This window comes from Orcinus orca, chromosome 5 (assembly GCF_937001465.1).
Source record: "Orcinus orca chromosome 5, mOrcOrc1.1, whole genome shotgun sequence".
In the NCBI taxonomy this organism is placed as follows: Eukaryota; Metazoa; Chordata; class Mammalia; order Artiodactyla; family Delphinidae; genus Orcinus; species Orcinus orca.
In genome coordinates, this window is record NC_064563.1 from 91,353,396 (window position 1) to 91,475,291 (window position 121,896).

The 121,896-nt window shown below is 40.9% G+C and overlaps 1 long non-coding RNA gene across 1 annotated transcript; it reads right to left on the reverse strand.

Moving 5' to 3' along the window:
* Positions 1-22,436: 22,436 nt before the first annotated feature.
* Positions 22,437-98,165, reverse strand: LOC117202263 (uncharacterized). The gene is made up of 4 exons (XR_007477594.1): positions 97,748-98,165; positions 94,873-94,975; positions 73,642-73,746; positions 22,437-22,776 (listed from the first exon to the last, which is right to left on the reverse strand). It is a non-coding gene; the product is annotated as an uncharacterized LOC117202263 (long non-coding RNA).
* Positions 98,166-121,896: the final 23,731 nt, after the last annotated feature.

The window sequence follows — 121,896 nt, forward strand, 5'->3', positions numbered from 1 at the left end:
AAAATTTGAAAGAAACAATATAAGTTACTCCTGACATAAAAGAGAACCCAGAAGATCATCAACAGATTGCTCAGCAAAACCTTGCAGGCCAGAAAAGAGTGGAATGACATATTCAAAGTTCTAAAAGAAAAAACCACCAGCCAAAAACACTATATCTGGTAAAATTGTCCTTTAAAAATGAAGGAGAGATAGACTTTCTAAGACAACCAAAAACTAAGAAAATTTGTCAGTACTAGAACTGCCTTATGAGGAGGGCTAAAAGAAGTTCTTTAAGTTGAAATAAAAGTACACTGAGGGCTTCCCTGGTGGCGCAGTGGTTGAGAGCCCGTCTGCCGATGCAGGGGACGTGGGTTCATGCCCCAGTCCAGGAGGATCCCATATGCCATGGAGCAGCTGGGCCCGTGAGCCATGGCCGCTGAGCCTGCACGTCTGGAGCCTGTGCTCCACAGCGGGAGAGGGCACAACAGTGAGAGGCCCACGTACCTCAAAAAAAAAAAAGAAAAGGACACTGAACAGCAACACAAAAGCATATGAATCTCACCAGTAATGGTAAATATATAGACAAATACAGAATAATGTAATACTGTAATGATTGTGCATAAATAAGTTTTAACCCTAGATAAATGTTAAAAGACAAAAGTATTAAAAATAATTATAACCACAGAAATTTTTTTACTGGATACACAATATAAAAAGAAGTAATTCTGACATCAATAACATTAAAAGTGAGTGAAAAAGTAAAAGATAGAGTTTTGCATGCAACTGAAGTTATTATCAGCTTAAAACTGGTTATTATTATAAGTCATAGGCAAGCTTCATGATAACCACAAAAAAAACTACAGTGGATACAAAAGAGAAAAGAAGAATCAAAGTATATTACTACAAAAAAACCCACAAAGAAAGACAGCAAGAGAGGAAGAGAGGAGCAAAAGAACCACAAAACAGACAGAAAACAATGAACAAAATGGTAATAGTAAGTCCTACCTATCAATAATTACTTTAAATGTAAATGGATTAAATTCACCAATCAAAAGACATAGAGTGAATATATAAAAAACAAGAGCCAACTATATACCATTTACAAGAGATTAATTTTAGATTTAAAGACACACATAGGCTTAAAGTGAAAAAATGGGAAAAAATTCCATGCAAATGTTAACCAAAAGAGAGTAGGGGTGGCTATAATTATGTCAGATAAAACAAACTTTAAGTCAAAAGTTGTCACAAGAGACAAAGTTCATTACATAATGATAAAAGGGTCAACTGAATAGGAAGATATGACAATTATAAATATATATTCACTCCATATCAGATCACCCATATACATAAAAAGCACACATTGACAGATATAATACAATAATAGTAGGAGACTTCAATATCCCACTTTTAATAATGAATAAATCATACAGACAGAAAATTAATAAGGTAACAGCAGACTTGAACAATACGATACCAGTTAGACCTAAAAGACATACACAAAACATTTCACCCAACAATGGCAGAATGGACATTCTTCTCAATGGCACCTGGAACATTCTCCAGGATAGATCACATACTAGGTCATAAAACAGGTCAACAAATTTAAGAAGACTGAAATCATTTCAAGTATCTTTTCCAACCAAAATGTAATAAAACTAGAAATCAAAAACAAAATAGGAAAACTCACGAATACATGGAAATTAAACAATACATTCTTGAGCAATCACTGGGTCAAAGAAGAATCTAGAGGGAAATTATAAAGTATCTTGAGACAAACAAAAACAAGAATACAACATAAACTTATGAGATACAGCAAAAGTAGTATCTTTTACTATATCTCATAAGAGAGAAGTTCATAGCAATAAATGCCTATAAAAAGGACAAATACTACATGATACCACTTATATGAAGAATCTAAAATAGTCCAACTCATAGAAACAAAGAACAGAATGGTAATTGCCAGGAGCTGGTGCGAGGTGAAAATGGGGAAGTATTAGTCAAAGGGTATAAAGTTTCAGTTATGCAGGATATGTCTTAGAGACCTAATGTACAGCATAGTGCCTGCAGCTTGCAATACTATACACTTAAAATTCTGCTAAAAGGGTAGATAATGGTTAGGTGTTTTATCACACATCATCATCATCATCATCACCATCATAGCAGTAATACAAGCATAACTTGGAGATATTGCAGGCTTGATTCCAGACCACAACAGTAAAAGCAAATATTGGAATATTTTGGTTTCCCAGTACATTCAGAAGTTATGTTTATACTATACTGTAGTCTATTAAGTGTGCAATAGCATTATACCTAAAAAGACAATAAACATACCTTAATTAAAATACTTTATTGCTACAAAATATTAACCATCATCTTTTTGCTGGTGGAGGGTCTCGCCTCCATGCTGATGGCTGCTGACTGATCAGGGTGGTGGTTGCTGAAGGCTGGGGTGGCTGTGGCCATTTCTTAAAATAAGATGACAGTGAAATTTGCTGTATTGATTGACTCTCCCTTTCATGAATGATTCCTTGTAGCACATAATGTTGATAGCATGTTACCCACAGTAGATCTTCTTTCAAAAGTGAAGTCAACCCTCTCAAACCGTGCTGGTGCTTTATCAACTAAGTTTATGTCATATTCTAAATCCTCTGTTGTCATTTCAACAATCTTCATAGCATCTTCACCAGGAGTGGATTCCATCTCAAGAAACCACTTTCTTTTTTTATCCATAAGAAGCAACTCCTCATCCATTCAAGTTTTATCATGAGATTGCAGCAATTCAGCCACATCTTCAGGCTCCACTTTTAATTCTAGTTCTCTTGGTATTTCTACCAAATCTGCAGTTATTTCCTCCATGGAAGCCTTGAATCCCTCAAACTCTTCCATGAGGGTTGGAATCAACTTCTTCCAAACTCCTATTAATGTTGATATCTTGACCTCTTCCCATGAGTCACTAGTGTTCTTTTTTTTTTCTTTCTTTTTTTTTTTTTTTAACATCTTTATTGGAGTATAATTGCTTTACAATGGTATGTTAGTTTCAGCTTCACATCAAAATGAATCAGTTATATATACACATACATTCCCATATCTCTTCCCGCTTGCGTCTCCCTCCCTCCCACCCTCCCTATCCCACCCCTCCAGGCGGTCACAAAGCACCGAGCTGATCTCCCTGTGCTATGCGGCTGCTTCCCACTAGCTAACTACCTTACTTTTGGTAGTGTATATATGTCCATGCCTCTTTATCGCTTTGTCACCGTTTACCCTTCCCCCTCCCCATAGCCTCAAGTCCATTCTCTAGTAAGTCTGTGTCTTTATTCCTGTTTCACCCCTAGGTTTTTCATGACATTTTTTTTTTAAATTCCATATATATGTGTTAGCATATGGTATTTGTCTCTCTCTTTCTGACTTACTTCACTCTGTATGACAGACTCTAGGTCTATCCACCTCATTACAAATAGCTCAATTTCGTCTCTTTTTATGGCTGAGTAATATTCCATTGTATATATGTGCCACATCTTCTTTATCCATTCATCCGATGTTGGACACTTAGGTTGTTTCCATCTCTGGGCTATTGTAAATAGAGCTGCAATGAACATTTTGGTACATGACTCTTTTTGAATTATGGTTTTCTCAGGGTATATGCCCAGTAGTGGGATTGCTGGGTCATATGGTAGTTCTATTTGTAGCTTTTTAAGGAACCTCCATACTGTTCTCCACAGTGGCTGTATCAATTTACATTCCCACCAACAGTGTAAGAGGGTTTCCTTTTCTCCACACCCTCTCCAGCATTTATTGTTTCTAGATTTTTTGATGATGGCCATTCTGACTGGTGTGAGATGATATCTCATTGTAGTTTTGATTTGCATTTCTCTAATGATTAGTGATGTTGAGCATTCTTTCATGTGTTTGTTGGCACTCTGTATACCTTCTTTGGAGAAATGTCTATTTAGGTCTTCTGCCCATTTTTGGATTGGGTTGTTTGTTTTTTTGTTATTAAGCTGCATGAGCTGCTTATAAATTTTGGAGATTAATCCTTTGTCCGTTGCTTCATTTGCAAATATTTTCTCCCATTCTGAGGGTTGTCTTTTGGTCTTCTTTATGGTTTCCTTTGCTGCGCAAAAGCTTTTAAGTTTCATTAGGTCCCATTTGTTTACTTTTGTTTTTATTTCCATTTCTCTAGGAGGTGGGTCAAAAAGGACCTTGCTGTGATTTATGTCATAGAGTGTTCTGCCTATGTTTTCCTCTAAGAGTTTGATAGTTTCTGGCCTTACATTTAGGTCTTTAACCCATTTTGAGCTTATTTTTGTGTATGGTGTTAGGGAGTGATCTAATCTCATACTTTTACATGTAGCTGTCCAGTTTTCCCAGCACCACTTATTGAAGAGGCTGTCCTTTCTCCACTGTACATTTCTGCCTCCTTTGTCAAAGATAAGGTGACCATATGTGCGTGGGTTTATCTCTGGGCTTTCTATCCTGTTCCATTGATCTATCTTTCTGTTTTTGTGCCAGTACCATACCGTCTTGATAACTGTAGCTTTGTAGTATAGTCTGAAGTCTGGGAGCCTGATTCCTCCAGTTCCTTCTTTCGTTCTCAAGATTGCTTTGGCTATTCAGGGTCTTTTGTGTTTCCATACAAATTGCAAAATTTTTTGTTCTAGTTCTGTGAAAAATGCCAGTGGTAGTTTGATAGGGATTGCATTGAATCTATAGATTGCTTTGGGTAGTAGAGTCATTTTCACAATGTTGATTCTTCCAATCCAAGAACATGGTATATCTCTCCATCTATTTGTATCATCTTTAATTTCTTTCATCAGTGTCTTATAATTTTCTGCATACAGATCTTTTGTCTCCTTAGGTAGGTTTATTCCTAGATATTTTATTCTTTTTGTTGCAATGGTAAATGGGAGTGTTTTCTTGATTTCACTTTCAGATTTTTCATCATTAGTATATAGGAATGCCAGAGATTTCTGTGCATTAATTTTGTATCCTGCCACTTTACCAAATTCATTGATTAGCTCTAGTAGTTTTCTGGTAGCATCTTTAGGGTTCTCTATGTATAGGATCATGTCATCTGCAAACAGTGACAGCTTTACTTCTTCTTTTCCGATTTGGATTCCTTTTATTTCCTTTTCTTCTCTGATTGCTGTGGCTAAAACTTCCAAAACTATGTTGAATAAGAGTGGTGAGAGTGGGCAACCTTGTCTTGTTCCTGATCTTAGTGGAAATGCTTTCAGTTTTTCACCATTGAGGAGGATGTTTGCTGTGGGCTTGTCATATATGGCCTTTATTATGTTGAGGAAAGTTCCCTCTATGCCTACTTTCTGCAGGGTTTTTATCATAAATGGGTGTTGAATTTTGTCAAAAGCTTTCTCTGCATCTATTGAGATGATCATATGGTTTTTCTCCTTCAGTTTGTTAATATGGTTTATCACATTGATAGATTTGCGTATATTGAAGACTCCTTACATTCCTGGAATAAACCCCACTGGATCATGGTGTATGATCCTTTTAATGTGCTGTTGGATTCTGTTTGCTAGTATTTTGTTGAGGATTTTTGCATCTATGTTCATCAGTGATATTGGCCTGTAGTTTTCTTTCTTTGTGACATCCTTGTCTGGTTTTGGTATCAAGGTGATGGTGGCCTCGTAGAAGGAGTTTGGGAGTGTTCCTCCCTCTGCTATATTTTGGAAGAGTTTGAGAAGGATAGGTGTTAGCTCTTCTCTAAATGTTTGATAGAATTCGCCTGTGAAGCCATCTGGTCCTGGGCTTTTCTATGTTGGAAGATTTTTAATCACAGTTTCAATTTCAGTGCTTGTGATTGGTCAGTTCATATTTTCTATTTCTTCCTGATTCAGTCTTGGCAGGTTGTGCATTTCTAAGAATTTGTCCATTTCTTCCAGATTGTCCATTTTATTGGCATAGAGTTGCTTGTAGTAATCTCTCATGATCTCTTTTATTTCTGCAGTGTCAGTTGTTACCTCTCCTTTTTCATTTCTAATTCTATTGATTTGAGTCTTCTCCCTTTTTTTCTTGATGAGTCTGGCTAGTGGTTTATCAATTTTGTTTATCTTCTCAAAGAACCAGCTTTTAGTTTTATTGATCTTTGCTATTGTTTCCTTCATTTCTTTTTCATTTATTTCTGATCTGATTTTTATGATTTCTTTCCTTCTGCTAGCTTTGGGGTTTTTTTGTTCTTCTTTCTCTAATTGCTTGAGGTGCAAGGTTAGGTTGTTTATTCGAGATGTTTCCTGCTTCTTAAGGTGGGCTTGTATTGCTATAAACTTCCCCCTTAGAACTGCTTTTGCTGCATCCCACAGGTTTTGGGTCGTTGTGTCTCCATTGTCATTTGTTTCTAGGTATTTTTTGATTTCCTCTTTGATTTCTTCAGTGATCACTTCATTATTAAGTAGTGTATTGTTTAGCCTCCATGTGTTTGTATTTTTTACAGATCTTTTCCTGTAATTGATATCTAGTCTCATGGCGTTGTGGTCAGAAAAGATACTTGATACAATTTCAATTTTCTTAAATTTACCAAGGCTTGATTTGTGACCCAAGATATGATCTATCCTGGAGAATGTTCCATGAGCACTTGAGAAAAATGTGTATTCTGTTGTTTTTGGATGGAATGTCCTATAAATATCAATTAACTCCATCTCGTTTAATGTATCATTTAAAGCTTGTGTTTCCTTATTTATTTTCATTTTGGATGATCTGTCCATTGGTGAAAGTGGGGTGTTAAAGTCCCCTACTATGAATGTGTTACTGTCGATTTCCCCTTTTATGGTTGTCAGTATTTGCCTTATGTATTGAGGTGCACCTATGTTGGGTGCATAAATATTTACAATTGTTATATCTTCCTCTTGGATCGATCCCTTGATCATTATGTAGTGTCCTTCTTTGTCTCTTCTAATAGTCTTTGTTTTAAAGTCTATTTTGTCTGATATGAGAATTGCTACTCCAGCTTTCTTTTGGTTTCCATTTGCATGAAATACCTTTTTCCATCCCCTTACTTTCAGTCTGTATGTGTCTCTAGGTCTGAAGTGGGTCTCTTGTAGACAGCAAATACATGGGTCTTGTTTTTGTATCCATTCAGCCAATCTGTGTCTTTTGGTGGGAGCATTTAGTCCATTTACATTTAAGGTAATTATCGATATGTGTGTTCCCATTCCCATTTTCTTAATTGTTTTGGGTTCGTTATTGTAGGTCCTTTCCTTCTTTTGTGTTTCTTGCCTAGAGAAGTTCCTTTAGCAGTTGTTGTAGAGCTGGTTTGGTGGTGCTGAACTCTCTCAGCTTTTGCTTGTCTGTAAAGGTTTTAATTTCTCCATCAAATCTGAATGAGATCCTTGCTGGGTAGAGTAATCTTGGTTGCAGGTTTTTCTCCTTCAACACTTTCAATATGTCCTGCCACTCCCTTCTGGCTTGCAGAGTTTCTGCTGAAAGATCAGCTGTTAACCTTATGGGGATTCCCTTGTGTGTTATTTGTTGTTTTTCCCTTGCTGCTTTTAATATGTTTTCTTTGTATTTAATTTTTGACAGTTTGATTAATATGTGTCTTGGCGTATTTCTCCTTGGATTTATCCTGTATGGGACTCTCTGTGCTTCCTGGACTTGATTAACTATTTCCTTTCCCATATTAGGGAAGTTTTCAACTATAATCTCTTCAAATATTTTCTCAGTCCCTTTCTTTTTCCCTTCTTCTTCTGGAACCCCTATAATTCGAATGTTGGTGCGTTTAATGTTGTCCCAGAGGTCTCTGAGACTGTCCTCAGTTCTTTTCATTCTTTTTTCTTTATTCTGCTCTGCAGTAGTTATTTCCACTATTTTATCTTCCAGGTCACTTATCCGTTCTTCTGCCTCAGTTATTCTGCTATTGATCCCATCTAGAGTACTTTTAATTTCATTTATTGTGTTGTTCATCGTTGCTTGTTTCATCTTTAGTTCTTCTAGGTCCTTGTTAACTGATTCTTGCATTTTGTCCATTCTATTGTCCATTCTATCTCCAAGATTTCGGATCAACCTTACTATCATTATTCTGAATTCTTTTTCAGGTAGACTGCCTATTTCCTCTTCATTTGTTAGGTCTGGTGGGTTTTTATCTTGCTCCTTCATCTGCTGTGTGTTTTTCTGTCTTTTCATTTTGCTTATCTTACTGTTTTTGGGGTCTCCTTTTTTGCAGGCTGAAGGTTCGTAGTTCCTGTTGTTTTTTGTGTCTGTCCCCAGTGGCTAAGGTTGGTTCAGTGGGTTGTGTAGGCTTCCTGGTGGAGGGTACTAGTGCCTGTGTTCTGGTGGATGAGGCTGGATCTTGTCTTTGTGGTGGGCAGGTCCACGTCTGGTGGTGTGTTTTGGGGTGTCTGTAGACTTATTATGATTTTGGGCAGCCTCTCTGCTAATGGGTGGGGTTGTGTTCCTGTCTTGCTAGTTGTTTGGCATAGGATGTCCAGCACTGTAGCTTGCTGGTCGTTGAGTGAAGCTGGGTGCTGGCGTTGAGATGGAGATCTCTCGGAGTTTTTTGCTGTTTGATATTATGTGCAGCTGGGAGGCCTCCTGTGGACCAGTGTCCTGAAGTTGGCTCTCCCACCTCAGAGGCACAGCACTGGCTCCTGGCTGCAGCACCAAGAGCCTTTCATCCACAGGGCTCCTTAATTTGGGATGATTCGTTGTCTATTCAGGTATTCCACAGATGCAGGGTATATCAAGTTGATTGTGGAGCTTTAATCCGCTGCTTCTGAGGCTGCTGGGAGAGATTTCCCTTTCTCTTCTTTGTTCTCACAGTTCCCAGGGGCTCAGCTTTGGATTTGGCCCCGCCTGTGCGTGTAGGTCGCCGGAGGGCGTCTGTTCTTTGCTCAGACAGGACGGGGTTAAAGGAGCCGCTGATTCGGAGGCTCTGGCTCACCCAGGCCGGGGGGTAGGGAGGGTCACGGAGTGCGGGGCGGGCCTGCAGCGGCAGAGGCCGGCGTGACGCTGCAGCCTGAGGCGCGCCGAGCGCTCTCCCGGGGGAGCCGTCCCTGGATCCCGGGACCCTGGCAGTGGCGGGCTGCACAGGCTCCCCGGAAGGGCGTATGGCTAGTGACCTGTGTTCGCACACAGGCCTCCTGGCTGCGGCAGCAGCGGCCTTAGCGTCCCATGTCCGTCTCTGGGCTCCGCACTCTTAGCCGCGGCTCGCGCCCGTCCCTGGAGCTCTCTCAAGCAGCGTTCTTAATCCCCTCTCCTCGTGCACCAGGAAACAAAGAGGGACGTAAAAGTCTCTTGCCTCTTCGGCAGGCCCAGACCCCTCCCCGGACTCTCTCCCGGCTAGCCGCGGCGCACCAACGCCCTGCAGGCTGTGTTCACGCCGCCAACCTCAGTCCTCTCCCGGCGCTCCGACAAAAGCCGGAGCCTCAGCTCCCAGTCCCGCCCGCCCCGGCGGGCGAGCAGACAAGCCTCTCGGCTGGTGAGTGCCGGTCGGCCCGATCCTCTGCGCTGGAATCTGTCCGCTTTGTCCTCCGCACCCCTGTTGCTGTGCTCTCCTCCGCGGCTCCCAAGCTCCCCCACTCCGCCTCCCGAAGTCTCCACCCGCGAAGGGGCTTCCTAGTGTGTGGACACTTTTCCTCCTTCACAGCTCTCTCCCGCTGGTGCAGGACCCGTCCCTATCCTTTTGCCTCTGTTTAGTTTTTTCTTTTGCCCTAACCAGGTACGTGTGGGGTTCCTTGCCTTTTGGGAGGTCTGAGGTCTTCTGCCAGCGTTCAGTAGGTGCTCCGTAGGAGTTGTTCCACGCGTAGATGTATTTCTGGTGTATCTGTGGAGAGGAAGGTGATCTCCGCCTCTTACTCTTCCGCCATCTTCCCGGAAGTCTTCCACTAGTGTTCTTAATGGCTTCTAGGATGGTGAATGCTTTCCAGAGATTTTCACTTTACTTTGTCCAGATTCATCAGAGGAATCACTATCTATGCAGGCTACAGCCTTATCAAATGTGTTTCTTAAATAATAAGACTTGAAAGTCAAAATGACTCCTTGATCCATGGGCTGCAGAATGGATGTTGTGTTAGCAGGCATGAAAACAACATGTATCTCATTGTACATCTCCATCAGAGCTCTTGGGTGACCTGGTGCATTGTCAATTTAATATTTTAAAAGGAATCTTTTTTTCTGAGCAGTAGGTGTAAGCTTAAAATATTCAGTAAACCATGTGCTGTCACCTAGGCTTTGCTCTTCCTTTAATAGAGCACAGGCAGAGTTGATTTAACATAACTCTTAAGGGCCCTAGGATTTTCAGAATGATAAATAAGCTACAACTTAAAGTCACCAGCTGCATGGCCAATAACTAGAGACTCAGCCTGTCATTCGAAGCTTTGAAGCCAGGCATTGACTTCTCCTCTCTATGAAAGTCTTAGAAGGCAATCTTCTTCCAATAAAAGGCTGTTCTGTCTACACTGAAAAGCTGTCATTTCGTGTAGCCACATTCATGAATTATCTTAGCTGGATCTTCTAGATAACTTGCTGCAGCTTCTACACCAGCACTTGCTGCTTCACCTTGTACTTTGATGTTATGGAGACACTGTCTCTTTAAACCTCATGAACCAACCTCTGCTAACTTCAAACTTTTCCTCTGCAACTGCTTCACCTCTCAGCCTTCACAGAACTGAGTTAAGAACTTCATAGAGCTTGCTCTGGATTTGGTTTTGGCTTAAGGGAATTTTGTGGCTGGTTTGATCTTCTACCCAGACCACTTTCTCCATATCAGCAATCAGCATGCCTCTGCTTTTCCCATTATCCACAAATAATCTGAAGTACCTTGAAGCTTGGAAAAATTTAGCAGAATGAGATAGTAAGACTTATGTGGAAAATATATTAGAACTATTTGCCGATTTTTTAAAAAGTGTCATGAGAGAGCTTCAGCTTCTGAATCTTATTTTCACTTATAGGTACTGATATGAAGAGGCAAGAAGGGAAGCATGAAGGCAGAAACAGCACTGAGGTGGGACATGCCCACCAACCCCCTACCCTACTACTCCACTCCTTATGTAAAGATGGCAGTCTCCAATCGGTCCTGGCCTTGCAGTCTTTAGGCTATCCCTGTGCCGAGAGAAAGACTAATGGTTTGCCTACACCACAGGCTAGAGATGACACTCTTCCGACTCTATCAAAGCAGGTCTAGCTTGCCCCCCTGCAGATGCCCAAGGCTCAGAGGACACAGAAAGAATTAGGCCATATTTAGTTGCATTGCTTAGACCCATGGATCTTCCCTGTGAGCACAGCTCAGATGCCACCTGGTACATTTTTAAGGTGGAGAAGATCCATACATCATGGGAATGTTTACATTAGTGGATTTGTCTTGTCTCCAATTTTGTTTAAAAAGAAAAATCCAATTCTCAGTAGCACCTTAATTCAAGAAATGAATATGAATAGAACAAGGTCCAGTTTAAATGTCACATCCTCTTGCTCTCTAGGTCAGGATTAGTTGTCCCTTATCTGTGCTTCTCAGTTATTACAACAATAGTTACTTTTAATCACACATTAGACACAGCAGCAGGCTACGAGTTTTACATGCACTTAATGCTCACAAAGCCCTAGGCAGTAAAAATTACTATTTCTCTACTTTTCAGATACAAAAACTCAGGCTAAAGGAGGTCAATCCATGTGACCAAGATTGCTCAGCTGGTAAGTGGCACAACCAAAATACAAACACAGAATGTTTAACTCTGGAGTTTCATAACTACAAAATACTGCCTCTATACGTGTTCTGTAAAACAGCCTAATTTGCTGATTATTTTTAAGTCAGACGTGACCACTGTAGGGAATTTACACAAATCAAGAAAATATTAAAATCTAAGGGTTAATTTTCTATAATCATCACTGCCACCACCACTAAACCTCAATTAATATTTTGATGATTTTTGTGGTCTTTTAAAAACTTTCATTAAAATGGTTTCATTTGATTATATCATTTGCACTTTCCTCATATCACTGAATTATTCATGAGCACAATTTTAACTGGCTTAATAAGAGTTTATCATAATTTACAGAAACATTCCCTTCCTACTAGACATTGGGGTTTCTCTTTCTCTGCTGCTATAAATAATACTAGGGTGAGCACCTTACAAATTTTTGTTCCCATTTCTGATTATTCCCTTAGGACACATATCGAGTTCCCCGTACAACTCTTCTCTGGAAACCACCTGCCCCATCCACTGGTGTCTCCTATATTTATATTTAAGCTGTGGAATCTTGCCCTTCTGACCATAACTAATTGGTGCAATGTTGTCTACCAGACCCAAATGAATCTATTTTTGAAGTGTGGAATTTTAACCTGAGAGACATAGAAACTTGAGTGTTATTCCTAGCCAGGTCATATGATTGGCACATTCTACAGGGAAGGACCATAGTCTCCTGCTGATGAGATCCCCAAAGCTTCTCCGGTTTCTGCTCTTCCCAAAGCTTGGCTTTTCAACCATTTCTTGTGTCCCCAGATTCATCAGTATCCTTCCAATAAATACCTCTGTTTGATATACTATCTCTGGCTGGTTTCAGCAACTTTCAAATAAAAGAAACTCAATTAGTAAAAAAATACACAGCAATATTTCTTAAAGAGGTATTACTTGGCTAAACTAAATTTAAGGCCATTCATGCATATGGCCCCACTGTCCCTAAGAAAATTCTAGAGTTTGTATTCCTATCAGTAAACACATGGGAGGATATTATTATATTCAATATTTTTGCTAAATGTGAAGGCAGTTCATATCATCACATTATTTACATTTAAATTTATTTAATCACCAATAATGTTTAACATTTTAATATGCTTATTATGTTTATCAACATCTGTGCCTATTTTTTGTGCACTTATCTATTGTGGGCTAAAGGTTTTATTGTTTGTCTATGTAAAATCTTCCTATGTTGAAAATATTAACCTTGATTAGAGCAATTTTATCTCCCTCTACTCGCTCACTACTGCTTTTCATACATCCTAAGCTTCTGCCAGTTGAACTTCACACAATTCCTGTATTAGTCAGGATAAGCTAGCCCCAAATTTCAGTTGCTCAGCGTGCACACACACAAAATATTTTTGTTCAGGCTTGTCAGAAGTGAGAAGATTTCGCTAATTTTAAACACTCAGTGACCCAGGTTGATGGAAGTTCCATCCTGACTCATGCCTCCAGTAGCACTGTGACAGGTCAGGGAATTAGGTGATTTATGTGATCTTCCTACCTGGAAGTAATGAACGTCACTTCTGTTCATATTTCACTGACCAAAGCAAGCCACGTGGCCATGACAAACTTCAAATGGGCAGGGGTGAACAGCCCTACCATGTGCCTAGCAGGAGGTGAGAACCAGAATATGTGTGAAGAGCCCTAAATGGCTACACCCCTGTCCATTCTGGCCATTTCTCACCGTTCCACCTTTTTCTGCTTCTCCACATGTTCAAATTCCACCAACCTTTCAAAGGCCACCTTGAACACCATGTTACCCCTGAAGTCCTGCAGATGGAATTGATCTCACTCTCCTTTTAATACCTTAAAATCTTAACTTAGGAAACTCATCTCTTTCTGTCTTGAATTATAGGCATTTATGTACAGTTGTCCTCCCTTTCACTGGATCCTCAGTTCCTTAAGGGAAAGCTCTGTATCTGAACAGTGTTCATACACTTCACAGGGCTTAGCCCAGTGCCTGGTATTTTAGGCTCACAATAAACGCTGCTTGAATGAAAAAATGTATAGTTCATAGCTTACAGACTTTCATTTTTCCATAATACTAAGATCTATTTTACTCGTAACTTATTGTGTTAACAAGAATGCGATTTTTGAACATGCTAAACGTAAACTTTGCACGTTCCTTGACTTTCCTGAAGTCCCTCCATTCGGTGATTCATTGAGAAACCTGGCATGATGCTTGATAAAACTGCAAAGCTCTTTCTCTTTGGGTACACAGGCAGATGGTTAGATTTCTAGAACATTTCAGAAAGAACTCTTTTATCAGTAAGTATATCACCAATGAGGTCTTGAGTTGGCCATGATTTAAAATTGTTGCCATTCTTACTTTTAAATAAAAATCAGTTTATTTTCATCTTTTCCCATTTATTTTAATATTTGTTTATGTAACCTTGTATTAAGTTTTATAATTTTATTTAATCCCTTATGTAGCACTTTTGACTTCTAGTTTTGGATGAGAATTTATACACGCACACATACACGTACTTATATATGTATATGTATACATGTGTAAAATGTGTATGTGTAATGTATCTACAATATGCATATTTATATATTCATACATACGTATGTATACACACAGACACACCTGCAGAACATGCACACACAAACACACACAGATATGAAGTCTTTGCATTTAACCTTTCTCCAAATCTTCCTATGGCAGCAGGCTGTCATCATTAATTCCAATGTCAGCTCCTCAACTTTCTTCCCTGACCACCTTGGCTAGAGTAGCTTCTGACCAGCCCCCAAGCCCTTGCCCTCCCATTTATTCACTGTTCTTTTTAGATCTTATTATTACCTGAAATTCTCTTATATAGGTGCCTATTTTGCTTTATTTTTATTGTTATTCTTACCACACTTATGACCAATCTCTCCCCACTAAAATGCACCGTCTTAAGGACAGAGATTTTGTCTTTACTATGCTGACGACAAGCAAATATTGCCTGGGACAGAGTAAGCTGTAAAATAAATATTTTTTTCAGGTCAGTGAGTGAATGAATAAAACATTCTTCCAGGGATGTCTGGGTGGATTGTGCTATCATTCACTTGTAAAGAAAATGCAAAGGCAGAAGTAATTTCAGAGGAATGGTGAGTCTGTCTTTCAACATGTTGAGTTTGAGGTTCCTGTGTGATATTCAGACGAAGATGTCAAACAGGAATTTGGTCACACAGGTCTGAAGCGCAGATCAGGGGATACAGATGTGGAGGTCATTTGCCTATAGGTGACAGCTGAAATCATGGGAATGGCTGAGATTCCTGAGCAGGTGTAGTAGCACAGAACAGAAGAGGACAGACTTTAGCCTCTCAGATCTTCCCCGCTCTGCTGTCTGCTCCTCCCAACAGCCTTAATAGGCAGGAGTCCCAGAAACCTTCCACTATTGAGAGTGCAAATGACCTTGCCTCTTTAATCTCATTGGCCTTCCTATTAACAAAGACAGCTCGGGAGAACTGGCCCTGCATAGTCTATTTATCCCAGTCTGTTAGACTCATGTTCATCCCTGATGTTACAGATATAGGAGAATCAGTACACCCCATGGGGCCTTACAGCAGCAGACAGCAGACCCCACTTGCTTACCCAAACACTTGCTACCAGCCCTTCTGGCAAAATTCCCAGGAAGAAAAGACAGGGATGTGTGAAGAGTGTTTTATTGGTGATGCACAGCAGAAGCCAGCTGTCTCTCTTAATGATTATTTGTATTCATACGGAGATCTGTTCAACAAAGGAATTCACGCTCAGAAGGAACTCCTCCTTGGTAATACACACCACAGTCCCTCAAAGTGTTTTCATAATTTACTATACCTCTGCCCTGGGGCTGTTCAAAGCACAACATGTAATTCAGAGCCTCTATGAATATATAAAAGTTGAATCCTCGTCTATAGTTAAGGACACTGGGTCATAGCAACCTGCCTGGTGACTCCTGAAGATCAATCTGGCACCATAAATCACACTCCTGCTTCCTAATTTTCATTCCAGAACTCTGCCTATGTCTTAACAATAGTTTCCTAAAAAACTTAACCTACCTAAAGGTTTTATCAGCCTCAGCTCATGAGCCAATATAATGCCACTCAAAGATTATCCAGGAAGCGGATAATCAGTGAAGGCTGATTCTGTCCAAAACTAGTCTCGGACTATGCTGTCTATAAGCTTCTCTGCAACTTTTATACCCAAGGTTAGATATTAGACGTCATCTACCCACATGTTGCTTAAATTCCCTTCTACAGTTTGTTCATGGAGTGTTCATCCATGTCGGCTTGGACACCCCAGGGATGCAAAAGCTGCCATCTCCCAGGCTAGTACTTTAATTTTTAGGTACATTGTCAGGCAATGCCATGTGTTGGGCTGAAATATTCCACACTCTATTATTTCCTTATAAGCTTTAGTCCTGCACTCTGGAGCCACCCAGAGTAAGTCTGAAAATGCTCTTCCACAGAAGAGTGAGGCAGGTTTGATGAGACAATTATCCACCCTCTAGCCTCCTCATCCAACATAAATGCCCTTGGCTCCTTCAACCTGTCCATACACATTCCCAGTTTGCCAGCTTCTGCTGTTCATCTGGGACCCTAAACAGCCCTCTCTTCCTCAGGTGTGCTCTGCCCAGCACAGAGTAGATGCTCTCTGTTAGTGCTGTCCAGAACCTCGTTAGCCTTTTTGGCAGGTGTACCACAGTATCCATTCAGACTGAGCTTACAGCCAACTGTGACAGGATGTAAAAGTGTTTAACGTCCTGCTGTGAAACGATGCCTCCTTTACGCTGTTCTTACGCAGCTAATATCCTGATTCTAAGTGCTGGGCTTTGCATTTGCCTCTGCTGAATTTCATCTCACTGAATTCATATTTTTACTTTGCCATTCAATGTTCTCACTCAAGTCATGAATAAAAATTACAAACAGGACAGAGTCAAGAATAAATCCCTGTGGCAAGGGGATAAGATCAACACTGACCCATTCATCAATCCTTTTGGTCTCATTCAACCAGTTACTAAGTCACCCCCCCCACCCCCACCCCATACTCTTGCTGGCCCACAGCACTACTTCTTGCCCCACAGGTAACACAGGAGACCTTGTCGAACACCTGGCCAAAACCCAGACCCACCCCATTCACAGCCACCCTCCAACAGCTGGATGCGTAGCCTTATTGACTTGGCTTCTATTTAAGAGCTTAAAACCCACATCATGATCTTTAAATACCAAAATTACCCTCAATAACTTGGCCTTTTGGATGAGATCCAGGCAGCCTTTGAATATGGTCCCTGTTAGTAAACACGCACCTAGGTACCACCTCAGGTTTCTATCAGAACCTACTCTGTACCACTGTGCCTCTGGGTTCTGAGTGCATCTCATCTTCAAGTCAGCATCAGTAACCTGAGAGCTATTAGACATTTTCTTAGTTCTCTTTGAAACATTACTTCCTCCGTGGAAGAAAACGTAGCCTGCGGTTTTAACACTTTTCAAAGGATAGGAGGATGAATGATGAAATAGCTGTAGCTGCTATTCTGAGAGCAATCTTGCCTCCTCACATCACAGGAATTGCCCTTGACTGCCTTCCCCAGGTCCCCTGGAACACTAGGAAAGAGGCACATTATTCCACATTGTTTCATCATCAAAATTCCCATTTTGAACCTCTGAACCTCTGATGTAGATCGATTATTTACATACCTCTTGAATTTCACGGTTAAAAATGTGAAAACACTCATGCTTTTGCCTCCACAAAATGCCCAAGATGAGCCTGCAATTTTTTTCTTCCAAACTATCATCTTTAAATGTGCACTAAAATATCACTCAAGCAGTGATTCACAGGATAGTCCATTGTTCCAGATCCAATTAGGATTTCCTGGAGGCAGGGGAGGTTACCATCAGGCTTTACAACCATAGTAGAGTTGCAAGGGATCCTAGACATTCCAGATTCCTCCCTCTTCTTTTACAGATGAGAAAATTCCCAGAGACGCTGGGTGAGTTGTCTGAGGTCACAAAGTTAGCTAAACACAGAATAAGATTCAGGTCTTTTGACTCAGAGTCCAGTGTCCTTACAACAAGGAGAGCTGGAACAAGAGAAAGGAAGAGGCAGTGGTGCCTTCTGACCACACAAGAAATTTCCCAAACCTTTGCTGCTTGTACATCATTTCCATGCCTGAGAAATGAAGGGCAGAAGTGCACACGCCTCTGATGCTCACACGCTACAGGGTCAGAGATCAACCTCTTCCTCTCCTAGAACGGGAGGTAATGGCCATGTGCATCCCTGCTCTACCTTTCTTGGCACACCGATGACTAAACATCAGTGTTTCATCAACTCAGGGTGTGCCCTCCTGTAGCACAGGATAAGAAAGGAGCAAGTTTCTGGCAAACAGCCACTTCCCTCTTTCTTGCCCAGCGTGTGCCACTAGCAAAACTCCCCAGGTTTGTAGCTTGTCTCCAGTGTGCTCGTTGCTTACACTTCTTAACTTTATCCTCTCACATAAAGAAAAGAGAACCCGAAGCATCTGAAGTCTGTTTTGTTTTTTGAAAACAGGCCAGCACCACAAAGAGCCTTTTATTCTTTTTTAGAAATCTGGAAAGTTGCCTTTAATTATTTAGCTATCAGACAACTCACAGGCTTAGGTAACAGATAAGAAGAGAACAAGGAACCATTCAATGATTCAACCAAATGAAAGATGGGAGAGGGTCCTCCTGCCTGGCTCCAGGAAGAAACACCAGGTGCAAAACCCAAAGCTCCCATAGAGCGTGCATCCTCAAAGACTCATGTTACAGAGTCAATCCAAAGATACTAACTTAAAATTTGGACAGACAAGAACAACAGTGTCTTCTCTGAACAGTGATCCCCAAACCACACCAAACATCAAGGTCATCCTGGGTGTTCTGTAATCAAGTTCAATCTCCAGAGGTAGATCTCGGCGTTTGTATTTTTAACAAAATATTGAAACATGACTTGATTCTTAGTGTAGTCAGCTTAACGCCATCTCCTAGAGATGATTTTACTTTATTTAGAATCTTATATCTCTTGCTATGTAAGTAGCTATAATAACAAGGAGATAATAATGACTTCTATGTAAAACAGTCTGACATGGAGAAAACAGGGAGGGATTTGAACGTGCAGAAGGTATTTTTTAGAAGGAACAACTGTCGAAGAGGCAGTTCCCCTCTAGAAAGTCACACCAATCATATCTATTTCTGCAAAATAAGATTTAACAATTGTTGGATGCTGAAAATATGACATTATGCCTTATCTTCAGTGGCCCTCCAATATTCAAAGATTTCACTCAATATAAAGCCTAGGGAAAAAATTAATTTGTTATCTTAAGGGCACAATGACCTGTGTCCACCAAGAGGGGGCCCCCTCTGCCCCAGGCTATACTCACCTCCTGTGTTCTCAGATGCTACAGCTGAGAGCATCTCAGCACCTCAGGGCAGAGGCAGTGCAGTGGAGACAGATTAGTTCTTTGTCCAACTCATATCCACTTATCCCTGGCCACACAGCTAGACTACATTTTCCACCTTGCCTTGCAATCAGATGCGGCCTTTGAGGAGTTCTGGCCAGTAGAACATGGAGGATGTGAGTCCCTTCCAGGCAGGCTGAGACCTCGTATAGAAAATCCAGCAGCAGACTCGAGGTCTAGGAGATGACAAAGCCACAAAAGTGGGGGAGCCTGGGATCCTGAGTACATGTGGAGACAGGAGTCCTCCAGTACCTGCTGCCAATTAGACCTGACATAAGGAAGAAATAAACTTCTAACGTGCTAGCCACTGATATTTTGGGGTTATTGGTTCTAGCAGTTAGCCTTCTCTGTCTTATACAGAAATCAAGACAGAAAAACTGGGATGCTGACTTAGTGAAAGCCTAAAATGTGAAGTACTGTTTTAGCAGTCAGATAGCGGACAATAAGGAAGTAAATATAGCAAGCTGTAGAGCCTTGCTGATCTCTGGCCAAACATTTCATATACGTATCATCTGTAATAACTTAAGGACTACATGCTTCTGAGCCTGAAGCTGTGAGGAAACTGGCTAGAAAGAGGCAGAGTGAAAAGCATGTTGATTACTCTTAAATGCCTTTAGTACAGGAGCTTAGGCAAGAAAGGAGAGCTTTTCATGCACAGATTGAAGGAATAAAGTCCAAAGATCAAGAGTCTTACAAATTTAGAAGAGCCAATTACTGCTGAACTCCAAACAGTAAGAGATAGGACTGGAGAATGTCCTGAGTTACAAAGACCCGCTAAGACTTCTTGAGGACACACTGTGGCTTTGTAGCAAAGACCAGGATAAGGGGCATATCCTGGCATCCAAGCCTACTGTTTCAGTGAGCCTCAAGTTAGCTGCCAGGAACTTGAGAGAAGGATACATGGAAATGAAAGAGAAAAGAAAAAATATCAGACTTGAGAATTATGTCTAGGCACAGGGAACTTACTCAATATCCTGTGATAAACCATAATGGAAAAGACTGTGAAAAAGAATATATATATATATGTACGTGTGTGTGTATATCTCAATCACTTTGTTGTACAGTAGAAATTAACACAACATTGTAAATCAACTATACTTCAGTAAAATACATTTTTTTAAAAAGGAATTATATCTAGAAAGGAACTTGACTGTGGTTACTGATTAGAAGCAAATAGGTCAGAAGCCTCATGGGTCTTTGAGGAAATTACATTGCCAAACTAAGCACAAGCTTGCTCTAATTAGGTTTCTGATTGTTCAAGGCTTAAAACTATTCTTGAGCCCCTAAACTTGCATGAGCAGGAAGCAGGCTATTAAGCTCCCAGGGAAAACGTATTGCCCCATGCCCACTTCAGAGGCGACCCTGGAGGAAAACAGAGAACGAAGAAACCCCTAGTGGGCGGATTAAGTGTCATGGAGAATGAGGGACAGGGGAGTTCCGCCCAGAGCAGACTCTGGGTCTGGCCAAGTCACCTCCCCTGCTGCCAGGGAAGGGCCCTTCAGAATGTCTGGCCAAGAGAAAGTATGCTGGACCAGTGGCTGCTCTGTGTCTCTCATTCTGCCCTTTTACGTTGTTTTAAGTTGTACATTGCTTGACCATTATCTATTGAGGGGGAAAGGGGTGGTGTGGAGGGGTGCAAAGTGGGAACTGATAAGTTATGTTTCCACTTCACAGGTCACCAGAGGCTCCACATCCAAGCCTGATGAGGACTCTGCATTGCCCAGAGATCCTGGACTCTGAGCTGGATGCAGGAACTGCCTGGGACTTAGCACTGTCTCCCCTGGGTAGGGGAACAGTGGGTTCTGTATACGGAAGAAAGAGTGAAATTAGTATTTGGTGACCAGAGAGTAGGCTGTGGCATAGGCTTTCTAGTCACAAGACCTATTTTCCTCCTGTGCTCTCAATCAAACTACTTTTCTGGCCTCTTTTGCATGTGGTCAAATTCTAGTGGTTAGGAACATGGGGCAAAAGTGCTGTGTCCACTTCCAGGTCTGACTCATAAGTAATCTAAATGTGCCAATCTCACCCTTCTCCCTCATTTGCTAGCTGCAGGCAAAGGATGCAACCGAGGACCCCAGGACTGGCAAGAAGGAAGGAATCTACATTCCTAAGTACAGAAGCTCCACCCCCCCCCATTCATTAACAATGATTGGCCTTGATGTAAGAACAATAAACTTCTATGAAAAGCCACTGAAATCTATGGGTTGTTTCTTCCAGCAACAAGCCTTCCCTTACTAATACAGGTGGGCAGCGTGCCAACCACTCATACTTAGAGCATCTTTGAGGGAGAACCCTGACAGTTCATTAGCTCTCAGAGACATGGCCTTCTGAATACACATCTATTCTGCCCTTTTCTTTCTGTGTATCAAACACTGAGGCACAGGACAGGAAGTATCCTATTGTGAAATAAAGACGTGATTTTAAATCTAAGATCTGTCACAGATTAGCTACTTGTTCTTGGGTAAGCCATTTAATCACTCTGAACTAGTAACCTTACAGAGTTGTTATGAGGAGGAAATGAGGAAATGTGAAAGTTTTTAGCATAATTCCTGGAACGTGGTATGTATTCAGTAAGCATTAGTTTCTTTTCTTCTTCCTTATAATAATAAGCAATAGTTATTGAACTCTTTTACTATGTGGAAGGTATTCTAAGTAATATCTACCTATCTATAATCTCATTTAATCTCACAACAATTTTATGATGTTGGTACAACTCTTATCCAAATTATACTCACAATGCATGTAAGGCACAGGGAGATTAGGAATTGCCCAAAGGCACACCATCAGTAAACAGACTAAAATACAGGGGTCTGACTCCACAGCCCTCCTTCCCACTGCCTGTCCTACAATACTGCTGCCTACAGACATTAGGCCTAGCAACATGGAGAGAGAGCATCCCTCCCAGCTTCTGTGAACGCACAAAGGTCTCCCATCAGGGAGCCTAGTAACATGTCTCCTGCAGTGAATTCTCTGATCTGCTTAGGACTTGCCTTATTCTTTTTTCTATGCTCTCCCCTTAACACATCATGTACCCAGCTCCTCATTGCTGGAATGAAATAGAAAAAGCAAGTGTAGCCATTTGTCTGCTCTTACCTGATGAGTGCACTGAAGAGAAAGTCAAACAGAAGCAGGTCACTGAGGTCTCTGCTTTTTTCTCTATGACATTTGCTGAAATGGTCTCTCGGTCCCACTCAATGGACACATACTTGGGGACAGAGGGACAGTAATGGTTCCCATGCCTCCTTTTGGGTGACCTGGGAACAGTAGCTTCAGAGGAAAGCTTATGTGAATGTAACAGATCCAATTAAATTTCTTTTTTTAAAAATAAATTTATTTATTTTATTTTATTTATTTTTGGCTGTGTTGGGTCTTCGTTGCTGTGCACGGGCCTTCTCTAGTTGTGGCGAGTGGGGGCTACTCTTCATTGCGGTGCGTGGGCTTCTCGTTGCAGTGGCTTCTTGTGTTGCAAAGCACAGGCTCTAGGCGTGCAGGCTTCAGTAGTTGTGGCACTCGGGCTCAGTAATTGTGGCTCACGGGCTCTAGAATGCAGGCTCAGTAGCTGTAGAGCACAGGCTTAGTTGCTCCGTGGCATGTGGGATCTTCCTGGACCAGGGCCCGAACCCGTGTCCCCTGCATTGGCAGGAGGATTCTTAACCACTGCACCACCAGGGACATCCCTAAATTGATATTTCAAACTGCAGGATATATTACGGAAAACTCCCCTCTACATACACATACACACACACACACACACACACACCCTTCATGTTTTACATCTATCTTGTTCCCCAGAGTGATTTTAAATATATAATTCAAATTTTCAAATAATTTAAAGTGTTCCTCTGCCCTTGCCTTAAGAAAATTCTTTTTCAAGTTTCTCAAAAGCGATTGTAACAGATGATGACTATTAGATTTGTTTGTGCATTTTGTAGATGAGCTCTTAATTTGCATTGTTCACCAGTGTTTCCTAGAAGTGAATCAAAGAGCAGTAGTCTGTTCTGTCAGCTCTTGGAGAGTTACAAGTTAGTATTCCGGAGGAAGTTTGTCCCTTGTTCTCTAAAGGAAGGTTGGAGAGACACCTTAACTGGGTAGAGGAGAAGTCACCTTTTTGTATATGGAATCAGCATCAGTGATACTCTAATCATTGTTAGCACAGAAGGAAAGTTTGTAAAATACTGGTGGCTTCTGGGAAAGTCACTCAAGATGTAGGCCATGGTTGATTTTTGCCCCGACAAAGATGACAATAAGGTATTAGAGTGGCAACCAGTGGGAAAGCTTTAAAAAGAAGCCCCTGATCTAAGAGTTAGCAACTTAGTTGATAAAGTTATAAAGTAGCTTTTTTTTCCAACTATCTCCTTAAAATGTTTTCATATATAAGGTGGGAGGGGGGCTTCCCTGGTGGCACAGTGGTTGAGAGTCCGCCTGCCGATGCAGGGGACGCGGGTTCGTGCCCCGGTCCGGGAAGATCCCACATGCCGCGGAGCGGCTGGGCCCGTGAGCCATGGCCGCTGAGCCTGCGCGTCCAGAGCCTGTGCTCCGCAACGGGAGAGGCCACAACAGGGAGAGGCCCGCGTACCACAAAAAAAAAGATGGGAGGATGCTCTTTTCCATGCCCATCGATGAAAACTCAAATAGTTCCATGATTTTTTCAGTCATTCTTAGGAAATAATTCTACATGCCCCCCAAATCTCCAAACCTAATCTTTTTCTTTCAAACCTAATCTTGATGTATTAAAAATGTCTCATCTCACAATATCAAAATTCCAAATGTGACTTAAAGTTAAATCTTCTCCCCAGTTGCAAGCGGGAAGCTGGAGAAATGGAAGCATGGTTCTTCTTTTCCCTTTTCCTGTGCTATGGCGTTCATCCCTCCTCCTCCTCTTACTAGCTGTGGCTTCTGATCCCTCCAAGGTTGAATTCAAGGAAGGAAGGAGGGACACGAAGATGTTCCGTTTGGACTGGTACTGTTATAAGATGCTTTCATTATTTCTCAACCTGACTGGAGACACATTCTCTAACAGAAATTTTCTTGGCTTCTCCAGGGACCATCCATCACCAGTGTTGGGGATCTCTAACATGTAATTCCCATAAAGTGGGTGATTCATTATTCCTGATCACATTCCTTACTCCTCCTGCAACCCCTAGGAATCCAGAAATATGTTGAACTTCTATCTGTCCCTTCAGCCCTCTATTGAGCAGGGCCTCACGTAGCCCACGCTGGCTCTCTTTTGCATGTGGCCCACTGTGGACCACAGGAAATATTAGTAATTATTTGCTCTTTGTCCTTACGAGCTCTGGGAGTGTGGGCTGATCCTAAAGCAGCCCCCTTAACCTGAGCTCATCTGGCAAGATCTAGACTGTCCACCTCTCACTTTCAATTTTTCAGATGGGAGTCAGACTCGAGAACATCGTCCTTCAACTAGAGGGGACACACATCAAATTCTTCCAGTGGTCCTCTTGAAACCATTCTTGGCTAGAGAGGAAGGAGAAGCACGCTGCCCTCTCTCCTCCGTGGTGGGCACGGGACCCACGGCCCAAGCTCTTCAAAGGAGTCCCTCCAGAAACCCCACAACACTGACTGCCAGCACCTGGCACTTTACACCCTCACTGTGCATGACGGTATTAGAAGTTGTAAAACTGTGCTTCCGAAATTACCTTGAAATTTTGCAACCTGGTCCAGAATCCCACTTTAGAATGTCATACCCATTACATCTTGGTGCTTCCTGGGAACTTCCCATTTAACATTTTACTACACATAGTATTGAAAATTTGGAACCTACAGGATCACGTGATAAAGAAAACAAAATCATTGATAATGATTTCACTTCTCACACAAATATAATTACTGTCAGCATTTGGGGGAATATTTGTTCTGTCTCTGCCTAGAAACATGTTTAAAAATACATACTTGTAGAAGATGGGGTTATACTGTCCGTACTACTTGTAAACTGTTCTCTTTTACCCTAATATATTTTGAACAACTTTCCAAGTCAATAAATGTATTTCTACATATTTTTAGATGGCTGTTCTAGATAATCACCTTTGGACATACAGTGTTGATTCAACAAATCATTACTATTATAATGATTCCGTTATATAAAACCCACTCTCATGAATATCTTTGTGGACAAATTTTTGTGATATAAAGTTAGAAATATAAATTATTAAAAGTTACAAGTAAAACATAAATCCTACCATTCAGGAGTAGTACTTCAAGCTGTCATCAGTAATCACTAAGTTCACATTAGTGTGAATTAAGGGTCTAGGAGAAGATTTTGACTGAATGTCTCACAGAGCGAGGCCAAAGCCCACAAAGTGCGTTCCAGAGGATTAGAAACAAATTTGACTCAAATCCACAGTTTTCCTTCCTAAAACCAGCTCTTATTCTCACCATGTGCGTTAAAATGTCACTAAATACTATTAATTCTACTTCAGAAATATTTCCTGGATGTGCAGCCCCTCTTCTCCGTCTCCACCCCCTTTACATGAATCCATGCCATCATCCTTTTTCACCTAAACGGCTATAATCACCGTCATGCCCCCCTCCCCCTTCATCTACACTGACACCAGATTGGACTCCCGTAAAACATTTATATTGATATTACCTCCAGATTTAGGTTCTATGCGGCTTTCAGATGGCTACAGGATAAGTCTAAATGCATTGCACAGCAGTTCAAGGCATTCTCAATCCCACCCTTGTTTCCAGGCTTAGGCCTCACTCCTGTTGCCCCTGCCTTGCACTTCATGCTTTAGCCACACTCAGTTTCTCACTGGTCCCGAGATACACTGAGCATTTTCTAATGGTTCTTGTACATATGCTCCTTCCTTTGTCTGGAGAGTCCTAACCTTCCTTGATTCCTTTTTCAAACTATCAACAGATGCTACAATCTCCTCTCTCTTTTCCTGAAACGTCTAGGTGGTGTCCATTGCTCCCTCTTCTGGTAGTTCACGGTATGTACAGGGTTCTCTGGTGCACGCTTGGCTTTATCACATGACATTGTATTGTTCTTTACCCCTTAGCCTGTCTCATCAAACTGAGCATCGCTGGAGGACAGGGACTTGGTCTCTCTCACACCTCACACCATTAGACATGGAGAATATGCTCAATAAATCAGAATGATCATTTAGAAATCTTTTGGATACTAATAAGATACTTAACTGTTCTGCAACATAATGTAGAAATGAGTATTCATTTTCCCCCATCTTTTATACCTAAAAAGGATAAAGCCAAGGGACGGAGGAGTCACCACCTCGAGGCGAAGCAAAGGAGTACCTGACTCAGGAAGCTGGGAATGTGATCCTGCCCTCCAGCTCATGAGAGGATAGGATAGCAGGTGAACCTTGGCTCAATGGGGTACATTACAGAAAACCCACAGATTTCCAGGTTAAAACTGAGGCCTAAAGATTTTAAAATATATTTCTCCTCTCACTGTGCTGATTGTGTACAATGATACCATACATAATATGTCTAAGATACAAGCCCACATATGCATTTCTGGGCTGCATGGAATAAATACTCCAACTCCAGTAAACATCATTTTTAAAGCACATGCTCAATGATAGATTTAAATTAGAATAAAAAGACAGAGAACAGCATATGAAACACTTCATTACCTTTTACATTTCTATGAAGCTTAGGGTAGAGGCAAGTATTAAAATAACAAGATTGAAAAGTGGCTGGTGGAAAGGTCTTTAGCGCTTCTCTTCTGACATTTTTAAACGGGCTTATTAACGCAAGAACCCTGAGGCTTTCATCCTGCACAAGCGGAAACTGAATCTCCAAGGCACAGACAGACAAGAGAGGAAGTAGGCCCCATCCGAGATTTTCCACAGAAGAGGGTGAAAGGAGGCTGCTGCTTCTACTCCCTCAATGTCCCTTCATCCACCCCATCCACCACCACTTTCCCCAAAGCCAAGCTGAAAAATGTGGTTTCCATCCTTATCCCAAATGCCAGCTTCACCAAACTCGACAGGCTGCGATGCCCCTGCCCGCCACATTACAGGCTGCTGGGCAGTGCTGTCCACCCCACTGCTAATGGAGTTATGCCACGAAAGTCTATCACTGCTCCAAGAGCTGAAATGGGCCATCAACCTGGCCCTCTGGTGTTTTGACTTTGTATGAGAAATCCCTGTACAGAAGCCAATCTGTTCTCCTTTTCAAAGCCAATAGAAGCCAAGAGTCTCTGCTACCTGAGAGAATTCTGTCCACTACTCAGAAGTAAGATGTGAGGGACTTCTTTGAAGCATTACTCCTGCTGACCCCATATTCTAGAATCCGGTGCCCTGTTTTATTATGCCCCATCTCAACACACTATAGCACCATGTAATATGGTCCCTACGGTGCACATTGCAAGCCACGTCTCATTCTGCTCCTCACATCCTTGCATCCTCAAACAACTGGGGATTGAACCAGAGTGGTCAAAATTTCTTTCCTTCTTGAAAAGTGCTTCTTAACTCTCCCTCCTTTTGTTTATTCTGGACAACTACTAAAACTTCCCTCTCATCCCAATCCATTCTAGCCTCACCCTCTCTGAGCATTTGATCCCCTCATCATGCTGGCAGGTAAGAGGCCCTGGACAATCCCCTCAAGAGATCACAAGCCCTTCTTACCACCTCCCACACCGACCCAGACTAAGCCTCCCCTCACTGAGTTGATGGAAAAAAGAGAACTAGGTACAGGTAATCTCTGCATTTCAAACTTTCTACTCATAGGGTAGAAGAACACTTCAAAGATAGTTAAAATTCCAGTTGATACTTCCAGGAGCCAGGTCAAGAGTATGACAATTCAGAAAAATAGTACATAGTATATAAATCTACATCCCAGGGGCCCCTGTAAAAGAATGATCAAAATAAGAAGAGGTCAGTTAAAGAATGATTCTTAAAGGGAAAAAATAAAAGAATATGACAATTCATTTGGAAGAGTTTTTATCCCCTTGATACTACACTGGTCCTCGTTTCTCTGCCTTTGAAAGCACTCCTGAGTCTTCGTACCTCGGTAAAACAAACATCACTATGGCTAAAATCATCCTGATCTCCCTCGACCTGTACTCCTGACCACATTTGCAGAGCTAAGGAGGCATAGAGCTTAATGGTAATCTAGAGATCATCTCATAAGAAGTCCCCTACAGCCATTCCCACCATTTTACAAAAGGAGAAAATGAGGCAAAAAGGAAGAGATTTGTCTAAGTTAGAAGGGGAGATAAAATTTATTAGCATTTCAGGCCCCTGACTACTAAGCCGCTGCTCTTTTCACCAATCCAAGCAAATTATATTCAAACTACTAAAGATGGCCCCAGAGGGCTCTCTCATCAAGGCGGAATTTGATGCTCAGCACAGGACTTCATACTCAGCAGTCGTTAATAAAGGAGTGACACTCCAAACAGGACAAGTTTCCTGGATAAGAAAGGCCTGAGGCAGTGGTTTTTGTTTTTGTTTTTCTTTTCTTTTCTTTTCTTTTCATGACTAAGAATGGATTCTCTTCTGCCTCAAGATCTTGGAGGTTTCTCTACTTCTAACATCAGAGCAGAAACATCTTTAAGAGTGGTGCTCTAACAACAGTTTCCAAATTTGGAACCGTGAAACTCAAGGGCACACCTGAGGGACAAAGCAGCTTGAGAGACTTTAAACTCCTAAGACTTCATCAACAATCAACTCTTGAGGGTCTTCAGAGATGACGTGATGACTGTAACATAAAATACCTGATTTTTAGCAAACATGGTGAGACTTGCTCAAGTGAATTAGTATTCTTTTTTTTTTCACCTCAAGTAGTCACTCTGTAAGAAAGTATACTTTATCCTAACATATAGTCATTTCACAAAATATTTTCGAACTTCTCTTTGGAAATTGCCATGAAAGCCTATTCAGCTTTCTTTCGAGGGTCTTCAGTGTTAATAGATGCTTCTTCCTTAAGGTGGATTTGGATATTAGAAATAGCCAAAAGTCACACTCTTAGTTAATTAAAAGGAACAAGGTAGGTAAAATTATGTTTTTGTTTAAAAATTGTATATTGATAGACACCAATTTTCTGGGTTGTTCTGAAGGTGTTTCCAAAAATGTCATTTCAAAAATAATTTAAGGAATGTCGATATCATTGGAATAATCTTCCCAAGTGATTAAAGCAGAATCAACATTCATTCCTTCAAATAAGCTTTGGTATTGTGGTTCAGAGACCAGACACAAGTATGACACAGTCCCCCAATGAAATACACACTGTTATTTAAATGGACATTTGAAAAGATGCTTAATAGCTTAGAAAATGCTTTTGTTATAACATTAAATGAAAAAAGCAGGGTATAAAATTATACATCACAGATTATTACAACCACATAAAAATGCTCATAGATAAAGACTGGAGGAACAGACACCAAGAAGTTAAAAGTGATGGTCTTTGGGTGGTGGACCAGCAAGTGATTATATTTTTACTGTTCAGTGTTGTCTAAAATTTTTAATGAACAGGTATAACCTGCAGTGATGAGGAACACTTTCTTTTCTTTCTTAAAAAAACCTCAATTACATGTAAGCACTTTCTAATAAGCAATGAAAGAATTCCTTCTATTAGCCTCAAATTATGATCACTTCCCTGCATGGTGCCTCATCTGTAACATGAAGTAGCTGGGTAGTTACCATCACTCTGAAGGCTTTTGAAAAGACCAAATGCAGCAACCATAGATGCTAAAATTAAACACCCAGAAAAGTCACAGATTAATAAAATAGTATGATTTGGTTCTATTAAAGAAATATTTCATTTACTTGAACATCTTATACCATGATTAGACTAAATTCTGTAACTGCATATTCATTTTAGACCAAAGTTGACCATGTGTTAATTAAGAAGCTTAAACATAACCATACAGCAGCAGATCTAGACTTTACCTAAAGACATGGTAGGCTATTTTTTAGAAATTTTTATTGGAGTAGAGTTGACTTACAAAGACATGGTAGTCTTTAACTCAACTGGCATACTACTGTTGGCATACTACTAAATTCATTCCTTCCATAGGCATTTATCAAGTGCCATAAGGCACCCAGCACCAGGTACCCAAAGGCTCTATGAGCGATTGTATTTTGCATATCTATGGTACAATACTTTCCTTGTTCACAAAACATGATGACTTATGTTCCCTCTGATTTTTCACACAACTCTGTATTCACGATACAGCTATTGTTAGTGTTCATCACACGAAATTAGGAATAGTTTTAGGACTAATTGTTAACACCCTGAGGGCAGGAACCATGCCTTAATTGTCTTAATAGTCAACAAGTTTGCCAAACTAAATTCCCATTGTGCAGATGAGGACATTGAGGCTTAAGGATGTTGCGTGATTTGTTCACAGTCATAAAGCCAAAAAGTGGTTTGGGACACCCAACTTATTTTCTATTTTACAACTTTCCTATAATAATACCAGCACTTTGATACCTACAGTATCTTTTAGATATGACTAACAAAAAATTTAATTCAACACTCAAGTATCTAAATTCCTAGAAGCAATAAAATTTATAACGGAGAGAGTGACTCTTTACTTTGTAAAAACACCTGTAATAACCATATAAACAACTAAGGATGACTAAATACGTTTACAACTAGGCAATTACAAAGAAAATGTGCTATAAAAATGTAAATAATAATGAACCAAGTAAGCTGAGTTTATCCTCACTGGAAAAGATAATACCTTGAGCTGTGATCTAATAGAGGTCCTCAAAATCCTAAAAGATATCAGTAGAGGTTGAGAGAGAAAAATCATTCATATGGGAGAAGTGCTAATAAAATTGTCCAGAGACCATCATCTGAGAATTAAAAATGAGGACACGTAGGATTTGGGACAGCATATTTTCTCACAAAGAGTAATAAATACAGGCTCCCTGGATTCAATCAGTTCAAATATTATATAATTCTCCCCTAATACACCTGAAAATGAAGCCCTCTACGCAGTGATGTACTAGTTACTGTTTACAATCAGATCGTGGGGGAGTGTGGGGGGCTGGGTTGGGGATGTATGCATGTATATACGTACATATGTTTATTATAAATTTTACTGATATAAAAGATGTATTTCCCACAATTTAGAAATAAAAATAACATGCATTATTTTTTATTGTAAATTCTACACAGTCAGCTGATTCTCACAGAATGCATTTGCTGATTTTTGCCATACTTTTGTGGCCATAGCCAACGTATGGTCGCAATTTAATGAGTATAGTCCAGACTCATTGATGTCACTGAATGTCTAATTAGGAGGAGATGTACAGTAGTGCACCACTGTATAATATTTCCACCAAACAGATAAAATAAATGTAAATAACCACCAGAGCATATATAACAGCAAAATCCAGTAAAATGAGAATGTGATGAGTTTTGAATATGTATTACTCTTGTTTCTAATACGACTTATTTGATTTTTAAGGTGATATAATTTTTATTAATAATGGCTCTGTTTGTGGCATGGGGGTGGGAGGGAATTCCCAAGATGGCAGAGTAGAAAGACCCTGAGTTCACCTCTTCTCGCAGGCACACCAAAATTACAACTATTTACAGAACAACTATCAATGAAAAAGACCAGAGCCTAACAGAAAATATCTTCCACATCTTTAGGTTTACACATAAAGAAGGAACCACAACAAGATGAGTAGGAGGGACGGAATTATGTTATAGTCAAGACTGATAACCCCAGGTAGGCAATCCACAAATGGAAAAATAATTATAATTGCAGAGGTTCTCCGCAAAGAGTAAGGGGTTTGAGCACCACATCAGGCTCCCCAACTCGGGGTCCTATGCCAGGAAGATCAGCCCCAGAACGCTTAGTTTTGAAGGTCAGCAGGGCTTATTTTGGGGAAACACAGAGGGCTGTGGGAAATAGAGACTTCACTCTTAAAGGTGAAGATTCACACAAAATCTCACACATTCCAGGACCCAGAGCAGAAACAATAATTTGAAAGGTGCCTGAATCAGACTTCTGTGCTGATCTTAGAGAGTCTCCTGGAAAAGAGGCACGACGTGAAGCACACCCTGGGGACACAGACACTGGTGGTAGCCATTTTGGGGAGCTCATTCTACCATGTGGACACGGGTGCTGGCAATCAACATCTTGGAATCCTTCCTCCAGATTATTAGCCTCAGGACCCAGCCCTGCCTTGGCCTAACAGTCTGTAGACACCAGTTGTGGGATGCCTCAGGCCAAGCAACTAAATGGGTGGGGACACAGCCTACCAGCAGACAGGCTGCCTTAAGACCTCTTGAACCCACAGTAATCCCTGTACATGTCCCTGCCAACCAGAAGGCCCAGGAGCCAGCACCACACACCAATAAGCAGGCAATAGACCTGGGACCCCAGGACCCAGCTCTGCCTACCAGCGGGCAGGCACCAGCCCCAGAATGCCCTGGGCCCCAGCCCCACCAGTGAGCCTGCTCTAGCCTTGGAACCAGCCTCATCCACCAGCAGGTGGACGCCAGCCACAGCAAAACCACAGCCCCACATCCTGCCATGGCAGGACCCAACCCACCCATCAGCAGGCCAACACAAGCTTCAGGACACCCCACACACCACTGCCAGCTGTGTCAGGAACCGATCCCATCTACCTGTGGTCTGACACCAGCTCTGGGACCCGGGGCCTGGCAGCCAGATCCCAGGACCTGGCTCTGCCTTCCAGTGGGCTGGCACTAGCCCTGGGATCTCCTGGACCCTGACTCCACCCACCAGTAAGCCAGTTCTAGCCCTGGGGCCTCTCTGGGATCCACAGTCAGCTTCCTCATGACCCAGCCCTGCCAACCAACACTGGCAGCCGCCACACAATGCGAGGCCTAGCCAACAAACCAGACCAGGGGCCATCCATACCTACCACACCTCCCACAGTAGTCAACCCGCCACAACAAGAGGACCCACACAGCCCATATAGAGGCACCACTAGAGCATATAGCTCTGGTGACCAGAAAGAAGTGCACTGCTGGGACACATAGGACATCTTCTACAAAAGGCCACTTGTCCAAGATCAAGAAACATAACCAACCTACTAGATACATAGAAATAAAAACAGCAAGTTAGGCAAAATGAAGCAACAGAGGAACATGTTCCAAATGAAGAAACAAGAAAAAAAAAAACCATAAGAAGAACTAAATGAAATGGAGATGCAATCTACCCAATAAAGAGTTCAAGGTAATGATCATAAAGATACTCAAGACCTAGGGAGAAGAATGGACACAGTGAAAAGCTGAACAAAGTGTTAGAAAACAGACCCATACAGAGCTGAAGAATTCAGTAATTGAAATAAAAAATACACGATAAGGAATCAACAGTAGATTAGATGATACAGAAGAACAGGGAACAAATGAAGATGAAAGGAACAAAAAAGGGACTACAAAAGCAACCCCAAAACAATGAAAAAATGTCAATAAGTACACACATATCGATAATTACTTTAATTGTATATCTAAATGTTCTAATCAAAAGACAGACTGGCTGAATAGATAGAAAATCAATACTTGTATATATGCTACCTACAAGAGACTCACTTCAGATCTAAAGAAACCAGTCTGAAAGTGAGGGGATGGAAAAAGATATTCTATGCAAATGGAAATCCAAAAAAGCCAGATAGGAATGTTTATATCAGACAAAATAGACTTTAAAACAAAGGCTGTTGCAAGGAAAAGAAGGACATTACCTAATGATCAATGGATCAATCCAAGAAGAAGATATAACAGCTGTAAATATATATGCACTCAACATAGGACGAACTACACACATAAAAGCAAATATTAACAAACATAAAGGGAGAAACTGACAGTAATACAATAACAGTAGGGAACTTTAAGACTCCACTTACAGCAATGGACAGATCGTCCAGACAGAAAATCAATAAGGAAACACTGATCTTACATGACATGTTACATCAGATGCACTCAACAGATACATACAGAACATTCCACCCAAAAGCAGCAAAATACATATTCTTTTCAAGTGCACATGGAAGATTCTCCAGGACAGATCATATGCTAGGTCATATTACAAGCCTCTGTAAATTTAAGAAAATTGAAATCACATGAAGGATCTTTTCTGACCACAAAACTGTGAGACTAGAAATCAACTACAAGAAAAAGTGCAAAACACACACACACATGGTGGCTAAACAACATGCAACTAAACAACCAATGGAGCACTGAATAAATCAAAGAAGAAATTTTAAAATACCTGGAGGGGAATTCCCCGGTGGTCCAGTGGTTAAGACTCAGTGCTTTCACTGCAGTGGCCCAGGTTCAATCCCTGGTCGGGGAACTAAAATCCCACAAGCCACGCAGTGTGGCCAAAAACAAAAAACAAAAAAACAAAAACCTGGAGACAAATGAAAACAAAAAGACAATGATTCAAAAATCTATGGGATACAGCAAAAGCAGTTCTAAGAGAGAAGCTTATAGTAACACAAGCTTGCTTCAGGAAACAAGAAAAATCTCAAATAAACAACCTAATCTTACATCCAAAGGAACTAGAAAAAGAAGAACAAACAAAACCCAAAGTTAGTAGAAGGAGAGAAACTATAAAGATCAAAACAGAAATAAATGAAATAGAGACAAAACAAAAATAGAAAAGATCAATGAAACTAAAAGGTGGTTCTTTGAAAAGAAAAACAGAATTGAAAAAACCTTTAGCCAGATGCATCAAGAGAAAAAGAGAGAGGACCCAAATCAATAAAAATCGAAATGAAAGAGGAGAACTTACCACAGACACTACAGAAATACAAAGGACCATAAAAGATTACTATGAAGAACTATATGCTAATAAAACGGACAACCTATATGAAATGGACAAATTCCTAGATATGTAAAAACTCCCAAGACTAAACTGGGAAGAAATAGAAAATATGAACAGACCAGTTATCAGTAATGAAACTGAATCAGCAGTAAAAAACAAACAAAAAAACTTCCCAACAAACAAAAGTCCAGGACCAGATGGCTTCACAGGTGAATCCTACTGAACATTTAAAAGAGTTACCACCTAACCTTCTCAAACTATTCCAAAAAATTGCAGAGGAAGGAATGCTTCCAAACTCATTCTACAAGGGCAGCATCACCTTGATTCCAAATCTAGACAAAGATATCACAAAAAAAGAAAATTGCAGGCCAATATCACTGATGAGCATAGATACAAAAACCCTCAACAAAACCAAATTCAAAAATACGTTAAAAGGATCATACACTATGATCAAAAGGGATTTTTTACCAGGGATGCAAGGATGGTTCAATATTCACAAAACAATAAATGTGTTACATCACATTCAGCAAAGGAAATCACTGACAAAACAAAAATACAACATACTGAATGAATGGGAGAAAATATTTGTAAATGATAAGACTGCTAAGGGGTGCAGAACATGGATGGACCTAGAGATTATCATAGTAAGCAAAGTAAATCAGAAAGAGAAAGACAAATATCATATGATATCACTTATATGTGGAATCTAAGTACGACACAAATGGACATATCCACAAAACAGAAACAGACAAAAAGAACAGACTTGTGGTTGCCAAGAGGGAGAGGGGATGGGAGAGGGAAGTATTGGGAGTTTGGGATAAGCAGATACAAACTATTACATAAAGAATATATAAACTACAAGGTCCTACTGTATAGCACAGGGAACTATATTTAATATCCTGTGATAAAACATAATGAAAGATAATATGAAAAAGAATGTATATATATATATATATATATATATATATGTATGTATAACTGAATCACACTGCTGTACAGCAGAAATTAACACCAGAGTGTAAATCAACTATACTTCAATAAAATTTTTTAAAAAGACTGCTAAGGGGTTAATATCCAACATATATAAACAGCTCATACAACTCAACATCAAAAAACCAAACAACCCAATTAAAAAACTAGCAGGAGAACTGAACATTTTTTCAAAGAGGAAATACAGATGCCCAACAGGCAGGTAAAAAGATGCTCAACATCGGTAGTCACCAGAGAAATTCAAGTCAAAACCACAATGGCATATCACCTCACACTTGTCAAAATGGCTATCATCAAAAAGAACACAAATAACAAATGTTGGCAAGGATGTGGAGAAAAGAAAACCCTTGAACACTGTTGGTGGGAGTGTAAATCGGTGCATCTACTGTGGAAAACAGTATGGAGGTTCCTCAAAAAATTAAAAACAGAGCTACCATATGACCCAGCAATTCCACTCCTGGGTATATATCTGAAGAAAATGAAAACACGAATTCGAAAAGATACATGCATCACAATGTTCACAGCAGCATTATTTACAATTGCCAAGGTAAGGAAGCAACTTAAGTGTCCATCAACAGATAAACACAAAAAGAAGATATGGTACACACACACACACACACACACACACGCACACGCACACACACACACAGCCGAATACTACTGAGCCATAAAATGACTGAAATTTTGCCATTTGCAACAATATGGATGGACCTTGAGGATATTATGCTTAGTGAAATATGTCAGAGAAAGATAAATACTATATAATCACTTATATGTAGAATCTAAAAAATAAAACAAACTAGTGAATATAACAACAACAACAAAAACAGACTCAGATATAGAGAACACACTAGTGGTTTATACTACTATGTATAAAATAAATAAGCTACAACGATATTTTGTACAACATGGGGAATATAGCCAATATTTTATAATAACTATAAGTGGAATATAATCTATAAAAATTTTGAATTACTATGTTGTACACCTGAAACGAATATAGTATTTAAATCAACCATACCTCAATAAAAAAGGAAAAAATTATAATGGCTCTGTTTTAACAGTGCCTTTCAAGATTCCTGTGAATTTAACAGTGGGTTCATATGAGCCAGCATGCGGCAGCTCCAGCATACCACCACCCCACTTCACCCCTATAACTCTGTTCTCTTACCCTGTTCCCTGCTTTATTTTTCTAAATGGCTTTCATCATCACCCACAGTTAGATATTTGTTTCTTGCTTATCTCTCCCACCAGAATATAAGTTCAATGAGGGAAGGAATTTTGTCTGTCTTGATCAGTACTGCCATGGTGTCTGGCACATGGCAGAGATGGGTGTGAGGAGCCCAGTCTGAGAGGCGTGGAGAGATGAGGTCAAGTAATTCATGCCATTGTCACTGTGTGCTCAGTGAGTAGACTCTGGTGTGGAGATTAGAGTGAAGGAATTCTTTGGGAAGTGTTCTTATTAACAATACCTGTGGAGGAAGGGAAGCAAGAAGGGCTGGCAGAGGAAGAAGTCTAGCTATGATACAGTCCCAAACAAAGCTTCAGCTTATCCCACAGGACCTCTGGAGCTGAGATGGACCATCAGAGTTGCCCTGAGTGTGAGTCTTTACACCCTCACCTCTTTGATTATGTATGGGCTGCCCTCAAATGGGGGCATGAACTTGGAGGTGATTCTCTTATCGATAGGTGGTTGATAGCTAAGGAGTGTCTGTCAGTAGCAGTCCAGCAGCTGGGGAACATGTCCTGTGCTAGGTTAGATTCAGGACGAGGTGCCAGTGCCAGCAAGAAATTGGAGTGCAATACGAAAATCGAGATGGAGCCAGTCACGGGAATCATAGGGAGGGAGCACAACTGGTGGGACTGAGAGAAAGCGTGCAGCTTGGAAAACATTCAAGTGCCCAGGGCTTGCTCCAGCGTCACTGTTTTTCTGGTGTTGGGGAGCAACAGGAGAACCAAAGTGGTAATACACTGCCTGCCTCTCTCATTTACCTGGTACATCTGTAACCCTCATAGAAGCCCTAGCCAGTTTGGCTGTTACCCAGGATTCTTACACAGCACATGTCTTCAAAAATATGTATTAAATAACCATTATGTGTCAGGCCCTGTGCTACGTTCTACAAATGCAAGGGTGAATGAAATCAACATAGGCCCTGACCTAATGGAGCTTACAGCTAGTGTAGTGGTTCTTAATCATGACTGCAGATCATTATCACCTGCAGAGCTACTTTAACTTGCCAGTGCCTGGGCCTCATGTCCAGAGATTCTGATACAATTGGCATCAAATGCAGCCCTAGCATCAGTATCTTCCAGTTGATGTTCATATATAGTCAGATTTTAGAACCATTACTTTAAGCCATTGAATGAAAAGAGTAAACACCCAGTACTCCCAAATTCAAACTGAAAAACATACACCCTGAACACAAAGAAACAAAACCAAAAAAAAAAAAAAAAAATCTAAACAATGGCCTGATCCAAAAATACAATTTCACATAGGCCTCTGTACCCCAGTCTGAATCATCACTCATGACTAGATTAAGTCATTGATATCACATCTCTAGAACAGATGGAGAATCCTTTTGCTGATTGGTTGGGATTACAAACTGTATGTATTCCCTGTGTCGCACTGATGGCACAACTAGAAGTGCCTTTCACGCGTCAATAGACATCAGGGCAACCCAGACAGGGTCTAGGCTGCTCCTGCTAAAAACTGGCAGCACCTTGGGCTTTTGTCTCCTGATATTGTCAACAGTAAGTCAGCCTTTCTCTCTGAATTCCTGACTCTAGTGCCCAGACACAGTATTTAATTAGTGTTTCAATTACCCTTTAAATGTTTGCACATCGAGTTCAATAAAGATCAGGCAGATGAATTTTGGGACAGTGGTTGTATCATCAACCATTTCCACACAGATAGTTTACTTGAAGGTTAACAATTCGAACAGAGGGGTTTAAAAAGTTGTTAATTGGTGTAAATACTTTTTCAGCTGCAGGAATCAGCCCTGCGAACAAGAAGAGCTCCTTTAATCTTAATGAACTAAGATGGTTTTCATGCATCACAGCAGCTGGTTGGGTCCTACACTGCAGTTACAAGAGCTCAGAGGTCATCTCCTTCCAAAAAAAATTTCATATTGGTTAAATTGTAGTTAGCCTGTACACAATTAACCATAGGATTACCAGAATAACTTTATTGCCTGGAATGTTTTTTAAAAATCATGCAAATAATAAAATTTGAATGGAAATGATTTGGAGTGCAGAAGCCAGCTTTATATTACTATCAGAAGATGAAAGAGAAATGGAGGATACCTGTAATCAGATTGGCTGTTAATATTACCTTATCTATTTTTGTGCTTAAAGGGTAATAACCTTGCTTATAATGAAAAGAAATGTAGGGGAGACTGAGGGAAGGAAAGAGAAAGGAAACTTAAATGGCATACCTGTCCACAACACTTCATCAGGACTAAAATGACTTTCAACACTATGTAGATTAAGTGAGCACATGTTGAGGCCTCTGCCCATGTTTAAGGAGGTACAGCTGGATTTTCATTTAATTCTGAGTTTTCTTGCCTACAGGCCTTAACAGGTTTTTGGCTAGTTTTCAATTCAGGTTCAATATGTTTAATAATGTTTAATAATCCACCCCTAAATGAGATAAATGGATTTCAGAAAGCAGAAGATCCCAGAAGAAGGCAGATTACCTGGGCATCCCTCAAAATGGAATCACTTTGTATTTTTGCATAGTTTCAGGCCCTGTCTTCTGAGTATCCAATTAAGGGGGAAAAAGAAACTACATAATATGTTTCAATCCCTTATGAGTCATTTCTCCAAAATTAGGATTCACCCTTCTGTTTCCAACACATATCCACTATTTTAGAAATCTTTCCAGGATTCTTCTAGGACTTCACTACTCAGTTTGTGGTGGTGGCTTTTTTTTCCCCAAAAGAATTTGCCTGGCCTCTCACTGGCTTTTCTCAAGGCCACGGAGCTCATATTTTTAATCTTTTATGTCATGTTACCTCTTTAATACTCTGTCCATCAGAAGACAGAGTTGGACAGGATCTTGAAACTGGAAGCAACCTCATGCGTCATCAAGCCCAATTTCCTTACTTTATAATACCGCCGATGCTCAAAGTGGTTGGCTGACTCTTCCAAGGCCCCGTACTCTTTGCAGAAGCAATGACGGAGAGCTCCAGCTCTAGAGTCCTACACACTCGTTTAGATTCCAGCACCAACATCTATTGGTTGTGGGACCTTGGGCAAGTTAGTTAACCTTCCTGAGTTTCAACTTTTACATCTGAAACAGAAATAGGAATAGTACTCCTGGAAATGTGAAAAGGATCAAATGAGATAATGAATGAAAAGCTCTTAGCCCAATGTCTGACACAGTGACCACTTGATAAATGAAGATCATTACAACTATTGACAGAAGCCAGACTAGAATGAAAAATCCTGACTTCCAGTCCAGGTTCATCCCTTTTTATCACATTGGACAACTTTTTCAGTTGTCAGAGCTCTACCATCAAAGTTCTAGGCCTTCTTGCTCTAGAAAGAAATATATTTCCTTTCATCTGTATTGTATTTCCTTCAGTCCCATGAAGAAGTGAGTTAAGAAATGATTGTTCCTTCAAGGTGGCTCTTCCAAAATGTCTCAGCAGAAGCAAAATGAAGGGTGGGGTCATTGCCCCAGAGGAGAATAAAACCACTCGTGTTATTTCCAGCTGCACTTCAGTAATGCCACGTTGGTGTTACTTCCCCATCTAGCTTCTTGCCTATTTTCCTCCTAACCACACAGCTGGCCACAGTTTGTACCTCTGTCTCCAAGAGCATCTATCTCATAAATGAATTATGCTCTCTGAGAAGGCAATAGACACCTAGGGTGTAGAGAGCTGCCCCAGCAGGAAGCGGGAAGACCACTCTGCCCGCTTCCTAAAAATGACATCGCCATTCCAAAGGGTGATTCTTGGGATCATTCATTTAGCAACTGCACCAACATCTTCATGATAAAGAAGGCAAAACAAAACACTAAGCCCACCACTAACCTTCATTATGCTGTCAGAAAGAATAGCTTCTGAAGTGCGTCAAGCATGAAAAGCAGTTAAGGTGGAACGTTTTCAATTTTCGACTCTGGTTCGTACAAAATGAGTTTTCCTCCTCTGACCTGCATCGCTGTGAGTAACTGCCGCCTCTGACTCACTGACCAGTGTGCTGGGGCAAGGCAGTGCACGGACAACAGTTGGCTCAGCTGCCACGGAGGCTTTCAGGGAAGCTCATCCACTGTGTTACTATGGAAAACACTGAGGGAGCTGGCTCATACCACTGTCAACGCTCAGATATGAAAATAAAAGTGATCTGAGAAAACCGTACTCCCAACTTGGTCAATTTGGAAGGAAAAACAATAACATGAAACTCAAACTGAACCTGTGAGACCCTTGTTTCTTGGAATCTACCTGATTCCCCAGGACTGAGCTCGAATGTTATACTTTTGGAGGTTGATTCAAACAAAGGGAACTTTAGAAGCCACACTGGAATCCACGCGCTCTCTCCCACTTTAGATTTCTCTCACATCTGCTCCCTTTTCTAGTTGGTCATTGCGTTCTGCTGCCCTTCTTCCACTTTTCTCAGATCTGCCTGTTCCTTTCACTTCCATCACAGGTAAAATTCTTCAACATTCACATCTCAAATATTTCAACAGTCTCTTTGTTGGCCTTCTTTGCAACCAATTTCTTTATGACCCAAACTAGCTTGTGTTGTGCTAGAGGATTAATCTTTCATAAGTCATAGTTTTCATCACATCTTATCCATTTGCAAACACACAATCATTCTTATTTCATGCAGGTATTCATATCCCTCCACCTCTGAATACACACAGCTCCATTCCCACTGCACATTCATTTCACCGTGTCTTGAATTTGCCTCCTGCCTTCTTACCTCCAGGCTATTTGTTGCTCTGTTTTCTGATGCAATATTATCGTTCCTCTTCTTTAATCTGAATATTACACTTCACTTCTGGAGCCTCCTTCAGTGGGAAAGTAACTTCAGCCACTTCGATATTCACCACTTCATCTTTACTTTCAGCTACTTTTCAGGAATGTTTTCCTCTCTGAAGGTTTTTCACTTCTTTACCACTCCACCTCTTGGTGGCTCTACCTCTGCTTCCTCTCTAGAAGGCACATGTTCTGCACAAGTTTCCTTTCTCCCATAGCTTTGTTCCTAACCACAACCAACCTTCTGGAGGAGCATGAAACATAAACCAGAGTGCAATCCTGGAAAAAACTACAAGAGAGAGATCCCAAAGACACTTGTGTTTTCAGCAATATTGTTAGGTACACAGAACACCTAAAATTTCTGGGCAATATGTAAAAGCCTTTAAAAAAAAAATAAATGCATGGCTAACCTGGCTGGAAAGTAAGAAATGCCCTTAGAGGTCAGAATAAAAACGAAGTTTCAAATCCAGACATGAACTATCAGAATTTGTCACCCAGAAATGAAACATTAGCCTGTGTCCTCTGCCAGTCCTGATGGACTCTAACTTGGCTTTGGCAGACGATGGGGAGACCACTGAGGTACAGGCATCATGGGAGTGCAGATCAGGGATGTTTGTATCAAACAAGGGCCACAGGAAGTTTCCGTGGGTCAACTAAGAAAAGAACTGCCTCACACTGAGAGCTGGTAGGATATTTATCTGTTTGGGCCTTGGCTCTGGGAAAAGGGGAAAAAAGAAAATGATTCCTCTGAAATCCTAACCACATCTCTGCCCTCACACAAATTTAGGGCTAAAATTCACATCGATTGTAAGACTCAAAAAAACCACATGCTAAAAATTTAGTTTAAATCAGGCATTGGTATGGTCCATGGCCAAATCCAGCCTGCCATCTGCTTTTGTACAGTCCACGAGCTAAAACAGTTTTTACAGGTTTATATGATTGAAAGAAAATCAAAATCAGAAAATATTATCATGACACAGGAATGTTACATGAAATTGGAATTTCAGTCTCCAACCAAGTTTCACTGGTGCACAGTCATGCTCATTTGTTTACACACTGTCTATAGGTCCTTTCACTCTACAATGGCAGAGTTGAGTCATTGTGACAAAGCCTGTATAGCCCAAAGCCTAAAATATTTACTCTCTGGCCCTTTACAGCAAAAGTTTGCCGACCGCTGGTTTAAAGTGATCTCAGGTTGGCAAGAGCAAACACTAATGCTCTCTGGTAAGCAAACTTTATACACAAACCTAAAGGAATTCCACAGATAATGTTCTAAGGAATAAAAGTTCACAATTTTTTTTAAAAAGGCAGTCACTAACATTCAAGGAATAAGATAGTGTGGGTGATAACAGAAATAAGTAATTAGAGAATCTGACCTACCAAGAACGTAGATACCCAAATTATGAGACACAGAGTTTAAAATATGTTTTTATCACATTTGCCTAAGTCCATCTGGGAGTCTCTATCCAGTCATACTTCTGAACATTTTGTTTGTTCACTCATCTATTTTTTTACCTCCTGTCTTCTTTCTTCTTTCTTTACAGAAGGTGATTGGTGGTAGTTCCTTTTGTTTTTTTTCCTACATGCATTGTAAATGCCGTCCCTTTTATAGAGCATGATATTTAGGGCTTAATTTTATACTTTGTTTAAAATAGATCCTGGAGGCAATTTAACACCAAGGTACAATCCCAGCACTGGCATTTAACCTACTCAGAATTTAACTGCCTATAATAGAATTGGGAAATTCTAGTCTACTGGAGTACTTACCACTAAGAAGTATTAGGGTCAGCAGAAATTCCTAACCAGGACAGTTTCACAACTTGTGCTCAACAGGTAATCACTGAATTGGAAAATCTGCCATCCACATGACCTTCAAATAGGTCAGCCACCTGAAGATGCTGAGTCATGCTAGCTGATGCTGTGGGTCATGCTCTTTGCTCAGATCACTAAGGATTCGCTCAACTCACCTTGTAAGAGAGGCCTTCCTGAGCGCTCCTTTTGAAGATTCTTTCTTTGGATGTGGACCTTTTTCTTTTTCAGAGTCTTTACTGAATTTGTTACAATACTGCCTCTGTTCCATGTCTTGGCCTTTTGGCCGGGAGGCATGTGGGATCCCAGCTCCCCAACCAGGGATAGAACCTGCACTCCCCACATTGGAAGGTGAAGCCCCAGTCACTGGACTTCCAGGGACGTCCCTGAGCACTCCTTTTAAATAACCCCTATGTACACACACGTTGTCTTTCACATTCCCCTATTTAATTGCCTTCAAAGTACTTCACATTACCCAAATAGTATTTATTCAGATAGTCACTGTCTCTCTTTCTTCCAGAATGTAGGTTACATAATAAAGGAATGTCTTTGTCACACATCCACATTACTCTTATATATGGGTACTTGTATCCTTAGGACCTAGAAGAGTACCTGGACCAGGGGTACTCTTCACATTTAGCGAATTAATGGTATCTTGCCTGAAAAGATGAATGAAGACAGGTCTATCCTTTGCTTGAGACAAATTAGAAATTATAACTTTTTTTGGTCTCTCTGTAAAAGCCAGTGACCTCTGGCTTACTTTCATCTCTGCCTAAGAATTCAGGATGGTCATGTCACACCAGACTCCAGATTTCATTTATTTTCAGCACTGAAAACCCAGAGAGAAGAGTTTATAAGTTTTCGGGTTCAAATGCTCTTGAACTGTGAACTCTGTCCTTTCAATCTGTGCTCTCTCCAGCTGAGTGATCACAGCAACAACAATTATGTGGCCATTCCTAGGACCTCGAAACACCCCCAGCTAAATTTACAAATGACAATGAACAAACCACCCTGCCTCTCCCAGAGTCAGTGTGCTGGGCTCATTTTCTCAATGGGGTCAGCTTTCATCAGCGTGCACCGCTGGAGATTCTATCCTTGTTGGAATTAAACTGGTCTGAATCTTGGCGGTTATTTCTTTGCCTTGTAGAATAAAGAGGCATATATATTTATTCCCCTATTACCACACAGTTACTATTTATTGCTGTGTAACTATCCCAAAATGTATGGCTTCAAACCACAACCATTTTGTGACATGCATGGATTAACAAGTACAGTGGCAGCCAGCACAGAAGGGGTGGCTTGTCTCTCCTCCGTGAAGTCTGGCACCTTACCTGAGAAGACTTAAAGACCGGGGATGACTTGACGGCTGGGGCTGGAATCATCTGGAGGCTCCTTCACTCACATATCTGGTGCCTGGACTGTACTGACATGTGGTCTGTCCATGTGACTTGACTCCCTCAGAGCATGGTGGCCTCAGGGTAGTCAGACTCCTCAGTCGGTGGTCCAGGGCTCCAAAAGAGAGCGTTACAGTGAACACGCTTGTTACAGTGAACAAGGCAGAGCTGCCTCACCTCTTATGAGTCCAGCTCAGCAGTCACACAGCAGCATCACCACTGCACTCAATAGTCAAAGCAGGCCGTCCACGCTCAGGGGACGCGACAGACCTCAGCTCTCGATGGGAGGAGTGTCAAAAAATTTGCAGCCAATTTTTTAAAACGCTACACTCTCCTTTCCTCTTAAATATGCTCCTCTCTCCACGCAGCCTAGTGTATCTACCACTAATAAAGGCTAATAAACATTTCTCTTACAATCTCTGTAAGTTTGGGGTAATGTATCTTTTGTTAATTCATCTGCATAAAGCTTTGGTAACGCATCTTTTGTTACCTCAACGGCATACTAGAGGGGTCAGACTTGATGACCTTTAGTTTTCTCCCTTCCAGCTTTTACTTTACATGCTTCTACTATTGTAATGGGTTGAATTTCATAGTGTTATCCACAAATTCATATACACCTGGAACCTCAGTACGTGACCTTTTTGGGGCAACAGTGTCTTTGTAAATGTAGTTAGTTAAGAATCAAAAGATTAAATCATCTTAGATTTAGGATGGGCCCTGAATACAATGACAGCTGTCCTTATAAGAAGAAAGGACACAGAGAAGAAGGCCATGTGAAGACAAAAGCAGAGATTAGAGTTAGGCTCCCACAAGCCAAGAAATCCCTGGAGACACCAGAAACTGAAAGAGGCAAGGCAGGTGTCCCCCTCAGAGCCTTCCGAAGAGGCTAGGCCCTGCGGACACCCCAATTTCAGACCGCTTGCCTCCAGAACTCTGAGAATCAATCTATGTTGTTTAAAGCCACCAAGCCTGGGTAATTTATTATAACAGCGCTAGGAAATGAACACAACTGGCTTCTTCCATCTCTTCCTTTCCGAAATCAAACCTCAGTTATCACAGGTAAAGGCTCCTCCCTATTCCACACCCCAGACCTGCTCCCCAGTGACTCTATGCACACGGCAACAAGACATGAGTGGGAAGGACAGAGACACTGGGGGACATGCTCGTCATCTAATGCCGTAGTGCACCCAGGTCACCTCCGAATTGCTCTGTCGTTGTTGTTGACCTCGGGCAGGGGCATAAAGTGAGGCTGAGGCTGAGGAGAAGTCCTAGTGGGTGGTAGACACACACGTGCTCTAACGCAGGCTCCAGGGAGCGAGGCAGGGAGGACAGGGAAACATGTAAGTCGTCTCCACAGTAGATGCTACTCCTTGAGAAGAGACACCCAGCACGGCACAACTGCAAGGCTGAAGGACAAGTATCTATGTTCTCGAGACATGGAATAAAGAAAGGGTGGACTAGGTAGAATGATGAAGCCAAATCAATTCAGATGCTTAAAATTTTTTTTTTGTCTGAGAAGCTGGAAAAAACAAGAAATTAAAAAAAACAGTAATGTAACGGGGCATGAATAATCTATAAGAAAATGCTAAAACTGCAAATGATTCAACTGTTCACGTTTTGACTTCTGAAGACTCTGCAAGCTGCCAAAGGCTGTCCGCTCCTTCTTGCCTTGAGAGATGCTTTCATTCCTTCCTCCTCACTCTGATGCCGCTCTCTCCCCACCTGGAGACTGCTGAGTCCAGAGATGTGCTGCATTCTCACCAGAGAGCGCCCCTTCTCTCTCCCACATCTCATTTAAATTTCTAATTCCCCAAGGCCTAAAAAAATGGATGCCTCAAGACAAGCTGAACTCAGAAAGTCAAAGCGAATAGGAAAAAGGGGTTCAACTACAGACCACGCACTCCACTTATCTGGGTGACAAACACACTCAAGTAATTTGAGCTCCTGCCCTCATTTTACTTTGAAAGTGATTAGAAGGTCTTAATATATTTTGAAAGAAACTATCTCCCCCGCCCTTATATTCTTCACAGACCACATGCTAATAAGCTTGCCTGCAAGAAGAAATTTTATTTCAAAGAAAGATTAGAAAGTGCCTTGTCGAATGCTATCAAAGCTGATGCTGAGATGTAAAAGGTACAGCTAATCAGATATTTAGAATATAGAGCCTTGCATCATTAAGAGGGTATACTGTTCATTTGTGCAAATCATTTTTGAGTAGATGGTGAGGGAAAAGAACATATGTAATAAGGACATTAATTTTTACTTTATAAGGCAGAAGCTCACAAGGGGAGCAGCAAATGAGCTGAGCTGTTTATCAAAGGGCTTCAATGGAAGAAGAGCACAGGCGGTTGCCCAGCGCAGTAGGCAGGTCAGTGAACACAGAGGCACTGCTCACAGCCCTTCTGGAAACTGCAGAAATTAAGCTTTTCTGTTCTTGTATTGTGGCCTGGTTGACTTTGCACCAGGTCGAAGCAATGATCTGTATAATTGCAAACCCTCCCCTATTACCAGAGCCAGATGTCTGGGCTCTGAGCCAGATTTTGGTTTCACCTTAGTTTTCAGGATACTCCATATTGATAAAAGGAAATATATGATGGTGCCTAAAGGGGGGAGAGAGGGAGCAGGCAGCAAAAGGGAGAGAGAGGAAGGAAGGAACAGAAAAGCACAGGGAAAGAAAGAGAATGAAAACTGGGAGAGGACGTTGGGCAAGAAGATGGTCTGTGAGGGGGTGAAGTTCTTTTAGAAACAGCATACCTGTATTTGTCTGTTTATGGAAAAGCAGTATGAGGATGTATAGTAGATTTCCTTCTAACCAAGAGGGCAAATGACATGAAAGAATATTGCTCTCTTGGTATGCTCTGCTGTGCCCTGTTCCTCTGGATAATTATCACCCTTATTCTTAAGATTTGCACTCAAAGAATAATTGTCCTCTTAAATCATGCATCATTCATTATTTAAGTTGAAAAGTAAGTGCACAGAAAACACTGCAGTGTGGGAAGGCACAACTCAAATTTAGTGGAGGCAGAGGACATGAAACAATGATGTGGTGGGATGTGATCACTGTTCCTCTGAGTCATTCTGTGGAACTCAGAATGAGAAGTATTTATAAACCACAAATGTCTCTAATAGAAAAAATGGTCTATCACTCCTAGAAACTCAAATCTTCTCATAGGCTGCTGCCATCCTTTTCTTTTGAGAAACATTGATCCATCTTCCCCTTAATTTCTTTTTGTCCCAGGCTGTTAGTCGGTCCACAATGAATGGCAGGAATAATCAGGTGATCAATACTGGTTAGTCCATAGTAATACGGAATGTTTTCACACTCACAGGACTGGGGAAGAAGCAATAATAATACAATTGCCCTTCTCACTGCCAGGTGAGCAACTCAAGAAATGGTGCACCAAACCCCATTACACGCTGTCTCCTTCCTCAAGGGGAAGGCAACTCTGCATCCTCGCAGAACCTTGAGTGGACAAGCTCTCCCCTCCGTATCCTCTGTGGAATCTCCAAGGTGACCAGGTCATGCCTTGCACCCCTAACAGCTACAATCTTCTCTGTAACAGCTCCTTTCGGTTTTCAAAGTACATTCACACATATTAGCTTACTTGGTCTTCTAACCATTCTGCTTTCTCTAGGTGAAGAAAGCCTCAGAGATAAGGGGTTTGCTCAAGACTGCATGCCAAGTAAGAAGGGATTCTGGGCCAGGAATCCAGGTTTCTCACATGATAGAAGAACTAGACCCACCTAGCTGCTCTGAAAACACCATTTGGGGTTGGACAGTGGGCCTAAGTAAATAAATAAATGAATAAACAAATAAGTTTTAATTTACAAAAGTAGGAAATGTAGCTGAAGATAAATCTCCTGGCCCTAGGTAATAAGACAAAACAAGAACTGGGGGTTGGGAAATATTAGCAGCAGAATCTCTACTTATGCAAAAGAAAATCTTGGTGTCCTTGTTTTTAAATTAATGGGATGAAAAAAGGAGTTATGACAGATCTCCTAGTCTTCCAAATGAAGTGAGTCAGTGCACGTTTTAGTGGCTGAAATTACCTTAAGGCTATGGACAATATATTAGCATTTTCTAAGTCATGCTCATCGTAATTAAAGATGATTGTGTGTTTATGCTTGATAAATGGGGAAGAAAGCAATTATAGCTTTTTATATCCCTATTCCTATGACCTATGAAAATCAGATAATTGATAGTTCTCTGCAAGAAAGAGCCTACCCCTAGTTAGCACTTCTTCCTACTCACCTAAGCAAACCCGCTCACCATTACTTAGCTTTCTGCCCAGCCATCTGAAACCAGACTCATATTATTCTACTTCTGCTGTTGCAAACTGAAATATGCCTTTTCATCAGTACTTCAGTCAGCACACCTACTACAATATTTATTGAGAATATACCATGTTAGGTACCAAACGTACAAAAATGATCAAAGCATCAAAAGTAATCATTCCTACTGATTACACCTGTTTTTTTTAAACAGCAAAATGGCTGATTTAAATCTAACCATTTTATTTTGTATTGAAATATAGTTGACATATAACATTGTTCATTCCAGGTGTACCACTTAGTGATTTGATATTTGCATACATTATAAAATGATCACCACAGTAAATCTAGTAACCATCTGTCTCCATACAAAATTGTGTTATTGACCATATTCCTTATGTTGTATATTATTATATCCCTGTGGCTTATTTTATAACTGGAAGTTTATCCCTTTTAATCTCCTTCACCTGTTTCACCCCTTCTTCCACCCCCCCCTCTAGCAACCACCCTTTGTTCTCTGTATCTAGGAACCTGTTTTAATTTTGTTTCTTTTGTTTTTTAGATTCCACATATAAGTAAGAGCATACAATATCTGTCTTTGTCTGACTTATTTCATTTAGCATGATACCCTCTGGATCCATCCATGTTGTCAAAAACGCAAGATTTCTTTCTCTTTACGGCTGAGTAACATTCTATTGTCTGAACATACCATATCACCTTTATCCATTCATCTGTCAATGGGCACTTGTAAATAATGCTACATTGAACATTGGTGTGCATATATCTGCATTTATCTTTTCAAATTAATGTTTTTATTTTCTTCATGTAAATATCCAGAACTGAAATTACTGAACCATGTGGCAGTTCAATTTTTAGTTTTTTGAGGAACCTCCATACTGTTTGCCATAGTGGCTGCACCAATTTACATTCCCACCAACAGTGTATGAAGGTTCCCATTTCTCCACATCCTCACCAACGCTTGTTATTTGTTGTTTTTTTGAAAATAGCCATTTTGACAAGTATGGGGTTGTATCTCATTGTGGTTTTAATTTGCCTTTCCCTGATGAGTAGCAATGTTGAGAATATTTTCATGAGTCTGTTGGCTATCTGTATGTCTCCCTTGGAAAATGTCCTTTGCCCATTTTTAACTGGGTTGTATGCTTTTTTGATATTGAGTTGTATGAGTTCTTTGTATATTTTTTATATTAAATCCTTATCAAATATATCATTTGCAAATATCTTATCCCATTCAGTAGGCGGCCTTTTCGTTTAGTTGATAGTTTCCTTTGCTGTGCAAAGCTTTTTAGTTTGATGTAGTCTCATTTGTTTATTTTTGCTTTTGTTTCCCTTGCCTTAGGACATATAGCCCCAAAAAGTATTGCTAAGACCCATGTCAAAGAGTGTAATGCCTATGTTTTTCTTCTAGGAGTTTTATGGTTTCAGGTCTTACATTTAAGCCTTTAATACATTTTGAGTTTATTTTTGATGCGGTATGAGAAAGTAGTTCAGTTTGATTCATTTGCATGTAGCTGTCTAGTTCTCCCAACACCATTTATTAAAGAGGCTGTCTTTTCCCCACTGTATATTCTTGCCTCCTTTGTCTTAGATTAATTGACCATATAAGCTTGAGTTTACTTCTGAGCTCTCTACTCTGTTCCACTGATCTATATGTCTATTTTTATGCCAGTACCATATTATTTAATTACTGTAGCTTTGTAGTATAGTTTGAAATCAAGGCAGTGATACCTCCAGCTTTGTTCTACTTTCTCAAGATTGCTTTAGCTATTTGGGGTCTTCTGTAGTTTCATACAAATTTTAGAATTATTTGTTCTAGTTCTGTGAAATATGACACTGGAATTTGGTTAGGAATTACCCTGAATCTGTAGATTGCTCTGGGTAGTATGGACATTTTAACAATATTAATTCTTCCAATTCATGAGCATGGTATATTTTCCATCTGTTTCTGTCATCTTCAATTTCTTTCATCAATATCCTACAGTTTTCAGAGTAAAAGTCTTTTTCCCCTTTGGTTAGATTTATACCTATATATTTTCTCACTGATGCAATTGTAAATGGGATATTTTTCTTACTGACAGCTCATTATTAGTTTATAGAAATGCAACAGATTTCCATATATTAATTTTCTACCCTGCAACTTTACTGAATTCATAATTTAGTTCTATAGGTTTCTGGTAATGTCTCCTGGATTTTCTGTAGATAGTATCATGTCATCTGCAAACAATGACAGTTTTACCTCTTCCTTTCCAATTTATATTCCCTTTATTCTTTTTCTTGTTCGATTGCTGTAACTAGTACTTCTAATACTATATTAAATAAAAGTGGTGACACTGGGAATCCTTGTCTTATTCCTGATCTTAGAGAAAATGCTTTCAGCTTCTCACTGTTGAGTATGATGTTCACTGTGGTTTTGTCATACACAACCTTTATTACGTTGAGGTATGCTTCCTCTTTACCCACTTTATTGAGTTTTTATCATAAATGAATGTTGAATTTTATCAAAAGCTTTTTCTGCATCTATTGAGATGATCATATGATTTTCATTCTTCAGTTTGTTAATGTGGTGTATCACATTGATTGATTTGCAGATACTGGACCATACTTGCATCTTTGGAATAAATCCCACTTGATCATGTTGTGTGACCCTTAATGTATTGTTGAATTTGGCTTGCTAATATTTTGTTGAGGATTTTTGCATCTATGTTTATCAGTGATATTGGTCTGTAGTTTGTATGTGTGTGTGTGGGGAGTGTCTTTGGTTTTGGTATCAAGGTGATACTCACCTCAGAGAACGAATTTGGAAGCATTCCTTTCTCTTCAATTTTTTGGAATAGTTTGAGATGAATAGGTGTTAACTCTTCTTTAAATGTTTTGTAGAATTCACCTGTGAATCTATCTGGCCCTGGACTTTCGTTTATTGGGAGTTTTTGAATTCCTGATTCAATTTCATTACTGATAATTGGTCTGTCCATATTTTCTATGTTTTCCTGGTTCAGTCTTGGGAAATTGTACATTTCTAGGAGTTTATCCATTTCTTCTAGGTTGTCCAGTTTACCGACATGTAATTGTTCATAGTATTCTCTTATGATCCTTTGTATTTCTGTGTTGCCAGTGGTAACTCCTCTTTCATTTCCAATTTTATTTGGTCCCACTGTCTTTTTTTCTTGATTAGTGTGACTAAAGGTTTATCAATTTTGTTTATCTTTTCAAACAATCAGTTCTTTCAAACAATCAGTTCTTGCTTTTATTGATCTTTTCTATTTTTTAATTCCCTATTTCATTTTTTTCACTTTCATCTTTATTATTTCTTTCCTTCTACTAACTTTGGGTTTTGTTTGACTTCTTTCTCTAGCTTTTTTTTTTTTTTTTTTGGATGTAAGGTTAGATAGTTTATTTGAGAGTTTTCTTGTCTCCTAAGGTAGGCCTGTATTGCTATAAACTTTCCTCTCAGAACTTTTGTTGTGTCCCATAGATTTTGGAATGCTGTGTTTACATTTTCATTTGTCTCCAGGTATTTTTAAATTTCCTCTTTGATTTCTTCAATGACCCATATTGTTAGGAACATACTGTTTAGATTCCACACGTTTATGTCTTTTTAGGGTTTTTTTTATAGTTGATTTCTAGTCTCATACCATTGTGGTTAGAAAAGATGCTGGATATGATTTCTATCTTCTTAAATTTACTGACATTTGTTTTGTGGCCCAGCATGTGATATCTATCTTGGAGAATGTTCCATGTGCACTTGAAAGGAATGTATGTTCTGCTGTTTGGGGATGGAACGTTCTACATATAGCTATTAAGTCCATCTGAAGTGTTGTTTAAGGTCAATGTTTCCTTACTGATTTTCTGTCTGGATGATATCAATGTCCATTGATATCAGTGGAGTGTTAACATTCCCTACTATTACCATGTTACTGTCAATATCTCCTTTTATGTCTGTTAATGTTTGCTTTATGTATTTAGGTGCTCCTTTGTTGGATGCATATATACTTACAATTGTTATATCTTCTTGGATTGATCCCTTTATCATTATGTAATACCCTTCTTTATCTCCTGTTACAGTCTTTGCTTTAAAGCCTATTTTGTCAGATATAAATATTGCCACCCCGGATTTCTTTTCATATCCATTTTTATGGAATACCTTTTTCACTCCCCTCACTTTCAGTCTGTGTGTGTCTTTAGATATGAAGTGAGTTCTTCTAGGCAGCATATATATGGGTTTCATTTTTTTTATCCATTCAGCCACTCTATGTTCTTTGACTGGAGAATTAATCCATTTACATTTAAAGTAATTATAAACAGGTGTATATTTATTGCCAGTTTATTAATTGTTTTATGTTTTATAGTTCTCTACTCCTTTTTTATGCTCTCGATCTTCACTTGTTATTTTATGACTATCTTTAGTGTTATGTTTGGATTCCTTCCTCTTCTTTTTTTGTGTATCTATTATAGGTTTTTAGTTTGTGGTTATCATGAGGTTCACATATAAAAAATCTATATCTATTGGTATCTATTTTAAGTTAATCATCTCTTATGCTCAAACACATTCTAACAGCCTTATATTTTTATCTCCCCTGCCCTGTTTTATGTTTTTGATGTCATATTTTACATCTTTTATTTTGCATATCCTTTAATTACTTATTGTGGATATAGATGATTTTACTACTTTTGTTTAATAACCTTCCTACTAGTTTTATAAGTGACTGATCTACTACATTTACTATATGTTTGCCTTTACCAGTGAGATTATTCCTTTCATAATTTTAATATTTCTAGCTGTGGCCTTTTCTTTGCCACTCAGAAAAGTCCCTTTAACATTTCTTGTAATGCCAGTTTATTGGTGACGAACTCTCTTAGCTTTTGCTTGTCTATAACATTCTTTATCTCTCCTTCAATTCTGATTGATAACCTTTCTGGGTGGAGCATTGTTGGTTGTAGGTTTTTTCCTTTCATTACTTTGAATATATTTATTTGTGCCACTCCTTTCTGGCCTGCAAAGTTTCTGCTGAAAAGTCAGCTGATAGTCTTATGGGAGTGCCCTTGTATGTAACTAGTTGCTTTTCTCTTGCTGCTTTTAAGATTCTCTCTCTATCTTTAATTCTTGCCATTTTAATTATAATATGCCTTACTCTGGACTGTGCTTCCTGGACCTGGATGTTGGTTTCCTTTCCTAGGTTAGGAAAGTTTTCAGCTATTATTTTTTCATATATGTGACTGCTGCTTCCTCTCTCTCCTCTTCTTGGACCTTATAATGCAAATGTTAGTATGCTTAATGTTGTCCCAGAAGTCCCTTAAGCTATCCTCATTTTAAAAACTTTTTTTCTTTTTTCTGTTCAGCTTGGGTGATTTCTACTACTCTGTCTTCAGACTGCTGATCTGTTCTTCTGTATCAGCTAATCTACTGTGGATTCCTTCTAATGTATTTTTCATTCCAGGTATTGTATTCTTCAGTTCTGATATATATATATTTTATATTTTCTAAATTTTTGTTGAAGTTCTGTGTTCATCCATTCTTCTCCTGATATCAGTGAGCATCCTTATGATCATTACCTTGAACTCTTTATGGATAGATTGCTTATCTTCATTTTGTTTAGTTCTTTCTCTGAGGTTTTATTTCATTCCTTCATTTGGAACATATTCCTCTGTCTCCTCATTTTGTCTAATTCCCTGTGTTTATTTCTATACATAAGGTAGGTTTGTTACATGTTCTAATCTTAGAGAGTAGACCTGTGGGGACCAGCAGCACACTCCCTCTGACCACCAGTACTAGATGCTCCAGGAGTGTCCCCTACATGGACTGCATGCTTTTTTTAGTGCTGCTAATTGTGGGTGAAGTGGTATGTGGGGCTGGCCCCTGGCCTGGCTGATTGTGAGGCTCTGCCTCATGTGGTTGCTGCAGACCCACTGGCGAGCAAGGATGGCTCCCCAGGCACCTGGCTGTGTAGCCTGGTGAAGCCCGACTGCTGCTGGCTCATTGGTGGATGGGACAGGCCCCTGGTGTTAACAGGCTAGAGGAAGGATTCCAAAGTGGCACTTGCCAGTGCAGGTGTCAGTGTGGTAGAACAAGATTTCAAAAATGACTGCTGCCAGTGTCTCCATACCCAGGGGGAGTCCAGTTGCCTCCTGTCTCTCTGAGAGGCTCTTCAAGATCAGGAAGTGGGTCTGACCCCAATGCCTTTCAAACTACTGTCTCTGTGCAGGGACTCAGAGAATTGAGATTTTGTGTGTGTTCTTTAAGAATGGATCTCTGGGGCTTCTCTGGTGGCGCAGTGGTTGAGAGTCCGCCTGCCGATGCAGAGAACGCGGGTTCGTGCCCCGGTCCGGGAGGATCCCACATGCCGCGGAGCGGCTGGGCCCGTGAGCCATGGCCGCTGAGCCTGCGCGTCTGGAGCCTGTGCTCCGCAACGGGAGAGGCCACAGCAGTGAGAGGCCCGCGTACTGCAAAAAAAAAAAAAAAAAAAAAAAGAATGGATCTCTGTTCCCTATAGCTCTTCAGCTCTCTTGAACACAAGCTCCATTTGTTTTCAAAGCCCATCTTTCTGGGGGCTTATCTTCCTGGTGCAGGATCCCCAGGCTGGGAAGCCAGATGTGGAGCTGGGGAGGATCCACATAAGGGAGGATCTCTGCAGTTGCAATATCCCTCCCATTTGTCGGTCACCAACCCAAGTGTGTGGTTCTTGACTAGACTGTGTCTCTACTCCCCTACCTGTCTCATGTGGCTCCTTCTTTATATCTTCAGTTGTGGACAGTCTTTTCTGCTTGTCTTCAGGTTGTTATTATAGATAGTTGCTTTGTGAGTAGTTGTAATTTTGGTATGCCCTTGGAAGGAAGTGAGCTTGGAGTCTTCCTACTTCACCATGGTGATCGCCTCCCTCTCCCCACCCTTTTATAAAAATCCATCTGCAAATGGCTATGCTGCAGGGCAATAAAAGAATGGATATGGTGACTCTGTCCAAGGTGCCACTATAAACACTTCCCTGCCTTTCACCCCCCAAGAAGAGGAGTCAATGCTTAGATTAAAGTGCAGAATCTGGCACAATTAAACATACAGGAACCCTAATTATAAGTACATAAATAAGATATATGATGTGGAATAAAATCTTAGACTGTAATAAAGCAGGTATTTATATCTGTTGGCAGCTTCAGCCCTCCTGGCAGTGCACCACAGATTGTACTTTAAAGTTTTCATTTCTTCAATAGGAGATTTTTTTTTCTGAATGGTAAATAAATACATTGATCTGTTATCAGTAATAGCCCTATGGATTATTAGAACATTTTCTTCCAAGTTACAGTGCCTTTGAAGTTTACTGCTGGTAATTTATTGCAGCATATTTAGCAGAGCAAGGGAAGCTTGGATTAGGTCAGACTCACAAAGCACCCATATTTCAAACACCAAGGATTCTCTGGAATCTTATATTAACTGACACAATAGCCTATGTGGTTCCATAGCTGTCTCCTTTATTCTCCCACTTTTACTCACTTAAATTTTATCTGCTTCTAAAAAGAATATTATATGATTTAAATACACATACTTAAAATGAAGGTTAAAGAACCAATTTAGGGGAGAAAGGATAATAATTTTATCCATACCTAAAATGAGATCACTACTTATTTTATCCACCAGCTTCTTAATAGTCAAGGCTAACATTAAATGTAATATTATATAGCTACATTAAAAGGAAGCCCATAATTTTACCTGGGGAGGCATTTTCAAGGCACTAAATTCCTGGACAATGGTTTCCCATTCTCATCATATATGAAACAGTAAGCAATAGAGTAAGTACAATGAAAAATAATAATTTTGGAGGTGATACTGAAATAGTCTTCAACTAGTTCTTCCCTGTATCAAAATTTAATAAAAACCCAACAACACAGAGAAAAGTTTGACATGAATATAACTTTGTGGGAAGTTAAGATAGCAGTCCTGGTATATAACATCCTGATGATCTCATTTTTTACAAGGATAGAGTCTGAAGAACCTAGATAAGGTACTGCTCAGCCCGTCTCTTTTAACCACAATTTGTCAGTTATACTTTGAGTGGATGTTTTATAGGGGACACTTCAAGAGATCTTTTAAAGGTGTCTAAACTGCTGATTTTTTTGTGCTGTTGACTGATTGAGATCTTTTAAAGGTGTCTAAACTGCTGATTTTTTTGTGCTGTTGACTGATAACAGTGCTGTGACCATGAGATGGATTTTTGCTAAGTAAAATATAGATGAGGTTCCCTAATGTTTATTATAAGATACTAACTTTGACACCCCCTGCTCCTCTGGTACCACAATCAGAATGAGCTAGCCCTGTTCAAGAGAGTGATTTAGCTTACTGACTTCACTGAACACCACCAAGAAAAAAAAAAATTTACAATGTTTGTCTTAACACAGTATGTATCAAGCATCCAGTCTTTGTCAATAATTCATTTGTTTCTTGAAAGACCAATTAGCTCAAAGTTACAGTCAGAGAATTGGAATCTTAAAATTGTAAGATACTCCTTCAACATTGGAATGTGAACACATCCAGTGACAAGTAACTCACCACTAAATGAGACAGCTCGTCTAGCTTTTAAAACACTCTAAATGTGAGAATGTACTTTTACATAATGCTCTTTTATAAAATTTACTTCTGCCTAACTTCTACCTTCAGTCTTTTCTTCTGCCCTCTGATGCATGCAGGATATGCATGATAAATAGAAAATATCCATTTCAAATCACTGCTATACATTTTGTGTGTGTGTGTGTGTGTTTTTATATCTTTATTGGAGTATAACTGCTTTACAATGGTGTGTTAGTTTCTGCTTTATAACAAAGTGAATCAGTTATACATACACATATGTTCCCATATCTCTTCCCTCTTGCATCTCCCTCCCTCCCACCCTTCCTATCCCACCCCTCTAGGTGGTCACAAAGCACCGAGCTGATCTCCCTGTGCTATGCCGCTGCTTCCCACTAGCTATCTATTTTACGTTTGGTAGTGTATATATGTCCATGCCACTCTCTCGCTTTGTCACAGCTTACCCTTCCCCCTCCCCATATCCTCAAGTCCATTCTCTAGTAGGTCTGTGCCTTTACTCCCATCATACCCCTAGGTTCTTCATGACATTTTTTTTTCTTAGATTACATATATATGTGTTAGCATACGGTATTTGTCTTTCTCTTTCTGACTTACTTCACTCTGTATGACAGACTCTAGGTCCATCCACCTCACTACAAATAACTCAATTTCATTTCTTTTTATGGCTGAGTAATATTCCACTGTATATATGTGCCACATCATCTTTATCCATTCATCTGATGATGGACACTTAGGTTGCTTCCATCTCCTGGCTATTGTAAATAGAGCTGCAATGAACATTTTGGTACATGACTCTTTTTGAATTATGGTTTTCTCAGGGTATATGCCCAGTAGTGGGATTGCTGGGTCATATGGTAGTTCTATTTTTAGTTTTTTAAGGAACCTCCATACTGTTCTCCATAGTGGCTGTACCAATTCACATTCCCACCAGCAGTGCAAGAGTGTTCCCTTTTCTCCACACCCTCTCCAGCATTTACTGTTTGTAGATTTTTTGATGATGGCCATTCTGACCCGTGTGAGATGATATCTCATTGTAGTTTTGATTTGCATTTCTCTAATGATGAATGATGTTGAGCATTCTTTCACGTGTTTGTTGGCGATCTGTATATCTTCTTTGGAGAAATGTCTATTTAGGTCTTCTGCCTATTTTTGGATTGGGTTGTTTGTTTTTTTGTTATTGAGCTGCATGAGCTGCTTGTAAATTTTGGAGATTAATCCTTTGTCAGTTGCTTCATTTGCAAACACAAAAATAACCTCAAAATGGATTAAAGACCTAAATGTAAGGCCAGAAACTATCAAACTGTTAGAGGAAAACATAGGCAGAACACTCTATGACATAAATCACAGCAAGATCCTTTTTGACCCACCTCCTAGAGAAATGGAAATAAAAACAAAAATATACATTTTAATTATGCCATGGGTCAAAAGTTCATCTTTGCCCATAGTGATGTGTAGTGCACCTATATCATTTCAACACAGAAAGCTCAGAGCACAATTGCTTTTCGTGGTGTTAACAGCATATGTAATTCTTCTCTATTGACTTAACACTTCTCTTTGTCTCCCTGTGGTGAGAACTTAATCCAAATGTTTTGCGGGCCTGCCCTTCCTACAGTTCCATGGTATTCAATATGCGCTTTCACCCCAACCTAGACCATGACTGGCTGGAATACAGATAAATATCCCAACCAAAGGCCACCAATTCATGACCTGAGTGCTTTGTATTACTAAAAGGAAATGGTCTCATAAGATTCTCTCTCTCTGAAGACAGATGTTAACCTATTGTGGTAATCATTTCACAATATATGCTATATGCCTTAAACTTACAGTTATGTATATCAATTACCTCTTGATAAAACTAGAAAACATTAATTAATTCTTTAAAGATTCTCTCTTAAATACAAAATATGTTGTTAGTCAATGGTGAATGTTAGAGTAGTAAGATCATGAATATTGGAGGATATCTTACAATTTAAGCGGTCACAGAGAAGCTGATTAATAAGATAAGGTAAGTATTTAAAGAAAGGAGAATAGAGTGTATGTGCAGGGGAGGACTGCTGGCATTTTATCAGGGCCTGAGTAATAGAGAAGAAGTTTTGATACCTGGTACCTTCTGTTTCCACAAGGCCTAGTTATAGTGGTTCCAATCTTCAGATCCCTATGTGAGCTCTGTATTCTTATAATGTCCTCCCACCTTTACTAGATCTGATCTGACTGGGTCTTTGTTCCTTAAAAATGAGATAGCCCTGACTGAAGAGGAAGAAATTCAGATGTCCCAAGTGTACAGATGGAGGATCTAAGTTACAGAATGAGATTTGAGTTAAGAACATGGACAGCTATATGCAGCACTGACAGCTGAAATCCTCCCATCTAAACTCCATTTTATATGGGCTAATTTCAATGACAGAGATTGTTTTATATGCTTTTATGCATAAAAAAGGCAGAAATCAGATTAAAACAGATTAACCATGACTCCAGTCAGCCTATGTGGCTCAGACTGCAAGTATCTGCATATAAAAAATTAAGTGTACTTTGCACCATAGATCATCCCCAGGAACTTGGTCTGTTTCACAGTAAGATGCTGGTTCAGCATGCAACTTGTCCCAGTGCCATACTCCTGATAAGCAGGAGTTCAGACTGATGTTGGAAAGCCCCACTCCACATGAATAGAGCAGATCACGGAGCGTATGAAAACATACTCGGGGAATCCTCCTCGCACACCTCTCATCTGTGGATGTGCTGGAATTCCAGGAGGATAGATTGCATCTGATTGAGGGACAGTGGGTCAAATGAGGGACAGAACTGGTTATGACTGCTGGGAGGGGAAGATATAGATGACATTTGAGAACCACTGGTTTGGAACATGATTCATAGTATTTTCCAAAACGGGAGTTCATACCTCGTAGCGCACGATTTTACACCACGCAATATGTATTCATTTTCCCCTCCTTCTCCACTCTATTTCAGACTTTCAATGAGTCATTCTTGACACATGTTGTATTGTTCTGGACACCAGTTATTTTGAGAAACAGTACAGAATAAAATGCTCTCTCGTTACTTCATATCCCTAGGAGCTATTGATAATTTCATTTGGTTTGTAATACTTCTTTTTTTGGTTCATAAAATATACCATTCACTGAAGCCCCGAGGTAATCACACATGAAAATAAAAACATTCGAAAGCAAAAATCTACCTCACAAAATTCCCATTTTCTCTATGCCCAAGGGAAGTTTTCTCTTGGGAATTAGAGTGGGAAGCGAGAAGGGGGAGAGAAAAAGACAAAGACTTCACAGTTAAAGTGATTTCTAACAGGCACAGGGTATTTTTTTTAATGACAGAAGTTACATTCAGCAAAGCCAAAGCAAAAAGGCAGAGTGAAATGAATCACACAAATGTCTGCTCGGAATCTGAAAATTAAAATACTACTCTGAATAAAACAGATACGATTCCCAATTGAACAATGAGCTGAAATCCAGGAAGCTTTCAGAAATAAATAGAAGGTAATCACAGTGAAGAATAAAGATAAGTGTACCTTCTCATTCACATGTGCGGACAGTAGTTCCACAGACATTTGCTTATTAAAATGGATGGCTACCCAGACTGCAAGGAGCAAAATGAAATGGATCATAAAGTTGCTCATTTTAATGCTACAATCTCTCAATGAAAATGTATTTTCAAATGAAGATATAATATGCAAGATGAAATCTCAACAACATCTGAGTGACCACAGAACCACTGAGAGGGATTTTGAATTAGCCAACAATCTACTGTTTGGGGCAAAGTGAGTTTTTGTCTAAGTGACGACCCATCATTATAATTCAAGGGCTTGTTAGGGTATCTCTGTATATCCTTCCCTCATAGACACTCGCTATTCTTACCTTTTCCAGGTAACTGTAGCTCTGCCTCGTTGCTGCAGAGTGCCTGGGTCAGCCATGAAGTTACTTATCTAGGTAACCAGGATATAAGCCCTACCTTCAATGAGTTTACATATCTGTCAATAAATTATTTATCACTATTTAACAAACTATTTCAAAATTTAAGGACCGAAAACAACTTACTGGCTTATGATTCTGCAATTTGGGCTGGGCTCAGCTGGGCAGTTCTTTTGCTCATCTTCCTGAGATTACTCATGGTGGCCTGACCAGGGGTGGATGATACAAAATGGCCTTGTTTATTAACTAGACCTGCGGGTTCCTCAGTTCTCTTCCACATGACCTTTCCATGTTTCTTACATGGAGGCAGCAGCCTTCCAAAACAGCAACCCCAATACTCAAGTACATATTAAGACTCTGTCTGCATCATTTTTATTGATGTTCTGTTGGCCAAAATCACATGGCAAGTCACAGAGCCAAACCCAGAACCACTGTGGGAGAGAAATCACACAAAACTCTGAAATTCCAGACGTCAATATTCACAGGGCTAGTAATGTAACAGTACACTAAAACTCATATTTGAGGTTGAGCATAAACCTCAAGGTTTAAGAATAAAGTACAAACTACTTAGCCTGGTATTTCTACATATTCTTATCCCAAATCACCTTTTTGTTGTCCAACAGAAATGTTACAGTAGCAAAAACAACCATGTGCTTCAACCTGAAGACAAATTTGCACGCCACATCCAGAATCTGTTTTGCTATTGCTGAAACACACTCTTAGGGTCTCCAGCTCCTTCCGTCTACTGAGAATCCTGGCCATCCTTCCACGTGCAGGTTATAGGTTGCCTCTTCTGTGAACCCTTCCACCATTGTCCCAACAAATGGGTATTTCTCCCTTCTCTAAACTCGGTATCAAGGTGGCACAGCGTAGTGGAAATGCTTCAGGCTTTGGAATCAGACATATCTAGTTTCAAACCCCAGCTCTTTCAATTATTAGTTTGTGATTATGATCATATTACTTCAGGTTCCTGTTTTGCTTTTTATCCTCTTACTTTGAGAACATGTCTTGTCAAAGAATGTGAATCTTTAAAGACACAAATAAGTATTAACACCATTTTACTGCCCAAGCCTACCTCTCTGTCACTCCAATATCTAGTGTTTATTCAATGTTAGCTGAAGGCAGAAAAAGAGGAAAGAAGGAAAAGTAGAGAGGGAAGGATGGTTGGTATTCACTTTATTTCTTAAAGCAAATGATATCAGTTATAGTACCTCTCTTTGTGAAGGGGGAAGCTAATGATCACTGCCTGGTAATTACTGAAACGCTAAGTGCTAAGCTGCTAAGACATACTAAGTGTCATTGTAGGAAAACATTTTTTTAACCGTAGTAAGTTTCTATCTGATAAGTAAAAGTATCATGGATTTATAGACCTAGAATAGATGCTAAGAAGTTGTTTAACCTAGCTTCTCCCTTCAAACAGAATTGCACCGAATTCATGAAGACAAAGGTGAGGCTTGCCTTAGCAGTGGAGGGAAGGACAGATTCTGCTGAGAGGAGGTGTGGCAGGCCCACCACCTGGACAGGCTCCCATTGCTGAGACACCTTCAGGAAGATGATGATGGTGGATATGTAATTTCTAGCAAGTTACTGTTAAACTACTTATTTTTCCCAAGCACAGGGATGTGTCTATCAGCCTGGTTTGGAGCAGTGCTACAAAGTTATTGGGGAGATAAAAGGGAGACAATGAAGCTAACAGGCAGGGAAACTTAGGACAATGTGATCTGAGTTGAAGGGAGGAAGACTTGGGTAAATGATTTTAAAAGTTGCCATCAGAAGAAATTTGTCAAAATCAAATTTTCATTTCTATGTGGACTTCCAAATATCCTTATCTTGCACAGAACTATGTAGAATTTTCTAAGGATATCAATTGATGCAGAAAGACAACTACTACTTGGCATCACTTAGATGTAGAATCTTAAAAAAAAGTCTAACTCATAGAAACAGAGTAGAAAAGTGGTTTCCAGGGACTGGGGAGGGAGGGAAGTAGAGAGAGGGTGGTAAAAGGATACAAACTTTCAGTTATAGAATGAATAAAGTCTGAGGATCTAATGTATAACATGGTTAACTACAGTTGATAACACTATTGAATGTTCCCACCTAAAAAGAAAAAAAAGGTAAATATGTGAGGTGATGGATATGTGAATTAAGTCAATAGTGGGAATCCCTTCACAGTATATATGTATGTCAAATAATTGTGTTCTACACTTTAAATATCTTATAATTTTATTTATCAATTATACCTCAGTGAAGCTGAAAAAAAGGAAAACAAAAAATCAGTCTCTAAAACATTCCAATATTCCTATTACAAAGGTCCTCAAGATGAGATGAAGAAAATTAAGAAAGCCTCTTTAGGCATTAAAGCTCAAATAAGTGATTCAACCAGAACATTAAAACTAATAATTTTGTCAATTATACCTCAATAAAGCTAAAAAAAATTATTGTCAAAGCCAATGTCATGAAGCTTCCCTCTGTTTTGTCCTAGGTATTTCATAGCTTTAGGTCTTACATGTAGGTCTTTAATTCATTTTGAGTTAATTTCCTTATGTAGCATAAAGTGTCCAATTTCCTTCTTTTTTCACATGGCTATCCAGTTTTTCCAGAACCATTTGTTCCTTTCCCCATTGTGCAGTCTAAGAACCGTTGTTGAAGACCATGCATGTGGGGGGGGGGCGGTTATTTCTGGGCTCTCTGTTCTGTTTCATTTGTCTATATGTATGTCTCTATGCCAGCACCATACTGTTTTGATTACTATAGCTTTGTAATATGTTTTAAAATCAGGATCTGTGAGACCTCCAACTTTGTTCTGTTTCAAGATTGTTTTGGCTATTTGGGGTCCCTTGAGATGCCATATGAATTTCTGCAAAAAATACCATTGAAATTTTGATAGGGATTGCATTGAATCTATAGACTGCTTTGGGTAGTACAGACTTTTTAACAATATCATGTCTTCTAATCCATGAGCATGGGATGCCCTTCCATTTATTTGTGTCTTTAATTTCTTTCAAAATATGTTACACTTTTTAATGTACAAGTCTTTTACCTTAGTTAAATTTATTCATAAGCCTTTTTAAAATGTTATTGTAAATGTGACTGTTTTCTTAATTTCTTTTCTTTTGCTCATTGTTAGTATATAGAAATGCACCTGATTCTTGTATGTTGGTTTTGTATCCTGCAACTTTGCTGAATTTGTTTATTAACTCTAACAGTTTTTTGGTGGAATTTTTAGGGTTTTCTATGTACAAGAGTATGTCATCTGCAAACAGAGATAATTTAACTTCTTCCTTTCCAATTTGGATGCCTTTTATTTATTTTTCTAGTCTAATTGCTCTGGTTAGGACTGCCTGTACTATATTAAATAAAGTAGTGAGAGTGAGCATTCTTGCCTTGCTCCTCATCTTAGAGGAAAAGCTTTCAGTTTTTCCCCACTGGATATGATGTTAACTGTGGGATCATCATATATGGCCTTTATTATACTGAGGTAGTTTCCTTCTAGTCCTAGTTAAGTGTTTTTATCATGAAAGGGTATTGAATTTTGTCACATGCTTTTCCTGCATCCATTGAAACGATCATGTGGGTCTTATCCTTCATTTTGCTAATGTGGTATATCACACTGATAGATTTTTGTATGTTGAAGCATTCTTGCATTCCAGGAATAAATCCCCCTTTTCATGTGTATAATCTTTTTTAAAAAATATTTATTTGGCTGCGCCACGTCTTAGTTGCAGCATGCAGGATCTTCATTGCTGCGTGCGAGATATTCATTGTGGCATGCGAGATCTTTAGTTGCACCATATGACTCTTAGTTGTGGCATGTGGGAATCTAGTTCCCTGACCAGGGCTCGAACCCGGGCCCCCTGCATTGGGAGCATGGAGTCTTAGCCACTGGACCACCAGGGAAGTCCCATGGTGTATAATCTTTTTAATGTGCTGTTGAATATGGTTTGCTGTTTGTTTGTTGAGGATTTTTGCATTAATATTCATCAAGGATATTGGTCTGTATCTTCATTTTCTTGTAGTGTCTTTGTTTGGCTTTGGTATCAGGGTCAGGGTAATGCTGGCTTCATAAAATGAGTTTGGAAATGGTCCCTCTCTTCTAATTTTTTGAAGAATTTAAGGAGGATTCATATTAATTTTTCTTTAAATGTTTGGTAGAATTCTCCAGTGAAGCTATCTGATGCTGGGCTTTTCTTTGTTGGGAGGTTTTTGATTACTTAACTCATAATCCTTACTGGTTATAGTTCTGTTCATAATTTTTATTTCTTTGTGAATCATTCTGGAAGGTTATAAATTTCTGGGAATTTATCCATTTCTTCTAAGTTATCTACTTTATTGGCATATCATTGTTCTAGTTTCCCACTATGACATCAATTATAATGTCTACTCTTTCATTTCTGATTTTAGTTATTCAGTCTTCTCTCTTTTTTACATACTCTAGCTATGAGTTTGTCAATTTTATTGATCTTTTCACAAAACCAACTTTTAGGTTTGTTAAGTTTTTCTATTGTTTTTCTACTATTTGATTTATTTACACTCTAATCTTTATTATGTCCCTCCTTCTACTAACTTTAGGTTTAGCTCTTCTTCTAATTCCTTGAGGTATAAAATTAGGTTGTTTATTTGAGAAATTTCTTCTTTTTTAATGGATGTACTTTCCACTATCAACTGATCTCTTTTTACTGCTTTCACTTTATCCCATAAGTTTTGATGTGTGTTTTCATTTTCATTTGTCTCAAGATATTTTCAAACTTTCCTTGTGATTTCTTCTTTGACCAATTGGTTGTTTAAGAGTATGCGGTTTAATTCCCACAAAATTGTGAATTTTCCAGTTTTTCTTCTTCTATTGAATTCTAGTTTCATTCTACTGTGGTCAGAAAAAATACTTGGTATGACGTATTATGACTTTTAAAAGCCAGTCCCCAAAAGCTATATACTTCATGATTCTATTTATATAGCATTCTTGAAATGACAAAATTATACAAATGGAGAACAGATTAGTAGTTGCCAGGAGTGAGAGATGGGGGTGAGAAGGAAGTGAGTGTGCCTGTAAGAGGGTAACAGGAGGGTTCCTTGTAATGGAACTGCTTTGTATCTTGATTGTATCAATATCAATATCCTGGTTATTGTACTGTACTATAGTTTGCAAGATGTCATTGGGGAAATTGAGGAAATGGTATACAGGATCTTCTCTGTTTTATGTCTTACAATTGCATGTGAATCTACCATTATTTCAAAATTAAAGGTTTAATTTAAAAAATCTCTAGAGAGGCAAGTATAGCATTTGAGTTGAGAGTCAAGTATAGAATACAGAGTTTGTTGTCACACAGAACAAGTTTCCAGTCCCAATTCCATCATTAGTAGTTGTTTGATTTTGTCTTAACCTCCCTGAACCAGAAATCCCTCGTCTTTTGTATGGGTTAGTAATAGCACCTATCCCATAGGGATATGCAAGGATTCAATGAATTAAGGTATAGAAAGTCTTATCCCCAAGCCAGGCACATGGTAACTCCACAGATGCCGTTCCTAATTATTACTTCACATTTTCTCTCTCTCAATACAGTCCACAATTGGTGAGTATCATTTTAGGAATACAGGAGAAATAACAAGATATAAAAATAGGAAGACTTTTTTTTTTTACATTGAAGCTGAGCAAAGACTTAGTGTGAACATCTCAAATGCGTAAATTACAATGAGACACAAACGCAGTTATAATTAAACTAAGCTATTTTATTAACTAGAAACAAAGTCACTGCCCAGGTTTATGCATCTCCTTTTTCTTTTTTTATGAAACAGAGAACCAATTAAACAGCCTGAGTAGAAGTTTGAATTAGCATTAAATAGAGGCACAAAAGTGATAAAGATAATTCCTTGCTAGTTCCCCAAATCGCTAACAATAATAACTAAAATCAATTAAAGTTTTCCTAAGATGAACTTTTCCTTGGAAAAAAATTTCTGTGATGTTCACACTTTTATGAATTCAATTGCCCAAGTTTTTGTGCTTTCGTCCTCCAAGGAGTATTCTTTTCAAAATCAGGAGAGGCTGTAAGAGCATGTGAACCCTCTCTTTTACAGAATAGTGGTGGATGGAGATAACAAAGGCAATTGAAGTCCCTTGAAAAAAATGTAAATTTGTCTTAGCAACTATTTTTATCTTCTTCCCTAACAAGCAGCTAACCATCAAACACATGGACTGAACAGCATTTGCATGTTTATTCTGACCTGATCACCAATTGCTAAAAAGGGAGGAAAAGAAACACTCTAGGTCAGGATAAAATTTAAACAGTCTGTAGAGTTGAGGATACCATGCATCCTTTGCACTTTAAATCATCATGGATTCAAGACATCATAGGGACTTCCCTGGTGGCACAGTGGTTAAGAATCTGCCTGCCAATGCAGGGGACACGGGTTCAATCCCTGGTCCAGGAAGATCCCACATGGCACAGAGCAACTAAGCCTGTGCACCACAACTACTGAGCCTGCGTTCTAGAGCCTGCAAGCCACAACTACTGAAGCCCACATGCTCTAGGGCCCATGTGCCGCAACTACTGAGCCTACGTGCTGAAACTACTGAAGCCCGTGTGCCTAGAGCCCATGCTCCGCAACAGAAGAAGCCACTACAATGAGAAGCCTGTGCACTGCAACAAAGAGCAGCCCCACTCGCCACAACTAGAGAAAGCCCAGAGGCAGGAATGAAGAAGACCCAATGCAGCCAAAAATAAATAAATTAATAAATAATAAATAAAATTTATTTTAAAAAAAGACTTCACAGGAGACAAAAATTAAATTTTAAAACAGAGAACAAAAGAACCCAGCAGAACATGGAGAATATGATTTTCCTAATGAAGTTTTACTATTGGTGAGGATGACTCTATTACCCTGGTGAAATGAACAGAACACGCACATTGAAATCAGACAAACTTTAGTCAAAACCCAAGCTCTCGAATAGCCAAAGCAATCTTGAGAAAGAAAAATGGAGCTGGAGGAATCAGGCTCCCTGACTTCAGACTATACTACAAAGCTACAGTAATCAAGACAGTATGGTACTGGCACAAAAACAGAAATATAGATCAATGGAACAGGATAGAAAGCCCAGAGATAAACCCATGCACATATGGTCGACTTATCTTTGATAAAGGAGGCAAGAATATGCAGTGGAGAAAAGACAGCCTCTTCAATAAGTGGTGCTGGGAAAACTAGACAGCTACATCTAAAAGAATGAAATTAGAACCCTCCCTAACACCATACACAAAAATAAACTCAAAATGGATTAAAGACCTAAATGTAAGGCCAGACACTGTCAAACTCTTAGAGGAAAATACAGGCAGAACACTCTATGACATAAATCACAGCAAGATCCTTTTTGACCCACCTCGTAGAGAAATGGAAATAAAAACAAAAATAAACAAATGGGACCTGATGAAACTTCAAAGCTTTTGCACAGCAAAGGAAACTATAAACAAGATGAAAAGACAACCCTCAGAATGGGAGAAAATATTTGCAAATGAAGCAACTGACAAAGGATTAATCTCCAAAATTTACAAGCAGCTCATGAAGCTCAATATCAAAAAAGCAAACAACCCAATCCAAAAATGGGTGGAAGACCTAAACAGACATTTCTCCAAAGAAGATATACAGATGGCCAACAAACACATGAAAGAATGCTCAACATCATTCATCATTAGAGAAATGCAAATCAAAACTACAATGAGATATCATCTCACACCAGTCAGAATGGCCATCATCAAAAAATCTACAAACAATAAATGCTGGAGAGGGTGTGGAGAAAAGGGAACCCTCCTGCACTGTTGGTGGGAATGGAAATTGATACAGCCACTATGGAGAACAGTATGGAGGTTCCTTAAAAAACTAAAAATAGAACTACCATATGACCCAACAATCCCACTACTGTGCACATACCCTGAGAAAACCACAATTCAAAAAGAGTCATGTACCAAAATGTTCATTGCAGCTCTATTTACAATAGCCAGGGCATGGAAGCAACTTAAGTGTCCATCAACAGATGAATGGATAAAGAAGATGTGGCACATATATACAATGGAATATTACTCAGCCATAAAAAGAAACGAAATTGAGTTATTTGTAGTGAGGTGGATGGACACAGAGTCTGTCATACAGAGTGAAGTAAATCAGAAAGAGAAAAACAAATACCATATGCTAACACATATATATGGAACCTAAAAAAAAAAAATGGTCATGAAGAAACTAGGGGCAAGATGGGAATAAAGACACAGACCTACTAGAGAATGGACTTGAGGATATGGGGAGGGGGAAGGGTAAGCTGGGACAAAGTGAGAGAGTGGCATGGACATATATACACTACCAAACGTAAAATAGATAGCTAGTGGGAAGCAGCCGCATAGCACAGGGAGATCAGCTCGGTGCTTTGTGACCACCTAGAGGGGTGGGATAGGGAAGGTGGGAGGGAGGGAGACATGAGAGGGAAGAAATATGGGGACATATGGATATGTATAACTGATTCACTTTGTTATAAAGCAGAAACTAACAAACCATTTCAAAGCAATTATACTCCAATAAAGACGTTTTAAAAAATAAAAATAAAAAAAAACAAGCTCTACCAATTACTTGCTGTGTGACTTCAGACAAGTTATTGGGTTGGCCAAAAATTTCATTCGGTTTTTTCCATAAGATTTTACAGTAAAGATGAATGAACTTTTCGGCAAACCCAATACTAACCTCTTCAAGCTGCAGGTTTTTCATCTGTAGAACTGGGGTTAAAGTAGCTGTCTTGCTGGTGGCCCTGGAACCAAGTTAGAGCACGTGGACGACACGCCCACCTCAGTCCCTGGCTCACAACAGGAGCTGAGGATAGTGTTAGATCCCTTCTCTCTTTGCTCTTGTATCTTCTGTTTCTTTTGTTATTGTGGCTTATTGTTGGGTTCAAGTTACTCCCCACTACTGATTATGAAACTATTCCTTAAGGACCAAACCCTGACTTTTCATGGCAACACTGAAGGAAAATGTGATGCCTGTCAAGTCTGGATATTCCATTTCCAGGTTATTACTGACAAGTAAATCCTTCTGAATCAATTGCAATCCACACATGCTAAATAAAGTTCACATAACATTCATTCTTTGGAATATTAAAAAGGAGAGAGAAATAGATTAAGGGAATGGGGGTTGGAGAAGAGCTCAACTCCACTGACAGGAGGCACTTTATAGATCCATGGGTTCATTCCCATAATCTTGCAAAGTGAGTGGTCTCTCCCATCACCTCAAGTGAAGGCCCCTGAACTCATGCAGAGGAGCTTGAAGGTCTGCCTCTAACCCAGTTTCAGTGACCAAAAATTCAGAAAATTGATAAAGTGGTTGTCTCCTTGAAAGAGCGAAGTTAGATGGGTCTCTCATGGGCCAAGAAGCAGGAATCTGGGTTTAAGCCAAGGTTGAAATCTCCTTTGATTACTTATCCATTATGCCTTCACTTCCTTATGCCTTAACTTTTTCCTAATTGAATAGAAGCAATGTACCATTGTAGGATGTATTCTGACATGAAAAAATGTTAATAATAATGTGCATGAATTAGTACACGGTCAGAAAACTCTGATCCTTTTGTGTGTCTCTGGTTATCCATCCTGGCATGTATGATACGTTGTTACAATAATGGCCCTAATGAATGACGTTTTCCCGTGTCCGCTTCTCTTTGCAGTGTGGCTTGCCACTCCTCCTCTCAAGTAGAATCTACGTCCCCATCATTTGAATGTTAGCTGGGCTTGTGACTTTTTTGGACCAATAGCATGTGGTAAAGTGAGTGTGTGACTTCCAAGGCTAAGCCGGAAGATGCCTTGCAGCTTGTGGAGAGGCCCCATCGAGAGCCAACACCAACCATCAGACAAGCAAATGAGGTCATCTAGGAATGGCCTGGCCCCAAGCTCATCAACCAACTCTCTGAGAACATGTGAATGAGTCCAGCCAATACTAGAGGAGCAAAAGGATTTCCCAGCTGAGTCTAGTCCTGTGACACTATGAGTTATAATAAATTTGGTCTTGGCCTCATGTTTCTGGTAGAGCTCCTAAAACCCTTGGAATTTCCTAAGTGATGAGAGTAACAAAGGTGTCTTTTGTTATGTTAATGAAGTTACACTGGAACTGCACCTAAGGATGGAGGCTGGTTGTGAGGAGAACCAACCATGTTGGTTAGAGGATTAGGACTTTCAGTCCCAACCTCCTGACTTCCCAGGAGGGAAGAAGGGCTGGAGGTTGAATCAACTGCCAATGGCCAATGATTTAATCAAATCTGCTTGTGTAATGAAGCCTCCATAAAAAACCTAAAAGAATGGGGTTTAGAGAGCTTCCCGGTTGGTGAACGTGTGAAGATGTAGGGAGAATGGTCCACTGGAGAGAGCACGGAAGCTCCGTGCCCCTTCCCCATACCTTGCCCTGAGCATCTCTTCCAGTTGACTGTTCCTGAGCTATACCCTTTTATAGTAAACTGGTGATCTAGTAAATAAATGTTTCTCTGAAATCTGTGAACTACTCTAGCAAATCAGTCAAACCCAAGGAAGGGGTCATTGGAATCTTCAACCTATAGCTGGCCCATCAGGAGCACAGGTGACAACCTGGATATGTGACTGGCGTCTGAAGGGGGGCTGCAGCTTTATAGAACTCAGCCCTTACCATGCAGCACGTGACCCTATCTCCAGGTAGACAGTGTCAGAATTGAGTTGGCATGTAGGACACCCAGCTGGTGTCAGAGAATTGCTTGGTGGTGTGGGGAAAAAACCCACACATTGCAAATGGGTGTGGAATCATAAGCCCAAATCGCCAATGCATGGAACTGTGATCACATACACAGTTATAGTTTTAAGCTACTAATTTCTGGCTTGTTTTTTTACTCAGTAATAGATAACTGACACACTAGGGGAAAGGACCTAGTGTGGCAAACTTTTGATTCAGAATAAAAGTGAAGCACAGGAAACCAATCACCCCCACCTCCCATTTTTGTTACATCCAGTTGCCTTTTTTTTCATTTTTTTTTTTTTTCCCTTGGTAGTTCTGCAACTTTTTTTTTTTTTGCGGTACGCGGGCCTCTCACTGCTGCGGCCTCTCCCACTGCGGAGCACAGGCTCCGGACGCGCAGGCCCAGCAGCCATGGCCCACGGGCCCAGCCGCTCCGCGGCATGTGGGATGCTTCCGGACCGGGGCACGAACCCGTGTCCCCTGCATCGGCAGGCGGACTCTCAACCACTGCACCACCAGGGAAGCCCTCTGCACTTTTAAGATGACTAATCACCCTTATTTTGCGATGCCTCCTGGATTTTCTTCACTACTTTCCTCCCCCGACCCCTGACCTCACAGTCTCCTTCCCCACCACCTTTGCCAGCTTCTTTTCCTCTAGATTCTCAGCATCCCAGTTCTTGACTCTCTGCTATTCTCTCCCCGTCTCACTCCTTTGGTGAGCTCACTCACTCGTGTGGGTTTCCCCTGACAATTAACTCTATTCTGAAGTCAAACAAGTGTTTATCTATTGCCTGATCTCTGCACATCATTGATTTTCAATAAGCCCCTGTCAGTTGCTTTTCATATGGACCCATATGGAAAATAAAATACACACATGGACTGTGGATCTCAGAATTATGTTGGACAAAACTGAAAACATCTGAAAGTCTCTTACGTGGTTCTGATTTCAAGAGATTTCCCACCTGACTGTGAAAGTCTGCATATTAAATTCCAGTCCAAATATTTCCCATCCACAATGAGGAAGCCAAAAAAAAAAAAACACAACAACAAAAAAAAGCCAGTAGGAGTACAACTCTTATTGTCAACCCAAAAACACAAGATGAATCAACGACTCAAGTGTTAAATACTCACATGTCACTGTGGCTGCAATACCTTTTCGCAATCTTCAGTTAAGCACTCAGAGATGCTTCTGCCAGTTCCAAACAGGAATGCACACGTAGCTCTGGGCTTCAAAGGCTGAAATAAAACAATAACTTCAATGTTACAAGTCCTCAGAGTGAAAACAACCGAGATGTAGCCTTTTTCTGGCTGTTGTGTGTTTCAATCCCTGCAGGCCAATTAAGTTCTTTCAAAGCCTCAGCGAGGGCTTGAAGGTTAATTAAAATGTGTGATTTAGGAAAAAGTGGAAAAACCAAACTGAGAATGGTATATAGGCACATACTCCACCAGCTGCCTTGGAAGGAACATTTAATTAACCAGCAGTGAGGCACATCACCGGCTTTCTCCCCATCTCTGCACAGATACCAAGGTCTCAGTAGGTGATGTTTGCAAAGACAGCAAATGGAATGTCTCTCCATCCCCCACTCTGTCCCCTCCTCTTAGACAGGGATCTTGCTTTTCAGTGTCTTTATTATCATACTGGGCTGACTTCCTCCCACAAATAGTAGATCCTTCCCCATTGACCCTCCTCCAAAGCCCCACAGAGGAATTTTTCTCATCGCTCCTATTCCTTCCACACACAACTTGCCCATCTATTTTCTGCTTTTCAGAGTGGCAGCTATTTGGTTAATTAGTTAATGGCCTGTTACTATGTTAATCTCTGGAAACACCTACATTTAACTGAAGGACCCATAGGGCTTGAAAGCCCATCAATGGAAAGGGGTGGCCAGCCTCGGAGAAAGCCCCAATGATGCCTGCCTCCTGGTATGCATACCTGTATGTAATCCCCTCCCACATTTTACCAGGGCTGGTCTGGGTGATCAATATCATATAACAGAAGTAATACTGTGTCACTTCCAAGGGCCGGTTATTTAAAAAAAACCCTTCCATCTTAGGTTTCCTCTCTCTTGTATTACTTTCCTGTAGGGGAAACCACGGAGTAGGAGCCCTATGGAGAGACCTTCGTAGTGAGGAAGTGAAGAGTCCGGTTAGTAAGCTTGGAAGTGGTTCCTTCAGCCCCAGTGAAGCCTCAGAGGCTGCATATTTTATTGATTGCTTGGCTGTGACTTCACGAGAGATGCTGATCTAGAACCACACAGTTAAGTTGCTCCCAGATTCCTAACCTACAGAAACTGACATAAATATATTGTTGCTTTAAGCCACTACATTTTGGGGTAATTTGTTATGCAGCAGTAGAGAGCTGATACAGAAAGTCTGGATCTTTCCCAAACTTTTCCTACTGAGCAGCACACAGAGGTGACTTGCTGAAGTTGAGTGAGCTGAGCACCACTTTCCGGGTATTTCTAGGAAGAAAAGAAGAGAGCAGACACTTCGAGAAAAGTGTCACATGGGGAGGGGAGGGTGGGATCGAGAGGAGAGTGTTGCTGGGCAGAGTCAGCAGGTGCTGGAGAAGGAAACAGGTGACTGCTCAGGAGTCCAGGTTTTCTCCCTCGTCAGGTTAGGCTTTGAAGCCTCCTCTGTCCCACCATTTCTCTCTTCCTCAGGCCTCAGCCACCATGAGGCTGGTGAAAAGCACGTCTCAGGACATGAACCAGGACCCTCTGAGGTTCATGGCAGATGACTGGGGCCAGAGCCAGGACCCAGGGAAGAGGTCTAGGACTGGAAGGGACATCAGTTACTTTGGATGCCAGACTGAGGGTTCCTTCAATACTGAGACTGAGGTCAAGGTAAGCACAAACCAGCTGTCCCTGAAGGGTACAAGCTCAGCTGCAGACTGGCTACATGCTGCTCTCCACCAGCCTGCCTGTCTCCCATGATCCCTGCCAAGGTGTGTATCTCCTTTCTTCAAGGTTTCCTTTGAGGTGATGATACACATCTTGTTCCTTTTGCATGAAATGAGCTTTTGTGTGATGATTGCCCAGTTGTTAGGAGAAAGGATCTGGGGCGTGTGAGAGAGGAAGGTGGCAGTCTTGTTCAGTGGACTAACTTGCAGAATCACGTGGGCATTTACTAAAATGCGGATTGCTCAGTCCTATTCATGCATTCATTCATTTAATACATAGTTGTCAAAAGGTTTCAGGCATTGGTATAGGTGCAAGGATACAGAAGTAAATGAATCAGATATTCCTGTGTGAATGAAGCTTACATCAGAGATTTTGATTCAGGAGAACTGACTCTTCCTTCTGTGGCTCCAGGGTGCAGCCAGGTTGACCAACCACTGGCCTAGTCCAACCTTAGACCCAACAATGTGACTGTCTTTTTTTCAATACTCACTTTTTTATTATGCAATATTTGATACTTACTAAAGAAGATAACATACATGTTATAGAATATAATAAGAGAATGAATGCTTGTGAACCCACTACTGACTTATATACTAGAACATCATTCAAACTGTCCCATCCACCCTTGCTTTCACCTCTCTCCTCCTGCTTCCACCAGAGTCCTTCACCTCCTTGGTTAAGTTTATTCCTAAGTATTTTATTCTTTTTGATAATTGAAAATGGTATTATTTCCTTAATTTCCTTTTTGGAAATAATGAGCTCATTATTAGTGTATAGAAAGGCAACTGATCTTTTTAATGTTGATTTTGTAACCTGCAGGTTTACTGAATTTGTTGATTATTTCTAACAGTTTAGGACCATTCACTGTGACCAAATGCAATTTATCTCTAGGATGCAAGGACTGTTCAACATATACAAATTAATTAATGTGATACACCACATTAACAGAAAAAAGGATAAAAACCACATGATCATCTCGATAGATACAGAAAAAGCATTTGACAAAATTCAACACCAGTTCATGATAAAACTCTCACAAACTAGGTATAGAAGGAACTTACCTCAACACAATAAAGGCCACATACGAAAAGCCCACAACTAACATCTTGCTGAAAACTGAAAGCTTTTCCATTAAGATCAGGAACAAGATAAGGATGCCCACTCTCACTACTTCTATTCAGCATAATACAGGAAGTCCTAGCCACAGCAATCAGTCAAGAAAAAGAAATAAAAAGGGTTCAAATTGGAAACGAAGTAAAGTTATCTCCATTTACAGATGACATGATCTTATATGTAGATAACTTTAGACTATACACACACACACAAATGTATTAGAAGTAATAAATGAATTTAGTAAGGTTTTAGGATACAAAATTAACATGCAAAAATCAGTTGCATTTCTATGACGTTCAAGTATGATAGATGAGTGGCAGTGGATTCCTCTGATTAGTGGAAGATGTCTTTGGACTGAATCTCAGATAAAGAAAAGCTGCCTCCTACCTGTGGTATTTTGTAATTGGTATTGGGTGCAGGTCTTATCTTTTGGGGAGAGGTGCACTGTACAGTAGAAAGAGCATGGACTTTGGAGTCAGACAGACCTGAGTTTAAGTTCTCTTCCCATCACTCCACAGTTTCTGACTTTGTGAAAGCTATTTTCTCTCGCCGAGCCTTTGTTTCTCGTCTGTAAAATGAGATTATTAATATTTACTTCACAGACTTATTGTCAGAATGAGACATATGATGTATATGAATATAGAATGCCTAAAATTTAGTAGAGTTTCATAAAATTTGGCTGTGAAAGGTGGCAATAGGAGAATAAGTATAAACAGTAAAAGCAAAAGTATTTATCAAGCACCCAAACCTTATGTAAGAATTCTTCCCTCTGAATGCCCAGACTTTTCAGTCACTCCTCCTTCCTCAAATTTCTCAGAAGCTCTAAACAGAGGAGAGAGTGTGAGCACGTCAGTGTAGAAAGGGGAAAATATCTACTCCCCATGGTGTTCTTAAACTTGGCCAAACCCACAGTAGCTTCCATGTGTTTGTGACTGAGAAGCAATATAGTAGAGTTGGAAAAGCATGTTTTGCCACCAGATCCCTCTAGCTGCAGATGTATTCTCTGCAGCTTACTAGTGGTGTAAGGTGAGTAATTCCTATGAGCCTTGGTTTACTCATCTATAAAATGGGAATTATGTCCAGCTCATTAGCTTATTTTAAGTAAGACAGTATACATAAATCTCCAAACACAGTTCCTGGAATCTAGAAAATGCTCACCAAATACTGATGTCCTCTCTTTCTGTTCTCCCATCTGAATCATTCAGAGAAACTCTAATAACTCCCAGAGATGTATAAAGAACTCCAGGGTTTATTGCATGATTCAAGAAAAAGGTTATATTATAACCTTTTTGAATGTACAATCACTTCTCAAGAAAGAGGAAATCGGGCTTCCCTGGTGGCGCAGTGGTTGAGAGTCTGCCTGCTGATGCAGGGGACGTGGGTTCGTGCCCCGGTCTGGGAAGATCCCACATGCCGCGGAGTGGCTGGGCCCGTGAGCCATGGCCACGGGGTCTGTGCGTCCGGAGCCTGTGCTCCACAACGGGAGAGGCCAGAGCGGTGAGAGGCCCGCATACCGCCAAAAAAAAAGAGGAAATCATTTGTATGCCCTAATTTTTATATTATTTTTGCTCCACTTCCAGATAATACTTAAAATACACAGGATTCAGATAAATTTATGAAATTATCCAAAGCACAGATGAAGCCTATATGAATGTTTAACTGTTACTTATAGACCAAGAACTAGCTCTATGGAAAAGATTTAGAGATGAAAGGGAACTTAGAGCACATGCAGGCTAAGTGCACACTCCATGTGGGAATCCCAACCAGACCACCTTTTAGAGACAGAACGGTACTGGAATACCTGGATTCAAATCCCAGCTCCGCCCCTAATTATCTGTGTGACCTTGGGCAACAAACTCTCTGAGCCTCATCTCCTCATCTCTAAAATGGGAATAATTATAGGACCTGACTTTTAGGGTTGTTGTGAGAATTAATATATCTGTATCTAGAGTGAAAAAATGAAGTACAAAACAGTTTGTATAACCTGTTCACCGTAAAAAATGCAATTATTGTGTGCACTCATATGTATGTACACATAGAACATCTCTGGAAGATTCATTAGAAACTGGTATCATTGGTTCCTTCTGGGGAGAACAGCTTGGCATTAGGGATGGAAGGGACACATGCTTTTCATTATACCCTCTATCTTTTCAATTTTGTAAAGAAAGCTTGTATTATAATGTATATATATATAATATACGTATGTATCAACAGTGTCTATTTATACTAACGCCTGGTAATCAGTAAATGTAAGTGGTCCCTGTCATTTTCAAGTGGCCATTGAGCTCTAGCTTGAAACTTCAGGAAACTCAGCCCCCTACAAGGCAGACCTTCCACTATTTGACAGTACTGGTTCTGTCTTCTGGGACTGAATAAAGCAAGGCTACTCTATCCAGAGAGGCAGACCTCCTGATACTCAGAGGCAGCTAGAGCCATGCTCTGCACTGTGCCTCCTGTCATGAAGGGTTTCCAGACCCTCCATTCCCTGGATGACCTCCTCTAACTGCTCCCAGTTTGTCAGCGATCTTTCTGGAGTGTGTCATGCAGAATTAACTCAGTGCTCCAGATGTAGCTAGTGAAATGGGACTAAGATTTCTATTAACAAAGAGTAACTCTGTACCTTTACCAAGACAGAATCACATTGTGTTAGGGGTTTTTGTCTCTTCGTTTTTGTTTTGTTGTAATATTATAAGTTCAAGTTTATTCGGTACTAAATATAGGTCTTTGTCTCTTGGATTTTATCTTATGAGTAAGATGCCCGTGTTCTATCCTATTAATAATACTTTGAATTCTTTCTATTTTTCCCACTTTTGTGTCAGCTACAAAGCTACAAACCAACAAGAAGCTTTCATCCAAGTCATGTGGAAAAGGGCATTTTCTTAAATTGCTGCTAGTAAGTGAGTAGCACTACTCCATCTCAGTGCATAAGAAAACAAGGGTAGTGGGCATCTTTTGGACATACTCGTGGATGGTGTGGCCCAGAGGGACGCAATCTCTGCAAGGAGACAAAAGCCGCTGATCACAGAAAAATCAATCAATCGATCATTAAGGAGAGGCCCAGAAGAAGAAATACCCAGGCTAAAATTCACACTGAACAAGAAATGACCAATATTAGATACTCTCTGAGAAAATGGTTTTTTTTGGAGAAAAGTGACTGGATTCCTAAACAGGGTAGAAAAAAGTTATCCAAAAGAGGAAGCATTCAATGGAAACTTCAATTAATTCACAGTTCAGTGAGCTCTCCTAATAAAAGCAGACTCTCTTTCCTAGACACTTTGGAGGAAAAGGCTTTATCATCTTGTAGATGAAGACTCTCAGACCACATGATTTACACCTTCCACAAATGCACATAACTATTAGATACAAAGGACACCGATTTCTTAACTTGAGGAACCTGCTTTAGAATTAAGGAGAGTGAATGAAAACATGTAAAGAGAACACAGTAATATTAAACAGCAACAAGAAGCCATGGGAAAAAAATAAAAGGAAAGTGGGAAGGAAACCAAAACATTATTGAGAGCCTATTGTGTGCTAACTGCTTTCCATACATGATCTCTTACATTCCTTCCCAAGATTCTTTAGTGTAAATAACCCATTTTTTGTAGATGAGAGAGGTAATTTTCTCAAGGCTTATAGGTAATAAGAAGCCAAATATGACTCGAACCAGGTTTGCCTGACTCTAAATCCTGTACTCCCTCAATGCAACACATTGCCTCCTTGGGTTGCAGTCTATTTGGAGAGAGTAGATATATACAAACTGAAGAAATCAAATTATGCCAGCTATCGCTGAACTGATAATTGACAAAGTTGATAACTTTTGTAGCACAGATTAGAAATTGTTTTGAAGTTCAAAAGCAAAGAAAACCAAAGAAATCTAGAGATGTCAGAGAAGGTAGCTTCACAGAAAGCTTGACCATGTGCTGACCCTTACAAGATGGGTATAGAACTTGACTCGTGGGGAGAGGGTAAGGAAAACAGAAGCCATCGCAGGAAGATAGGAGAACCATTTCTTAAGAAAATTTGTTAAGACCTAGTGTGGTGCATGATATGGAGTGTGAAGAATATAGAAGAAAAAATGACAACTCCAAAGTGTAATGGTGGTCCCACTGACAAAGATCAAAAGAAAGTAAGGGGGAGACTTCCCTGGTGGTGCAGTGGTTAAGACCCCATGCTCCCAATACAGGGGGCCTGGGTTCGATCCCTGGTCAGGGAACTAGATCCCACATGCATGCCACAACTAAGAGTTGGCATGCCACAACAGAGGAGCCCGTGAGATGCAACTAAGGAATCCACGAGCTGCAACTAAGGAGCCCATGTGCCACAACTAAGACCTAGCACAAATAAATAAATAAATACTTGAAAAACAAGACAGTAACGGGAAAAGATGCTTTTAGGTGAAAGATGATAAATTCTTTTTAGAATTGTTGAACCTAAGATGACAGTGAATTACACAAACTAAAATCTCAGTAGAGGAAACAAACTAAAACTAGTGAGAAAATTGGGCTTGAAATACATATCTGAAGGGTACTTCACCATTGAGGTAATAATTGAATTTAAAGGTATTATTAATGAAGAAAAGAGCATAGTACAAGAAACAAGAGTACTGCTGAAAATCCATAGTTACGTAATTAGAGGATCCAGTGAAAGGTCACTGGAAACATTGTAAGAGTCTCAGAAGAGGGTAGAGTCACAAAAGCCAGAGTAAGAGATGGTCTCAGGTGTGATACCCTGAATGGTTGGCTTCAATTCCCTGCATCCAACCTTTGCCACGGGCTCATCAGAGATGAATGTACCTTTCTGCCCCAGACTTTGAGTTTACCCATATGACCTGTTCTGACCAACAGTGTGTGGGAACATGTGACAAGGTGGCAGCTCCAAGCCTAGGCTCTAAGAAGTTTTCCATGTTTCCACTCAGCTTCTTGTGTCTCTGCCATTACCGTGAGAAGAACATGCCCCAGCTTGCTCACTGATCATGGGAAGAGGATGGGAGAAATGTGGGGAAGAGCCTCCTTGGCTGACCATAGTGTGCAGCAGAGCTACCCCAGCAGCCACAGCCTGAAGCAAGAGCCACCAGCCAAATCCATCCTCTATCAGCCAAATCCCTAACAGCCTGCAAAATGTGTGAGCAATAACATCTGATGGTTGTTTTACATCGAGTTTGGGGCTGGTTTGTTACGCAGCTACAGCTAAGCATCAGGATAGCTGACTTGAGCAAATATGTCAGAGATGATATAGAGAAAAAGTACTGAGTTTGGAAACAGGGTAGCCCATAGAGATGTTTAAGAATAAATGCTGATGTAGTTTGTAGTATTTGTTTGACAATGAAACATAGTCCCATTAGACTGTAAGGAGAATACAGGCTGGCAGTGTATGAAGACTAGGCTTTTGAGAGGGGCAGGGAGTTGGAATTCAAACACACCATCGGGGTGGACTCTGAACATATTGCTAGCTGAACACATATAGTTGTTGCAGGCTGGATTACCTGACGATAGAGCCTTTTTCATCAGCTATCTTGAATAAAATGTGTCTGTGCTTCTGAATCAGTGCTGTCGGTACAGAATTCTTTAGAAATGCAGAATTATTATTTAAGAGCATATGGTCTGAAATGGCTCTAAAGGAATATCCTGTGATAGACAGTGAAAATGTGTGTCTCTCAATAAATAAATAAATAAATAAATAAATAAATAAATGATGATGTTTTAGGCAAATTGCAAGTGCAAAAACTAGATTTCAAGGAATAAAGAACAGTGGGAAGAGTTAGGAAATGCACTCATAAGTAGAGATCACTTAGTCGAGAAGCCTTGAGGTTAAAATATAGAGGATAACTATTAGCAGGATATTCAAAGATCACATCCCAATCAAAGTGGCTTGTGCATTACTTGGAAGCACAGGGAAGGAGTCTGTGGGGTGCGGGTGGAGGAGATAGGGAGGCTGGTGTTTGTGGAGCAGGACAGCCTCGATGTGGAGGGAAGGGTCCCCAGACATCAAGAGAGGAACGGTGTACAGCACAGAGCATAAAATAAGTGATTCTGCAATCTCCAAGGGGACATAATAAAGGAACTGAAGTCAGTTCCTGAATCAACAGGCCACAGATGGAAGGAGCATTTTTTCGGTGAAGTCCTTAGATTGTGTTGCTAGCAATGATGGGGGTGTGAAAGAGTATTACATATTTGCCTGTGAAATTTCTGTTTTCCTTACAGTGAATAGTATTCTGAAGAGTCAAACATCTAACGAAGAGATGCATCCAAAGAGCTCTACAGTTTTTGTGGTGAGAGAAAGAATTTGACACCCTACATAAAATTCAAGACCATGGCTTTGGGTATCTTAGGGTACTTCTCAGTGACCAATCATGATGTCAAATGGGGAAGTGCAAGTTAATGGGGCCACTAGGAGAGAAGGGAAGCACGTTGTCTCTTGGAAGAGAAGTATGAGGCACTGATGCTCTGAGCTGTTACTGGACTACTCTAGGCTAACAAGAGTGCCACCATCTTCATGTTCCTATGACCCAGGAGGACATGAGACTTCCTTTCACTGGCCTGCCTTCACAGTCTCCAGCCAACTATATGACTGTATCTGTCTGAAGGCCTTTCAACATTACATGATATAATAGGACAATGAAACAGGCCTGAGAGCAATTCATAGATGATGCTGGTTCCGTTTTTGAACACTGGTTTGTAGGATGTGTCCCAAACTAGCTGAGACCAAAGTCTCCAAGCTGTCTGAGCAAAATGGAATAGGAGCCATTGTCCAAAGATCTATTCCTGGCAGGGCTGCTGCTGACTCACCAGGAGAGGTCACAAGCACCACGGCAACCACGCCATCACCGGCAAGCTGTTCTGCCTCATTTCTGCTCTAATGCAGAAGTCAGGACAATACTTACTCTGCCTGCTCTGACCTCCGTGGAGTATTATCAAGGCTTCCCTCCGGCTCAGCACTCCTTGCTTCCCTCCCATCTCAGCCTGACTGGATGGTCAGGGAAACACTGAGACCTGGATGCTTGGGGCCACTGGCCCATTGGCTGCAGGCACACCTGCAAGCAAGTGAAGCCAAGGTTATTCCCAGAGCACCTGTCAGGTGTGTGTGTGTGTGGGGGGGGTACATCTGAGAGAAGGGGATAGTGCAAGAGGTTGGAGGGAAGAGTTTCTTGGGTTTTCCAGTGAAGGAAAAACAAACGCACTGCACTCTGAGGAGAAGGGAATCCAGTGTCTGGCACGCTCCCAGACACTCATTCCAGAGGCACATTTGGAAATGCTACGTGGGACAAAGAAGAAGCCTGTAGGGTGGTTCTAGTGACATGAGCCAGGATACCCACTAGCTACCCTAGGTTCAGATTTTAAAATTTGCTGTTGCCGTATGTCAGGCGGCTTATGATTGGCAGGAATTCCCTAATCAACGAACGCACAGTCCACACTGGATATTATTGTTGAAAAGCACACCTTTCCAACCTTTCTAAGCTCTCCTCTGTACTGTGGGGATGAGAAGCTCAAAACCCACGGTTCCCAGACTCCCTTTCCAGTAGACCCAGTTAGATTCAGCCAGTGAGAAGCATTTGCTTGAGACTTTGAGGCAGAAGAGAAGAAGAGCCAGTTATGCTCCAAGTGGCAGCTGCAGACCAGGACGTGGGTATGTGTCCGCAGATGACAGACATGGCAAGGATTTTACGTGAGGCTATCAGGCATCCTCCCGAGAGCCACCCACTTTTCCATGTGGAGGTCAGCTAAAACCACAGTGAGGGCTTCTTGTAAGCCTGTCTTCCTGGTTTCTAGACAGAAATCTTGCTTCCCTTTACCCTCCCCCCACCCCCAGCCTTCCAACCTAAGGCCTTCCAATTATGCTGACTCCAGTACCATTTATTCAACCTTTTCCTCCTTCAGATACCTGGGGTAACTTCTGTTTTACTGACCAAACCCTGACTGATACACAATCTATATGCTTCTGATTAAAGAATGTTCACAAATATTGACATCTCTGGGTCCTTGACCCAGACTAAGCCCCGGCAAGCCACATCCTCATCTGAGTAATAAAAGCATAGAATGTCATGGGAAACTGCTGGATAGTTTCGAGCATGTATTGCTTTCATACTAAGGAGAAAACAAAGAAAACTTCACATCGTATGCCATCAGGGAAATTCAAATTAAAACAACAAGAAGATACTACTACACCTATTCGAATGGACGAAATCCAGAATCCTGACAATGACCAAATTCTGGCAAGAATGTGGAGCGACAGGAACTCTCCTTCACTGCTGATGGGAATGCAAAACGGTACAGCCACTTTGGAAGACAGTTTGGTCATTTCTTACAAAACCAAACATACACGATCCAGCGATCACACTCTTTAGTACTTACCCAAAGGAGTTGAAAACTTACGTCCACACCAAAATCTGCACATAGATGTTTATAGCAGCCTTATTCATAATTGCCAAAACTTGGAAACCACCAAGATGCTGTACAGTAGGTCAAAGGATAAACTATGACATATCCAGGCAATGAAATATTATTTGGCATTAAAAAGAAATGCCAATGAAGGCAGAAAAAGACACGAAGGAAACTTAAATGCCTATTACTAAGCGAAAGAAGCTAATCTGAAAATAATAATCTGTATGATTCCAACTATATGAGATCTGGAAATAGCAAAACTACAGAGATGGTCAAAAGATCAATGGATTACCAGGGGTTGTGGGGAAGGAGGGGTGAATACGCGGAGCAGAGAAGATTTTTAGGGCAGTGAAAATATTCTGTACGATACTATAATGGTGGATACACATCTGTGTATATTTTTTCAAACCCATAGAATACACAGCACCAAGAGTGAAACCTAAGATAAATTCCAGACTTTGGATAGTAAAATATGTATCAATGTAGGTTCATCAATTGCAAAAACGTGCTACTCTGGTGGGGGATGTTGATGATGGGGAAGGCTCTGTATGTGTAAATACAGGGCGGTAAATGGAAATCTCAGAACCTTCTGTTCAATATTGTTGTGGACCTAAAACTGCTCTAAAAAATAAAGTCTATTAAAACATAAAGCATGAGAAAACACAGGCACAGTATTCTATTCTCGAAAGCCACCTGCACTATACTTCCCACTGGCCAACTACTCCTCAGATACAATCTACTGGCTTCTTGGCTTTGGTTTGCAAACACCAGTTTTTGCCATGCTAACAACCTGGGTTATAAAGTGATTATGAGCTGTACACCAAGCTCTTACCAGAATTTTCTGCAAATTGCAAAATAAAGGCTTAGTTCCCCAGATGGCTACACGATAATGTTGGATTTAAGGAGAGGCAAGAGGCTAAAAAATAACAATAACAATGCTAAGAGAGAAAGTTGTACGTAATTTGGCTGAAATGGTTTCCCCGGAAAGAATGCCCACTTGATACTGGAGAATGTCTCATGGAGGGGGCTCCAGCACAACGAGAACACAAGAGCTCCCGCAGCTGCACTCCAGACCCACCACGCTGAGGAAGACATCAAGACAGAGGCATTCTGCTCCAAGGAGCACACTTCAGGTCTTAAGGGCTGCACACAGATACTGCGCTAAGACAGCCTCGTCCAAGCCCAAGCCTCCAGCACAAAAACAAGCCCCTGAGACAAGCAGCTGAAAGCCAAAGGAGATGGCAAGGAAATGATAAGAAAGGGAGAGGAGGGGACGGGGGAGGAAAGGGGAAAAAAAAGGAAAGGGAAAGGAGAATTAGACTGTCTCAGGTAATACTCAGGGGCTGTAAGAAAAATTCCCAACAAAACAGTGGGAAACAAAGGAGAGAAAATATCTGAGTTTCATTAACTGAACTTCACTAGGACTAACACAAGAGGAATTCCAGCCTGACTTTAGAAACATTTTTAACTAAAAGGATGAGAGAGGTTATTACAGCTTCTATTTGCTGTCTGGTTCAACCAAAACTTTTCCCCAATAAGCTTCTCACCTAAAGCCTCATTTAGGAAAATATCATATAGTCATTTAAAAAAAAAAAGAAAACTTCTAGCTCTATGTAGACATGAAAATTGTACAGGAGAATTCAAAGGGCTGTTAACACACAAACCACCCAAATTTTGAAAAGGCACTCCTGGCTCTAACAGCTCACCTGGTCAAGCTTCTCCTGTCCACCCCCCAACTACACACGCACGCACAATGCACACCACACCCCTTTCACTCCTCCCGTGGCTCTGGGCATCACATATTTGAAATCCATACACAAGCTTGTTGCCCTCAGCTACTTCAGTGCCTGACACAGGTTGAATGGGTGTGTTCAGCACCAGGGTACTCTTGGCCTCAGGTATTGTGTTCATGGCATGACTTGAGAAGCAATGAAAGCCCCCTGTGCAGAAGTGTGGTTTCTGCTCACCTTCTAGAGGTTCTTGCTTTTCAAAGCAGGAGCATGGACCACAGCATCAGCATCACCTGCGAGCTCATTATGAATAAAGAACCTCAGGTCCCACCCTCAGACCTACTGAACCAGAATGTGCATTTTAACAAGAACTGCGCGTGTTCTGTCTGCAGATGAAATTTGAGAGGCGCTGCTCCACAGGGTCCCACATTTTCAGCCGTGCAGAGTTAATCACTCACTAAAGGTACTGCTCTCTTAAGGGTTCAAACTGGAAAGAGGGCTGTGGGACTTCTTTTACTCTTCACTGTGATATCACCTTACTGTGGACTTTAGGCAAGTCCAAGAGATGTAAAGGCAAGCTGCAGAGGTGACTGTACATTTTCTAGTAGCCACATTAAAAAGTAAAAAGAAACAGGTGGAAATAATTTTAACACTATATTTCATTTAACCCAACATAGACAAAATATAATTATGTCAACATGTAGTCAATATAACAACTTATCAAAGAGATGTTCTACATTTTCTTTCCTACTCTGTCCTTGAAACTCAGTGTGTATTTTACATTTACATCTCAATCTGGGCTGCCACATTTCAAGTGATTGATAGCCACCTGTGGTGAGTGGCTTCAGTGTTGCCCTATGTCCCTCACAAGATGGGTGCATATGACTAGATAATTTCTGTGAACACACCTTATAAGCTCTAAATGCTGTCATCCAGATAGAACTCATAGGTTCAAAGACCACCTGAGTCTGTCATGTATTAGGCCAACTATCACGGGTTCTATCGCCCAGTAGTACTTTCCTCCAAGACAGTGAGCTGTGATCAGGACACACTGCCAAGTGTAGTTGTATTTGTCACCACAGTTGTGGTCTCATGGAATGAGCACAGAACGGGGAGTCAGGACACACAGGGTTGAGTTTTTCACCCGTATCTTAGCTGTATGACTTCGGGCAAGTCCAGTTTCACTTTTCAGCCTGAGTTTCCTTAACAGTAGAAATAATATCTCTTCTATGTATACAAGAGATAATTGTGAAGACAAATGAAGATGGTATGTGGGAGTAAACTATAACATATCATAAAATGCTGGATATTGTCGTTCTTGTATTTACCAAACGTAGCATGCCCGCACACAGCTGTGGACCGGGTACTAGGAACACAGATGATTATAGATCTTTCCAATTTTGAAATAAATTTCCTATTCACTGCCTCCTCTAGGAGAGAGCAACTTTTAAGGTTTGGTGGGCTGGGCTGTGCTCTGATGCGATGCTTACAAATGCCCCTCTGCCGGAGCATGTGCCCCTGTGTGGAATGTTTCTGCAGTGGGTAAAGGATCGCGAAGGCAAATTCAGATTAGAGCGATGTTAAGAACATGTACTGGGGGTCAGAAAGAGCCAGGTGAGAATGCTGGGCCTGCTACTTGCTCTCTGAGTTATTTTCCTTTTTGAACTCCGGTTTCCCCATCTGTGAAATAAACTATTGCCTAGAACTGTTGTGAGGCTTCCAAGGGAAGACACAGTCAAATACTCAGTACTGCAGTTGGCCCACAGTCTACCCCCATTAATCCACAACTGTTTCTGTCATTATCTCAGCATAGCAGACACCTGACATGTCATCCTGGAAGAGGGAGGAGCTTTGGTGAAGTTCCAAAGTAGCCTGGCCATTCATCTTGTTTGAGGGGTTTTGAGTGGAGGCTGCTGGCAGGTTTGTTGAGCAGGGACAGGCCCTCAGCTGGCACTCAGCTTGATAACTTCAAGCCATTTAGTCACATTCCACCGGACAGACTCATTATTTCTAAAGAGCTAGAGAAGCAGCTCACAAGATTGATGGCTCCAGCCAGTCCAGCCGGCTCCCACGGGGCCACCCTCAGAGAGTTTGGCTTCCCAGGGAGAACCTTTCTGCTAGATTGACTTGGGCAGACTGAGTCCTGCCTCACGAGTTCTCATCCCCGACAGGCACTCAGTGAGTCTATGACAGCCATGGTCATTATTCTGGCTGGATATTTGTAAGAAGTTCTATCAGCCCAAAGGATCTCAAGTTACTTTCTAGGAGTGACATAATCCCTGGGTGACAGCGGGAGGACCGGAGAGGGTGGCACAGGGCCAGAGCAGTGACATCTAGCAGGTGTTTATAGTTATAACTAACTGTGCCTTTGATGACAGAAGGCTGGAGGACCAACTGTCCTGGTTTATTGGAGACCCCGGGGTTGCCTTGGCTGCAGAACATTTGCCAGATTACTGAGAAGTCTAGACAAAAGGTCTCCTCCTCGGGCCAACAGGGTAGAGCAGCGCTTCTCAAAATTGAACGCACACGGAGTCACCTGGGGATCTTGATAAAACGCAGATTCTGATTCAGAAAGTCTGAGGTGGGACCTAAGATTCTTCATGTCTAAGAAGCTCCCAGGTGATGCTGACATTGTCAATTCATGGACCACACTCTGACCAGCATTAGCAGACCTACAGGAGGCTTGGCCTGGCATCCTGGCCACACCTCTCCTCAAATGTTATTCTTTGAACTTCACTTTCCTCATATGCTCGAACCAGATAGCCCCTGCAGATAAAACTCTCTGTCGAGGCTACTCATAATTCTGTGTTTCTGGTCCCTAATCTTCAGTCTCCCTATGCAGCCCCTATCCCTTACCGCCTCCTGCCCTTCCCTATTTATGCCAGTGTTCACACCCTCCAGCAGGGGGCACACAATCAAACTCAACAAATGCCAGCTTCCTGTCCCCACTCCTCACACCTTCAGCAGTGGTGATTCCAAGTCAGCACCTGTAAAATGCCCCTCCTCCTCAACCTCACCCACTTCACCCATTTCCAACATAAATGTGGATGACTTGGGTCTGAGTGTGCCTAAGGACATTTAGCCACAAACATTCCCCTCCTACATACAGTCTATTCTAGTTGTACATTTCCCCACTATGGTAGGCAGAAATCTAAGATGGTAGAAAGTATTCCTGCCCCTTGGTGTATGTACACCCGTACAACTTCTCCCAGTAATTCAATCAAATACTAATCTAGGTGCTGCTATGAAAGGATTTTGCAGATGTAATTAATTCCCTAATCAGTTGACTCTAAGATAGGGAGATTACCCTTGACCGGCCTGATTTAATCAGATGAATCCTTAAAAGAGACTGGGCCCTTCCTGACGTGAGAGATTAGAACTATGAGAGGGATCTGATGTGAGGAAGATTCTCCATTGCTGGCTTTGAAGACAGAGGGTGCCATGTGGCAGGGAACTGCAGCGGACTCTAGAAACTGAGACTGGGTGATAGTCAGCAAGGAAATAAAGACCTCAGTCCTCCAACTGCAAGGAACAAAATGTGGCCAGCCACCTGAATGAGCTCGTGATCGGATTCTTCCCCAGAGCCTCCAAATAAGAACCTAGACCAGTCAACACCTTGAATTTGGCTTGTGAGACCACGAGCAGAGGATCCAGTTAATCTATGCCTGGACTTGTGACCCACAGAAATTATAGGTGATAAATGGCATTGTTTTAAGCCACCAAATTTGTGGTCATTTGTTTTGCAGCAATGGAAACTGAATACACTAATACACCCTCTCAGATGACCAAAACAGGAGAGCAAACGACCACCAGTCCATTTGGCTGGACGCTACCTTGTATGATTTCCCCCAGGAATCAAAGCACACTCGGTCAAAGTATGAGTAAAATGATATGCAAACAGCATCTAAGAGAAATGCTTACTAAAGTTGAGAACCGTGATTCCTCTCTGATCTCACCTCTTACCATTATTTTCCTCACTTCCCCTATTCTAGCCATACAGGCCTCTTTACTCTTCCTCAAATACATCAAGCGTGTATCTGCCTCAGGACCTTTGCACATGATGATCCTTCTGCCTGCATCACTCTCCTCCAGATGGCTGCATGACTCCCTTCCTCATGTGCTGCAGGTCTCCACTCACATGCCTCCTTATCACTCACATTTATGATCTGCATGATTCGTCCCATATATGGTCAGGCCTTCCCTGACACTACTTATTTTATTTATTTATTTTTGGCTGCGTTGGGTCTTCATTACTGCATGCAGGCTTTCTCTAGTTGTGGCGAGTGGGGGCTACTCTTCGCTGCGGTGTGTGGGCTTCTCATTGCAGTGGCTTCTCATTGTGGAGCACAGGCTCTAGGCGTGCGGGCTTCAGTAGTTGTGGCTAGCGGGCTCTAAAGAGCAGGTTCAGTAGTTGTGGCACACCAGCTTAGTTGCTCCGCTGCATGTAGGATCTTCCTGGACCAGGGCTCAAACCTTTGTCCCCTGCATTGGCAGGTGGATTCTTAACCACTGCGCCACCAGGGAAGCCCCCTGACACTATTTAAAATAGCCACCCTCTAACCCTTCTGCACCAACACCCAGCAACATTCATACATACTCCCTATGCCCCTGCTTTATTGTCTCTCCTTGCTTTTTTGTCTCTTCCAAGCAGCTATTAACATCTATTTAATTTATTTGTTTGCTTTTTTCTTTGCCTCCATTCACTGGACCATAAATTCTGAGAGAGCAGAGAATTTGTCTTTGTTCACTCCTACAGCTCCAATGCTTAGTAGATGCCTGACACATGGTAGGCCCTCAAAAAATAATAATAAATGGCTACTGTAAATTGTGTGACATATTAAAACCTTCCATATGAGAAAATAATCACAATTAGCCAGATTAATGCACATATAAGCTACCAAAAAAAAGCATTCTGACTTCAAATCCCTTTATAAATTCCTTCTATACTACTTATAACTTGTTTCTGCACCTAAAAAGGCCTAGGTGTCTATGAACTGTCACCTGTGTTTGTGGGCACACATTCATACACAGATACATACACACATACACACACACAAAGCTTAATACAGAGTACAAACAATATGCACCATAAGTGTGTTTTTGCAGGGAGGGAGTGAATTCTCTGTGAACCCTGAACAGCACGGCACCCACCGCCTTAGTGCAAAGCAGAAGACACTTCTCCTGCAAGGAAAGGTGGTCCTAGTAACCATGTTTCTTCAAATATCCACCTGACCAACTCAGCTTAACTTGGACGAAATCACCAAATCTCTGTGCAGCAGAAAGAGAACAAAGCGCATCTGTGCCTGAAAGATGTCTTGACTGTTTCACAATGGCCTCAATTTAGTGCTAATGGTTTAACTTCCAGGTTGCATGTCCTCCCTCCCTAAATAGCACTTAGTGTAATTGACGCCAGGTTAATCACTGTGCCAGCCAAGGGAAGTGTCCACAGGGCAGGAATCACACGCTGTTCTACCTGTGCTTAGAAAGAAACAATGCTGTCTGAGAATAGTTCCGAGACTCAAATGAGATCTTTGAGAAAAATAAAGCATGAAGCAGAAAGTGAGAGAGACAAAAAATCACCACTATCCAAGAATTAAGATGAAGTTTAAGGTGTTCATTTTTTCTTCCTTATATTATTAAGTAATTTAATAATTATTAAATAATAATTATTAAGTAATTTCCAAAATTATAATAGATTATTATTTTATAGCTATTGAAAATATAGTGTTATGTAAAAAAAAAGATGTATTATAGGGAACACATTCTTAATTTTAATTGGGACTCGTCTTCGTCCATTTGAGTCGCTATAACAGATAATCATAGACTGGGTGGCTTAAAAACAATAGGAATTTACTTCTCACAATTCTGGAGACTGGCAAGTTCAAGATGAAGGCACTGGCAGACTTGGCGCTTAGTGAGGGCCAGCTTCCCAGTTCATAAATGGCTATCCTCTTACCGTGTCCTCACACAGTGGGTCGGGGAAGCTCTGTGGGTTTTCTTTTGTAAGGATACTAATCTCATTCATGAGAACTCTGCCCTCATGACCTAATCACCTCCAAAGGCCTTACCTCCTAATACCATCACACTGGGGTTAGGCTTCAACATATAATCTTGGGGGGACACAAACATCCACTCTATGGCAGGACTACAAAGAACTGTAAGGCTCTAAGGAAGCACACTAAAACGCTAACAATGAATATCTCTGAACAGTGGGATTATTGCTACATTTTATCCCTCCCCTCTGTGCTTTTTATTATTTTCTAAATTTTTTAGTATGGGCTACCTTTTTAATTTAAAAACAAGTTGGTTAATTCTCTAAAAATTGCTACCATCCTGTTTTTGCAATAACTAAGCATTTTATTTGTTTGTTTGCCTTGGGTTTACTTTAAACAGATTTTGTCTATGATTCCTGGCATTATATACACTAAGAGGGGGAAAGTTTTTGTCCTGGAATGGGAAAGGGAGTGTTCCCCTTAAAGTGTCATCTTTTGGAAGGAATCTTGCCATCCTGCCTTTCCCTAAGATTTCCCCTTCACTAGTGGAAACAGGGCAGGTAAGGAGAGCTGCACTCCTGGCCTTACACTCATCTGAACACACAGCTGCGTGGCCTTGGAGATCAACCGGCACCAACCCCTTTCACAGAGGAGGAGACAGAATTCCTAAGAGGAAAGGATTTACTCAAGGTCACAACGTGTTGGTGACATCATAACAAACCCAGGTCTAGAATCTCAGAGAGAACCTGTATTCTCTCCGTTCTCTGCTTATCCTTTGGACTCAGATATAGAATCCTCATGAATTCTAAGCACAGTACTTTGTATGTAGTAGACCGTCAACAAATGAAGGTTGGAAGAGTAGAAGAATAAATTTTTAAAGTTTTGAACATTAATGATCAAGACTTCACATGGAGAAAAAGGAGGCTCTGAAAATAAACATCAATTCCTTTTCTTAACTTGACATGAGAAAAGAAAAAGCAGAGACAAAACTACCTTAAAAGTAGAACATCGACTCCTGTCTGCCCCCCATGTTGGCATCAGGTATCTGACTCTGTCCCCAGAGAGAAAGTTAAGATGACTCTGGTGATGGCAACGCACAGGGAGGCCCGCACAGATCCATCTTTGGGTTTAAGGTCCCAAGAAACTGGAAAGAAATGTAAAAATGTCTATCTTTTCCTGGTGGGTAAAGAGAAAACCTCATTCAGTGGCCACAAGGGCGCTCCAGTAAGCAAATGATTGAGGAGCCTCCAAAACCCAACAGAGTATTGCTCAGCTCAGCAAAAACTGAAGTGGCCAACACATGACAAACTTCAGGTACTAAAGGGACGTTTAAATGTAGCTGGAGGCAGTAAAAGGAACAGAAAGAACATTCAGTCCCAAAAGTGGGGACAGTTTTAGAAACAGCACGTTTTCAGGATTTAGTACAGCTTGCTAATAACGATGCAAAGGCTTCTCCAATGACAGGCTGCACATAAAATGCAGGGCTTGCATTTCTTCTGTCGTTCTGTCATTCGAACCAGCTAGATTCTCCTCAGTAGCTTTGTTTACTCTGAGAGGCACAGTCATTTCACACAACTCGGTAAACCACAACATTCTCAGAACACAGCAGCTGCCAGAGTTGATGGAATTTTTCCATCATCCCCATTATGAGGGCTTCCAGTGCTAGTTTTCATATTTTCCCATCTAGAGATGCTTTATCTGAAGATCACCAAATTGTCTTTTTAACCTCAATCTTTGACGCAGGTGAACCGTAAACATGATAACCATGGTATACCAGATATCCTTTCACGGAACATTTTCTCACCCAATTCTGAGATTATGGATTCAAATTTTCTTCATGGGATGAGAAAAAAAAAGGTCACTGAAAACAAGGATGTGGTATCGCTGTCCTGTGTATCATGGGGTGGGGGCAATGGGCAACGATATGCATGTCGTTCTCATGGAGCTTCAATTTACTTAGATGCTCCCCTTATTGGAAGGTATGCCCCTCTTCTCAAGATAATCTCTACTTCTTTTCCTTTACTAAAACCATTAACTAGACTCATTTGGTAAAAAGATGGCTTTCCAGACAGTGTGGTTCAGGAACAACTATGGAAGTCTATCAGACTTCCAGAACTGTAAGAAACTAAATTTTGTGTTGTTTTAAACCTCTTTGTTTATGGTAATTTGTTACAGCACTAACAGGAAGTTACTACATAACCCAATTGAAAAGGCACATTTGAGAATTACCCAAATTATCCCTCACCCGTTTCTATCAAGAGATGATTAACAGACAGGAAAGCAACTCCAGAGACCTCTGGTGTGGACTCTTCCACTAGCCTCTTGCAGCAAAACAGTGCCACAGTGACCTGCCAACATGAGCACATAAAGCTGTTATCACCCCCACTTTGGCTAATATGCATTTCACAAAGTCATCTGCAATCAGAACAATCAATTTTAAATTACAGAGCTCTTTGCTCTGTCAATCACCTCTCTGGCCTTCTTTCTTCTCCAGATTATAACAAATTCAAATACCTCAGTAGCACATGAACAAAGACACACAGACATTGCCTAATGTGTAATTTGGGAGGGAATTTAATGATACATCTGTCTGTTTTGACAAAGCACAGTCTTGAAGTATCTACTTAAAATAAAATCAGCAGATTGGCAGCGATTAAAAATGAAAGGCTATAAAAAGTTTAGGGAAAAAAACCATTAAAGTCTAATAGCTTTTGGTTTATGTGCCAGAAGTATAGTAAATATATTTCCAGCACCAAATTTCTCTCCTGAAATCTCAGCATTAGCTACTACAAAAAATACCACCATTAAACACATGTCAAAAAAAATCCATCCTTTATAAAGATGAGGCAATGAGTCCACCTGGGATCCAGTAAGACTGGGTATGTATAATGTTTTAAGCAATTTACGGCACGTCGCTGAACTCTATCTTTCAAACCAGTAAGGTAGGAAAGATATGCTATTACTTTGTATAAATATTGCCTTGAGATCTTTTTGATACTACACTAACCAAGCAATTTTTAAAGGAATTTTGGAAGTTTGTAAGTTTAGGATATTCTAAATGATCATTTGGAAATATAATAACCATATAATGTATTGATATCTGTTCCCAAAAGCTTTAATATAGTTTACATCTTAAAACAATAATGTAATGACAACCAGAGACAGCTACTATCAAAATGTAGTTTTTAAGTAAAGTTAGTCATAAAATCACAGGAATTACCAGTGACTGAATAACACCTGTAAGAACTCTAAGGGTAAAAGCTACTGCATATGCAATAGCCCAGGACACAGAAGCCCACCCTGAATCACACCCCAATGCAGACCTCAGTTCCCTCCAGAGATTAATCTTCCTTTACCTTCTGGCTCCAACTGTACTTAATGTCTCCTTAGGTCACCTGCATACTTTCCCCAACTTATCTTATTGAAACTGTTGGAGATTTGTGAGAGTCTAGTCCTAACCTTATAGATCTCTTAGCTGATATAAATTCTCTTGCACAAGCTCCTTATGTCATGGTAAAGCCTTATATGCAGTAACTCTCCCAAGAACTACAATGGGGACTTCAAAATAATTCTATAGCTTTAAAAAAAACCTAGTTAATTGTGTAAATGGCTAAAAATGATCTATGGCATGGCATAGGACTGTGCAAACATGGACCTTTAATACCTCTAGTATTATAACTACTTCCTTAGAATATAGCTGGCCAAAGCTTCTCCAAGAAGAAAATAAAGGCAGGAAAGAATATAATCAAGGAAATTATGTTTATTCATTTATTTGGTAAATATTAAATTTTATAGCTACTATATGCTATGTCTTGTGCTAAGTGTTGAAAATACAACGGGGGGTAAGATGGACATGGTTGTGGCCTTTTCCCTCTTGGTCTAAAATGACTGAAAAAGCTCCAGCGATTACAAATGCATTTCAGGTATTTGGATGTAGGAAAGGATGAAGAAGAGCATGTCTTCTCCATTTAAGGGAGGAATTGTTCACAATGTCACTTAAATCTCATTGATAAAAACTTAGCCACATATTCACAGTGCGCTGTAAGGGAGCTGAGAAAAATAGATTCTTAGATGTCTGATCTGTGCCCTGTGTAAAAGTAGTGTTCTTATTTCTAAGGAAAGAGAAACAGATCTTCCAAGTTAACTAGCATATTCTGACATAGTATTTATTTCTTTTATATCCAACAGCATACAGTCTGACTTAAAAGCATGGGAAATTCTCCATTTAGTTTGAATAATAATCAAGTGTGACAATATAAGAAACAGCTTTGTAATCTCTAAAGTGCCACATACATGTAAAATATTATCTTTGAGACAAAAATCAACTAGCTGTTAATTCAGGAAACTGGTACTTTCAAAACCCAGAGCCTGAGAGGTGTTATAGGCCAAGACAAAGATCAACCCATAATATACTGAATTTTTTTGTTAACTTTACAGTTATTTCATTTCAAGTATTTATTTAGCTGCTAAATTAATTATAACTAATAGTTATCTATTACTAATAGTTATCTATTTACAGATTTACTTTACAGGTTTACTTTTTAAAATATTTAAATATCATTCTTGTATAAAACATCTGTCCTCAGGCTTCTTTCTAGAATGAACTGCATACTCTCCTAATTTATGTAAATGATTCAGAAATAAATTCACTCATTCAACATATGTGTTCTGAATGCCTACTGTGTGGCAGGCACTGTTCTAGGTTCCAGATGATAGAATATACAATAAAAAACAAAAACATGCTTTCAGAGAGCTAGTGTGGGAAGAGAGAAAACAGAGCAAAGAAAATCTTTCTAGCTTTGCAATTTCTGCAAGTGATACAAAAACGAAGAAAGAAACAGAACCATTTAATGCCCCTTTACCTCTATAATGATAAAACAATCATACATGATTGTTAATAAAGACGAGAGAGAGAGAGAGAGAGAGAGTGCAAGGGGGTAATGGGGTGGTGAGAACATTTGCACGGCCGAATGAACCAGTTGAAGAGCATGGCTACTGAGCCTGCGCTCCGCAACGGGAGAAGCCACAACACTGAGAGGCCCGCGTACCGCAAAAAAAAAAAAAAAAGAGGAAAAGAAAAAAGTTGGTAAATGTTGATGAAAGAAATAAATTCCCCCTACCTTGAGACGTGCCCCACAGGGTTAACAGAAACCGATGACTAACAGAATTTCTTGAGCTTGTCTTACACAACAGCAGATAAGGCAACAGCTTGTTAAAAACCTCTCCGGGGCTTCCCTGGTGGCGCAGTGGCTGAGAGTCCGTCCGCCTGCCGACGCAGGGAACACGGGTTTGTGCCCCGGTCCGGGAGGATCCCACATGCCGCGGAGCGGCTGGGCCCGTGAGCCATGGCCGCTGAGCCTGCGCACTCCGCAACGGGAGAGGCCACAACAGTGAGAGGCCCGCGTACCGCAAAAAAAAAAAACCTCTCCGCTTACAACGCAACAAAACTGGCTAAAACTGGATTGAACCTATGTGGCCGATCAGAGTCTGCTTAGAATAAGCTTGCTTGTCCAATGGGTAACCTTTTTGACAACACAATCCAAATTTTCCCCACCTGTTTCATACCCGCTCGCCTAAAACTCGTACACGCGACTCACGGAGACCTGAATCACAGGTCTCCTGTGATTGCGCCTGCGCGTTAAGGGAACCTGATTGCGCCTGCGCGTTAGGAGTTCAGCTAGTCAATAAACTTTGGAACCAGCCTCTCTCATCCTTTTTCTTCCCCGTCCCAGAACCCTGACTCTTAAATAGCCACATCACTCTGCCATGGGGAGACAGAGTTGAGCCTTGCCTCCTGTCTCCTTGCTTGACCGCCCTGAAATAAAGCTTTTTCTTTTCGCGGAAGGCCTCCACAGTATCTGGCCTCCATGTGTCTTTGGGCAAGGGGCGCTTTGCTCCGTAACAGCCTCTGCACCAACCAATGGTGATAGTGCACAGTGTTTTGCTGATGTGAGTACGACTTGGGATGATGATGATTAGGAACCTTGCAAGTCTCCCCCCGGGTGAAATCTGAAACTGGCGCTCGTACACGGAGGAGGAGATCTCTGCATCCCTGGCCAGACTCTTAAACGTTTACACAAAGGCCTTACCTGGGTTCAGTCACACCTACCATCCAGATGGTCTCAACGCCACCTTGCTCTCTCAAAGCTGCATCCTTGAAAACGGCTCCAGCTGTGGAAAAAGGTGGGCAGAATGTACATTCCAAGGACAGGGGCGGGGGTGAGTGGCCTCCGACTGCCCTGGTCCAGCTCGTGGATCAGCCGACAGTCACGTCCTCTCCGTGACCTCCTCTAACAGATGAGGATGGCTGGAAAGGCAATAGCTTCTTTTCCCCTGTGATATCTTAACAGACTGAAAAGCTCATGGGCCAAGTGAGAGAGGAAGGGCCACCCCAGTGCAGAAGGAGGTGAATTTACCCGTTCATTCATCGGGCTGCTGGGGCTAGAGGGGGCAAAAATAGACCCAGTCCCTGCCTTCACATGGTGTCCAGTCTAGAACAGGCAAAGAGGAACAAAAAGAAACGTATATTCATAAGTTGTATGTCGTACTCTGAAGGGAAAGTCAGGACTGTGGTGAGAAAATACAACATGTGGTCCTGTGATAAGTTGGGTGTGGCGGGATGGAGGCTGCTGGTCCATGGAAACTAAGAAAGAGGCATCTGAGCACGACAAAAAGGATGCATAGATGTTAGCTGGGGGAAGAGTAGGCTAAATCCAGGAAAGCATTAAACATTGGAGGTTACTGGTGAGAAAATAGGTTTTGGAGATTTAAGTCACCGAAAAACTCCCATGTGCAGATGACTCATTTGAATTTGATATACAGTAAAACATTTTCCGAATTAAATGTAATATATCTCTAGCACTGGTGTGCTGGAGCTAGCTCATACTGGCTCACTAGAGCCTATTGTAAGCATCTCTTCCTGAATCTGCATTTGGTGATGTCAAAATGGTAGCTTGAAATTGGCCGTGGTCAGAGTCTTTACATCATGGAAATTGTCAAAGGCTATACATCATGGCATTTTTTTTCCCTTCTAGACAGCTTGTTGTTAAACATTTACCAGCATATCATTGCTCTTATGTCAACTAATGCCAGGATGGCTAGGCAAGAAACACCCAGAGAGAGGCAATGAAAACCAGTAATTTAAGCCATTCTAATTAAAAATCTGATACAGTATTTTGATATTTCTGTAATGGTTTAACGTCTTCATAGAGAAAGTATCAAGGTTATTTTGGGAACAAGATAGAATAAGCACATATTTGCTGTATCTGTAGTAAGTTGCTTAATAACAATGGTTCTAGAATTTACCTAAGTGTGATTACTTCACTTCTGAAAACAAAGTTGGTCATTTTTTGAAAACTACAACACATTTCATTGATTCATATTACTTTTTATCTATTCAACTTTAAAGATTTAAGGGCTTCCCTGGTGGCTCAGTGGTTAAGAATCCGCCAGCCAATGCAGGGGACACAGGTTTGAGCCCTGGTCCGGGAAGATCCCACATGCCGTGGAACAACTAAGCCCATGTGCCACAACTACTGAGCCCGCGTGCCACAGCTACTGAAGCCCGTACGCCTAGAGCCCATACGCCTAAAGCCCGTGCTCCACAACAAGGGAAGCTACCACAATGAGAAGCCTGCGCACCGCAGCGAAGGGTAGCTCACTGCAACTAGAGAAAGCCCGCATGCAGCAACGAAGACCCAACACAGTCAAAAATTAATTAATTTAAAATAAAAGATTTTAAACATTCAGAAACCTATTTTCTGATTACTAATTATTGTACCAAGCTCAGCAAGAGAAATGCCAAAGGAAAACAGCAATCCTAGGACTCAGTTTTCAGTGTAGTTGGAATGAGGAGGAATATTTAAAAATTGGAAGACTACAAATCTTAATGAGCAGTAAGATAGAGAGAGGTAAGCATAGATAAAAATGATGAGGGAGGGAAGATGTCACTGAGAACTTGATCTGGGCTATCAAAGATGTGTGGAATGTCATTTTATTAAGATAAGAACAATCTAACATACTGCTGGTTGGAATGTAAAATGGTCTAGCTAATCTGGAAAGAGTATGGAGGTCTCTTACAAAACTAAGTATGTGCTTACCATAAAACCCAGCAATTGCACTCTTGGGCATTTATCCCAGAAAAATGAAAACTTATGTTCACCCAAAAGACTGTACATGTATGTTCATAGCAGCTTTATTCATAATAGCCCCAAACTGGAAGAAAACAAAAACAAAAACCCAGTTTGCCTAACCATTTTCCCTTCAATGGAATGAATGACTTAAAAAAGTGTAGTACATCTACACCATGAAATACAACTTGAAGAGATCTCAAGGGAATTATGCTGAGTTTAAAAGCCAATCTCAAAATGTTAGATACTATATGATCCAATTCCATTTATATAGCATTCTTGGAATGACAAAACTATAGAGATAGAGAATAGATCAGTGATTATGAGGGGTTAGTGAGTGGGAAAAGGGAGGGAGATGGCTGTGGCTATGAAAGGATAGTAGAGAGATCCTTATGCTGGAATTGTTTTGTATCTTGACCATAGTGGTTGTCATATGATTCTATACATGCAATAAAATGATGTAGAGCTAAATACACACACAAATACACACACACACACACGCACAAAAATGAGTGCGTGTAAAAATGGTGAAATCTGAATACGGCTCATGAATTGTGTCAATTTCTTGTTTGTGACATTTTACTATAGTTTTTTCAAGATTTTATTATTAGGGGAAACTGGGTGAAAGATATACAGGGAACCCTCTGCATTGTTTCTTCTGACTACATGTGAAACTATAATTATCTCAAAATAAAATTTTATTTAAAAAGTATAACATAATAGTGAATAGAAATGAAAAAATAATCTCCATAATGTCATCACACCATTAAAACAATAATGGCCGTTTCTTGTATTCTCGTGGGTAGTAGTTGGATAAACACACAGAATAGGATGGGGTTTATTAGAGTATCTCAACTAATAGTACATAACTCTAGTATGACAAAAATATCAGTCAGTTATTCTCTGTTAATATGAAATATGAGAAGAAAACAGTACAGAACTGCATTGCAGACTCAGTTTCCTCTCTTACGCATCCTATTCCACCTTTGATAAATATGTCATCCTGCCTACACCATCCTTGGCTCTTCTGAGAGGATGTTAAGAGTAACATCAGGGCTTCCCTGGTGGCGCAGTGGTTGAGAGTCTGCCTGCCGATGCAGGGGACACGGGTTCGTGCCCCGGTCCGGGAAGATCCCACATGCCGCGGAGCGGCTGGGCCCGTGAGCCATGGCCACTGAGCCTGCGCGTCCGGAGCCTGCGCGTCCGGAGCCTGTGCTCCGCAACGGGAGAGGCCACAACAGTGAGAGGCCCGCGTACAGCAAAAAAAAAAAAAAAAAAAAGAGTAACATCAGATTGTCATTTAGGGAAGAATTGCTGTACAAACTGAAGGTTTCTTTCTTTATCTTTCTCTTAATTTTTTATTATACAGAGACAATCAGTAATTTTACAGCAGAGTAGATCCCAGAGTCTTGGCCTGCTGTTACGTTGGAAAGTAAAACTTCAGGCTCAAAATGGCAGTGAAGTATATTTTTCATCTGATAAGGCACAAACCCATGCATGAATCTGTCTGTTTAGCTGTACGCAGAATCACAGAGTTTGGATCTTTATGTTCAATACCCCACCACCACACACGTGTACACAAAATGTATACATGTTTTAAGTTCTTCTTATAAATGACTATAAAAATTATTTAGAACTTACTGAAGAAACTAAACCATAAATTTGACATTTGAGTGCTCTCTCCTGAGTTACCCCAGGTAACATCCAAAAGCCACAATTTAATTGTAGACCCAGAGTGAAAGGTTTATGACCATGTTATTCAAACAAACACATGTTGCTGTGAAATGCCACTCTGGTCAGGCCATCTGTTTATCTGGGTGAATTCATTTAGTACACAGATCTGAAGGATAAATCAGCTGCTTTTTGGCATAAGAGGGGCCTTCAGAGAAGGCTAAAGTCTGTAATTCAGTTTCTGCTCCTCCCTGGTCAAGCAAGAAGCCTTAATCAGAGTAGAGTGGCAAAGGGCTGATTTGAAACAGCAGGCTCTGGGCTCTATTTTTAAAGTCTCTCTTCCTAGAAGGTCCTTCAGGTTAGGGTGGACAATTATATGTGTGTCTCTGGTGCTTGTATGATATGACCAGGTATTATCTTGGGAATGTGAATTGCACTGTTTATCCTTTCAGCTGTTTTTCATGCTATTGCTTTCAAAGCAGAGGTGCTTACGATCGTAGGTTGAAACAGAGTAGTTAGTGTTAACTGACTATTGTTATATTGTTCAATAAAAATTTCATCTGGTAAATTTATTTATTTATTTATTGGCTGCATTGGGTCTTCATTGCTGCGTGCGGACTTTAGTTGCAGCAAGCGGAGGCTACTCTTCTTTGCAGTGCACGGGCTTCTCATTGCAGTGGCTTCTCTTGTTGCAGAGCATGGGCTCTAGGCTCACAGGCTTCTGTAGTTATGGCACGCAGGCTCAGTAGTTGTGGCACATGGACTTAGTTGCTCCACGGCATGTGGGATCTTCCTGGACCAGGGCTCGAACCCGTGTCCCCTGAATTGGCAGGCAGATTCTTTTTTTTTTTTTTTTTTTTGCGGTACACAGGCCTCTCACTGTTGTGGCCTCTCCCGTTGTGGAGCACAGGCTCCGGACGCGCAGGCTCAGCGGCCATGGCTCACAGGCCTACCCACTCCGTGGCATGTGGGATCTTCCCGGACCAGGGCACAAACCAGCATCCCCTGCATCGGCAGGCGGACTCTCAACCACTGCGCTACCAGGGAAGCCCAGATTTTTTTTTTTTTTTTAAACATCTTTATTGGAGTATAATTGCTTTACAGTGGTGTGTTAGTTTCTGCTGTATAACAAAGTGAATCAGCTATACAGATACATACATCCCCATATCCCCTCCCTCTTGCGTCTCCCTCCCAATCTCCCTATCCCACCCCTCTAGGTGGTCACAAAGCACTGAGCTGATCTCCCTGTGCTATGCGGCTGCTTCCCACTAGCTATCTGTTTTACATTTGGTAGTGTATATATGTCCATGCCACTCTTTCACTTCGTCCCAGCTTACCCTTCCCCCTCCCTGTGTCCTCAAGTCCATTCTCTATGTCTGCGTCTTTATTCCTGTCCTGCCCCTAGGTTCTTCAGAACGGTTTGTTTTTTTTTGTTTTTTTTTTTAGATTCCATATATATGTGTTAGCATATGGTATTTGTTTTCCTCTTTCTGACTTACTTCACTCAGTGTGACAGACTCTAGGTCCATCCACCTCACTAAAAATAACTCAATTTCATTCCTTTTTATTGCTGAGTAATATTCCATTGTATATATATATGTGTCACATCTTCTTTATCCATTCATCTGTTGCTGGACACTTAGATTGCTTCCATGTCCCAGCTATTGTAAATAGAGCTGCAATGAACATTGTGGTACATGACTGTTTTTGAATTATGGTTTTCTCAGGGTATATGCCCAGTAGTGGGACTGCTGGGTCATATGGTAGTTCTACTTTTAGGTTTTTCAGGAACCTCCATACTGTTCTCCATAGTGACTGTATCAATTTACATTCCCACCACCAGTGGCAGGTGGATTCTTAACCACTGTACTACCAGGGCAGTCTGGTAAATTTAATAATTATGTATTTTTTTGTTTTCTTTTGTAAAGTTTGTCTTTTTTTATTGAAGTATAGTTAATTTACAATATTGTGTTAGTTTCAGGTGTACAGCAAAGTGATTCAGTTTTATGCTCTTTTTTAGATTCTTTTCCATTATAGGTTATTACATGATATTGAGTAGAGTTCCCTATACAATACAGTAGGTCCTTGTTGGCTACCTATTTTATATATATAGTAATATGTATGTGTTAATTCCAAACTCCTAATTTAACCCTACCCCCCCTTTCCCCTTTGGTAACCATAAGTTTATTTTCTTTGTCTGTGGATCTGTTTCATTTTTGTACACAATTATGTATTTTTAAAACTAAAAATCTGAGAACAAAACAAATTTAGATATTGCCTGTACTTCTTAGTGGAAGGGACACAAATTTGAAATCAAACAGACACCTTTTCACATGTCCACTCTTTCTTGACCAGCTGTAACTTGGGCAAGTTATTTCACCTCTCTAAATCTGTTTCCTCATTTGTAAAACAGGAATAAGGAAAACTACCCCTCAAATTTTATGAGAATTGACCCAATAACTGGCACACAATAGGTGCTGAATGAATTCTCACTGAAGTCTTTTATTGAGATTTTCTTGGGTAACAGATTGCCTTGAGTTGTTGTGAGAATTGGCTCAATAATTGAGTAGGGCCTCAATAAATGCTTGTTCTAGTCCTTTACTGAGATTTTCTCCATAACAGAGTGCCCGTCAATTCAAGGCAGTGCGTGTAAGTGGTGAAGAGTGCAGATGCTGAAGCCAGACTGCCAAGCTATGAGCACCAGCTGTAGCACTTTCTACTTAAAAAACCTTGGACAAGTTATTTCATCTCTCTATTCTGCAGTGTCCTCATCTGTAAAGTGTGGATAATAATAGAACACCTACCTCCTAAGGACTAAATGAGTTAACATAAAGCACGCAGCGCAATACCTGGCACCTGGCAAGGGCTAGATAAGGGTTAACTGTCAGTATTATTATTACCATGGGTTGCTTGAAAACATATTTCATGGCTTGCATTTATTACTTTCAAAGACCATTTTTTTCTCTTGGTTATTTAATAAAACTAATATTTTCCATTGTTTTATATTAAAAATTCCTGGGTTGGGCTTCCCTGGTGGCTCAGTGGTTGAGAGTCCGCCTGCCGATGCAGGGGACACGGGTTCATGCCCTGGTCCGGGAGGATCCCACGTGCCGCGGAGCGGCTGGGCCCGTGAGCCATGGCCGCTGAGCCTGCGTGTCCGGAGACTGTGCTCCGCAACAGGAGAGGCCACAACAGTGAGAGGCCCACGTACCGCAAAGGAAAAAGTAAAATAAAATAAAATAAAATAAAAATACCTGGGTAAGGGACTTCCCTGGTGGCGCACTGGTTAAGAATCTGCCTGCCAATGCAGGGGACACGGGTTCGAGCCCTGGTCCAGGAAGATCCCACATGCCGCGGAGCAACTAAGCCCGTGCTCCACAACAACTGAGACTACGAGCCACAACAACTGAGCCCACGTGCCACAACTAATGAAGCCTGCATGCCTAGAGCCCATGATCCGCAACAAGGGAAGCCACCACAATGAGAAGCCTGCACACCGCAACAAAGGGCAGCCCCCGCTCGCCCCAACTAGAGAAAGCTGGCGTGCAGCAGTGAATACCCAGTGCAGCCAAAAATAAAATAAATACATAAATAAATAAATTTCTTAAAAAAAAATACCTGGGTAAATCTGGCTCTCTTCCTTCCTGCCTCATCAAGTCTTCCTGGATAACATTATACTTCAAATCTGGGATCAATGACCTTTATAAGTCTCTCCCAGGAGGGGAAGCCAGCTCGAAGTTTCTTTTGAATATCTGAATAAAAGTTTCTTGGTTTTTTTCTTCTGGTAAATCTACCCTCAGGCTTGACATTCTCTAGGATTCCTTCCTGCATTAAAATTCTGTGAAGAAATCCTTTTCCACTCATGGAGATGATTAGGGAGAAAGAAACAAGTTTATCTAAATCTCTATAGGAAAGAACTGAATAATACAAATGCGACTAAGACATCCTTACTCCCTCCTCTTCTTCAATGATGAGTCCATTAATATATTTCAAGGCAATTCTATCACAATAGCTTGAAAAAAAACCTTCCTTTTTGCTTTCCATTTTTATAAAACAGCATATTTAATTATATTAAATAAAAACCTTAAACCAGAATAATAGCAATGGTCTCCTTTTCAGAGAGAAAGTTGCCACTGATGTTCTCCAAGTGTAGGACAGATCTTTTGGGTGAATTGACATTGGGGTGACGGATTTGCACTCTTCCTGAATACTCTTACGCTCTGCTTCTCTTTGACCAGGGTAAGATGGCGCCCCAGGCTGGGAACACAGGTTTTCTCCACAGCCATGGCACGAAGGGCAGCTGCCAGGCTGCACCCTGAAGCCCTGAGTTGGTGGTGACAATTCTGTTCTTTACTGATCAGCCAAAGATTCAAAGTCAGCATTAGCCAGAGAGGGCAGAAGTGGTACTTCATCTCATTCAGTTTGGCTATCTTCTAAAATAAGGGGGCCAAGACAGGGGACTATCCTTAAAAGAACATCCTGAGATTTTTCTCTTTCTTCCCTAAGAAAAAAATCCTGCACTCTCATCCCAATTCAGATCCTGAGTCACATCACAAGATCCATGAGGTACTGGAACCCTCCCAGAACTTATGAGAGATAGTTCCCACTTCAGTGAAAAAGAGCTATCTTGGCAGTAAATCTGACCTTATACAGAAGGAGTGCTCACCCACCCAGTGTGGCTCTAGGGGCTGTGAAAAGCCCCATGAAGTTCCTCCCTCCCTGGCTACGCTCCCATCAGAACTGATTATTCAGATTTGGGGCAAATAATTTGCAATTTGAGATAAATTGTTTGTCTCTCGTTGACCTTTGGAAAAATGAAACTATGCAAAATAAGAGAGGACAGATCTAATTTTTTTTATGGCTTATCAGCTATAGAGACTGTTTTAAAAACTTAGCAGTGAAAATACTAAAGCTCCTTTAGAAATGTTTGGCGATGGCTGCAAACTGCTAGCCTCTTAGTTCATAGGCGGCCAGGTAATTGTGCACAAAATTCTCATGGGACAGGAGCGTCAGAAAGAAGAAAGCGCTGCTTCCCATTTAGGCTGGAGTAGCCTGACCTGGGCTGGAAGGGAGGCTGAGGAAGACCCTGCTGATTCTCCAGGGCGTCTTCAGAACGGTCAGCCAGAAGTACAGTGACCATAAGAACCAAATGTGCTGGGACAGCTCAATTTCATGCATTTTTTCCTCAAAAGAGGCATTTTGCTAACGATAACTAAATATGATCTAATTTTTATGTTGAAAAGACTTTTCCAAGACAAATCGGGGAAAAGTGTCCTTATCCCACATGTTCTGGTTTGAGGTTAGGAAAATATAGCCTTGATAGTAAGGAATGCATAAGCCAGAGCTGGGCGACTTGGTGACACGGTAAAAGGAGTACGGCTGAGCCCAAGCCAAGGCAGTGCAGGACGGCGGGGTCAGAGCCGTGCCCCGCCCACTGGAACCTGGGAAGGCAAGACAAGGAGTCACAAAGACCGCCTGCAAGGCCTGCCACCCAGATCAGGTCTGCTGGAACAGGGAGGAAGGTGGTGAAGCGGCCTTTTACACTACAGCTGCTCTGTGGCCTAAAAAGACACAGCCACATGTGGGACCAGCCCAGGCAGGCGGCTGAGGTTTGCGTCCCTCCTCACTGTGTGCCTGACTCCACCCGGCTATCCATCCTTCCCCTCCTCAAGCAAAAGACTTGGGGCAGTTTTTCTAGGAAGCTACTCAAAGTTTGTTTCAGGGAAAAAAGAAAAAAAAAATTTTTTTTTTTTTTTAAATAGAAGACACCCATTGTTCTAGGAGTTCAAAATTGCTTTCAATCTTCCTGTATATGTTCTGAGTTTATTGGCATTTCCTTTAGCGAACGTCTCCAGAGCGCGTGCCAGACATTTTGCACCTGGGGAGGGCCCAGCACGTAGGCCAAACCTGCACTCTCCTTTCTGTGACTCCGGCACGAATCACCAGGACACTACGGTAAGTGTAAGTTCCTGCATTTTTGCCGCATGGGGTTCATCTCAACAAACACAAATTTATACCATTATGATTGTCATGCTCCACCCCTTAATTGTTCCTCTTTTCTTTTTCTTTTTTTTTTTTTTTGCATTACGCGGGCCTCTCGCTGCTGTGGCCTCTCCCGCTGCGGAGCACAGGCTCCGGACGCGCAGGCCCAGCGGCCATGGCTTACGGGCCCAGCCGCTCCGCAGCATGTGGGATCTTCCCTGACCAGGGCATGAACCCGTGTCCCCTGCATCGGCAGGCGGACTCTCAACCACTGCACCACCAGGGAAGCCCAATTGTTCCTCTTGAACACGAGAAAATACGAATTCCACACGTCAGCTAAGAAGCTGAAAGCATGTAATTTCTCAAGCAACATGACAGGCAAACTCACTGACATGCACATCACTGTTCTGCTTGAATGACCCTCCTCTCGACGCGGAGGGTGATCCCGGCAGCCCCTCCAGTTGCTGGAAATGTTGACATTGAAATCAGCCCTAACTACCTGTTTTCAATGCTGTTTTTGAGACTATAAAACTAATACATATTTACTGAAATGTAGAATATCTGACAAAACACAAAAACAAATAGAAAAATCTATTTTAACCTCATAAAGGAGTGCTGTTAATGTTTTAATGTATTTATCCCAGCGTTATTTATATAATGTGCACCTACACAAACACATTTACACGCCTTACCACCTGTGACATAATTGAGATTACAGGATATAGTATTTTGAATCTTACTGTTTTCACCCAATAATATATCATTAATATTGTCCTACGTTGTAAAATATTCTTCGAAAACATTTCAATGGCAGCATAATGTTCCACAGAATAAATGTACCATTATATATTAACTTTATTAATGAGTTTTTGTATTTTTTCCAATTTGCTCTTTCAAATAGTAATTTAATAAACATCTTGATACAAGCATCTTTGTCTGATTGTTTTACTATATCCATAGAGTAGATTGCAAAGTGGGAAATGATTGAGTTAGAGAGTATGGGCTTTCTTTTTAGAAAAATGTATGTTTATTTTCCTAGAAGCAGTGTATGAGAGTATTATTTCATTATCCTGTTTCCAATACTGAATAGTATGATTTAAAAGTTCTTTATTGCTATAAGGAGTGAAAAATAGCCTAACCTCATAGTTTTTAAGAGGTTTTATTTTTCTAAGAAAAAAAGAAGCATGATTTTGTGTGTGGCATACTTTCTTCACAACATCTATAGCAGTTCTACCCATAGGTAGACTTAACTCTCACAAATGGAACTATTTGGTGGTAACAATGATATTCTCAATATAGAGTTAAGCTCACCGGTCTCTGAGGCTGTGCCTTATGGAATCAACACATCAGAGCACCGGCTGCAGAAAGGAAAGGGAATAGGGACAGGGCTGAGAAGGGGGCTGTTTTCAAGCTTGGAGCCGAGCAGGAAGGGCAGCCCTGTCAGAGCTGCTGTAGCAGGAGGACTTTGGACACTGGGAAAGGAGGTGCTGGATGATAGAAAAGAATCTTAGGATATGAAGGTATTGAGACAAACACTGTCTAATAACTTGTCTTGTAAGGATGTTCCTACTGAGAGGAAAGCCTTGAGAGGATGCTGGAATGGCAGAAGTCATTAAACACTCTTATAGCCATGGGTGTCAGATGCAGATGCTTGCTAGAAATGGAAGAGGTCAGACCTACCCATCTGGTGGGCAGCCTCCTGTCAAGCAGCACACAGTGGATGGGCATCCAGCTAGGAAGGCAGAGCGTGCCATCCCAAGTGGCAGCTCTTGCCCAAGCAGATGGCACTTGGCATTGGGAGTTCCTTGGGTGATCCCTGGTGGATGTCCCTGACCTTGACAGGGATGCAAAGCTGAATACACCGTCAGCTCAAACGTGAGGCTTAAGCAAGGCGTTGCAACAAGCAAAGTCAGACCCCCAGCTCTTAACTGTGGTTCGGGGAAGGACCAGCAAAGGTAAGGGGGACCCTGGATGATTTGACAATCTGGACAAGTTAGGTCAGATCCTTGGGCCTAGACGTCCAGACAAGAGGCCAGTTTCTAGAGCTCACGTGCAAGGTGCAAGCTGGGCAAAGAGATCTGCAAGAGCTGGGACTCCATGCATTCTTGTGGTGACAGCTGGGATTGAGCCCAGACTCTGCCTCCAGATGTGGTTGAGAGGTCTCAGCTACGGGGACTGGCAGGCGGAGGGGGCAAGGAGCCAGGGAATGGCAACAGAGAAAACAAGCAGAGAGCCCTTGAGAACTCCCCCAATGAAACTCAAAATATTGCATTTCGTTCTCACCATTCAAGTTCATGAACAACTGGATGCTTCAAATGATAAATTGCAAGAGATTCACGGGTGAGGGGGAAAACAAAAAAGTACTTGAAGAGGCCCAGTGGGGAATTAACAAAACCCATAACTGTTAAAGTAGGCTAAAAGGAATGAAATGAGCAACCAAAATGAAGTGTATTGTGACACCAGCAAGCGGGGGGCGCTGAAAAGCGGGAGAAGGATTTGCAGGGAAGCATTTTTTTTAAAAAGCCAGCTTATAAATCAAGAGCATGAGACTAACGATGACTTTAAAATGGCTAAGGTATTGAACTGATTTTCTTAATCTGTCTTTAATAAGAGAAATGGAACCAAGCCGCTGTTTCAATTAGGTGGTAATGTAGAGTTTGCAAAAATGTCCACAGCTGGTAAGAAAAACCTGGAGACTGTATAAAATATGCAGCTCAGCAGATCCTGATGAGATTCATCCTTGAAGTGATGCCTGCAAATAATCCACACAATGTGGGGAAAGGGTAGGCAAAGCGGGGAGGAGCCGGGAGACTGGAAAAAAGGAGGGAAGGCAGCTGGTTAGAAGAGTGCCCTGCAGCATGCTGGCGGAGATGGGTATCAGAGAAGAGGTCTGTGAGATGTCCTCAGTACAGTCCTGGGAAGCAGGCATTACAGCGTGTCACCACGCCAGGAAATACTCCTTAGGGTAAATTAGTTAGGGACACGGGGAAGGAGTTGTACATGGTGGTCAACATCACCATGTTTTCCTGAGTGTCTTTAACAAGTTCAAGACAGTTTGCCACGAAATGCGACGAAAGGCATTTTTTGGAAGAGCTACCCTAGTTTTGAAGTTCATATGTTATATTTTGTTCAATCAGTAAAAATTTGCCAAATACATATTACATGCCTCACCTGTGCTGGAGGGGATGAAGGTGGCAAAAAATATATTATATCTACTCTTTGTTGTTTTTTTAAAATGTCTTTATTGGAGTATAATTGCTTTACAATGGTGTGTTAGTTTCTGCTGTATAACAAAGTGAATCAGGTATACATATACATATGTTCCCATATCTCTTCCCTCTTGTGTCTCCCTCCCACCCTCCCTATCCCACCCCTCTAGGTGGTCACAAAGCACCGAGCTGATCTCTCTGTGCTATGCGGCTGCTTCCCACTAAGCTTATGAACTCATGGAAGTAACCAAACCAAATGAGAAAATAGTGCAAAATGGTGTCAGCATGTGAGGTGCAGGACCTGAGGGCCAGGCCCAGGGACAGAGGTGCTCAAGTGGACTTCCCGAATGCGAAGACATGAAGAAGGGGGCACCTGAAATGGGCTTTAAGGAGGGGAAAGAAGGATCTAGGCAAAGAAGAGAGCGTGGGCTCCCCTTGCAGAAGTTAGAGTAGCAGGTCCTGTGCGTTGGGGGAATAGTAAATAAGCTGATGGGAATAGAGAGCTCAGCTAGGAAGTAGGAGGGGCTCAAGTACCATAGATAGGAAGAAGGCCAACTTGCAAAGGGTTAGTCCTCGAAAAAAGAACAGAACATGATTTGCTCAGCAAGGAGTTATTTTGCTGTTTTTGAGTGAGAGAGTGACATGAGAAGAGTGAACTTACAGAAAGAGGTCCAGCCTTGGAGAATTCGGGGAGGATTAGAGCATGGACAGATGGTTAGGAGGGTGTGCCTTCACTATAAACATCACTTTTACTGCCCCCACCCTGATCTAAGCCACACAGCCTCTCAGCTAAATGTTTGAACTGTTCTCTGAACTGGACACCCTACTGGAGTCCTTTCCCTCTTTGGTCAGTCCCAACATGGCAGCCAGAGTGATCCTGTTAACATATAAGCAGAGTATATCACTCCTCTGTTGAGAACCCTCCAATGACTTCTAAACCACACAAGGAGAAGCCCAGTCCTCATAATACCCCACAAAGTATTACCTGATCCAGCGCCAGCCTCCCATTCCTTCTCAGACCTCATCTTCTACTTTTTACTTACTCATTGCTATTCCTTAAACATGGTGGCCATACTCCTGCCACAGGGCCTTGGCACCTGCTGCTCCCTCCGCCTGGATAGTTCTTTCCCCAGATGCACATCCCTCCACCCCCTTCCCACCTTTACTTAAATATCACCTTCTCAGTGAGGCCTTCCCTGGCCACCTTATCTAAAGTTGTAAACCCTATGCCCCCAACATTTTCTAACTCCCTTCCCTGCTTTGTATTTCATTCATATGTATCACTTTCTAACATACAACTTTCTCAATTAAACTGTTTCCTGTCTCTCTTACCCTCTACACCCAAGAGGCAGAGTTTTTTGTTTGTTTTGTTCATTGCCATATTCTCAGCACCTGGAGCAGAACTCAGTAGGCACCCAATCACATATATCAAATAAATGAATGGATGAATGCATAAATAAACATCACAGAAAGCTGAGGAGTGTTAAGCGTGTAAAGTGGATGGGAGCTCTGGAGAAATGGGGGATAACTATAGAGAGCTATATGAAGGTGCCAGAGGAGGAAATAAGGAAACGCATGTCCTCTCCTCAGAAGCCCTGCTGTTACTCAGAGTGTCTGAACCATGGGCTGATAAGGCCCAGTTTCATAAAGGAGAATCATCTTCGAAGCACAGTGAACATCTGATTGAGACCCATTAAGTGACCTGCTACATGAAAAAATCTCAACCTTTTCTTTCCAGGATATTCCTAATGAGGTTTGGAAACATGTACTTTTCCCCCTCTATCTTTAATTCTGCTTGATATTACTGAAAAAAAAATCCACTTTAATACTGGTCAGAAATCAGTATTAGTATGTTTTATTCAAGAGTTTATTTTTAAAAGAGTATTTTGAGGTTTCTTATGACAAATATTATAATCCATTGTTTTACAATTAGAAGCCTCAAAGAACCTCAGATATGTGGAAATTGAAAATAAGGAAGAAAAAAGATATGAGATGATTGATGTGAAGGAAAGGAGCATGAATGTGAGAGTGAAAAAAAAAAGATAAAAATAAGAAATGGGTGGAGTCAAGCTTTTTCTAAAGTGCCGCTATAAAGAAATACTGGTAGGACTAGAGTTGAGGTTAGATCAATGCGAGCACAAGCCAGTGGGTTTGGGGTTGGTGATGGGGGGTTGGCTTGCTCCCGCTCTGAGATGGACAAGAGAGGAGCTGGAGGGAGGCTTTGCACGAAGGGCCTCATATCCTCTCCACATCCATCTGGTAACATGTGGTCCAGATGGCTAAGGGCACAGAAAGCATGTGTGGAGGGACTGGGAGGCTTAAAGGACCTGAGCAATTAACAGGGTTTGGGGAGGGATGGGGAGACTGACGTGATGGCTTTTCACATGTGCGAAGCAAGGAAGGATCAGTCCCTGCACATAAGAGTACAATAAATATCACATCTTTCTTTTTCTCTAGTCAACTTTTTCTAAAACCCTGCTTCCATCCCAACAGGTGAGTTGGAAATTTGAAGTTATTCTTGCAACATTCTTCTCTTACCTTTTCTGTCTCAAGGTTATTTCAAAGTCCTGGGGTCTGACACAGTGGTGAGGTGTGGGTAGTGTCTCTTCAGGCTCAGCACTGTGCCCTTCTTTGCCAGGACTAGGACACAGAACAGTCTCGCCTCCCATATTTCCTGGGGAACCATTTCCTCTGAGGCTCTGCTACATACACAGAAATACCAGAAACAACATGCATGTCTGTATCTCTTTTGAGACCGACCATCCTAGAGCATCTTTTTTTAGTTTGAGAGAAATTGCCTTTCTCTTCAAACTTTGTTCTCAGAACAATGGTTTTAGGCTTCTGGGGAAAAAATGGAAAAGAAAAAAACAAACCTGCGCTGAGATGAAGAAACTATCCCCTTGAATGGGGAAGGAGAAAGGGGCAGAATATAGAGAGAAAGCATAAAAACTTAAACTTTATCTTTCCACTCACAGAGCCTCCTTAGTGCATAAATAAATGAATAGTAACCAAACTAATGAAAGTAATCAGCTTCCTCCAATTCTCTCTTGGTGTGAGCAGTGGAAAAGCACTACCCACATCCCCTTTCAGGGAAGGACTTTTCACCCCAGCCCTTAGCTCCAGGGTTGACCTGCTGCAAAGGGCCTCCTGACCCAAGAACACGCCGTTTCCGGGCTGCCCACACCCACTGACTGAGGGAGGCTGAGCATGGACACGGGCCATTTCTGCTCAGCTCGGGACATGATGCTTCAGACCTCCCCGTGGGGTGGATCGATGTTTTGCAGAACTGCATCACAGTCCTAACGTTTCTCTGCCCAATTCTGCTTCAGCCCCTTCCCTTCCACAAGTGCTCATCTCTAAGAAAATACCCTGCACACCCAAATCCATCTCAGCATCTGCTTCCAGAGAACCCAACCTGCAACAGTGCATCCAGGAATGGTCCTAGAAAGTTTATCAATAATATGGGATTTGGGAGCCGAATCACTAGCCACCCGGCAGGTAATGAGGACCCAACTGATGACAGATGGAACACGGGCATCCTCTGGCCCAATGTGACAGTCCTAAGGGAGAAAGAGTAACTGTAAGGACAGTGGGATTACATGAGTTTTGCTAAGAGCCACTGATACAAAAAAGATAATGGAAAACTGCAGGCAATTAATAGGCAATGGAAAGTCAAATATGGAAGTCAGAGGATCTCCCTGGTAGTTAACAAAGAGGCTCTCACATCCTTCAGCTGAGGCCCAAGCTCAGGAGTAAATCTAGTGCTGATCTCCAGAGACGGTTAAATACCTAACCAAGCAGACCTGTTACTCACTGGGGGAAAGGAGGTCCTGACACTCGGGATGGGAATATCTAGGAAGATTCCCCTGAAAATTTTGAATCTCCAGAATCCTAGGGTGACCAACTATCCTGATTTCCAGTGACTGAGGGGTTTCCTGGGATGTGGGACTTTCTGTCATAAAAGTGTGACAGTCCTGCGCAAATCGGGGCTGTTTGTTCTCTAATTCCTCTGAATTCTCTGAGCCTCTTAGCACTTCCCTCTTGCTTGGAATCTATACGGACACCACTGTCCCCCTTCAAGTGCCCTACTCAAGATCTACCCCTACCTCTCCTCCTGGCTATTAGGCCTCTAAGGAGGATTAAGTTCCAACATAATCACCCAGGGTCATGTTGGGCCTGTTATGGGAGAAAAGGGACTTGACTCCAAAGAAGCTGCAAGGCCTAGCCAACATCCACTGGCAGACGCAGGGCGGTACCAGTGGGACTGGATTCTGAGGCTGCTTCACTGAGAGGAGCTGGAATGTAAGGCTGGACGAGGGAGAGTTTATTGATTTGGGTACACACCCCAGAGATACAGGATTTACAGCTTGGTAAGAACCCCAGGACATGGTGTCTAGGACGGTACCTAGAAGCATGGAAAAAGCGATGGCCCATATACTAAGTGAAGTTGGAATGCCAGAATGTCTTGGCAGATTGAGGAGGAAAGAATTAAAGGGCTCAGGATGTGAACATACCACAGTAGATATATTATATATTATGTGAGGCCTGAAAACCAATGCAAGAAAGGCCTGGAGGACATACCATGTACCAAGGCCATCAGGGATATGCTAGCGAGGAGCTCTGGCATCACCAAGGTGTCCAGCAATGAGGAAAGCACCACAAATGGGGGTAGGACAGTACTCCACGTGATAGAATCCCACATAATAAAGGGCAGGTGTGCAACTGCCTAGCAAGGCAGGTGGATGCAGTTATCCTAATGAGCAGCCAGGTGAGGTAACATAATGACCGCTTCTGCCCAGCAAAGCATCTTTTTGCTTTGCTTTGATTTGAGCTGACAAATACTGGTCAACAGCATCAATCCCACGCTGTAACTTGGGGCTTTACCATCAGTAGGAAGGGAAGTGTTTAGAAGCAGAGAGGCAGGAGATTGTGGATAAGAAGGCTGGTTTGTTCTTAATCACAGTTCATGAACTAATGCCAATTTGGAAACATGTTAGACTAGAGTTTCAAAGGGCTAAAAGTCTGAGATATGAACTACTTATTTTCTGGATGATTTGCCATCTAATTTCTCTAGAGCTTTCTTGCAGCAATTTCAGGTGTAGAAGGAATGTTTTCTTCCTTATGTGGTGCTTTTTGGTAAAAGCATAAATCTCAAGTTGAGGCTTTTCCCAGAACTTTTGGGGAGAAGAAATTCAGAGGCAAAATATCCGATTGAAAGAATTCACGATTCTGTATCTAAACGTGAAGACTCATCTGACTTTTTTTTGACTCCCACTTTTGAATTCTTGCCCAAACCATCTGTTTGTGTGGAATATGTCTGCTCTTTTGTTTACCAGCCATTTCCTATCCATTCAACACCCAACTAAAATATACTTTCCAGTAAGTTTTCTGGATGTATCGTAACATGCTCCTCTTTGCTGCTCTGACTTCATTCCAACACTTTTTTGACATTCTGGGGAGTGTGCATGTGTACGCACCTAGCTGTCTTGTGGAAATGTGGCCATGATTCCAGAGTAATGAAGGCTGAGAAAGAGTCAAAGGCTATTTGGGAGTCTAATAATATAACAGGAAGGGAGATAGTCTCCCTCCTAATGGTTGTAGGAGTGGAGGAGAAGACCGATGACAGCCAGGTAGATGGTAGCTCTAGTTCCTGATTACTTTATGTCATATGTGCAGTTAGAGACGGTTTACATCAGCAGTGTGCTACAGTCAGCTGGCACCAGCTTGCAGGTGCCAATTGTGTATGTCCCTTCCCAACTTCAAGTTCATTGGTATCATGTCGATAGCTTAACGCTGGCCATGGTCAGAGTATTTACACCATGGAAATCAACAAATGTTGCAAACCAAGTTTTTTTTTTTTTTAAATCCAGCAAGCCGATTTATCAGTGCCCTACCACATGTATTCTTTTTAATATCCCACATCTCCCTTTAAATGGCTCACACTTTCCTCTACATTTTTTTTTAAAATAGGATTTACTCTTTTTTTTCCTTAATTAATTAATTAATTTATTTATTTAGGGCTGTGTTGGGTCTTCGTTTCTGTGCGAGGGCTTTCTCTAGTTGTGGCAAGCGGGGGCCACTCTTCATCGCAGTGTGCAGGCCTCTCACTATCGCGGGCTCTCTTGTTGCGGAGCACAGGCTCCAGATGCGCAGGCTCAGTAGTTGTGGCTCACGGGCCTAGTTGCTCCGCGGCATGTGGGATCTTCCCAGACCAGGGCTCGAACCCGTGTCCCCTGCATTAGCAGACTCTCAACCACTGTGCCACCAGGGAAGCCCCTCCTCTACATTCTTGAACATACAGAGGGTATTTATAATACTGCTTTAATGTATTTGTTTACTAATTCTACCCTCTAGGTCAGAGGTTGGCTACCTGTAGGTCAAATCCAGCCTTCAATATGACCCATGAGCTAAGAGTGGCTTCACATTTTTAATGGGTTGTAGAAAACAAACAAACATCATTGGCAGTCAGGGAAATTAAAATCAAAAACACAACGAGATAGCACTTCACACCTACTAGGATAGCTATAATCAAAAAGAACAGACAACAACAAGTGTTGGTGAGGATGTGGAGAAATTGGAACCCTAGAACCCTCATACACTGTTGGTGGGAATGTAAAATGGTGCAGCATCTTTGCCAAATAGTCTGGCAGTTCCTCAAAACGTTAAGCCAGAGTTTCCATATGATTTAGTAATTCCACTCCTAGGAAGAAAAATAAACACATATGTTCACACAAAGACTTGTACATGAATAATTCATAATTATTTCCAAAAAGTGGAAACAACCCAAATGTCCCTCAACTGATGAATGGATAAAATGTGGCATATCTATAAGATAGAATATTATTCGGCAATAAAAAGAAATGAATGATAAATGCTACACCATGGTTGAACCTTGAAAACATTATGCTAAGTGAAAGAAGCCTACACATTACAGGATTCCATTTACATATAATGTCCAGAAGAGGCAAATTCACAGAGACAGAAAGTAGACTGGTGTTGCCAGGGACTGGCAAGGGGATGGAGGAATGGAGGCAGGAGCAGCTGGGAGTGGGTTTCTTTCTGGGGTGATGAAAATATTCTAAAATTGACCTTGGTGACGATTACATAACTCTCTGAATAACTAAAAAGCACTGAGTTTTACAATTTAAGAGGATGAAAATTATGGTATCTCAATAAAATGTTTGTTTTAAAATGGTTCCTAGATTTTGAGATTTCACAGACCAATAAAGCACCCATCCCTAGAACAAAATACAGGGATCCATCAGAGAAGCCAACTCTTTTTTTAAAATAACATTTAAAAAGTTACCATTGATATCATTTCATAAAAGAAGGGACATTTTAACACCTAAGGACTAATCAGGAATGACGAACAATTCTTTAAGTGGAATAAATTTAGTTTCGTTAAAAAAGTATTAAGTTTTCCACAAGCAATTACAATAATATGTAACTTGTCACATGTTTTAAAAATATTTCTAATACTGTTTGAAGTATAAAAGTACTATTACTATTTTTAAAATCATTTTTTAAAAGGACTCCAGTATAGAAATCTACTATTTCTATAAAAGATGTTCTTTAAATCTTGAATTTTACAGTCATATAATTAGGCTATTAATTTTTAAATGTATTTTAATATTTGATTTATTGATAATGAAAAAGTTTAGTTGATAAAAGCTTTATTCAAAACATGTCAAGAACCACATAGTTCAAAACTTCAAAAATAAAAGACAATTTCCGGTAACTTAAAAATAAAGAGTACCTAAAAAAAACCCACATTAACATCTACTATTTATAATACAATCTCAAAGTCAAAGCTAGTCTTAGAATTTCTATTTCTTGCCACATTTGAGCTAGAATCCTCCTCCTTATCCCACTACATTGTTATGAAACCCTTTCAGTTTTAACACTTAAAATACAATTTGGGTATTTTCTGTATACTATTGATCTCTTCCCATACGGAAAAATTAAAATAGTTCAAATGATTAGAAACTAATTTTCACTTGAAAAAGAAAAAGAACAGTTTAGTAAAACATTTCTTTTGAAAACAATGGGTGGATTAGTAATCTGAATTGAGCTACACAAGAACACATTTCTACCCGAGGACTCTCCAGATTATTCACTACGCATTTATATAGTACAGGACATTTGAAAAATACTTTTCATCATTTTCTTTTCTTTTTTTTTGTCAAGACTCATAACACCCAGGTGCTGTGAAATAGCAGAATTAACCTTAGTTTATACAGGGAGAACCAAGGCACCATGGTGAGATCTTGCCAGTGCCAGAGTGACACCTCATTTACCTTCTGACTTATGTCCAGAGCCAGATGCCTCTTTCTGGAGGACATTAATTTATTCAATCATGGAAGTAAGAGCATGTGGGATTTGTTGTGGGATAACTAGTTTTGGCTCTGTAAGTAAAAAGTTCAGAGGATGGACAAGGTAGAGAGGACAATTTCATTGTGAAAGGGGGTAATGGGAAGAAAGTTAAAACCAGGGTACAGACTCTATTCAGACAGAGATCACTTTTCAGAAATAAAAACAGCAAAACAAGGATAGGCAAAAATAATAGCTATAGAGTTTCTCATTTCTAAGCCAAGGGGCTTTTATGAAATCACTTTAAAAGTAGGAGCTCTCTTGAAGACAACCCTTAAAACATCTTATTTTTCCCCCTCCATAAAACCTCTGTGAGGTGGAGAGTACTAACTTACAGGGATGAAACTGAGAAGTAAGGAAGTTAAGAGGTTAAGACCACATGGAAAATGAATAGGCTGGAGCAGATGTTATGTCTTAAGCTTCGGCTTAGAAATAGAAACAGAAGGTAGAGGATAAACAGGAACTTTTCTGGATAGACAAGTGGAATAATCCAGGGATTCAGTAGCAACACCACCTACTTAACATTTTTTTACAAAGGACGTGGAATTTCAAGTACACAGTGAAACCTAAGATGACAAATGCTCTTCTGGGTATTGAAATGCTCAGTTGAAGGGAATACAGCAATAAGTTCTCATGAAACCATGTGAAAAAAAGACGCATTAATGAGCCACAGAGTGGGTAAGTGCAAACCAATGCATTTAGGACAAAATACTGCTGCCTGTAGTTAAAATATGACGGACATGGAGCCATCAACATGACTTGTGAGAAGAGATTAACTTAGCCTGATCAATGTGTTAGGGTGGATTTAAAAAAAAAAAAGAAAAGCTGGTCATTATTGGCAAGAATAATGAAAACCAAAATAATGGTGCCCATGCATTTGGGAATCAGTGGAACCCTGGGCTTTATAGACCCATTGTGAGTTATTAAGGCACATTACGAATGTTTGAAGTTCATTCCTAACCTCTGGAGGAGACACATAAAACATTTCTTCATGAGTGTCAGTCATATTTGTAGCAGGATAAGCCACAGTTCTAAGCCAGTGTAGCCAATCTGATGTTCTGGATTCCCAGGGGGGCTTTCCCTCGAGGCCTCCTCTAATCGACTTTACAGTTCAGTCCTGTGCCATGATAATAAATACAACCGGTCTAAGCCATGATACCAAGTGTCCTGCTGGGCTACAGGGAACCTGATCATAAAATCTTTAAATGGTAAGGCTGGGAAAAACCTCAAGAAGGGAACTGTTCAGTCTCCTGTCTCTAGATGGGGTAAAACACTGAAACATCTCAGGAAGCTGTTTTTTGTTTATTGAAGATTGTTTGGGATGGCAGTTGTAATCTAATAATAACTTCAAATCCATTAGTCTACCTCCTTGGGTCCAAAGGACATGCCATGTCAATCATGTGCAAGTGGCAACTGTAAACAACACAGCTCTAGAATGGGAGCACTTAGAGGACATGGCCCTTTAATTCACGGAGATGCTGCTTTTTTCCATAAATATTCACATCTGTTCCCCTCAAACTCAGGCATTTATCCCTATACCTCACAGCTAGAGGTACCAGATACTGCATATAACTAGAACTTTTTGGTGTAGGGAGGTATGTAGGTATGTAATTTGACATATATCATGGCTTTAGCCCCCAAACACTGACTATTCTGGGGAATGGACAAATGGAAGTGATTTATTCCCAACCAATGGAATGGAGAATCCTTTTATTTGTCAGTGGTGGTTTCCCTTCTCCCTGAGATATAGAAGGAACTTCCAAATCATGTTCTCAATTGATAATGTTTGATAAAAAGATGTTTAGTGTCATCTGAATTTTTGACATTCTCTTTCATTCTAGTCTACTCAGCTCCAAACTTCCAGTCATACAAATGTGAGTAGAGAATAACTAACCTAATAAGTGGAAA